Here is a 143,623-nt window from a genome sequence, read left to right as displayed (position 1 = left end):
ATTTAGCCTTACAAAAAGCTACTCCATTGAAAGTGGTATGTTTCTGACATCAAATTAGAATCTATTCAACACTATAGTATTATACCCCACCTTCATTAATACTTATCCATGGCATCTTTTATATCTCCACTCACTTTCGTGAAACATATGTTTCCTGTGACCATTTACATATGACAGCAATTTTCACTCTTTCAATGAAGGAAACGTACCGAACGTTGTACTAAAGTTGGAATTTTTTTGGGCTAATGTACAACTTTGATTATGTGTTCGCAAGTTCTCAGCAGGAAGCTTGCATCATTCATTGAATGGAATGAGGCAATGATCGAGTTAAAAAAGTAAAAAATTTGATTATAAAAAAAAAATATTAATATAGAGGATCAAGACCGATCCTTCAAAATAGATAGAATTTATTTTATTTTTAACCCCAATTAAACTTTACTCCATGTGTAGGTGTAAGGATAGCCAATTTGAAATTCTATTAACCAGTATCAAAAGAAAGATGTAGCCCACCTCGCCCCTAACCCAAAACCTGTTATAACTACAAAAACCTTCTAAAAATCAATAATTAGAAATTAAACAATAAATTATATTGTTTGGTAGAGGATGTTTTAGTAAGGAATTGATGAATTGGGATCTAGTCGTGTTCCTCACATCGATTTTATAGGCACGTCCTATCATGTATTGGGAATATCTTCCATAAATAATAATAATATAGAAATACGGGAAATGTTCTTGATGTGCAGTTGATACATGATGTGTGGAGCAAATCTGGACTTGGAATTGATGGCTTGTATCAAATGTTAATTAATGGTTTGTATTCAAGCTAGATATAAGACAAGTTATGGTGCTTAGACATGTTCATGAGCCGGATAGTCCGACGGATTGGCCCATTATTAAATCGGGCTTGGTCATAATTTTAGGCCCATGAGATCAGGCTCAGGCTCGGGCTTAAAGCACCGGGCTCAACTTTTTTTTGGGCCAGGCTTAGGCTTTATCAAAAGCCCGGCCCAAGCCCTAACCCAACTTGATACTATATATTAAATAATAATAATAATAATAATAATATATTTTATTTAATAGAATATATATATACAATATTTTTTCTTTGTTCTTCTTCTCTTTTCTTTCCAAGTAATAGTGAGATGTTTATTATTTTTGAGTTTTGAAAGTTTTTAATATAAATAAAACACTTTTTTATTGAATAAAAAAAATCTATTTTCAAATTTCTGTCTGGACTTGGGCTCAGGCCCAAGCTTTGGGCTTTATATGAGAGCCAGGCTCGGGCTCGGGCTCGAGTTCAGGCCTGAGTGTATTTTATTGATACATATACAAACTCAGACCCGACCCAGCACATAAATAGGTCTAATGTCTAATGGTGCCTCATCGACATGGTGACTATAAATTCAGTGAAGATTCATGGAGATGTTGTCAGAATGAGAGACCCTCTCATGTTTACCACTCGTGGGTTCATAAAGTTTATACTTTTTTCTCTTTTCCACTGAAAATTTTGAATTTTTGTGATAGGCCCTTGGGCTCTCGTCATGGAGAAAAGCTTCTTATCCGTTCATCACTGATAGGTTGTCAATGGATTGGTTTCAGTCAAACATATAAATTTCGAATATTGATCAGATTAGTTTTGCCAAATGATTATAATTGGATCGATCAAATATAGATAGATATGCATTTTGATCAGATAAAAGCCAGGTCGATCAAATGTATTTGATCCATCAATACTCAAATTAAATTCCATGTGTTATACATTCTTTTAGCAAAAAATGTAATATATAATAAACTAATAAAATAAATGTCAAATTCAAAATTATTTGTATTTTCATATGGCAGCATCTCGAGTCTGGGGACACATGACCCCACTAAAGATGTAGAGCCCTCATAACTTGCCACCTCTACATATTGTATCAAGAATCAAGATTGAGGCCTCCATTAATTGCATTGCATTATTTCAAGTAAGGGGGTGTTTGATAACATGATTCATTTTGTTTTTTGAAAACAAAAATAATATAACTTTACTGATGTGGCAGTAAACAAAGCCGATGTTGTAGAACAGCCCCTAAAACAATAGCTTTAATAATCAAGGGGGTTTTCCACAATATGAATGATTTTATTTTTTAAATAAAAAACCTGCCATGTCAACAAAAACAATATATATTTTCTGTTGTAGCAGCTGTTAGTGTTTTAGAAAAGAAAACCATTCACAATGTCCAAAAACCATCTAAGGCTGTATTTTGCATTCCTTATTTTAAGGATTTAGCTTCTTTTTGCAGTTAAAATGATCTTACCAACACTGAATTTTTTAACTGCAAAAAGATAATAAGTCCTTAAAATAAGGAATGCCAAATGCAACCTAAATAAATTATTTTTAGCCACCTCTTTTTAACAGTAGAACAGGAAAAATCAGATTCAAATGTAAGAGACTCTTTTTTTTCACCTCCATACATGAATTTAAACAGTAATTAATATTGTTAGAGGGGGTTATGACCATATAAACTTTTTCTCTCATCGATCCTTTCCTGAGCCCACACTTTGATGAGCTGGCCTTTGCCACAGTGTTGGTAGACCCACATCCCCACATATCAAAGGAAAATAATAAAATAAAATGCTTTACAATAGTCTTAGCTGAAAGGATTTTGCTAAAGAAAATGACCTTTTATTTGAGGAATCTCTTCAAAGTACAAATCCTCTTATTGAGGTTCTTCACATGGGACTTATTTTACTTGGGAGAAGAAATCCTTTGATGATACGTCATGATGGAGTGCGATCCAGTCGGTCTTAGCTATCCACGACTTTACTTCTGAACGGGGTAGCAGGGAACCTGAAACGGAGGAGATGGGGAAGCTCCGGGGGGAATCCGGTGTAGAGGCTCCGAAGCTCAAGTTAGAATCCTTCAAAAGCAAGATAATACCAGATAGCGCAAAGTTTGCATACCTTGTTTGTTGGGGGCAGGGGGCTCTTATAATCACTTCGTGCACTCGCCCCGAGGCCCTTGTCAGGTCGGGTATGATTACCCTTGTGCTTGTCAATTCGGCTGTCATCCTTTCTGCTGGGACAGAACCGTCACTGCCTAACCGTCTCTCTAACTGGAGATGGTGGTGTCAGTGGCAGTGGCAGATGGCCGTTTAGAGTGCGGCCGCCAAACGTCAAATCCCAAGTCAGTCAGGCACGGCGCCCTTGGGCATGGACTTCCTTAGTGTCAGGCATGGCACAACTTGTTTGGTTTGGTGCCCAGAAGATGATGCGGAGTGTTGAACGAGGCGAAGTCTTGAGCTCGGAGGTATCTATAGGGCAGGTCAGTTCGGCGAGGTGTATCCAAACTGTTACAAGGTGGCCAGTTCGGCGAGGTATATCTCAAGCTGTTACAAGGTGGGCCAGTTCGGCGAAGTGTATTCCGAGCTGTTACAAAGTTGGCCAGTTCGGCGAGGTGTATCCCGAGCTGTTACAAGGTGGGTCAGTTCGGCGAGGTGTATCCCAAGCTGTTACAAAGTTGGCCAGTTCGGCGAAGTGTATCCCGAACTGTTACAAGGTGGGTCAGTTCGGCGAGGTGTATCCCGAGCTGTTACAAGGTTGGCCAGTTCGGCGAGGTGTATCCCGAGCTGTTACAAGGTGGGCCAGTTCGGCGAAGTGTATTCCGAGCTGTTACAAAGTTGGCCAGTTCGGCGAGGTGTATCCCGAGCTGTTACAAGGTGGGTCAGTTCGGTGAGGTTTATCCCAAGCTGTTACAAAGTTGGCCAGTTCGGTGAGGTGTATCCCGAACTGTTACAAGGTGGGTCAGTTCGGCGAGGTGTATCCCGAGCTGTTACAAGGTTGGCCAGTTCGGCGAGGTGTATCCCGAGCTGTTACAAGGTGGGTCAGTTCGGCGAGGTGTATCCCGAGCTGTTACAAGGTTGGCCAGTTCAGATTACTCTGGTTTTGGGTAAAGGATGAGTTCGGGCCCCCCGTAGGGAGTTCGGTCCGCTGGTGTCCCCTTGTTCCCGCTTTAGGCTTGGCCCCTTTTGCCGAACTGTTGTTTCTGCCACATGTCACGTAACAGTGAGGTCGGGCCAAATCTTCCTTCATCAATTGCCCCCCACTCTTCGCGCCAAGGGTCTTGCCATGGTGCGGGGAGTTTCGTGAGGTAGCAGGTGGATTTGTCCCGTCCTTCGAATCTTGATTGCGCGAGTTGCTTTTGCTAGGGTTCTTCGGTTTCCGAGAAGGCTGGAAACGTGCCTACTCAAGAATGTTGATAGTTGTGACAACGCGCTTTTAAATTTCAAAAATTCGTGCCACTGGGACGTGACAGCGGGTCATTCAAAAAGGCGTGCCACTGCTGTACGTGTGCGGGCGACTGTCAGGGAGACGTGCGGCGCATTAGTTTCGGAAAGATGCGTGTCGAAGCGACGTCGGTTTCAAAAAGACATGCGCTGACATTTCACTTTTTTTGGAAAGACGTGCGCCAATCACGTCTCAACCTTATGGGACGTGCGGTCAGTGAAAACGTGGGCCGTCGGATCATCTTCGATCTGCACGGTCGATTCTTGGTTACTGTAGCTATAAATAGTGGGGGACCCCAGTCGGTTTGTCACTTATGCGGTTTGTCTAGTGAGCTCGCGTCCAACTTTTCAGCTCGCATCCAAGTTTTTTCCAGCTCGCGTCAAGGCTGGTTATATAGCCTTCACGGTTCTTTGGCTTGTTCTAGTCTCCGGAGCTTTCAAACTTTCTTCCGGTGAGTACTTTCCTGAGTCCATCTTTTCCTCAATGTCTAGCTTTGATAGCTCAGACGATTCTTCAAGTAGGGCCGACGTAGGTTCCACCAACCGAGTCGTGTCCCCCGACTGCCTCAGTGATCCTGAGGTGGAACTTGAGGACTATGAACCAGTAGGCCGAGCCACTTCGGGCAGTTTGGCATCTACCTCCCGCCGAGGTCGGATGCTAGACAGGTTTGGTCCTTCGACCATGACGCCTGAGGGGCTTCAATCCATACTTATGTCTTACAACCTTCCTGGGGGTATACATATTTTATTCCTTCGGGTAGCTTTCCTTGGGAACACGGTCCTGACGAGATCGTGATTTTTCGAGAGCAGCTCGTTGCGGGGTTGCGACTTCCTTTCCATCCCCTTCTCGTCGAAGTCATAAACCACTTCGGTGTCACCATTGGCCAACTTCATCCGAACTCTATTCGGAACCTGGTGGGGACAGTTTCCCTTTTTTGCGAGCAGAACTTCCCCTTGGACTTAGAGATATTCTCCTCTATCTTGATGCTCAAGAGACAGGCGGGTTCTCTTCCTGGGGGAAGACGGGCATATTACCTTTCTCCTCGCCAGGGTTTTAAGCTTCTGCACGATCTTCCTAATAAGGTCCCGGCGTGGAAGCGAGACTACTTCGGCGTGCAAAGTGCGCAAGGATGGCCCTTTCAGACCGGGTGGGGTGAGGCCGCTCCTGATTTAGGCGTGACTCTCGATAAAGAGACGGTGAAGGGCCTCCAGCAATGGGCACGACAAGGTTTAAAGTGCACCACTACTTAATGGAGGCCAAGCTTATTGCGGTCAGCCTGAGTTCGGGTAGGTTTCTAGTTATGCGGTTTCTTGCTTGCTTTGTTCTTTTCATTTTTTCTGACGTCGAACTTGTTTCTACAGGTGTGATGGACGTGGAGAGAACTCGTGGGGGCGTCTGTTCCAAGGTATGAAGAGGAGGAAGTGGGTCACCAAGTGAACTCGTACAGAGCTGCCCCTGGATGAGGAGCCCCAAGTTCCAGACCACACGCCGGAGGATCTGCCCAGGGAGCCCGAGGTGACTCCACCAATGCACGAAACTGCCGGGGTGCCTTACGCTGAGACCACTCATACGAGCGCTCCTGCTCACTCCGGGTCCACTCATACGCGGGCTGGGCCCTCGGGCTCGGGAGCTCAAGGGGAGTTCAGGAGCGTGTTGACGCTGAACTACGCTCTTCAGAAGAGTAGGGAGGCTACTTTCCCTGAGGTGATCGCGACGTGGACCGATCTTCCCTTGAATCAGGTTGCTTGCCGCGCTGTAACACATGCCATGGTGGTAAGTTAGATTTCGTCTACCTTCTTCATTTTCTGTTGCTTCTGTTGTTATTGCTCACTTGTTTCTTTTGGTAGGTGAATTCTTCAATTCATGTCTTGGCGGCCCAAGTGGAGAGGAGCTCGCGATAGGCGCGAGCTGCTGAGGCTGCCGCTCATGCTACTGAAGAAGCTTTCCGTGCTGTAGAGGCAAATACCCGGGCTGCTGAGGCGGCTGCTTACGCTGCTGAAGAGGCTGCTCGCATCGCGATGGCCAGGCAGGCAAGGTCTCAGCATGACGCCGAGGCCATGGGGGTAGTTGTCAAGCATATGGCGGACTTGATGTTGGATTTGCAGCATCAAGCCGAATATATTCAGGAGGACATCAGGGAGAGAACACAGATTTTTTCCCAAGGCATTGAAGACGCCAAGAAGAAGGCAGTTGAGGACTACATTGCCTCTCCGCGTTTTGACGATCTGATGGTGGATTCTTACAGGAGGGGGTTCAAATTGAGCAGGTGGATGATCCGAAATACGTACCCCGACCTCGATGTTAGTGCAATATCCACTTCGCGTATAACTCAGGAGATGGCCAATGCTGCCGATGGCGAGCCGGACTCTGAAGGAGAGGCAGGGCCTTCGGGTGTTGTTGAAGTGCCTTCTGATGGCGAAGAAGTGGCTCCGGGCATGTAATTTTTTTTTCTTTTTTTTTTCTTTTTTTTGTAAGTCATTTCTGATGGCCAATGTACTCCTGTTTCTTGCAATGGAATAGATAGTCTTTTTGCCCATGTTCTTTTTCCCCGAACTGATTCTGTCGATGCCACTTTGTCCGGGTTATTATACTTCCGCGACCTGTTCTGCCGTGAAGGCTTTTTTTTTCTTTTTTTTTTCTTGCAGCGAACTGGTTTTTTTTTTTTGCCGAGCTGATAATATGCTCGACTTCTTTTCTTGTTTACACCGAAGTTCCTCTTGGCTTGCATCATGGCACATAGGACCTGATTTCATCCACTTCACTTGATGGTTTATAGGTAGTATCACCTTAAGTTCACGATGTTCCACGCTCGAGGTACTGGTTTGCCTTCCAAGGTTTCATGTTCGTATGCCCCCTCGAGCGCTCTTTTTACTTTATAGGGCCCTTCCCAGTTTGGTCCCAGTTTGCCCACGCTAGGTTCGGGCATCATAATCCTACAAAGGACCAGGTCACCGACTCGGAAGCTTTGTTGCTTTACTCTGCTATTGTAGTAGCGAGCTACCTGCTGCTGGTATGCCGCTGTTCGGATGTGCGCGAGGTCCCTTACCTCGTCCAATAGGTCAAGGTTGGTACGTAACTCTTCTCCGTTCATCCGATCGTCATATGTTTCTAATCGCAATGTTGGTACTTCGATTTTCGCCGGGATCACTACTTTAGTGCCGTAGGTGAGGTTGAAGGGGGTTTCTCCCGTGGCGGTTTTTTCGGTAGTTCGGTGAGCCCATAAGACACTTGGTAGCTCTTCGGCCCACAATCCCTTAGCTCGATCCAGACGTGCTTTCAGTCCTCACAGGATGGCTCTGTTCATTACTTCTATCTGACCGTTTGCCTGCGGGTGCGCAACTGACGTGAAGTTTTATCGAATCCCCATGTTCTGGCACCACTCTTGGAACTTGATATCCTTGAACTACTTGTCGTTGTTGGAGATTAGTACCCGAGGTAACCCAAAGCGACATACTATGTTCTTCCAAAAGAAGTTCTTTATGTTTCGAGTCGTAACAGTTGCCAGAGGTTCGGTTTCTATCCACTTCGTAAAGTAATCTACTGCAACAACTAGGAATTTTCTTCCACCTGTTGCTGGTGGGAATGGCCCCAGGAGGTCGATGCGCCATTGTGCAAAGAACCACGGGCTGGCAAGGTATTTGAGGTCGGAGGCGGGTTGATGGTGGATATTGGCGTGCTTTGTTAGACAGTTTTTGTATGCCCTTAGCTTCAATCTGATTTGATGTACTTTTGTTATTTAGTGGAAATAAATAAAGTGCATGTTTGATTCATGTTGTTTGGTTTAATTCTATGTAAAACCCTAAAACTGGACATTTATAGAGACTCGTGTTAGTTTTAAATGTTCACAGCCGTTGGATAAGTCTGGGGAGATTTATCCTACCAAGGCTGATACTGGTGTGCCACCAAGTGTTGGGATGGCCTGTCTCAGCCACCAGGGTAAGACCCGAGGCACATGCAGTGTGGGATTACTTGAATCCTTGAACCCTCTGGACCTTGGAGATAGATGGGCAAAAACTGGAAAGTTACACCTGACCCCTACACTCGATTATGACACTTCACTAGGTGTTGGATCAGGCTTCCTTTGATATGCCAATCAGTGAGATCCTTAACGGGGATCAAAACCTAGGTATGTTGGGGCAGTTTGAGAATTCATCTGAGTGGGTGATCATAGTGACAGAATCAGCCACTTTGTCGGACAAAGGGTAATGATCGGGAATGCACTCTCTCTGATGGAAACCAAACTGCCGGCAGTTGATTTCAATCGTTGGAATTTTGTTTTGCAAAATTAATATATTTATATATATATATATATATATATATATATATATATATATGTATGGTTTAAAATTGTTTGCAAATGGTTTTAATTCCCGGGATCCATGTGAGAGGAGAGTGCGGCACTGTTCCTTGCAGCCGAGGGAGAGGTCCTCTCTTGTCGGGCAGTGCTTGATCATTAAGGGTGAGAGGTTAAGTGTAAGACCATTGAGGATAATACCTTATGGGCTAATCTTGCACCTGCCCACAGTCCCTGGGTTTTTATAAGATGGCTTGGCCCAGGGACCACTTAATGTAAGTATTGGGCCCATAGGGTCCATATGATGGACTCAAGGGGTTCATTGAGTTTTTCAGTGAATTCGGCTGGGCCTTGTATTAAAGGCTGAGCCGAACCCATGTGGCTGGTGTGTAGATCAATGCTTGGGTCCCACACCATACAAAGAAGCCCAACTGGGCAGCAGATTGGAATGTAATTAGACACTGAACACTTAATGGGCCAGAAGCCCATTTCGAGGTGGGCTGATATGATCACCCATCCTTGGGGCGAATCTGAGATTAATGTTAGTAAAAGGATTGGGCCTTTAGCCTTATCCACTCTTGGAGACCAAATTCAAATTAGATTTGAATCTGGTAACCTCCTGATAAGATTAGGAGTAAGCTAACTTTATCTGCAGATAGGATTAAGATTATCCCCTATCCAAATACTGATTTGGATTGGGATAACTTCTAATTAGGAGGATTCTTAATCAAGAAGAAAGGAGGAGAAACCCTAACCAAGAAAGAGAAATATTAGATTTCGAACCACCTTGAAGAGATATAGGATATCTCTTGCGAATTGAGATAGGATCTCATTCATACTCCAGAAAAGAAAAAGGCAGTTCAGCCTTTTCGTTTTGGAGATCTCCTCCTGCCGCCACCATCTGCCATTGCAAGATTAGATCTTTGCAGAAAAGAAAGTCAAGAAATCTGTTCTTGACATTAGTCTTGCAAGAAAGACTGAAAAAGATTAAGTGTTTAGTACTTCCAGAGGATTCTTGTGAAGATCCAGTGTGTAGGACGCACCCTGCTGGTTCTGTTCCATTCGCAGCTGTGTCATCTTCAGCAGGAACGGATCTTGGAGCATTCTTTGGGCGTGAACACCAACTTTGGGAGATACAGCTTCTCCGGATCAGGTATATTCCTCCCATTTATCTTTTGGTACAGATCTAGTTTGATTATGATTCAAGTAGGATCCTTGAATATTGTATTCTAAATTTAGGGAATATGATTCCCAGTTGGGAGAAGGTAGGAAATTTTTTTGAAATTCGCCCACCCATTCCACAACCTTTATGGCGTCCATTAGATGGATCCTACCATTCTTTCATGCTTCTGACACTTGTCGCATTTTCTGACGAGCTCAACAGCTTCTGCCTTCATCGTTGGCCAGTAGTATCCTTGTCGAAGTGCTTTTTGGGCAAGTGCTCTACCCCCCAAGTGTCCGCCACACAGGCCTTCATGAGTGTCGCGGAGTACGAACTCGGCTTCGGCTGGTCGCAGGCAACGCAAGTAGGGGAGCGTCTAGGACTGTTGGTATAATCGTTCGTCTATTATGACGTATGTGACTGCCTGGCACTACACCCTCTTGGCCGCATTGCGTTCTGCAGGGAGGGTTCCGTCTATCAAGAAGCTCGCGAGTGGGTCGATCCAGCTTGGCTCTGCCTCCAAGACGGGAGCGACCTCCTCTGTCCCCCCGAGAATACTAGGCCGAGGTAAGTCCTCTATGTAAACAATTCTCATGTTGTTGTGACTTGTACTGGTTAACCGAGACAGGGCGTCGGCCTCAGTGTTCTCTGACCTCGGGATTTGCCTGATGAAGTGTGACTGGAAGTTGAGCAGGGCTACTTTTACTTTGGCCAAATATGCGATCATGGAGAGCTCGCGTGCTTCATACTCGCCTGTAACTTGGTTGACCACGAGCTGAGAATTGCTGCAGATGACCAAATGTTTTGCCTTTACCTTTCGCGCTAGGTCCAGTCCGGCTATCACTACTTCGTACTTTGCCTCGTTGTTGGATGCCGCGAACTCAAAGCGTAGTGCATATTCTAATTTTGTGCCGCCCGGGCCACACAAGACTATTCCAGCTCCGCTACCTTGCCGGTTCGAGGAACCATCCACGTGAAAGATCTAGGTCTCCTCATCCCAGTTCGCGCTTCGCCTGACCAGGAGAGATGCCACACTCGCTGCTATTTCACGGGGTTTGGACTCTATGGGCTCGGGAGCTCCGGGTTCGCCCGAAATGGGGACCTCGAGCTCGACCTGTGGGGCTTCGTGGCTAAAAGTGCACTCGGCGATAAAATCTGCCAAAGCTTGGGCCTTAATAGCGGTTCTTGGTTTGTACTGGAGGTCGTACTCACTGAGTTCGATGGCCCATTTCGTCAATCGACCGAAAACCTCGGGTTTGAGTAAAACTTGTCTCAGAGGTTTATCAGTCAGGACAATGACGGTGTGAGCCTAGAAGTATGGGCGGAGTTTCCGAGCTGCTGTCACTAGGGTGTATGCTAGTTTTTCTATCTGCGGGTACCTTGCCTCTGCTCCCTACAAAATTTTACTAACATAATAGATGGGTCGCTTGCTGAGAGGTACAGTTCTAAGACCTCGCCCACCTCAGGCCGGGCTAAGGTCGGCACACTAGCGAGGTAACCTTTTAGCTCGTCAAACGCGAGCTAGCAGTCCTGGGTCCACTCGAACCCTTTGCCTTTGATTGCCTTGAAGAAGGGTAGGCAGCGGTCTGCCGATTTGGACATGAAGCGGCTTAGAGCGGCTATGCGGCCGTTTAGCCTCTGAACCTCTTTTACTTTCTGAGGTGGTCTCATATTTAGAATGGCTTTTATTTTGTCCGGGTTGGCCTCAATACCGCGCCGATTGACAATGTACCCTAGGAACTTGCCCGAGTTGACGCCGAAGACACATTTGTTGGGGTTCAATTTCATGCTAAACTGACGCAGGATTTGGAAGACAGAATCTAAATCTTGTATTAATTCTTGTGAAAACTGAGTCTTGACGACCATGTCGTCTACATAGCACTCTATCTTCGTGCCAATCAGGGGCTGAAATAGCCTATTTACAAGTCTTTGGAAAGTCGCCCCGGCATTTTTTAGTCCGAAGGGCATGACCTTGTAGCAATATAGGCCGAACTCGGTTATGAAGCTGGTTTTTTCATCATCGGATGGGTCCATCCTGACTTGGTTGTAGCCCGAGTAGGCGTCCAGGAAGCTTAGCAACTCATTTCCTGAGGTCGCGTCCACTAGGCGGTCAATTCTGGGGAGGGGGAAGCAAGCTTTCGGGCAAGCTCGGTTCAGGTCGATGTAGTCGACGCACATGCGTCACTTGCCGTTTGCCCTTTTTACCAACACCAGGTTGGCCACCCAACTCGGGTAATGGACTTCCCTTATGAAGTTTGCTGCGAGGAGCTTCTTGACCTCCTCGTCGACCGCCCTCCAGCGTTCTGGGGCTAAGTTGCGTTTCTTCTGTCTAACGGGTTTGACTACAGAGTCAGTATTAAGTTTGTGAGTTATCAGGCCGGGGCTAATGCCGGGCATGTCGGTCGTGGACCAGGCAAAAATATCAAAATTTTGAAGTAAAAAACTCACCAGTTTGGTTCGTAGGGGATCCTCGATGGAAGCTCCGATTTGAAGCTTGCGAGCTAAGTTCATAGCCGAAGTCGGGATTGCGACCGTTTCCTCCGTGGGCGAAGCTCGTTCCTCACCTTGCTCCGCAGGCCATTATTGTTGTGCTGTACAAAGTTTTTCAAGTATCCGCGACGGATGAGCCCCTCTATCTCGTCCCGGAGGTTATTACACTGCTCGGTACTATGACCAAGGTCTCTATGGAAACTACAAAACAAATTTGTATTTCTCTCGTTCGGATTTCCCTTTAGGCGAGGTGGCCACTTCACGTACGGGGCGTCTTTGATCGTCATTAAGATCTCGGTCCGCCTCGTGTTTAACGGCGTATAGTCTGTCCGAACTGCTAGGGGAGCCCGGAACGACTGGTTCGGCTTTGGCTCCTGGGTCGGGTTTTTTCTATCGACCGGGTTGGAGAGCTCGCTTTCTCTCTTTCTTTTCTCGTTCCCTTCTTCGGTTCGTTGGTTGATTTCTTCCTCTATCCTCATGAACTTATCCGCGAGCTTGAGGAATTTGGCCACGGTTGCGGGCTGGTTAGCCACCATGTGCCATTTGAATTCTTTGTGCGTCACCCCTCTTTTGGTCGCTGCGAGCTGCACTGCGGGGTCCAACCGCGGTATCTGCAAGCATGCTTCGTTGAATCGCTTGATGTAGCCCCGGATGGATTCTCCTTCTCTTTGGACTACTCCGAAAATGCTTTCCTCTATTCTGGGGCACCGTTGGCTTTTGACAAGGTGTGCGGTGAAGACCTGCACGAATTGGGCCCAGCACTTTATCGACCCGGGGGCCAGGTTCCTGTACCAAGTGCGGGCTACCCCCCTGAGGGTGGTGGTAAAGGCCACGCACATGCACGATTCGCTGGCCCTAGCGAGGTGCATTTGGGACTGAAAGGCGTCAACGTGGTCGTTGGGGTCAAAGGACCCGTCGTACTTGTCCAGAGGTGGGAGCTTGAAATCTCTGGGTAAGGGGACCTCCAGGAGTTCTGATGCGAGGGGGGAAGGAACCGAGAGAATCGGGGCAGCTCCTACCTCATCCCAGCTCGTCTCTTTGCCTCTGAGTTCTGACAAGGCACGGGTGGCGGTTCGGCGACTTCGCTGGCGCCTTCGTTCCTGAGCGGGCCTTGTACTGGCGTTGCTGGCCTCCGTGTTACCGAGCTCGATGGGCCCGGAATGCTGGTAGTTTGACGCCAGGGTGCCGAATCGGTTTTCGGTGAGCGGGGACTCGGGCTTGGAGCGTCGAGGTGCCGACCTCGCGGGCGAGGTTCCTGACCCGCCTGCGGGTTGCGAGGCGAGGATGACATTTTTCTCTCTTCGGCCTGGGGACGAGGCCTGGTTGTTAGGGGGGTTCTGGGGCCGGGAGGCCTTCACCTGGTAGGGGCGTCCATCCTGCGGGGAGGCCTTGACCGGCCTCAGAGCGGGGTGGCAAGGGGGAAGTAGTGGTTGGTTCAGTGGCAGTTGGGGGAACTGCTGTTGATAGTGATACTGGGAGATGTTGTGTAGTACTTGGTGCTGGTGAAGCTGGTGCTACTGGAACTGATGCATTTGGGCTTGCATTGCCCGCATGCACTACATCAGGTCATCCAATCGATTTTGTCTGGCTGTCAGGGGGACGACAGTCGGTTCAGTGAAGGTTGTCTCAATGGGGAGAGGAAAGGGGAGGCTTGTGGCGGGAAGGTTTACGGGCGCCACTGCTTGTGGCGCGTTCAAGCTGGGGATCCCATCCACCGAAAGGGGGATGGTGAACTGTCCAACGCACACCACGGGGACTTGAAGTTGTTCCCCGGTGGTGTTTGTCTCCGTGCCACGTCCGGTGTTGCTGGAGGAGGCCATGAGTGTTGGGTTTTTTGAAGAAAAGGGGTTATGGAAGTTTGGAGGGAGGCTTTTTGAAGCGTTTCCCACAGACGGCGCCAATTGATGAAGCGCAGTCCGGCCGGTCTTAGCTGTCCACGACCTTGCTTCTGAACAGGGTACCAGGGAACCTAAAACGGAGGAGATGGGGAAGCTCCGGGGGGAACCCGGTGTAGAGGCTTCGAAGCTCAAGTTAGAATCCTTCAAAAGCAAGATAATACCAGATAGCGCAAAGTTTGCATACCTTGTTTGTTGGGGGCAGGGGGCTCTTATAATCACTTCGTGCACTCGCCCCGAGGCCCTTGTCAGGTCGGGTATGATTACCCTTGTGCTTGTCAATTCGGTTGTCGTCCTTTCTGCTGGGACAGAACCGTCACTGCCTAACCGTCTCTCTAACTGGAGATGGCGGTGTCAATGGCGGTGGCAGGTGGACGTTTAGAGTGCGGCCGCTAAACGTCAGATCCCAAGTCAGTCAGGCGCGGCGCCCTTGGGCACGGACTTCCTCAGTGTCAGGCATGGCACAACTTGTTTGGTTTGGTGCCAGAAGGTGATGCGGAGTGTTAAACGAGGCAAAGTCTTAAGCTCGGAGGTATCTATAGTGCAGGTCAGTTCGGCGAGGTGTATCCGAACTGTTACAAGGTGGCCAGTTCGGCGAGGTATATCCCGAGCTGTTACAAGGTGGGTCAATTCGGCGAAGTGTATTCTGAGCTGTTACAAAGTTGGCCAGTTCGGCGAGGTGTATCCCGAGCTGTTACAAGGTGGGTCAGTTCGGCGAGGTGTATCCCGAGCTGTTACAAAGTTGGCCAGTTCGGCGAGGTGTATCCCGAGCTGTTACAAGGTGGGTCAGTTCGGCGATGTGTATCCCGAGATGTTACAAGGTTGGCCAGTTAGGCGAGGTGTATCCCGAGCTGTTACAAGGTGGGTCAATTCAAAGAGGTGTATCCCAAGCTGTTACAAGGTTGGCCAGTTCGGATTACTCTGGTTTTGGGTAAAGGGTGAGTTCAGGCCCCTCGTAGGGAGTTCGGTCCACTGGTGTCCCCTTGTTCCCGCTTTAGGCTTGGCCCCTTTTACCCAGCTGTTGTTTCTGCCACATGTCACGTAGCAGTGAAGTCCCATGTGCCTATGTATATGTGATGAATTTTTCCTTTATAAGTCTTAAGGGAAGATGCCCACAAATAAAGCTGGTAACAACAGAACGGAACTCTAGCTTTCAACAAATTTGATTATATTCCCTCCATGGCAACAATTTATAGATAGTTTTGGAACCATGACAATGCCTTTCACTTTAGAAGGCTATGGATAAGAAAAGGGGGAATCTAGCTACTCCCTACATTATCTATTTATTCTAAAATTCAAATGGACCAAAAAAATAAAATAAAATAAAATAAAAACTCGACCTAGTAGTTCAATTGATCACTAAGTATCCCTCCATTTGAAGAGGCATGGGGTTAAAACCACAAAAAAGAAGGTTCTCTGTGATGTAAATGTCAGTGGGCTTATGTGTGCATCCCTACTATCATTAACCCACTAATCCGAGTCGGGATTTGCTGCTAACAAAAGTGCGCTAACACACCATCCACACATCGAAAAACATCTTACTTATCATTCTGTAGAGATGTTTTTAATTTATGTTTTCTTCTTTCTTTCTTTTTAATGGGCGTGTTAAAACCGTGTTAATACGCTTTTCCTACCAACAGATCTAGGCTCCACTAATCCTACTAACTAGCTAGGTCTAGCATATAGCACCCCATCTATATGGGGGCCAAAGCCGCATCAGATGAGAGAACCACTGGTGTTAGTACTAGAGAGCCATACATCTTTTTAGACTTGGGATATTTATAATTTGTTAAATCCAAGAAATGTTAAAGGCCCACAAAGAGAAAAGAACAAGAAATGAGGCACTTGGCTTTGATAGCATTAGGGATGTTCATGGGTCAGATTGGGTCGGTTTATTACAGTTTTTTTAATCGACCCGACCTGGTTGGGTTACCTGACATAGAAACCAAAATCGACCCAGTATTAAGTAAAATCGATCTGGTCAGTTTGAGTCGGGTTGGATTGGTTTGGGTCGGCTTTGGTTCTAAGTTCATCTCTGTGATAAAATCTTGCTAATTTTAAAAACAGTCATAAGTTGAACATCATTTTAGCCATCTCCTATGATAAAATTTAAATGAAAAGTTAATCACAAAAGTTGTTCATTAATCACTATTCACTAATCCAAAGTTTCTTGCAACCATTCAAAAACTAGGTGGCCTAATGGGATTTGGAACTTCATGTTTGAAATAGGAACTAAGTCGGTCCGGTTTGGGTCGGTTTTGATTTTCTTGTGTGAAAACCGAAACCGACCCGAATCATCGGTTTAGGAATTTGCATAACCCGAAACCGATCCCATATTGATAAAAACCCGGTCGACTCAGGTTGGGTCGGTCCGGGTTTATCAATTTGGTCGGGTTGGGCCTTCTTATGAACAACCCTAACTAGCATTAGTAGAATTAAACTTTTCTTTTATTCTTTCTTCTTCCTCCTCTTTTCTCCTTCCCATGGGAGTACCATAATACCATTGGTCTTAGCTAGAACTTAGCTGCTCCGACTCAACTCCTTTTACAAAAGCATAGTAATAATGAGAATGTTGCTTGTTAAAAACTAGGGGTGGCAAATCGTGGATTGAATTGGGTTGGGTAAGGGTTGAATAACAATCCATCCATCTTTACCCACCAACCCACCATGACCCATCATCAATGCTTGTTGAAGGGTCAGAACCCACCCTAACCCTGACCCACCCATATTGACCCACTTGACCCATTTATATGACCCTTGCCCACCCTCACCCATACTAACCCACTTACCATCATATATAAATACATAAAGGGGTTGACCCAACATGTTTACCCTAAACAACAATTTTTGAGAGATTCAACTCTCTCGAGACTGTCACGTGGTATACACAGAATGGATCAACCCATGTACCCAAAAATAACATTTTTGATGAAACACCTCTCAATGATGCCACATGGCAGAAACGGGTCATGTCAGCCCGTATACCCAAAAAATAACAACTCTTTGAGAGAAACAACTCTCCCGAGATTGCCGTGTGGTATAAACGGATCAAGTTGACCCATATGCCCAAAATAACATAAAATACTAGAATATACAGAAATTAATCAGAAAATTTGCAGAAATTTGCAAAAAAATACAAGAAAATGCAGAAAAATACCAGAAATTGCAGAAAATTAGTAGAAATTTGAAAAAGTAGCAAAAAATGCAGAAAACAGTAGAAGATTGCAAAAAAAATAGCAGAAAAATAATAGAAAATTACAAAAAAAAATGTAGAAATGCAGAAAATACAAGAAAATAGAAAAAATTTTCAGAAAATGGAAATTTTTTTTCAGAAAATAGCAAAACATAACAGAAAATTGTAGAAATTTCACAAAATATGCAGAAAATTGTAGAAAATGCAGGAAAATAGCAGAAATTTGTAGAAAAACAGCAGAAAATTATAGAAAATATCAGGAAATAACAGAAAATTGCAGAAAATGCAGAAAATATCGGAAAATTGCAGAAATTTCAGAAAAATTCCACAAATAGCATAAAATTGCAAAAATCACAGAAAAATGAAGAAAATGCAAAAAATATCAGAAATTTGTAGAAATTTGCAAAAAAAAAGCAGAAATTTCAGAAAATTACAAAAATATATATATATCAAAAAGTAGCAAAAAAATACAGAAGAATGCAAAAAAATACAAAAAAAGTTGCAGAAAAATACCAGAAAATTGCAAAAAATGCAGAAAATATCAGAAAATTGTATACCTAACGGTTGTTACACATTATCTTCTAGGGTTCTATTCGCAACATACTTTGTTCTGATAAATGGATTTCGCTGATTTCTTAGCTCAACATAGAAATATTAACATCGAAAACTAATTTATAAAAACAAAAATGAACATCAATTTCAATTTCAGCTAGCAGAAACATATATTTAATGCCGTGCTTAATTTGATACAAATAAGAGAGAAACATGTATTTAACCAAAAAAGTTGTTCACTGACTAAGATATGCCTAAACACGGCATTTAGTTATTTGGCTTCTAGTCTTCTCCTAAAGTTCAGCCTGTCACTTCAAACTCTTGTTGGTATCAGTCGGAATTTTGGTAGGCAAATAGTATCAAGCAGTTCAGGAATACCAGCAAAGAAACTTCAAATTTTTCTAAGTTGGAAGATACAAGTGGATCAGGAAGAACAACATCCAGATGCTTTGAACTGTTTAAATCCATTTACCAAGAAAGAAAAATGCACCTCACTAAACAGTCTTCAATGTTGAAGTACTACACTAGCTCTTTTCAGACAATATACTTTAAATGAGATTGAAAGGGGAAAGCCTGTTTCACAAACGAAGATATTCCAATGTTGGTCCCCTTGCAGACAATATACTTTTGTTCCACCCCTTGCAGAAATAGAAAATTTTCGATTATTCAATGTTGGTCCCAGTGTTCTCATGCTTGTCAGAGATAAATTTCACTGTATTTCAGAAAAAAACTGTGAACTATGATTGCAAGATTATATATTAAGTGCTGTTGTACAAACCAGTAAGAGAACTACTGTCTAATAGGTAAAGCACTTTAGAGAAAATCTAGAATGCTGAAAGTGCCTTTTCTAAATGCTAAACCGTTTTTCTTCTCACAATATCAAAAAAAAGAAGAAACCCTTTTTCTTCTCACTTGATAACACTCAATTGAACTTCTCCTCGATAATGGTTAAAATAATGCATATTTAGGTAGCCCCTACAAATGGATTTCAATGCCCATGGCAAGACCATATTCTTTTTGTACTTGTAAGTTAGGTCCAAGGAAAATGCAGAAATATAGTGTGGTCAGGATCAAACAGTTGTGCTCTGCATTGGTGTACATATTGGCAATACATCCATCTACTTATTTTATCGAAGCATAAACTCCTATCAACAATGATGTTTTTATTGTGAAGCTGGTGAGGGTGTATGTTTTGGTTGTACTTGTCCATGAAGCTGATCTTCTTAATTTTGACTAAAATATGGAGTATTTTGACTAAAACGAAGATATTCTTATTTTCAGGGGAAAGGAATAAAATGGAAAAGGGGGAGAAAAAGATTTCCTATTTGCATACACATTTCACATGTCTTGTTTTTTTAGAGCATATAAGACAATGATATAGCCTTTGTCTTAGCTTTTTTTAAGCTTCACTAGTGGAAGCATATGAGTTCAAATGTCTTGCTTCAATGGCGGAATTAACATGCTTCAATGTCAAGACTAGCAAAGCTTTAAAGAACTGCGAAAAAACTGATGGTGGAACTAACTGAGATTTACCTATCCAAAATCTCTTGGTTGCTTCAATGGCGGAAGTAGCAGAGACTTGCGCTCCCCTTAGAACTGCGAAAAAATTGATGGCGGAACTAATGGAGATTTACCTATCCAAGATCTCTTGGTTGCTTCAATGGCGGATCTAACTAAGACTTGTGCTCCCCTTAGAACTGCGAAAGATTTGGATGGCAAGTGGCTTGAAACCCTAACAATTTTTGACCATGCACTTGATCTGATGACTTGAACAAAGAAAACCTTAAATGGATCTTTGATGGTGGAAGTTCATTTGACTGAGAACTAAGAAAAACCTAAGATGTTTGTTTGACAACCGACTCTGCAACTCCTCTCTCGACCCTCTCCTCTCTCTCTCTCTCTCTCTCTCTCTCTCTCTCCCCTCTGCTCTTACTCTCTCTCAACCCTCTCTTGACCCTCTCCTTGACCCAAGTGACCCTAACCCTTTTGACCCAATGGGTACCCTTTGAAATGGATGGTAGAATCCATCGTATCGACGCCAAAACAAATGTGGAATGGATGGACGAATTTCAAAATTTTTTAATCGCATTCCCTAATTTTAGAATCAAGATTCAAGGATCATACTTGAACTAGAACCGAATCAAATCTGAACCAAAAAGAAAATGGAGTAATTATACCTGATCCAGAGAAATAATATCTCAAAGTTGGTATTCACTCCCAAAGAAGGCACCAAGATCTGCTCCTGCTGAAGATGACACAGCAACTATGGAACTGAACCAGTAGGGTGCATCCTACACACTGAATCCTTTACAAGAATCTTTTGGATGACAATGAGCACCAAACAGAATCAGCCTTTCAACCAAGACTGATATCAAGAACTTTTCTTGATCTTTCTCTGACAGAGAAAACGAACTGTGACAGATGGTGGCGGCTGCAATAGGAGGAAACTGGAGAAGAAGGTGGCGAACTGCTTTTCTTCTCTAGGGTTTCTGATATCCTATCTCACAAAACTGCAGGGTGTGTGTTCTATGTCCCTAGGGTTCAAATTCTTGTAATTCCAATTGGGTTTCTTCCAGATGCTTAATGATTAAGAAAAAGATCTCCTGGTCATATCAGGAGTTGCCCTTATCCAAATCTGTATTTGGGTTAGAACTCTCCTTACTAGTGATTGATCAAATCAACCCAGTTCGAAATGGACTTTAGGCCCAATAAGGTTATGTGCTCAAATGACTTCCAAGCTGCTGCCCAGTTGGGCTTCTTTGTATGGCATGGACCCAAGCATTGATCTACACACCAGCCACATGGGTTCGGCTTAGCCTTTGTTACAAAGCCTGGCCGAATTCACTCGAGAATCCCCTGAGCCCATCACATGGACCCTATGGGCCCAACACTTACACTAAGTGGTCCCTGGGCCAAGCCATCTTATAAAAACCTAGGAACTGTAGGCAGGTGCAAGATTAGCCCATCAAGTATCATCCCAAATGGCCTTACATTTAACCTCTCAGCCCATAATGATCAAGCACTGCCCGACAAGAGAGGACCTCTCCCTCGGCTGCAAATAACAGTGTTGCACTCCCTACTTACATGGATCCCGGGAATTAAAACTATTTGCAAACATTTTGAAACCATACTTAAATATATATCATATATAAAAATTTTGCAAAACAAAACTCCAATCAGAGAGAGTGCATCCCCAATCATTACCTTTGTCCGACAAAGGAGCTGATCCTGTCACTATGATCACCCACTCAAATGAATTCTCAAACTATCCCAACATACCCAGGTTTTGACCCCCGCTAAGGATCTCACTGATTGGCATATCAAAAATAGTCCAATCCAACACATAGTGCAGTACCATAATCAGGTCTAGGGGTCAGGTGTAACTTTCTAGTTTTGCCCATCAATCTCCAAGGTTCATGGCAATACTGAAAATATGGTCTAGTTCAAGGGTTCAAGTAATCCTACACTGCATGTGCCTTGGGTCTCACCCTGGCGGCTGAGACAAGCCACCTCAACAGTTGACAGTACACCAGTGTCAGCCTTGGCAGGATAAATCTTCCTAGACTAATCTAACGACTGTGAACATTTAAAACCAACACAAGTCTCATTAAGTGTCCAATTTTAGGGTCTTACACAGAAATATACCATACAACATGAATCAAACATGTACTTCATTTATTTATGTTAAATATCAAAAATACATCAAAACTGATTGAATCTAAGGGCATACAAAAATTGTCCAACACCCTTGACCCAACCCATCCTAACCCTCTTTTCCTTGACCCTAATGGGTAATTTGACCCATATAACCCTCTACTGAAATGGATGAGTATGGGTGGGTTGGGTGGGTAAGAAGGGTTAGGATCAAGATTGCCGCCCCTATTACAGGCCCCATATCCAACTTTTTCAATCTCATTGTATAAAAGAGAATCCAAGATTTGGTCTATATACAATGGTTTCACCACCTTATGTCCATTATGTGAGCAAAACTAGTCCCAAACCTTCCTCCAAAAACTAGCTTATCCCTACCAATCTAAATTAAATTTTAACTTGCCTTGGGACCATGTCCATTGGTCAGAGCTGCTTCCTCCCAAATTACTTTACCTTCAGTTGTTTTTCTTCTGTGCATAACCACTTGGTGTTAAATGAGCAATTCATATGTGAGAAATGGAAAAACAAATGTTTGATATAGTTAATTAATTAATATGGGTTTTTTGTTAGTGATAAGTCTAACATAAACAATTAAGGTTTCTTGTTTAAAGCCATGTCTAAATTGAGCTAGAAGACCAGAAAGGGCATGGATTAATTGAAGTAGTAAAAAGGGGAAAAAACTCACAACCTAGTAAATGATATATCCCTTGATTGAGTGTTATTGCAAAAAAATAAATTTCTATAAGTCCACAAACAATTGGTATGGCTTTGTTGAGTTTATTTTACTTGAGTTAACTATTTAATACCATGTCTTCCCGGCATCATAGATTCTCCCATTTAATAAAGAGGTTTTATATATATATATATCTGAATCATTAACATTTTTCTCATATTAGAATTTGTGAAAGGCATTTGTTAATGGGGAGATGCGTTTGCTTATGCAATTATCCAAACATATTTTGTTTCTCAAAATTATCCACACTACTGATGACTACGTTTTATTTTTACATGTTGCAAAGCATAAATAATCTCAAGTTTTGGTTGTGCAAGGTCTGTCTTCTCATTTCATATGCAACTCATTTAATTTTACAATAGTAACTCATTGATATTCACCTCAACCTTCTTATACTCTCACTCATGACTCAGCAGATCTAAGGCATCCTATGAGAGAGATAGATGCAATACTCGATCTGTACCTAGAACCCATGTGTATGTTTGTGATTTGGACTGTACTTGGACCCCATGTGTGTTTATGACTTGGTTTATACCTGGAATCCAGAAAGAGAGAGAGTGCAAAATATAAGGTTTTGCAGTCAACATTTTTGTATTTGTAACCCTTCCAAATAGAGCCTAAGACAGTTTGAAATAGGATAATTAGGTGCCATCATTAGTCCTATAACCATTCTCTTTCTATACCAAAAAGACTCAAGGAGGCATTTTACTATCTAATATGGTGATTCTGCATGCCTGTTGGAGGCAAGAAGAATTTTTCTGATATTCATCTGTTGGAACAGGTGGTTTAATAATATTTCCAAATTAACTATGTGGAGCATTTACAACATTAGCATCAGCTACCTATATATCCTGGTATATGCACTTTTTGCCTTTTGGCTTTTGTCCCTATCAACAATGGTCAATTGAAACTGATCAAATAGGTTAACAAGTTACAATAGCTAATGTATCTAGCTATCTCCTCATGCCACATGACATAATTCCCCTTGGCTTTAACTTGCCATGTTGAGAGGGCTTGAGCTGGCACTATATTCAAGCTATACAACAAGAAAGCAAAATCGCTTTTTTCAACAGTAATATATTTAGATTTTAGAGGAAAGTAGGTAGCTGAGCTTTTATTATTGGCTATAGTATTGTATGATGATGATGACTATCACTCATACTTAATGCTTAGTTTGGAAAGAGAGTACAAATATAAATATATACAATGCAAAATCTTGTATTTTAGATTATTTTGTATATATTTATTTCATTTTGTATTTGTATTCTTTACAAACTGAGCTTACAAGTATAAATACAAATCCAGTCTATTATTGAAGCAACTTGAAATGGGATTTGAAAGGGACAACTGTCTTCCCTTGTGTAAGCCCAACATAGATGAAACATTTCTCCACCAATGACTCAAAGAGCGACAAAGAAGAATGATTGTTGGGAATCAATGCCTGCCTTCGTGAAGAGCGACTGAGAAGAAAGATTTTCGGAATAAAAGTTAGATTCCCTCTCTTTGTACTCGAACGCAAGGCTCGAAGGAGCAGAATAATGTGGAATTCCCTCTCTTTGGCATTTTGCTGCTATGTCCATTTGAATTAAATAGGGATGGATCGGTTCAAATCTGGTTCAAAGTTACAAACAATGGAAAAACCGCCACCCAATACGGGTCCATAAATGTTTTGGTTTCTTAGGCGGTGGTGTCTTTGAAACCACCACCTTAATACTCTATGTGCCGGCAGTTAAGGGTGTCAATGGGCTGGTTTTGGATTGGATGGGTCCAATCCAAAATCAATTGGGACGGATTGCATGGACCAACAAGATATATTCGGATTGGACCTGGTCCGTCCGTAACAAATTTATATTGGATTGGGTTGAATTAAGCCAATATCTGATCCATTGATATAAATTAAGAATATATATGTCAATGGACCGGGTTTGGGTTGAAACCAATCTAAATCAAAATGAGGTTGAATTAGATGGTCCAAACATTGAATTAGATCGGTTCAAATTGATCAAAACATTCATTGAATTAGATTGAACCTGATCCATCTATAATGGATTCACATTGGACTTGATTGGATTGGACCAAATCCAGTCCAATTGATACCCCTAGGCGGCAGTCTTTGCCGGTTCTAAACCACTGCCTTAGGCCATTTTTCTTATAGTGCCTTTCGAACTGAGCTTAAAGGAAAAAAAAAAAAAGGAAAATTAAATAAGTTGAGGAGTGAATTTACTTTATTTTTAATTATCTTCTCCACAAGAATTGTCACGATCATCCTGTTATCATAATTATGGATCTGTAATGTCATTGTTATTGTGTGAAGTTCAATGAAAGAGGATGGAATTATGTTGGTGTTCCTTTTCATATGGCTAACTTGTGGTGGTATCTTTCTTATGTGTGGGCAGAAAAGGCCGACTTTCAAGGATTTAAAGTGGTAGAGTGGAATATCTGACAACTTTTTCACTTACAGAATTGATAAAATAAAAATGCATTACAATTCACAGTAAGAACCATAAATCTATTTTTAAATAACCTTGTACTAGGGTGTTTGGCGAAATCACATCTGCTGTGACTGTGGTTGCAGCATTCTCTTGAAACCCCACAATAATCGAATTCGGATCTGCTGCTCATAACACATATCTGGCCATGTTCACCCAGCCGAACATATGGAACTTCGATTATGTAGTGGTATTGATATTCTTAATGTACGGCTGGATGAACATGGCAGCAATTATAGTAGTCAGTAGATTTTTGACATTGCTTCTCAGTAAAAAATTACTTTTTAAAATGGACTGAAGCATCCTCTGTGTATAATAACAGAAAAATCCTTCTCACTAAGGTTATGTTTGGTTTAAAGGAAAAAGTAGAAAAAGGAATGGAAAGGAAGAAAAACCTTTCCAAATCTTGTATAGGTTTCCATGCATTTCCCTTCCTTTCCCTACTCTTTCCTTCAAGTCAAATATAGTGTAAATGATTAGAGATGCTTCTATGAAATTTAACTTCATCACACACCAAATATCAATATCCTTCATTGTATATAGCCAATTCAATAATCTAAAATTGATTGTTGAGCTTCGTAATTCTTTAGAGACTTGCAAAGAATCAATGTCAGAGGACCCGGGGTGGCTAACCCAGCGAGGTCGCTCCGATGCTTAAGTCAGTATTCTCATAGTAGATTGCGAGCTAAAAATCACAAAGTATGAGAGCTAGAATATGCTTACTTGCCCCCCTCCATGCCATTGGGTTGGTGCCATTATATAGGCATAGTTTGGTGTGGGCTTCACGCACCGCATCTGAGATTTCCAATAAGTCATCTAAATGGTCTGAGATTCCCTGAGGCAACCGCCATGCACGTTGACCACCCTCCGGATCGTTCGGTACGTAGGCCAACTTTCAAGGATTGTGGGAGTGTTGGGATATGCATGCCAAATTTTTCGGCGAGCACATCTCGCAGGCCGCCAGTTCGGCGCTTGCGCTAGGTCGCCAGGTCAGTGCCTATGCTAGACTGCCAATTCGTCGCCTATGCCAGGCCACCAGTTCGGCTCCTGTTCCAGGCCGCCAATTTGGCGCCTGTGCCAGGCTGCCAGGTCGGTACCTATGCCAGGCTACCAGTTCGGCACCTGTGCCAGGTCGCTAGCTGGGACACCATCATCTTGGCTAAGGCAAGTTGTTGCTTAAGTGGTTCCGAATGTCACCTAGTTGTTTCGAGATGCCTGTGTCACAATGCCATTGGAGGGCCAAATCCGCCCTCATCATTTGCCCCCCACTCCCAAGCTAAAAGTAACTCGACGAAGGGAGTAGATTGCTCCTTTTGGCTTGGAATGACTAATTCGATGAGCTCATAAGCGTCGATCCAATTTGCTTCTCAGATTGGAAGAGTCCAAGTGTTTGCAGCCTTGGGCTCTGGGAGCAACTTGCACTCCACTCTCCTTACCCTTGATTTTGCCCATGCCGAAGAGGCGACTGGGTCTTATGTGGTGCCGATCTTTTATCAGCTCGGTACTTTAGCCCTTGGGCTATGGGAGCGACTCGCAATCCACTCTCCTTACACTTAATTTTGCCCATGCCAAAGATGCAACTGGGTCTTATGTGGTGCCGAGGTCTTTTACCAGCTCGACACCTTAGAGTTACGGCTGCACTGCATCAGCCTCGTTAATGACATCGGTCACCCACTCCTACAAAAAGCTACTGAGTGCTCCACCTATGGGGGCAACACTACTGACTTTAGGTCACCAGCTCGCATGGGAGCCCTTGAAGGCTCGATTGGCAAGGGAATCCATGCAGTCCATTAGCTGCCAACTCCCGCGGAAGCCACGAAGAGCTCATCTTGTAGAGGGTACCTCGCGAAGAGGACTGATGAGGCTTTATCCGAGTTGAAATAAAGTCGGCAGAGCTGCTTAGTCTGTTGGCCATCAACTTCCTACTTAGTCTTTCAGTTCATAAAAAATGGAAACTAGAAAGTGAGAACTTTAGTTTCTAAAAGGTGAGAACTTAGCTTTCTAGAAGATGATGACTTAGCCTTTCAGAAGATGAGAACTTAGATTTTTGTAGCGTTTCCCACATACGGCGCCAATTGATGAATCAATTTTTGGCTAAGTACCTCATCATTGGTCTACTTCCAAGTGGTCAATGATAAATGCCGAAGTGAAGAACTTTTGCTGGATGAGGACCTGGAGGCCGAGCTGACCAGAGTGCTGAGATGCCTATTAGGTGTCGAGCTTACCAGAGGGCCAAGTTGCCTATTAGGTGTCGAGCTGCCTATTAGGTGCCAAGCTGACCAGAGGGCCAAGCTGCCTATTAGGTGTCGAGCTGCCTATTAGGTGCCAAGCTGCCTATTAGGTGTCGAGCTGGCCAGACCACTGAGCTAGATTGATTGTTGAGCTTCGTAATTCTTTAGAGACCTGCAAAGAATCAATGTCAGAGGACCCGGGGGGGATAACTCAGCAAGGTCGCTCCGATGCTTAAGTCAGTACTCTCATAGTAGATTACGAGCTAAAAATTACAAAGTATGAGAGCTAGAATATGCTTACTTGCCCCCCTCCATGCCATTGGGTTGGTGCCTTTATATTGGCATAGTTTGGTGTGGGCTTCACGCACCGCATTCGAGATTTCCAAGAAGTCGTCTAAGTGGTCCGAGATTCCCTGAGGCAACCGCCATGCACATTGACCACCCTTTGGATCGTTCGATACGTGGCCAACTTCCAAGGATCGTGAGAGTGTTGGGATATGCATTCCGAATTTGTCGGCGAGCACATCTCACAAGTCGCCAGTTTGGTGCCTGTGCCAGTCCGCCAGTTTGGCACCTGTGCCAGGCTGCCAATTCGACGCCTATGCCAGGCCGCCAGTTCGGTGCCTGTGCCAGGCTGCCAGGTCGGCACCTGTGTCAGGCCACCAGTTCGGCGCTTGTGCCAGGCCATCAGTTGGGACACCATCATCTTGGCTAAGGCAAGTTATTGCCTAAGTGGTTCCGGATGTCACCTAATTGTTCTGATATGCCATGTGTCACAATGTCATTGGAGGGCCAATTCCACACTCATCAATTCTTATTCAGCCAATGTTGTTAAGACTACAAGACTTCCACCACATCAAACAATAGTACCATCATAATCAAGAAATAATAGACTAAATTGTCTTTTTTTTCCTTGGTCTTTGTAAATGTTGACTTGATCAAATTTACCTTATCTACCTAGAGTAAACTTATAATGCCAAAAAAAAAGTATGATAATGGAATATCTTTGACCAATCAAATTGAAGGCCAGATACCAACTGATTGGTTATCATTTTCATGATAGCAGTTGATTTGTTACAAGTTTTCTTTATATTACAGTCAAACTTAGGGTTTTTTACATTTATCATTGTGAAATTAATCTTTGTACATGTTTCTCTATTTTTTTCTTTCGTTTTTTTTTTTTTTACTTTTTTTTCAAATCAAACATATGGTAAATGTTTTTTATTGATTAATTTATGATTTACTCTCCCTCACAAATTTTTATCAGCTTTTTAGATATATTGTTCCAAACCTCCACCTATGTTACATTACGGGTGCAGTCAAACAGATTAGCCCGGATTTATTTCTAACCCTAGGAATTGGGCATAAGGCCCAAGCCCTGACCTGATCAAGATATCAAGCCCAAATTGTCCAGCCCAAGCCCAATTCGAATTCAAATTTGATACATTCAAGTTGAACTTGAACCCAGGTTGGTCCCTATCTAAAAAATTTTAAAAAAAAAACCTAAATTTTTGAACCCAGACCTAACCCGAGCCCTAAAATCCCAGCCCAACCCGTATAAAATTGCTGGCCGGGTCGATGGGCTTTGGGTTGGGCTGCCCAAGTTGCACACCAAACTTCAGTAACTATTTTATTTTTATTGTTTTTTCTCTAAATCTGATACAGGTGATGCACTGTTCCTCTCATAAAACTTCGAGTTCAAATCAGCTCCTCATAAGATTGTCTCAACAACGTCCTACAGCACATTTCCGCCGTTTATAGAGAACATCTCCCCGATGATAATATTAAAAATGATAAAATCGTAATCGGATGATATTCCTAATATACGAGAGGGATGTGCTGTGAGACGTTGTCGAGGGCAATATTGTGGAGACTGATTTTATCTCTGAAACTCCGTCCTATCATTATTTTAGTCAAAAAAATCTTTTTACCGAGTGGATTACATTCAGACAGTCCCACCCGCTCGGCTCTGAGTTCGGATCCAGACAGGCCACGTGTTTCTTCCGTAGAGCGGTGATGGTACGAGCCAAGCTAACCCAGCTAAGCCGTACTGAGCCTAGCGGGACAGCCGGATCGTGTGGGGACGATGATGTATCGAAGAAAAGAAAAGAGAAGGGGGAGGGTTGCATCGGGAGTGGTGGGGACACTTTGTCAGCTGTACGTTTGTCGTATTAGACAGGTGGGCGTGGTCCCCACACTTTCGCTAAAACTCGGTGTTGTCGCTTTCAGGCCCCCCCACCCCCGGGCCTCCCCTTCCTCCAACTCCAACCTGGTATACCAAACGAGTTACGAGTCAGTCAGACTCAGGTCAGGACTCAGGACTCAGGAAGCCGGAGCAGAACTGCAAAAGACTTCAAACTCTAATGAATTTAATCCCGACGGCCGCCCCGGTTGTCGGTGCGCTCAGATTCTGCCATTCTGGACATTCTAGAATCCCCATCGTCGGATTTGCTTCCCTTTGTATGGGCCCTTTTTCATGTACTCCACATCGAATCAAGAATAAATAATAAAATAAAGAAGCTGGGAGGGAGGGACCCACGTCGCTAGGACCTTTCCACAATGTCCCATACCTCCCATGGGACCCACCTCACTACATAATGAGGATTTATTGCAGTTAGTCCTCTTGTGTATGTATGCAACATGCATCAACTAATGGAATTCTGAATTTCCGAATGATTCCAATCATCAACAAACCAGTGGGCCACCATGTGTTGGATAGCCATGTGGCAACGTCGCTGCCTACATTATGTCAAAATGACAAGTGGTCCTCTTCGTTGGACTCTGTAAACTAAACTGTAAACATCTCAGCATCCAACGGTGGACATCGTCCTAGGGACCGTCCAAATGCCATCAGGTCAGGAGCATCAGCTATCCTTTTCAGTAGGGCCTGGGCCCTGGGCCCTGGGGTTGGGCATGATGTGTCTGCTCGCCCCCGACTAATGCAACAGTCCATTGCCGGATATTTAGCCTAGTAGGCTAGTAGGTAATAGCCTCCTATCTCTGCCGCGTTAAGACACGATAAAGCCGCCAGTCGACCCAGTCCAGAGAGCCCAGCAGAGCAGACCGTGGACGACGGAACTAACAAATAACAGTCTTCTGCCTCTGCATTTCAGTCAAACTGGTATCGAACTTCTGATATCCACATACCTTAGCTGCTATTAAAAACTTCTTGATCAACCTTCCACCGTTGAAAATGGCCCAGAAAGGACTCAGTTCGGTTCGGCCACGTCGTGAGGGCTCTGGGGCTGAAATTTGTCAGCCGACTTGAAGCCCACAAGGCCCACGTAGTCCTGCCAGACGTGACATTCTTTTATTGACACCCAATTATTCTTCTGGACATCAATTCAGTGGCCCAACTGGGACCGTCAGCAACGCACTCAGACTCAGACATGATCAAGAAAGGATGAGGACAAAAGGTCATTCGCTGATTGGCGCTTTATTTGGGAGGGGCCAGTTGCATACACCCGGCTTGGTTTGATTGCAGTGGCAAATTATTTATTTGCATTAATGCAAATTTAGGGTTATACAAATAATTTGGACGCAAAATCTTGTATACATATTTCTAACTCTTGCACCGTATATATTTGCATTTGCACTCTTTTCAGATTGAATTTTATAGGTTCAGTTTGGAAAGAGTATATGTACAGTATAAATACATATAAAATTATAGAAATTATAAGGTTTTGCATTATATATATATATATATATATATATATATATATATATATATATATATGTATTTGTATTATTTTCAAACTGAAGAGTATAAAACCTTATATTTTGTATATTTTTATATTATATATATTTATATTTATATTCTTTCTAAATTGAATATTAGCTCTATTTTAAAAAAAACACAAATACATTCAGTATAAGTACAAATGTTATTATTGTCATGACCTTGTGTATTTTATTTACACTTTTGCCAAACGTGCTTTATAAGGTCAGAATTCTATTATAAACTGCTCACTTTTCACACCCTAAATAAATTTGTTAATTTCATTAATTATAGTCATAATAAGAAGCAAGTACAGTTGTTAATTATAAATAAATAGATCAATGACTTTTATGGCTTTCACCTACCCAATAATCAAATGGCCGGCTTCCAAAATAGAAACAGTGAACTTACAATTATAGAATTGTCCAATTGAAGAAAAAGAAAACAGCAACAGTAGATCAATCCTTGAAGAAAATTGAAAGAATATGGGCATATACTACTTGGATGACTAAGTTTGAAAATAAGGTGGTGTTTGGTTACAGTATAGTTTTATTTGTACTAGTATAAATGCATGGAAATGTAATTGAAAATAATATAAATTTTAGTTTATTTTATTTTGGATTTTACTTTATTTAGCTTCATTTGTACTGCAATTAAATAAAATAAGATAAAATTTGAAACAAGAATAAATCAGAATTTGAACTCAAATCATTTGTACTACCATAATTTTGCATCAGTTTAAATAGATTTACAATGCAACCAAATACGGCCTAGATATTAAAAGAACGGTCTGAAGTCGAAAAAATTTGATTTTAAGACATCAGACTTGAAAACAAACCAAAAAAATAGAAGGCCTAAATAAAGTGTTGAGATTAAAGAAGGCATAAATTCAACAATTGAAAAATCTATTTCCAAATTCCAACTCAAATTACGTTAAAAGCCAATGTTTTAAAATCCTATCCGGAACTCAAACCACTTTGACCAGCACACTGTCCTGTCTAAACACACAGTCCATTGTAATTTAAAAATGGGAAAATTCTCAATTAGTACCTGTACTTTGGGCATAGTGTAATTTTGGTCCATGAACTTTAAAATGTAATAATTCAGTATTTTAACTTTTAAAACATGACAATCCAATATGTGTTATTAATTAATTGTTAATCGTTAAGTGACATTTAAAAAGATACAAATGCCCTTCGAATATCATCTAATTTTTTTTATCAACCACCTAAAAATTGACAAAAAAATTAGTGATCCCAAATCTTAGCTTTTTCCATTCAAGAAAGTTGGTGTCACTAGAATGCCCACTCAAAGGTGACCCCAATTTTCTCGAATGGAAAAGGCAAAGGTTTGGGACTGTTAATTTTTTTCCAACATTTAGATGGTTGCTAAAGAAAATTAAATAATACTTAAAGGGTATTTGTGTTTTTTTCAAATGCTACTTAACAACTGGTTAACAGCTAGTTAATGGCAGATACTAGGTTGTCATGTTTTCAAAGTTTGGGTACTGAATTATTGCATTTTAAAGTTGAGGAACTAAAGTGGCACTAGGCCCAAAGTATAGGATACTGATCGAGAATTTTCCCTTTAAAAAAATTAAAACAAAAAATGGCCAAAACTGTTGTTTTGGGTCAAACAACTTGACAATTCGACCACTTGAGTTAATGGATTGCTAACCAAGTTAACAGTTTTCTGGCAAAAGAGCAATTCAGAAGTGAAACGAAACTGATTGCCTGAATGACTTTTGGGCCAAACAGTCCAGACATCCAGGTCAACAATGGTTTGAAAACCTTGTTAAAAAGTAAATGTTTCAGTTGGCAGTTGGGGTGGGATCAATAACTGCATGTGTGGGTGTTTGGTGAACCTATTAATAACCAGTTTCTCCTTGCATATCTCTGGTTATTTCTAATAAGTTGATCTCCTCCGAATTTGACTTGTTAGCTACGTTGAATGTTGCCATTTTTTCAGGGAGTTGGACAGAGAAACACATAAAAATTACATTGTCAGTGAGATTGTTTTCCTCCGAATCTTATGTTGAACTCCACATAAATTGCAGAATTACAGACCAGACATTTCATCCAAAGGGCAAACAAACACTTCAAACGTTTCGTAATTAGTAATGGATTTCTGTAGGGGGAAGACTGACGTGATCCTTTCTTAAAGCCAAAGCTACTTAGGCTCCATTCATTTATTGGTATTTAACAGGGTAAATATACCGAAGAGAATAGGTTATCCGGTAACTGATCTACAAGGTGATTAAACAATTTATTCACTACCGATAAATAATTTCTCTCCCACCACTCTTTTTATCCGAATAACTTACAATATACGAGAACACTAGAATCTCACTTATCTAAATAAGTTTTTACTAAAAACACTTTCTCGACTAAACATATTCATTGGGATAAATAAAAAGGAAAATTCCCAATTAGTAATTTGTACTTTGGGCCTAGTGCCACTTTAGTTTCTGAATCTCAAAATGTGATAATTTAGTATCCAAAATTTTTAAAATGTGACAATCCAATACCTATCGTTACCGTTAATAGGTCGTTAAGTGGCATTTGAAAAAAACACAACGTTTTATTTAATTTTCTTTATTAATCATCTAAATGTTGGCAAAAAATTAATAGTCACAGATCCTTGCCTTTTCCATTTAAAAAAATTGGGGTCATGTTTGAATTGGCATTCTGATGACCCCAACTTTTTTGAATAGAAGAGGCAAGGATTTGAGACTGTTAATTTTTTGTCAATATTTGAATGACTGATAAGAAAAAACAAGATAACACTCAAAGAATATTTGTGTCTTTTTCTAATGCCACTTAATGGCTGATTAAGAGCACAGTAGAGTAGGTACTAGATTGTCATGTTTTAAAAGTTCGGATATTAAAATATAGCATTTTAAAATTTAGGAATCAAAATAACACTAAGCCTAAATTACAGGTACTAATGGGGATTTTTCCCCTAAATAAAACGAATGGAGCGTTGAATAAAAATCTAATCCGGAGCAACCCATGACTCCATTGTTTGGATTAATTTTAAATGTCTATTAATCTGTGGCTGAGTACGAAACTTTATTTAAAGCCAGTCAAGGGAGGAGGAGCACCAGCTAACTACTAGTGTTGCGTCATTCACCATTACTAAAACATGTATTAAAATTGCATGGATCTGGTGATCTCTTGACGTGGCCGACTTGACCGTCTCTAGCCTTTGGACACGAAATTAGTCAGGTGGGTCATCTGTAATCCTGTGACAGCACAATTTTAAACATGGCAGCCTGGGTGCACAAGACAATTGAGCTACATTTTGCCGTTTTATATGTAATGTCTGCAAATACAGTGACAAATATAGATCCGCTTTGGTCTCAAATGGATTGAATTGGTCATAGCAATTAGCTAAGCTCTGTATGGCATCAAAAAGAAAATCTTGTTTTAATAGGAAACAAGTGGCGGTGAGCTTTCTAGCCCAGGATATTTCTACACCACTGACCTTCCATTTGGCTAATTAGATAATGGCCATTAATGGGCTTCAAGGGTTTCCCAGAAAAAAACAAAAACAAAAGGAGATCTCTACCCACTTTTCGTGTGAAATGTTCATTTCCACAACCCTATCACATAGCAAAACCAAGGCTTTTTTTCAACAACCTAAAGTTTGAAATTTCAACTGCCAGCATTAATTGGGAAAAGATATCTCTCAATTGGATGTATGTTCACATGTACCAGAGAAGTAAACAAATGGCCACTCCAACAGATCCCTCATCCTCTGTGTGTGAGAGAGAGAGAGAGAGAGAGAGAGTTCAGTCCTTTTACCCTATAAACGATGCACATGGCAACTTATTTTTGGAGATTCAAAGGAGCCGTCTGAATATTGCTTTCCGTATCCTTTTTTCGGCTCAGTTGGAAGGAGTACAGATGTAAATATAGAGTGTAAAATTATCTATTTTGTATATATTTACATTGTACATATAACATATTTATACTTGTATATATTTTCGAAGCAAAAGATCTTGTGACATGTACAAAATTGACCCGGACGCCTCTTTATATTAGAAAATTAAACAGAAAGTCCACAATATTGGGTGGACTTATATCAACTGTGGGATTGACCCCGTGGCCTCTCCAATTTCAGCCCAGTCCAAATATTTAGATGTTTGCAGACTTTGTCTCAACATCGGCCTATGTCAACATGAAGTTGAAACAATAGGGCTGAGCTATTTGTTTGATATCCCAAAAGTAGGAGTGCAACTTGGGCCGGGTTAGCCCAAACCCAATCCACTAAAATAAGAAATAAGGTTGAGTTGCGTGGGGTTGAAATTTGGATCAGGGTTAGGTTTGAAAAATATGAATCCAATTTGCCGTCAGATTGACAGAATTGTGGCAGCTTTTACCAACCTGATTTAATCCAAAGCTAGCATGCCTTTATGTATGTATACGTATGTATTTATCCGATTAACTGGGTTAACTTTAGTTATGAGGATTGATCGATTCTGTGTTTTGAACCGTAGTTGATACGAACAAGTTCAAAGTATCCATACAGGGCTATACGCCGTTAGGGCATATCGGCCTGTATTCGCCTTTTTCTTAAGTTTTATTTATTTTTTTAACTTCAGTTCAGAGGGGTCGGTTTAAGTGTCGGTTATCTTTTGAACCAAGCCTTGACCCGAAATAACTCTTGTAGGGGCATATTGAGAAGGGCCGATACATAATGATTTTTTGAACCTTGGATACGAATAGCCAGATCGTTTGATTTGAAAACTGTTCAGGCAATTGGTTCCATTTCACCTCTGAACTGTTCTTTTTATAAAAACCACTGATTTGGTCAGAGATCTGCTGATTCGGGTAGACAAACTATAACCCGTTTAACCCAAACAATGATTTTTTGTCATTTCTTATTTTAATTATTTTCTTTATTTTTTAAATTATAATGAATCATCCATTCAGACTAAATGGTCAAACCGCTGACCTAGAAACCAGTGGCCAAGTTCTGATCTAATTGAACCTTGGCCCTGGGCTGGGCTGGGCTCATGTAACCCAGGTTGAAGCTCCACGTTAATGAACCCCATATTTATTGATTCTACGTTTGACCATCCCATTGTTTGCTTGTTGTTGCTCCATGAAACCATCATCACTCATTTGATTAGTCTGAGGGTGGATTATTGTGATTTGGACATTCATTAAAGTTCAATGGATTGAATTGAGTTGAAAAACAAATGTTATGTGATTGAATTGGGTTGAAAAACAAATGTTATGTGATTGAATTGGATATAATTTGATTTGGTCCTGATAACAAAGCATTTTGGCCTGTTTGACCAACTTTCACCCTCTTAAAATAAAATAAAAAAAAAAGAAAAAGAAAAAGAAAAAGGCCCTTTAAGGATGATAGTTTTTTACTAGAGTGGTACTAAGTTGGTTAAAATTGGTTAAAATTTTTCAACATCCAGAAAATGTGCAAATTCTAGGGTATTCAATTCCATCTTTGCCCCGAAATTCCAATTGATCCAAACAAAAGAACTTTGGTTTCCTATTAATACAAAATGTTCTAGTTGAGGTAGCCACATACCTTCTCTAATACAAACCACATAGAGGGATGATTCACGGATCATTCCATTTATTATTGGGCCGAGGTATTGTCCTGTCTTGGCATAGCAATTACGGCTTAATTGATGTCTATCCTATACGGAGATCATTTGGAACGCCCACATGGCCGGTTCCTGACTTCCTTCTCAACACTAGGAACCCAAATGGGCTTGCATGGCCGTTGGACACCCAACTGGGACTTTGGTGGGCCAGAATTGGGTCGAATTTTTTTTTCCACGATTCAACCAAATCCTAAAATAGGCCAAGCCAAGCTTGGCTTGTTAGGAGACTGTTAAATATGACTGGCCCATGTATATGAAAACACTAACATCTTCACTTGTGATTGATTATAATTCATTATACGTAGCATCTGATATAGTCAGGTATGTATTTTAATTAATTTTTAGAATTGCAATTTGACTTGAGTCAACCTAAAATTGATCTGGAAGGTTCTAACTGGCGCTCAATTGGTAAGGTTTTTTGCTGGTTGTATAGATTTTAGTTGGAACCCTGCCTCCACCAAGGGTGGGGGGTTATGGGTTTGGAGGATGGACTACCCTAGGTTTGTGTAGCCCTGGTTGGGTTGGATTGGCAATTCTGAACTTCAATCCCTAGTTGGGTTGGCCATTCACCACAAACACCAATGCAAGTACTCTCTTTTCAAATTGGGATCTGCTCTTCACAGCCACATCCCACTGTGTATTGGGAATATTTACTCACGAATAATAATAATAGTAATAAATACAAGTATGGGATATGTTCCCAATGTATGGCCAAAACATGCTGTGAGGAATAGATCTGAACTCATCTTGACATCAAATCTGCTATCCATGAGACATTACAGCTGCACATTGGAAATATATCCCATGTTATTTATGAGAAGATATTCCCAATATACGATGATAGTACTCAGTGGGTAAGGATGTGGAAACAATTTATGGGTAACAGATCCAGAGTGGCCCATCTTGCATCAAAACTGCGTTGATTCCAAAACCGAAGCATCATACTTCACAACAAATGTCTTAGATAAGTCCCATTAGTATCAGATCGGGTGAACAAGTCATGGCTTCCTTGAGGCACTTGAAAGCTTCTTCAGCTACTGGTGTTCATAAGCCTTAGCATCTGAGTGAACGGGTTGCAATGTCGGGATTGGGCCATTAATTCCAGCGTGACTACTACTTATTCTAGATCTACTATTACTTTTTGGTTGATGATGTGCCCAAGGTACTTAATCTATGACTGTCCAAATTGGCAATTGTTTTTTCTTTCTATGCGTACAAATTGTGAGTTTTCAAAAATAAACGATACAATTCACAAATGAATATCCTCTTAATGCTCTTCAAATTTACAAATGCTATTTCTACGTTCCAATCACCCATGAATCATGAATGATTTCCTCAAACAATACTTGTAGGAATTTGTTTTGGTATTCTTCTTCCCTATTTTTACATGAATTTGAAAGAGATTAGAACTGGGTTGTAGAAATGAGACTCGTGGTTGGTTATAACCATGGAGCCTTTATTTAGATAATGACCATAGAAAATCGTTGAGGTGCTTCATGGGCCATGTATACATGCCTGATCTTATTTCTGGGCGAGGCCTTCCCGTGGGCTAGTGTTTCATGGGGCGTGTGCACATTCCTGATCTTATTTCTGGGCTAGGCCTTCCCGTGGGCTGGTAACATTCACACATAATAAAGCATTGTTTCTGATTTTTCAAATATATACAACAAAAGGCATGTGAAAAATAAAATATATGTTAACCCAGCTTTCATGCCTGTATTGCATACCTTACCTTTTGGATTTGGGGTTTTAACCGTTCAGTCCACGTCTAGAAATCTTAGCTCCACCTTAGGGTGGAATGAATCCTAACCGTGGATTAGTTGATATCAAATTCACGGGCAGGATGGGGTTTATAGGAAGACTACTAGTAAACTAGAAGGTGGCTGTAATTTCAGATTTCTGAGGGAGAATACAGCCTATCAGTATTGTCAAGAGATTATCAGTATTGTCAGACCCATATTCCACAGTGACATCATAAGCTTCCTGCGTCTGGAATTTTGTTATGGTTGTGAAGAGAAAATGATTTACCAATCAGTTAAACCATTAAACTAGTGACCCGGTAAGCTTCCCATTTTTTATTTGCAAACAATATATATATATATATATATATGACGTGGGAACATTTAATTGAATGATCAACAAGCTTTGCTAGTATCATTATCAGGCTCTAAAAAATGGTAAATTGCATATTAATACTACCATGTACTTTGGGGTTAGTCTCATTTTAGTATCCCAACTTCAAAATGTGTTATTGTAGTACTTCAATTCTTGAAAGTTGCCAAATCAGTATCTGCCACTAGCAATAAGTTAGTTATTTGTGTCATGTGATGAGATGTGGGACTCTTCACCAATAATAACGTTAACGACATCATCTTTCCAATTACATTTCTCCATATAGCTCTCTAGCAGGAAGCACTAGTTCTTTAGCAGAAATGTTAGGGCACAAAGTTAGCAGTAGTGTCCAATCACAATGAAAAGGAATTTAAATATAGCTATTTTGATCATTTCAAAATTATGCTTTTTTTCATTTATTCAAAATTTAAAGGGTATTTCTATCCTTTTCCCTTTGACACGCTACCTAAAATCAATCAACAATTTTGGTCTAAATTGCCAATTTTCGAGAATATTATAGTAACACATATTGAAGTTCGAATACCGAGTGAGACTAATCCCAAAGTGCGGTACTAATTTGCAATTTACCTAAAAAAAAAGCATCCCAGTATTTTTCTTAGACTGCATGGGCCATACCTATTGCATAAATGTGCAAGAATTATGTACTAGAAACCTCCTTTTTTTATGTTTCTCTTTTTTTTTCAATTATTGTATTAATCTTTTTTGTCTTGTGAGCAAATCAACTCGTATATTAAGAGAAGCCAATATAATTCATCATTGTTCAAAGACTGAACTAACCACTGAAGAAGGGTGTCATGTTATGAACCCACAACTCGTTGACACAAAATTTTGCTTTTTATACCAAGAAATGTAATACCTTGTTACCATTTCAACCTACAAATCTAAAAGCCACATATATATAGTTATTTAGGAAAAACTTTATAAAATCCAAAATATACAAGCATTTCCATGGTACTATAGTTGCATTTGGATTCAAAGTAGTAGTACCGGGCTTACGGGCGGTTGGCAAGTCTTTTCGTTTTAAAGTTTCAAGATCAAACTTTATTTTTTTTTCTGTTTGGCAATGAAAAAAAAAGAAGGAAAAAATATATATGCCCTAAATCTCACATAAGCCCAAAATGACCAAAAATTCTAGAAGCTTCAAATAAAGATTTTTATTTACACCTAAAATCTTTCATTTAACAGCCATGTGCACCATGGTAGACTAAGATACTTATCAAACAGCCTAAATTTTATAAGACCTCAAAAAGCTCATTACATCTTTTGGGCATATAGGCTGTTGGAAGATCTTTCTAAAAAGACTTACCAAATATCACCTTAGAGAAAGACTCCACCAAATTTCTATTGCAACCCTCAACCTTGGAAAGTTGGATAGCACATTTTTTTGCCGCAATGTGCAACTTATGAAAGGTTCATAACAAATTGCATTGGAATTTAAGACATCTATATCAACCTTTGAGGTCTAAGATTCTACTAATGGAGGAACACTTATATGGCATTCATTATTTTAAGGACTTATCTCCTTTTTGTAGTTAAAATCTCAAGGGTCATAGAGGCATTTTAATTCTTAGAGCCCCTCATTTGTGGTTTGCTCAAAATTAACTAGATGTTGCAACTTCAACACATCAACAAGGATTGGGGTTATATGTCATAACCATGATGACCACCATGCTACTGCTAGAAAGCGCTCCAAACTGCTCCAGGCAACTCCATTGCAATGTTTTCAAACCACTGTTGGCCAAACAGTTAGACTGTTCAGCCCGGAAATCATCCAAACAACCAGTTCCGTTTTACCCCGAATCCAATCATTGGCCAAAAATTATTGAATTGGTCAATGATCTGTTGACCAAGAAGTCAAACTATCAACCCATTTGACCCATTCAATGATTTTTGGCCATTTTTTATTTCAATTAATTTTTTGTTAGAATGGGTCGTTCGTTCAAACCGAGAGATTGAGCTATCAACCCAAAAACCAGTAGCCAAAATGGTTCTGATATGGTTTTGATTTCGGGTCCTTTTTTTAAAGCATTGCTCCATTGTCCCATCCATATTTTACTCCCCCACCCAAGGTTCAAAGTATTGACACATATCGACCCGTATCGGCCGATACATATCGTTCCAGGACCCTTTCGATACACCCCTATAGTGGGTGTATCGGAGGTCTGACCAATTCAGAGGGTAGAGGAACCCTAAACCGCCCTCTGAACCAATTTTAGAAAAAAAAAAAAAGAAATAATATCGATTCGCCCAATACACCCCTATAGGCATATCGGATGTATCCTCCCCACCCCCCACCCCACAGGCCCACACAAACATACAAATGACACAATGTAAGGCCCCCTGCTAAGTTTGATCTTCATTGTACACATCCTTTGTCTTAGCTTGGAGATTATCCTAGCATCGTTTAATTGCTAATATAATAATATACCAAGAATAGCTGGTTGAATGAAATTGGTCGTGATTGCCTTTCTAAATAAGAAGAAAAAAATGGTATATAATTCAGTTTCCAAAACACTAAGGCCCCATTTGGTTCATGAGAATAAGGGTATAAAATTGGAATTGGAATGGGCTATTTCAATTCCAATTTTCAACGGTCTAGTTGGGCGGAATCTGAATCTCATTCCCATTTTTGGTGGAATGGCATTCCCCCATCTGAGGGAATGGATATTTCCTCCCCCTCCCTTAAAAATAAAATCCCATTATTGTTGATTTCAATTTCCATAAGCAACAAGAACTCCCCCTAGAAAGACATAAATCATGAATTTAGAGAAAAGAAAAAACTGGTCTATATCCTCTGTTTGTTTTGTTGTCTTCTCATTTTGCTTAAGTTATACGTTTCTTATAACTTCTTTCCATCGTCCCCAGGTTTGTTTGATTTGTGTGGCTAACGAAGAATGATAGATGGCGAAACCAGACACAGTGAGGTTCGTTGGCGTATGTTCATGGGTGTGAGTATTTGGACTATTTGGTAGTTTTTTGGTTGAGGACAAAGAGACAAGAGAGGTTTTTGCACTACTGGCCACATGCATGTGTTCACAGGAAGTTTCTTTTCGTCAAGTGGGAGAAATATATATAAATCCAAGACAACGAAGGAAAGTAAAAGCTACAACTATTTGTAATTTTGTATAAGCGGGGACTTAGAAGTTACAGAAATTTCAGATGAGGACAGCAGCTTCTCTTTTTTTCACTCACAAGGACAGCAGTTAATTTCTCAATATAATATTCGAAGGAATATGCTAATTAGTCCATCCAATGACTATTATTCAGGGTTTGTTATTATCATTTAAGCTGCAAAAAGCATACCCATGTTCTGGGATTGAAAAGCAATTTCCAAAGTTTCAGATATGTATGAGATTTTGATTTTGAAACCTACAATGATGAATTGAAGGATGAACCATGATCTAAAGATGATTCTAAGGATGTGTTCTGAGCTGATATGATTTCTTAATATCTATTCCACAAATTCATTTTGTCTAGTGATTCTATTTGAGTAAGTTTTTGCTTTTGAGCTTTGTCCAAACAACAATAGACCAAAAAGTATTTTGAGCATTTACAAGAATTGCCTTTAAAAAGTATAACAATCTAAAGGCAAAACACTTTTAAGCTCCAAAGCATAAAATCTATAAATTAGGGCTTTATGATTTTGGAATTTAAAAGCACAAATTCTGAAGCTCGTCTGAATGCAACCTTCTTGGTGATTCCCATACACCACCCTTAAAAGAACTATTCTTAGCAGGTTTAGAAAGAGTTCTGAGAGTATATATAAATATATACAGTACAAATAGATAATGAATAATACAAAATACAAGTTTTTACACTCTACATATTTGTATTTAATTTATACTCCTCCGAAACTGAGACTTAGCAACATAAAGATAACCAGAAACTACTTGGGAAGAGACATGCGTGTCACCATTGAGAGAGATGTAAAAATGTTAAGCAAGGAAAGTAATTTGGCAATATTTTATTTCATTATTTTAAAATAAAAATTCCTTTATCTCATGGATGTGCCCCTTTCGTAAATAAAATAAAATAAAATAACTAGCAAAGAGCACCATCCTCTGGATGAGGCATCTACCTGTTAAAGATTTTAATTTTAAAATATTATAAATTTAAAATAATGGCTGATTTTGGCACTGACCCATTTAAGATTTGAACAAGCTTTTGAAGCTTGTCTATTGCGTCCAATTAATAAGATGACTTTATTTTTTTATTCGTATCAATAACTATAGGATAATAGGATGTTTGATTTGGGTTATGGAATTTCAATTCTGACCTTTTTTATAAGGCTCGGTTTGGAAAGAGTACAAATGCAAATATGTATAGTATAAATACGTACAAAATACATGGTTTTACATTCTACATATTTGTATTTGCACTCCTTCCAAATTGAGCCTAAATAGAGTATTTGAGGAAAGTTATTAAGGCTCAGTTTGGAAATAATAAAAATACAAAAATGTACAATGCAAAAACATATAAGATAGTATAAAATATAAGGTTTTGCACTTTACATATTTTGTATTTGTACTCCTTCCAAACTGAGCCTAAGGAAATTTATAATTTTTATAATGAATTCGAACTTTGCCTAAGGGAACTAAGTTATAAAGGCATTTATTTTACTTGGAAATATGAGAAATTAGGAGCCCACTTTTTTTTTTCATTTCAATTATAAATATTGTAACCATTTCACAGGTTTTAAATTAAGATATGTTTTAACTTTTTTTTTTTTCAGTTATGTCTTAAATTCTTTATTGAACACATTTTATGTCCCATCATCAATATTTGTAAAGAAAAACCTGAAGGCAAAATTTCATAATGGTTTATAGTGGAAGTAAATGACTTACATAAATCTTATTAGTTTAATTTATTGAATCAAATAAAAACTATCTGTTTAACATTTTGCATGAAAAATCCTAAGATTTAATTTGGAAAGAATACAAATGCAAATATATACAACATAAATACATATAAAATAATACAAAATATAATGTTTTACACTATATTTACATTTGTACTCCTTCTAAATTCAGCCTAACCAACTGATTCAAACCATATGCAGAAAAACTAGTGGGTGGGTTTTGCCCCCATTCCGTACAATAATGGACTGGATCTGCTATCCACATACCCATAGAATGTCATATGGCTGTACATCTCAAACTTCATCATGCAATATTGATAGGATTGTCATGAGATGTACAACTATTGCCTCTTGTGGGTGATAAGAGTTAAGACCTGCCGAATGCTTAAAAAATGAGTATATAAAATTAAAACAAACTATATATTTGAAATCGCATAAAAAATACATATAACAGAAAATGGCACTGAATAGTAGAATGGGACGGATCATGTAAACAACCCATGTAGTAAGGCAGGTTTAGATGATGATGATATTTGATTAATTATTAAATGTTTAAAAAAATATTTATTATTATTAAATCATAGAGAAGGGATAAAGGGGTAGGATAAAACAGGGTAAATGCGGGTTTTCACTTTCATATTTGAAGGGATGCTGAGGCGTCAAGTGACCCAAGGTTTTTAGAATCGGACCTGACAGGGAATCGGTGGGTTGAATAGTTTGACTGTTCGGTTAAATTGGATGTTCATTCTGATTTAAAAAATAAAAACGGCTAAAAACTATTGGCGAAGTCAACAGTTCCGTGATGAAGCGAAATCAATAGGTTGATCAAATCAACAGTTTTTTACTAAAAAGCAAATCTAAGATGAAGCGAAATCAATTACATAACCGATTCCCAAATTTTTCGGTCCAACCATTCGGTCCCCTCCAATTTTTGAAAACCATGAAGTGACCATCTCATCTATTGAGACATAGGGAAGAAACTATATATTGGTCTTTAATAATCACCCTTGCCAATCTAATAAATACATCTCAGTGGGTTTATTAAAAACAACCTAACAGTATAGCTGCTTTCAGTAAAGAAAGAAGAAAAAGAACCGACAAGAGCACACATATGTATATTATAATATTAATTTAAGATAAGGAGATCAGATTAAGATAGAAAGCTTTATGGAAGGGCACGTGGATCAGTACATGTATCAGTCTTTAAAAATTATATATATTTAATTTAAGTTATTTCTTTTTCGAATAATATATATAGGCTGCATTCTCAACTTGACTTTGATAACTAATATTATAAATTTGTTTTTAATTAATTACTGGGATCCATATTTAAATTAAAAATAGGATAAATTGTAGATTAGAGTTAGCCTCATTTTAATACTCAAACTTAAAAATGTATTTATATAATATCTAAACTCTTGAAAACTGTCGGTTTAATCTAAAATAGCTAGCTATTGATGTTAAGTGGTATGTTTGTCATTTAATGAAGCTCATGCTCCATAGACAAGCAATGAAAGTGATGCTAAAAGCTAAAACCAAGAAAGAAATGCAATGAATTGTATATCAGGCCAAGACTACATTGGCTCTATTGGGCTCCAGATATCTCTCCACATTGTTAATTAGGATGAACTGCAACGCAATATGAGGTTAAGTGAAACCTCTGTACAGATCGAGGTTGAGCTCTCAAACATAGCATAAACAATGGTGGTACAACAAACGAGGATTGCAATTTTGCCGCTGTTTACGCTATCTCTGAGACTGTCGCATAGCTTTTCAAGCCATGGCACAGTCTTCCTCTGATAAATGATAATGGTATCCCCTTGCTCATCTTTTTGGTATGATTGTCTAGACAAGTGTTATAAGAACCTAGAGATCATAATTGTTCAATGAATTCAAAACGATAAAGACACGATACCTTTGGGTTATGTTTGGTTTGAAGAAAAATGTAGGGAGACCAGCGTTATAAATCTTGTATTAGATTCCCCGTCTTTCCCTGCCTTTTCCTTCAAACCAAACATAACCTTATTTGATTATGGATGGAAGTCATCAGCATCTACTAAAGAGCAGCAATTCATGGGGAGTAGAGAGTGACCCCAGATGATGAATTCACCAAACCAAATGATGAAATCGATCACCAAGAAAACGCAAGGGGAGAGGGGTGGCAATCAGGTTGAGTTCACTCTGCCTAGGTTTGGGAAGCAAGTGATAGTTAGGGCTGTTCACTAAACCGATGAAATCGACCAACCCAACCCAACTTAGTCCGAATCGGTCGGTTTTCTAATTATTTCAATTAGTTTTGGTTCAGCTTTTTTGCTAATCTAAGAATTCGATTTGGTTTTGGTTTGATCATCTATAAATTGGCCAAAACATGCTCTGCCTAATCATAGATATATATTAATATTTTATATTATAAATTTAGTCCTACTTTGATTCCTGACCTTTAAAATGTACCAATTCAGTATCTAAATTTCCAAAATGTGCTAATTTAGTTCATACAATTAGTAGTCCATGGTTATTTCTATCACATGTGTGACTTAAAACTTTTGAAAATATCAAAATTACCTTTCAAAATAAGACATTGTTCATCTTCTTCCTCAATAATCAAAATTAAACCAAAGCAATATTGACAAAAATAAATTGAGTATGATGTTATTTTGACATTTTCCGTGCAAATAACTAGTTAAGACACTTTTCATCTTGGTTAATAAAGAAAATTAGATAACACCCAAAAAACATTTGTATCTGGTAGGTACTAAATTAATATGTTTTAAAAGTTTAGATACTGGATTATAACGTTTTAAAATTTAAGGACTAAAGTGAAACTAGGCCCAATTACAGGGTATTAAAATGAAATTTAACTAAAAAAATGGATAAACTATAAAAACCTTCCCTAAAGTTTCTAACAATAATAAAAACCTCCCATCTAGTTTAACTTCAGCAAAACTCTCCCTTCTATTTTCAAAAAGATCAACAAAAATCTCCTTCTATTAATGAAGCCGATGGAAAATGTTAAAAATTACATTTTTATCCTTATACATTATCTAAGCTATTTGCAAAATACCAGTTTTACCCTTACTTGAAAAACTCATTACTCTTGAGAAAACAGTCACGGTGCTCCGAATATTCTACTTCCCGGAATATTCCGGCGACGATTCTTCACCGGAGGACGGTCGTGCTTCATCGTGTAGGTCGATTCTCCCTTCTATAAAAACCTCCCCTCTAGTTTAACTTCAGCAAAACTCTCCCTTCTATTTTCAAAAAGATCAACAAAAATCTCCCTTCTATTAATGAAGCCGATGGAAAATGTTAAAAATTACATTTTGATCCTTATACATTATCTAAGCTATTTGCAAAATACCAGTTTTACCCTTACTTGAAAAACTCGTTACTCTTGAGAAAACGGTCACGGTGCTCGGAATATTCTACTTCTCGGAATATTCCGGCGACGATTCTTCACCGGACGACGGCCGTGCTTCATCGTGTAGGTTGATTCTCCACATTGGACTCGTAAAACTTGTTTAATTTGTTCAGTTCGTGATCAAACTTTCTGAAGTAGACGATCTCGTACTCTCCCCCTCATCGGTGGGCACGAGAAAATTAGTCTTATAATAACCATCCGATCCCTCCTTGTGAATCGATTGACAAAGTAAGCCAGTAGGCAATTAAGCAAGCAGCTTCCAAGATTGGAATATAATTCTACTGTGTTTGGTTTGAGAGAAGGTAGGGACGTAAGGGAAAGGGAGGAAAACCTGTACAAACACTATAGGCTTCCCGCTTCCCTACCTTTTCCTACCTTTTATTTCAAACCAAGCATAGCAAAAGAACCAAGGAAGAAATCTAAAGAACAAATGGATGCCAATTTACCAAACTCTCAGATAGCGCTGTGAGTCATTAAATGGAATACGTGTTGCGTCTATGGGTGCACTAACAACTGACTGGCAGGCCCAAGTCGCTAAAGAAAGATTCAAGCCAAACTGCCCATCATACAGAAACATCATGGAGTGATGGCTAGCACAAGTCACTACTCACTGGGTATACCAAGTGATTTGCAGGAGGGGAATTGGAGCAGTTGTAGTAGAAGAAGAGATTTAGTGATTATCGCCAAATTCAAAGGAAGTGCTGTTGAGGGTAAAATTGTGGAGAGGGGCCGGACAGGATTTGTTGTTCAATGCCCTGGTGTTCACCACCTAGAACGAATTGTTTGAGTAGAAGATGTCTTGGATGAGGTAATCATCATCTAGCATCTTAAGGACGCCCTCGCTGTTCTGGCAGGTGACCTCAGATCTTGGAAGGCTGCAGTAGGATTTCTGGGGAGAAGGAATCCAAAACGGGTAGCTTATATTTGGGCCCTTGCCACAATTTCTAGGTGCACAAGCTTCGAACTATGGGTCTGTTGGTCGAGTTTCTTGTGCCAAGGTTCTGAGCATCATGAAGATGATATTGATCAATGCAGGGGAAATTTGTCCCGACTGCGGACGAGTTGTTTTGATCCGTTTGGGAGGAAAAGATAAACAGGACAAGGTGGAGAGCAAAGGAGATAAAAAGGGAAGATGTAATGAGAGGGAGAAGAAGACAGGAAGGAATCAAGGCGATTTTCTTTCGTTGTTGGTTGGAGAGGGTAAAGGGTATTTTAGTAAACATGGGTATACAATAACTCGTATAGGGGTAAAATGGGTATTTTAAAAATTATCATCAATTTAACGTTTCCGTCAGGTTTATTAACGGAAGGGAGGTTTTTATCGATTTTTTTTTTTGAATATAAGAGAGGATTTTGAAAGGTTTTATTATTATCAGAAACTTCAGACGAGGTTTTTGTATTTTATCCAAAAGAAATTATGAATAATCGTGGTTCGTGGACGGTCCATCCTGAATTCTCTTTCCGCCTCTCTCTCTCTCTCTTTCTGCCAAAGTGGTAGAGACACGCGAGACACGCTCTTTTCTTTTCGCACTTTCCGCTCTCCCCTCCCTCTGTTTCCAATGGCGGGAGATGATCTCATCTCTCCTCTTCTCGCGTCCGAACGTCTCCTAGACTCTTCTCCCGAAGTCGAAGTGATCCTAGACATCGACACTGATAGCACCGACCGCTGTGACAGACCTTCCATTCAGCGGTGCTCCGATCGTCACGGCAATCACCAAGGAGCACAAGCACTTCTAGAGCCCCCTGATGATCAGAATCCATTTCATTTCATTGGTGCTGGTATCTTTTCCGTCCCCCCGCAGACGACCATCGATCCGTTTCGGAACCACACGCCCGATATCCAAGGTCTCTACGAATGGCTGAAGATTCTGGTCTGTATTCCCCTTGCGATTGCTCGGCTTGTCTTGTTCGTTTTCTCCCTTGCGGTCGGCTACGTCGCCACCCGATTCGCTTTACAGGGTTGGAAGGAAAAGCAGAATCCGATGCCGAAATGGAGGTGTAGGTTCATGTGGATCACTCGCCTCTGTTCTCGTTCCATTCTCTTTTCCTTTGGGTAAGTTGCTGCCCAGGGTTTATCCTTTCTCTATCTGTCCTAAATTTCAGTTCAAACAGTTGGATTATTCTACGTTCTCGATTCATTATTCAATTAGCCAGAAAAACAAATCACTGGATGCGTTTATAATCTCTCTCTCTCTCTCTCTCTCTCTCTCTCTCTCTTCATGGTACTTCTGTTATATGGAGAATTATAAGCTTGCGATGTTAGTGCTTATAGTTATTAGGGCATTAATGTGGAGACAACGACAACAATGAGTTTTGAACGCTGGATACTGCGGTGCTTACACATGGTTTACCATAGTAGCAGCCCCAAGGTCTTTAACCTATATAATTCTTGTGCTAACTGTTCCTTTACGCAATAGCTCTAAATCATGCTAATCCCTTGATAGTCCAAAAACTAGTACTTTGATTAGAACTTTCTGGTCATTTTTGAAACGCGGAGGTGATAACCAGATTTGTGCCTAGTCTAGAAGCCATGCTTGTGTTACATGGTTTCCGGTAAAGCAGCTCGAGTTCAGTCTAACCGTCTAAGTTCGTATTGGTGTCTGACATTAGTTGGGATGCCCGGATCTTATTTATTTAAATTAATAAGAGGAAGAGTTACAGTGACAGGGCGGAAGAGAAAAGAAGAAATAGAGAGAGATGCTACCGGTGCAAAACCAGAAAACTGTTAAAGAGGAAAGAGCTAGAGCACTTTGTTGATTCTTTTTTTTTTTCACATCGATCTTTTCACCATCTGAACATTGGGAATCGTTGAGGGTAAGAAAGAGAGAAAGTGGGATAGGCTGAACGAATAAATCAAATTGAGATGACATACACATGAGACGCTCCCAAATGTAGGCAGCATTGCTGAATGAATAAACAGCTATTAGATACAACATTTTGCTATATATATATATATTTGATAATACTATAAGTTAATATATTACATTATTATTTTTTAAAGAGAAAGAGAAAATCGAAAAGAAATGTTAAGTGGCCTCTCAGAAGCATGATTTAACGATTGTTGTCCTTCATTACTGTTCTTTCCATGTTCTGGAGGTCTTTCATTAGTGGCTATCTTACCGATGAAAAAAATACTTGCTGTTTGTACAGCATTTCAACTACTAGCATTTTGTATTTTCCTTCAAAAGTGCTTCAAACTTGCTGAAAGAAATGGCAGTGAAGGAGCTGTCTGGGTTTTGCAGATAGTTTACATTTCTTAAAGCTTCTAGAAGATTTGATCACTTGAATAAGCATCAATATTACTTTTTTTTTTTTGAAAAAGGTAAGTTAGTTTTTATTAAAAAAGAAAAGGAAAGAAAGTATACAAGAGGTATATACAAAAGGAAAACAAGAGAAGGCAGGAAGACGGCTACTCTAGCTGACCGAGTTGCTTCTGCCTCTGCCTCTTCTACCCCTCCCCCTGGTGCTGCGTGCCCCTCGGGAAGGAGGATTAGCAACCGACAAATCATAACAATCCATATCCATCAATAACTTGGATTTTTCTGCTCCTGAGCGAAAGCTCGAATGTGCAGATGAAAAATCCGACCACGAGCTCTCTGTCTACACATCTTATCCGAGACAGGACAAAAGTCATTCCTAGAGGTACGAGCCTTCACCTCGTTGGTGAAATTAGCTCTAAGCAAGTTCTGTATTTGAGGTTCTTGCTCCACTGGGTAGGACACCCCTAGAAGCTTCACGAAATCCATCGCTTTCTCCACCTGATCTGCACCAACCACTTGTGCAGAGCAACCTTCCTCCTCTTGCAGGTCAGAGTCAGACAGGGATTCCCGATTCACTCACCAAATCTCCATCAAAACTGGGCTCACCTTGTGCCAGACAAGATGTCAAACCTGACTGCATTTTGGTCATCACCACGCAAAGGGTTCTAGATTTGACTCAAATATAGAACATTGGGAACTATGCTGGAAGGTGTTGAATGGGTGAATTATTTTTCTTCCTCATTAATCTTGACTGGAAAATGAATCATGCATTATTTTATCTGTTCATATTTCTCTTCGTGAAACGTGGGTAATCTCATTTAAGTTGCAGATAGGATTTGTAAGTGTTTTGGTCCCTGACTCAACCAAAAAAAAGAGGTAAAGTGATGTGGAGAGCCACTAGAACTGCAATTCTATGGACAATATGGAATCTAAGGAGCAATGTAGAACACTGGATATTATTATTGAGAATATTACAATGGATATCTGCAAGGATTTTTCAATGGACAACATGGTCCGATTTTTTTTTTTTGATGGATAAAAAGAACATATATTAACCATAGCCAAAATTACACAAAAAATTCCCGAGCTTGTCCAGGGGTTCCTCAAGCATCCACAGGATAAAAATGAATTTTGATGGCAGGTCACTTAGAAATCCAGGGCCCTGGGGTATTGGGAGAATCTTTAGGGATGATTATGGATCTTTATTCAGGTCCTATCCTACTGGCTATGGAGACTCTTTTAAAGCAGAAATTTTTGCATCATTGAAAGGCCCAAGACTAGCTAAGCAGCTGAATCTCAGACATATCGAGGTTTAAGGGGATTCCATGCTAGTGGTGGGCTGGTTGAATAATAAGAACAACAGATTTTGGCATACAGGCAAGTTTTGAATGAATGAAATTAGGCAGCTAGCAAGAGAGGTAGAGATCTGCTTTAGATAGGTTTATAAACCAGCAAATGGTTTGGCTGATTCCCTAGCTAAACAAGGGGTATCTAAAGAGCAATTATTTTGGGATTCTTTGCTTGTTTAATGGGGTTAGGGGTTTGACTCAGTGGGAGCTGAAAATTGTATATTTCTTTGTATAGGTTTTGATTTAATAAAAGTTATTTCTGTTACTGATGAAAGACACTCAAAATCAGTTGGACATGGATCATTTTCATTATTGGTAATTTTGAATGTGGAGATCTATGTCTCCTTTGTTTCGATTTGCTTGCAACCTACAATAGATTATTTAACACAAATTCTTACATTCCAATGAATTGTAGAAATTTGAGAGGCTTCATGTTATCATATTGTTATCTCCTTTTTCCCTTAATCATTGACTCCATTGATTTTACAAGTTTAAAATAATGCTTTATTTTTATTCTTTTTGTTTCAGCTATCATTGGATAAAGCGCATAGGAAAACCAGCTCCAAGGGAGATTGCTCCAATTGTTGTATCTAATCATGTAACATACATTGAACCAATTTTCTTTTTCTATGAACTTTTTCCAACCATTGTTGCTTCTGAGTCCCATGATGCCATACCCTTTGTTGGAACAATTATCAGAGCAATGCAGGTAATGTAATGCCTCTATTTCCTTTGTGGTTGATTAGACTATTCTTCTGATGGTTGCAATTTTATTTTATTACCAAAAAAAAAAATCTTCTGATGGTTGCTGGTATTTAAGAATGCATAATCTGTAGTTGTTTGTTCTATGACATGGTTAAGGCCTGATTTATGTTTTCCCTATGTTGTATTTTCTTAGGTTATTTATGTTAATAGGTTCTCAGCACCTTCAAGGAAGCATGCCATTAACGAAATAAAGGTAGAAAAGGCTCTACTTCTCAAATGAACTTTAACATTAACTTTCACCTTTTCTTTTCTTTCTATGATCAAGTAATAAGTTCAGGAAAGATACACTAAATTGATTATATGACATAATCTCCTAACTGCAATTAACTATAATTCTTTGATCTGTTTGGAAATGTCAAGGAAGTGGCTAAATGGGATTGGTTGGAACCATGTGCATTGCCCGCAATATGAGAACAAGTCAAGTCTCCCATTTTTCAGGCATTGCATTTCTTTTTCTTATCCATATCTGATACTCATTTCTTTTTTCTTCTTTCTGGCTCTCATAGATGTCTGAACTAAACTCAGATGGTTCACAGCCAGATAGTCAAGAATCTCTCTCTCTCTCTCTCTCTCTCTCTCTCTCTCCAGTATGATCCCTTGACATTGTCAAGTCAGCTTAATTAGTCAGCAGGTGTTGTTCTTATCTTGGTTCTAAGTGCTAACCACTTAAACAGCATCAATACAAGCATCTCCTGGATTCTTTCTAAGATTCTGTTTTAAGGCCTTAAAACAACATTGACATAACCACCCTCCACCTAAGATTCTCTGTTAGTTTGGAGCTCAAAAAGAATCCTTTATTCTTCATCCCACCCTTTTTTTTTATCAGTCACCCTTTTACTCATGGAATTTACACCAGAAAAGAGGTTACCACATGTTTAAAATAATCTCATAAGAGAGATATGATTGTTGACAATGTTGACTGTGTACTGTGTCATACACAAGGGGAATCAGTCAATCACATTCTTGATTCTTCTGTAATTTACTAGCTTGGCTTAGGTAGCAGAGGCTAGCCTAACAAAGAAAAGGCTGGTGTTCAGCACTGCTTGTACATATGCTGTTCTTCTATTCACTTTCAATAAAATCTTTATTGTTACCGATAAAAAAATTACAACAAACAGTTGAATATGTGCCTTTTTTCTTACTTTATGGAAATAAGCTCGAAAGGGGTAGTTTTACATCAATTTATAAGCTATTTGATACAGAAATGTGTTTTCAAGGATCTGAATACAGAGAAAGGCTTCATGCGATAACTTTCCTCGAGTTCTATTGTTTCCTGAGGGTACCACAACAAATGGAAGAGTACTCATATCATTCCAACTCGGTGCATTCATTCCTGGTTTTCCAATCCAGCCAGTGGTTGTTCGCTATCCCCATGTGCACTTCGACCAATCTTGGTAGGACCTTTTTTGCTTATAAATTTCCTGTACCTCAAGTAATGTCTTTTTTTATTATTATATTCCAAACAATATCTTGTTAGCTGTTGCTTCATTTGATATGGCATTCTGTTTAGGGGACATATTTCTTTGGCAAAGCTCATGTTCAGAATGTTCACCCAATTTCACAATTTCATGGAGGTACACACTCTTATCCTACACATGTTAATTTTTATCATATCTTCATCATGTCGTTTCAAGTATTTGCTTATTAACCTTTTCTAGACATTGAATATTAAGTTGTTGCTGGAATTTTTTTCCTGTTCTTCCTCTTCATTAGCCAAAAATAAAGCAACTATACCTGATAGCTGATGCCAAGATGATTCCTTCTTGTTTCCTAAACTGTTGTACTTGCTACATTTCTCACTGTATCTATATATGACCTTCAAGTGGTCTTAAACATTTTTCTAGTTCATATTAACTTATCTCTCATAAATTCTTTTAATTGGTTTCTGAATTCTGACACTATTATGAAGTTTTTAATTAAGTATTCTCATTCTGAATTTTACAGGTAGAGTACCTTCCCATTGTTACACCACTAGAGGGGCAAAAAGAAAGTCCTGTTCATTTTGCTGAGAGGGTGAGGACATATTAAGTATCCTTTCTTGTTGAACATATTAACTGTTTTAACAGAACAAAAAATACTTCAAGTTCAAATAATTATTACTTGCTTGGCAGAATTTGGCACTCAGAACTATAAAACTTCTTGCTGCCACTTGCAACTTACAGTAGGGACTATCTTTAGAATTGTTTCTCATCTTGTTCATGAAACAGAAGTCTATAAAACTTCTTGCTGCCACTTGCAACTTACAGTTGGGACTTTATCTTTTAGAATTGTTTCTCATCTTGTTCATGAAACAGAAGTCTATATGTGCTCCAAATAAAAAATATAAATCGAGGAAATTGGGTGCAATTAATGGAGGAGTATGAGGCAACTAGCAATGCGTCTAAGAGGAAATACATATTTATTCAACTGGAGGCACTAATCAATTCAGCACCATCTTTCTCATGGCTGAAGCCACTGAACTTGATGGTATCCACTCAAGAAATTGGAGAAACCCCCTGTCCACTCCTCCCCCATGTCTTTGTTGACACTAAGAACCTGTTCAGATCTCTCCCTTTTCTTGGCTGGCTGCCTGGCTCAGTGAAGCAACTTGTGTGACTCCTGGTGTCTTAGCCCCTGATTAGATCCCTACTCTTCACTCTCCACCACAAACCTAAGCACATAATTCTCATCGGCAACCACCAGATCCTTTTTCTTTGTAATCTCATTCAATGACTTCCCCAAACGAAAAGATGCAGGGAATATGCAACTCCTGTTTATGTTTATCTTTTTACAAATTTGATGAATTGCCTCTCCGAAGTGCATTCCCTATTTCCTTAAAAAATAGGTTTATACCACACATTGAGGGATGAACCCAAAACTCTCACCCACAAGGAACAAAACTTCTAGGCAATTTTATCAGTGCAAACTGAGGAACCCATCTCCCCAGATGAATTCAATGACCATTGAAGGTATTGTGTCTGTGCTGTGCTCCATAAAAATCAATGCTTCATCTTTCAAGGAAAGAATAAACAGGAGACCACAGTCAAGCTTTCTCACCTTTGGTTTGCATCAACATTGCCATCCTTTAGCCACCCACATCTCCACCTTCTAGATTTCCTAGCTTGTATCTTCCAACCACCAGACAAGGCACTTATACAAAAATTCTTCTCTCCTCGATTCCTTCTTTTCTTACCACCACTTTGTTATCTCCACCACATTCCTGAAGCTCTACCCTTCTCTTTAAGACCTAGGTCAACAGCATCAATGGCTAAGCACTAATCCTATGTCTTAGAGTATCAAAGAACATCCTGCCCTCCCTATGGAGGAGGTTGGAGAACTCAAATACCCACTCTAGACGCTAATTGACAATGTAGGATAGTATGGAAGGCAGCTAGGGCAGCAACTATTTGGACAATATGGGAAGAAAGAAATGAAAGAATATTCAAGGAAAGGTGCAAAACCTTATAAGATATTATAGCGAGTATAAAGGTAAAGGCTGTTCAGTGGGTAAAAACATTGAACATTTCAACTGGTTTCAGTAGATGATATCCAAAGAGCTTGGAATGAAGTAGCAAGCTCTTCCACTGTGAAGGACAAAATAATAATGGAATTGAAGCCCCCTCCAAATAATAGAATAAAGCTGAATTTTGATGGAAGTTTCATGGGTAACCCAGGATTGTCAGGAATTGGAGGTGTATTCAGGGATGCAAAGGGGAAGGTGGTGTCACTGTTCTCTAGTCCAATTGGAATGTGGGGCTCTTCAAGAGCTTAAGTGTTAGCTTTACTCCAAGGAACAAAGATAGCAAAGCAACATGGTTTTCAACATGTGGATGTTGAGGGGGAGTCAAAACTGGTGATCTCTTGGATGAATGACAGCAGCCCAGGCATGTGAATTCACAGACATACTATAAGAGAGTTCAAGAACATCGCGAAGGAGTTAGGGGCAATTTTTAGAAGGGTGAAGAGAACAGCAAATGGGATGGCTGACATCTTGGCTAAACAAAGGTTGCATAGGGAACAACTTTTTTGGGCAGATTTGTAATTGATTCATATAACATAAATATTGTGTAATATGTTCTAATTGAAATTAATGAAATGAACTGTTTGCTGATTAAAAAAACCAAAGTTACAATGTCTTAAAAAATAAGATAAATGCAAAATCACCTGAGAAATGACATAGGCCTCTTAGTAGACACAATGGACCCTAAAACATACAATAGGGAATCTTCCACAGACCAAATGAATAAGCAATTAACATTTGAAGATTGGGTAATCCAATCTCTTCTGATGCAAATTTGGAAGGAATTGAGGTAAAACAGCATAGACGACCCAAAATTATGTGATCAAACATTCGTTTGTTCATTTTTCTTTCTTCTTTTTCTTATGTGTGTGTGGGGAGGTGTTGTACCTAGTGTTTTGTAGCTACACTAATTTGGGGCTATTTTTCTCAGAACCAAATGTAGTGCCTGCAAGACATACTTTTATTATAGAAGTAATTGCAAGCATAAGTACTTCTGTTAACATGATTTTTCTCTTTCAGCATCTTTCATGGCAGTTGATACATGCTCCTTTTGCTTTACATTTCAAGAACATGCTTCATTCTAGTTAATGCAGAATTTTTGGACCTGTAGGACTTATCTTGTAGGTCAGCTGATGTATTACACCAAAGCACTTGATGAGCGATATTTTGTATTTTAAAATATTAAGCATCTTTTAGAAGTGTGCAGTTATTTTGCATTACATTCAATTTTATAATTCTGTCTCCTGATATTTACTCATTTCATTCTTGATCTAATAGTCACTTAGATTCTGGTGTAATAAATTTTTACTTACAAGTTCATACTTGATATAATATTTTGCAGACTAGCTATGCTATTGCAAGTGCACTCAATGCTGTCCAAACATCTCATTCCTATGGAGACCTAATGCTTCTGACACAAGCATCCAAGTCAAAACAGGTAAGAAGTGCTCCTTTTGCAAGCTATCTCACTAGGTTGGTCTTTATTTTGTACCTTTTCTCCATCTATTTCCAACCATTGATAGGTGGAGTGTTTTACTTCCTCTCATTAATTTGTGTTCTCTAAATGCTATTATCAAATGAAAACTCTTCAGTGCCAAATAAATATGCACCTATTGCAATGATACAATTAACCCTGCTACTGCGAGAAAGATGATATTATTATCCAATTTCAATGGTGACTTTTTTATCAATAATTTTATTGGTTACTTTTAATCTTGATATTCGGGGATTTGTGAAAGCACATTTGTACTTTAGTTCCATTAACATTAATTAATCATTTAATGATCCATAACATATTATACCAGCATATCAGGTGCTAGCCCTGAGTGGATCATGCTCCGTATTATAGGTAATTGGATATTGATAAAAGAAGAAAATGGTATCTCTGTTGGTTGAGTATATTGTGAAACTTTGTCCTACAAATGTGCCTTAGAGCTTGCTGTCTTTCCCTATGTGAATCTTACAGTTTCTTTCTTCATAGGCCAGTTTGACAATAAGAGTAAGGGATTCTTGAGTAACAGTAGGTCATCATCATCCAAGTCTTATCCCAACTATATGGGTTTGGCTACATGAATCTTCTTTCACCAATCATCATTCTTTTCTGTTTAATGCCATATCCACTGTTAAATTATGAGGGTTTATATATTTCTTACCACTAAGGTCTGTCTTTTTTGTTCTACCCTAGCCCTTCTAGCCCCTTCAGCTTGCAAAATTCACTTCTTATGGGTGCTATTGACGGTCTTCATGACCAAATTATCTTAATTTTATTTTTTTCTCTCATTTTATCACTTATTAGAGCTACTCCTAGGTTCCTTCAAATGACTTCATTTCTAACCCTATCCTTTCAAGTTTTTCCACTCATCCATTTCAAGCTCTCAGCATTCTTGAGTATTAGTAGGTATTAAGTAGCAAATAAAAATTGATATTTTGCAAACCCCTCTTTTTTGAGGTTTGAGTTGGCATAGTTAATATTACTTTTAATTGGGTTGTCTTCAGTTGATTGCTTTCTGATCTGATTTGACATGGCCCTTTCCTGGTCCAGTTCCTAGGCAAATATTCTTTTATATATCTATTTTATATTGATATCTAGCATATTATAACTGATGAATGTCTTTCTAAACCTGCTTTTAGTGATCCCATGGATCTGGTTATCATTGATTGTCTTTATGGTGAACAGTTCCCTATGTAGAGGGGTCCTCTCTAATATCTACATGGGTACATGCTTCTCGAATATATAGATTCTCACTTTTCAGACAATCTGCAGTTGATTCCCTTAGCTCTACAAAGTAATTACTAATATATTCAGTGTGTACTCATGTCTTAAGTTGAAATAATTATGATGAAAATTTCCATTTATTTAACTAGTTCTTTTATGTTAACCTCCTATTATAGTTTTAACATCATCTCTTTGCCCCAAGTTGTTCCCAGAAGGGTGATATCTTTCTTGTTCCGATTTGTCAGTAATCATAAAATATGGTGCTTTACATGCATATATTTATGTTTCCAGTATTTATGCTTGTCTATTCATTTATTTATTATTGTTGTTTATTTACCATTATTTTATTATTATGTTGCAGGAAAAGGCCTCAAGTTATATGGTGGAAATGGCTAGGGTGGAAAATGTGAGTCTCCATGTTGAATATCTTGATATCTACATATTTCCTTTTGGCTGTGCTTTAAGAGCTGGATATGTTTCCAGGAATGCATGTAGTAAAAATGTTTAGGTATGAATTGCTGTCTTTAGGCAAAGAGTGTGTAAAATGGAAACAAATTTTTTAATTCATGAGGCTACTTGCTTATACGATGAATATAACTAGGAAGTGTACTGAGAGTAATCCATAATCTACACCTTTTTTTCTGATTGTTAATCTATAATCTACATTTTGAAAATACTTAATACAGGACTATATATTAATTTTATAATAGAAAGTATTCCTTTCCCATCGGAGTGAGGCATCAGGGACTTGTTGAGCCCACAATGTATTTTGGCTGAAATATGTTATTTCCAAGGAAAATTAATGGGTTTACATTGCAAATTGTTGTCTTTTTGTGATATTTCTCAAAATATTGACACATGGAATACATCAGCAGTAATATTGCCAATATTCTATTGAATTATGTAGTTCTAGGCATTCCTTGAATGGATATTTCTGGAGAATCTGGACCCTCATAAGTGAAAAATCTTGTGAACATGATAAACAAATTTTGGAATATCGCAAGCAAACAATGCTATTTTTATCAGCAAATGCCTTTGCTGATAATTTGGCAGAACAGGGGATGGGTAGGGGTCAATTGTTTTGGGCAATACTGTAATTCCCTTTTAATCCTTTGGGGGAGAGTTAAGCATTTTATCTCTCCCTTGTTCTCTGTATGTATTTGTGATTCTATTAGTAAAAGTGCTCTTTGTTATTGATCAAGAAAAGAAAAAACAATGCTATTTTTATATCATTTACAATATTTGCAATTTCTGAACGACTTCCCAATGCAATGTATGTCACTGAAGCTATAAAGTATAAACAAAGAATGCCCCAAAAAAAAGATCTCTTAAGAAACTTGTTTCCAATAGAACTTGAAAAGATGTTATTTGTAGCAATCATGTTTAGCTGAGGGTTCCCTCATTAATTCCTACTGTTTTATCCTAGGTTGCTTCGTAAGAATTTTCTAAATTACTTTTATACTTGCTATGCTGGAATGAAGAGAAAAGCTTAATTGTTTCCTCCTATTTCTTTCCACAGCTGTTCAACATTAGCATGCTAGAAGCTATGGAATTCCTCGAAAAGTTTCTTGCCATGAATCCAGATCCTAGGTAATGTCTAAGCAGCATTATTGTAGTACTGTTTTGGTTCAACATCATATCACATTGATGTTGAATGCATGTTCAACAGTTAATAGTTATTATTTTGTTTTGATCCTATGTAGTTAGTCATTATATATCATTTTAGAACATGGAAGATCCATGGAGTGAATTTCTTCCCCAAATGTTAGGAAAAAGTGTAACATAGAGATCTGTAATCTGAGAAATTGTTGCACCTGTAGGAGACCAAGCATAAAACCCTTGCACATATATTGCTTTTTATAGTAAAGGAAAATTTATAAAATAAAAGAGAGGAAAACAAGAAATGATAACAAGATATCACTGAGTACAAAGGCAGAATGTAAAATACCACTTGACCCTAGACAACGAGATTTCTGAATAATTTGTGAACAAAATCCCCCAAACCATTTAATAGAATAAGAGCCTATCCACAAAATAACATAAACTTCACCATTCTAACAGAACAAAGCAAAACAACATTTAAATGCCCCTATCTCAGAATTATAACACTCTCTCCTCCAATGCTATGCTTCCTGAAAATTGGCCCATCAATCTCCAAATTGAAGTATTACAATTAATGATCTTCTTCATGCATTCCTACAGAAGAAATATCATAATCCCAATCATCCATTTCCACATACATAAGACTCCTAACAATCTACAAAGTTACTACCATACCGTGGATTCTGAATTTTTATCTTCTTCTAACTACTCAAAAAATTTCCTTGCATTTTCTTCACCTCCTAAAAAGAAAAGGTCCAGACTTTTTCCCACTTGAACTTCTCTTCCAACCACTCTAACTCTTTTCTGTCAACTTGAAAAACTCCATTTACCGGGACAACACCTCCCTCTTCTTGGTTTGACTTCATTTTCCTTTCTGACTCGGATTGTTTAGTACCATTGCACTCCCCAACAGATGCCTTCATTGAAATCATTGGGCCCTCAGATGTAGAAATCACTCTCCTAATTACCTGATGTGTCTCACTAGCACCACCTGATGACAAACAACCAGTGCTTTCACATGCTGAATATTGGTACGAGTCAAAATTTTATTTAAGGAAGCAACCCAGTTAACATGGAACAAATTTGATTGTCAATTGTTAATCAAGTTGTAGAGAATTAAGTGACCTACTAAAGTTCGCTAATTTCTGGGTTGCTTTATCATTTGACAAATGCCTTTGCTACTTTGTGATGCAAAAACTAAATAGTGTCCCAATTACTAATGTAAAATGTAAATGATGAGTAGGTGTAATACCTTTTTCTTTTAACTTTTTTTTTCCTGGTGAATGGTGATTTTTTTTTATTTTTTAATTTTGGATACATGAATGGTGATTTTTTATTGCTCTAACAGCATGGATATTTGATGTTTATGAGTGATGTTTCTTTGCATAATTTCATAGAAATAAAAAGCAAGTGAGCCAAGATTGGTATTGCTTTGCATTGTTTTACACTAGAAGGTAGAAACGACCCTATGATTTGGGCCTGGTTTATGGTGGTATCAAATAATCAAAGTTTCCAAGATTTTGAGTATGCCATCTTTATTTTACTATTAAAATTAACAAACATTAAAGTAGCTTGTCTAATACTAATACAAACATTAAAACGGTGGTGAGTGAAAAATACAAGAAAAGAGGGGGGAAAGGGAAGAGAGAAAATTGGTCAGACCCTCAAAGGGGTTGCACTACATACCCTCCAATGAGGGATCAGGCCACTGTAGCTCTCCAGTGATTGAATTCCAGAAGAGAGTGAAAATCGGTGGAGAGGCGTGGTTCACATGTTGGTGGAAGGGAGAGAGAATTTGGGTTTGGGGGATGGGCAGAGTTCATGTCCCCCATTGAAAATGGGGCTATATATAATTCCTTTTTTTACGTTTCTTATTAATGAACTTTAACTTTCTAAAATTTTAAGAATTATGCTAAGTTAGCATAAGTGGCTAGCTATCTACATCAGTCACCAGTCAAGGATTGACTTGGTTTGCTATCCTGGGCAGGATCGGCCTAGCTCGGTTTGGGTTCAAGTCAGGTCAACTAGGTCTATGGTCTTTTGTAAATCTATAATCTTACACCAGCATCAATAAAAAAACAATTATTATTTATGACACCTATTTTTCTTTAATATGGTTAATATAAATTATTAGAGATTTGCCCAGATTATCTACAATTTTTGTATTTATTTCTATTTTAAAATTTTATTATTTAGTTATGAAATCATGGGTTCACTTATTTGACCTGGATGGTTGAATTGCTTAGCTCCCACCAGGATGGAAGAATTGTTTTGTTATTGGGTAAGTTTTAAAAGAACATGGGTTTTATATTGTTAAAAGGTATTGAATAAATAGAGGATTTAAAAAAATACCTAAAATATAGGATTCAATGAGTGAGAATGGGAGTTAATACCTTAAATGTAAGATTTAATGAGAAGGAATTGAGTGAGGTTAAAAGTAGTTCAAATTACATTTTCTGCCTTCACAAATAGAGGGACCACTATGGATTAGAAAAGGATAAAAAAAAATTAGAGAGGGACCAAATTCAAAAATATAAGGGTGTTTTAATCAATAATAGGATTCAATAAAAGATTATGGGAGTTAATACCTTAAATACTTAATAAGAGGGAATTAAATGAGGTGAAAGGTACTAGAAATTACTGGCAGCAAAATATGGTACAGAGAGTGGTGGCTGGATAATGAGGTCTGACCCATACCCTCTGGGCTGTTCCATTTGGAAGAAAATCATGGAGGTGGCTCCACTTTTTATGGGAAGGTATCTCCTTCACGGTGGGCTTGGGTCATAGACTGAAATTCTGGAAAAACAGCTGGTGTGGGAGCAGGCCCTTTACAGAGTTCTTTCCTCAGCTGTTTCAGCTAGCTGAAAATCAGGAGGTGTTGGTGGCGGATTGTTATGAACCGAGAGACAATTTCCTTTCCTGGAACCCCCGCTTCAGACGATTGGGAACTTGACCAAGTGATAGAATTATTTCAGCTGCTAGCTATTCAATCTTTAAACCAAGGAGAAGAAGACACACGGATTTGGAGATGGTTAAAGGATGGCTTGTTCTCTCAGTTCCTTTTCTAGAAGCTTAGTTGAAGGCAACAGAGCTGAGGTCCCTGCTGAAAAAATTTGGAATTCACTTCCCCCTCTAAAGTGAATGCTCTGTTGTGGGCTGTAGTGCTGGATAAAAGTCTCTCAAAACAGAACCTGGTAAGAAGAGGACAACATTCACTTATTCCTCCACTGCCCAGTTGCTGCAGAATTGTATTATGGTGCTGGGAGATTCAAGGCCTGTCAAGATTGGCAAAAGATGTTTGGAAGACAATCCTGGCTGCTATAATAAATGCCATATGGGAGTGAAGAAATAAGAGACTTTCAAAACTGCTCCAAGGAAGCCAATAGTTTAATCTCCATCTCCTATGGGGGGCTAGTCTCCTGGACAGCTGCTGTAAAAGGTCTCCAAAGTAGGGTGCTTGGGTTGCAACTGGGATCTTGTAGTTTATTTGAGTTGTAATTATGTACCTAGGACCCTGGTCCGGATCTGCTGCTCCTGAAAAGGGTGCTTTGTAATCTTTGTCTCTTAATAAAAATTATATTACCTTTTTCGGAAAAAAGTACTAGAAATCACATTTTCTGCCTTGACAAGTAGAAGGACGAAATTCAAAAAAGTACTCTCATTCTTACTTTTAATAGTAGTGTAGATGTAGATAGGGTTCTGTACATGTTGGGTATCAATCTGATCCCAACCTAACTTGACTAAACATTCCAAGTCTGTCCTGCCCCATGAATAGGGTGGGCTGGGTGATTCAGGGCATGGAGCCAAAATGAGATAAATTGTGAAAATTATTAATAAACAAATGAGCAAATAAAAAATAAAAGAAGAAAAATGTAAGAACACTTGAAATCCACATATAAAACACTTTAGATCTATGATATAGCAATGCAAAGTTTACACACCATTATCTGAATTTGATCGGGTTGTAACCAGTTGACAAGTCACAACCCAAATTCAACCTTAACCTGACTAAGGACATACCAAATTCGTCCCAATAGAGGTGGGAGTGGGTGGATTACCCAATTGACCCACACAATTCACATCCCTATCAACATATAACAGAATCAGATCCATATGGGTCAACTTCTGTTGATCATGAGGTGCTTACTAGTGTAAGGTTGGTTAGAGCTTAACATTCAATAGTTAAGTGAGGCACAAGGATCTTCTGATGTTTAATGTGTAAACCTCAAGGTATGATCCTTTAAGGCTTTAACCTTATGAAATCTCATTCTTTTAAGAAAATGCTTCAAAAAAAAAATCTCTCCAAACAGGTGTATCTTGTGCAATTTAGACAGTGAATCTGCCTTTCCTATTTTCATTTCTTGCCCCTTTGCAGGTTATATTTGGGATAGAATTTTTTCTCTTACTACTACAAGAAGTTTGGATAGGGATCCATCTACCTTTAAGTGGCCAAGAAAAAGGGGGAGGATGATGCGGACGTGCAGAATGGCTGCTGTCTTATGGATGATTTGGGAAGAAAGAAACCTCAGAATATTCAAAGATAAGGAAAGAAGTGTAGAGTTTATGCTTGACTGTGTGCTGGTGAAACCTCAGAATATTATGGATGATCCATCTACCTTGTGCTTGTTCTCTGAATTTACCGTTGATGATTTACTCAAAAACTGGAGGGTGCTTGCAGGGTCCTCCTCCAAGAAAAAAAAAAGTCAAAAACTTCTGCAACAGTGGGATCCACCAATACCTGATTTCCTCAAGCTGAATGTTGACAGAAGCAGTGTTGGTAATCCAGGCCCTTCTAGAATAGGAGTGTTAAGAAATGATAAGGGAGAAATCTTGGGGTGGTTCTTGGGACCAATTGGGGAAGGGAATTCCATAAGAGCTGAGTTGGAAGCAGTTTTGCATGACTTACAAAAAGCAATGGAGTTGGGCATTCAGAAATTGATGGTTGATGGGGACTCTAAAGTGATCCTAAGCTGGTTGAGAGGAGAGGAAAAGAGTCCTTGGTGGTTCAGAAATGAGATAGCTGAGTTGGAGGCAGTTTTGCATGACTAACTAAAAGCAATGGAGTTAGGCATTCAGAAATTGATAGTTGAAGGGGACTGACTCTAAAGTGATCCTAAGCTGGTTGAGAGGAGAGGAAAATAGTCCTTGGTGGTTCAGAAATGAGATAAAAAATTCAGAAGTCTGTCAAAAGATATGCAAATATCAATCTTGTGGGTTCCAAGGTCGGCAAACAATTTAGCAGATCAATTAGCAAAGCAAGGGGTTAGAAGAAAACAGACTTTTTGGGCATGGTTGTAATTCTAAATAGAAAAACTCTGGGTTTGACTTTCTGTTTATCTCTTGTTATTGTTACAAGGGTAGCCAAAGCTGCTCTCCATTGTAAATTTATTTCTTCTATATCAATAAAGCTCTCTGTTTTTACTGATAAAAAAAAGTGAGAAAAAATATAGAATATAGGTTCAATTTAATACTGGAAAGATATGTTACCAGAAACATTAATAACCAATCAATCAGTATCATAAAAGTGGTAACCAATTGGGTGAGAAAAAAAGTGAGGGATTGAGTGATTGTGGGCCATATGCACTTTTGTGGCTGGTGTGGAGCAAAATGATTGGTCCTACATCTGGAGCAAAATAAATTTTCTCTCTTTACGGTATCATAGATTTTCCCATGGGAATATACACAAAATCATAAGGGACTATAACCATATTTTTATGTAATGAACATAGATGAATTAAAAGAAAAACTTATAAGAACATATACATAAAAGGACTATGTTTTTATCTAATTAACTAACCATCATATACATAATAGGACTATGTTCTTATAAATACTTCAAGACTATTAAAAAGTTCCTAATGCAAATCTAAACTTAAAATAAGTCTTAAAACCCCATATATTTAAAAAAAAAATCAGAGACATGCACAGAAAAATTTAACCCTACATGAATTGATATGTGCATAATGCATCATATGTTTTTGATATGAGGCATTTCAGTATTTGAGGCATGTGCCTTATGCTTTTAGGTGTGGATTTCTTGCTTGTGCACTTTGTATATTACCACTACCAAACTTGCAGAAAGAATAAATGTAGTGACTCGTGATTGAACTGCTTTTGACATTGCCTTCTGTACATTTTACTAAAATGTTGGAGGTGTGATGCTGGGCGTTCCACCATGTTGAGGTGTGGTGATTGTAAGCCAGATTGCAAGAGACATAAGCCTCTTGAGTAAATATTTCTAATTAATGAATAATCCAAAATAATATAAAGATAAGGGTAAATTTCAAGGAATCTCCTTTTACTTTGGAGGGTTTATCACTTAACCCCCTGTACATTTTTTGTGACTCTTAGCCCCTTGTACTTTCATATAATATCAAACCACCTGATGGTGTTAACAGCGAGTAAATACCTAAATGCCAAAATGTCAATATGACATTTTTATGCTTTTAAAGCAAAAATCTAGACTAGGTGATGTCTGGTTTTGGTTAATGGAAGAGGACATGCATTGACACAACTTAGATGGCTTAGATCCATTGGTTCATTTATGGATACCATTTTGACAAACCAGACTTTTTATTTAATTTGGTACATCACTTGGATAAGCAAGATCAATCCACTGCTCTGGGAGACTGCTTTGATGATCTTTTTTGGATTGATTTGGTACACTATTCTATGCGAGAGTGTAGCCTGCCTAAGGTTATGATATTAGTGTAACCAAAGTGAACATTTTTCATGATATTAGTGTAACCAAAGTGAACATTTTTTCATAGACTATGCCACTAGAAGCAAGTTATTGTGCCGATTTTCTTGAGTATTAAATAGTGGCAAGATGTTACATATGTTATAGTCTTGACAGTTTTGTTCTTCTTAACATGGAAGTTATAATAAGACAAGATTTATCAGATTCTCGTTACGTCTTCTTCTGCAGTGGACGTGCCAAGATCGATGACTTTTTGAGGGTTATGAAGTTGAAAGCAAGTCCTCTTTCTGAGAAGGTTAGTTGCCAAATTGTCTATAACCTTTTGTGTATTCCAGTTTCTTGGACATAAATAATTTATTTTTCCTCTTTTCCTTTTCCCCATTTGAACCTTACAGTCTTTCATTCTTTTAATTCTCTCCATAACTACTGGATATTTCATTTGTTAGTTATCTTGTTAATTTTCATTTATTACCCATGCAGATCTTCAGGTTCATAGATGTTGAGAAGTGCGGATCAGTTACATTTAGACAGGTAACTGACTGATTTATTATGCACTCAATAATTACCATGTTTGAATGTTCTCTGATTTGGCTATGCAGAGTTTCGTAATAGCTGTTGAATTGTTAGGCAAGTGCAGCTCATGGACATAGCATGCTTTTTCTTGATACATGTAATTTGCATGTTTGATAACAAATTGTCTGCCCAAATCAATGTCATTTTTTATAGAAAAAATGGTACTGCTAATATTATTTAGGCAGTTACTGTGACATTTCACCCTAGTCACTCTAGCTCCCCTGTTTTTTCTTTTTTTTTTCTTATTTATTTTTATTATGTACTGAGGTTGTTTAACACTGAATATCTGGTTACGCTTTCGTTATTGATGACCAGCATGAGAGTACTTTCGAGTTTCAAAAACTGGATGGGACATTGAACTCCAAAGAACCCCATCCAGTTTTTCCTGGTTTCACAGGATGGTTTAATGTCTCACCACTAAAACAACCAAGTGGAACCTAATTTTTGTTTGGTCCATGGTTTCCCCATTTCAACTAGCTGGTTACGCTCTTTTCATTTCCAATCAAGGCTTGCAATTTTGATCTGGAATTGATTGTGCATGTTAGTCAATAAAATATCTAGGTCTTTAGGAGGAAATCCAAGAATGGGCAACTTTTGGAATAGAGGTTTCTTGCTAGAAGTGTTGAGGAATAGAGGTTTTGGGGAGAGATGGTGTAAGTGGATGAAGGGTTGTATTTCCTTTTGTCACTTCTTAATCTTAGTGAATGGAGTAGCTAGGGACTTCTTTTCTGCAAAGAGGGGCCTTAGACAAGGAGACCATTTGTCACCTTTCCTCTTCACCTTGGTAGTGGATGTCCTAAGTGTCTTGATTTCTAGGGCTGATTCAAGAAATCTACTGAAAGGATGGAGTTTTGGAAGGCAACAAGTGATTGTCACTCACCTACAATTTGCGGATGATATCATTTTCTTTTGTGAAGGGGAAATTGAGGAGATGGATAATTTGAGATTGGTGGTGATGCATTTTGAGAGAGTCTCTAATCTTAAAATCAATTGGAACAAGAGTTGTGTAGCAGGGGTGAATTTATGGGATGATGAAGTGCAGTTGGTGGCTAGGGCTTTACGTTGTGAAGAAAGTGGTTGGCCTCTAGTATATTTGGGTCTGTCCCTAGGGGGAAATCCTAGAACAAAAAATTTTTGGTACCCAGTTTTAGAAAGATTCATTAAGAAGCTAGCAAGGTGGAAGAGAAATTATTCTCACTAGGGGGTAGAATCACTTTAATCAAGTTCACTTTGGCCAACCTTCCGGTGCATTTTTTGTCTACCTTCAAGCTTCCTGCCAAGGTTGCCAATAAGTTAGAAAAGCTCATGAGAGATTTTTTATGGAAGCCGGGTGACTCAAAAAAGGACCATTTAGTGAAGTGGGAAGTAGTTTCTAGGAAAAAGGAAGCAGGAGGTCTAGGCATTGGCAATATTAGATTATGAGATGTAGCTTTGTTAGGAAAGTGGTTGTGGAGATTTCCTTTGGAGTAGGACAGTTTGTGGCACTTGGTGGTGGAAAGTATTCATGGGATGGCAGCTAATGGATGGGATGTTGGCGTCAACCCTAGGGCTTTTCATTTCTCCCCTTGGAAAGCAATTGCTGGAGTCTCGTCTTCCTTTTAGCCTTTCATCAGATTTGATGTGTGTTCAAGTAATAAAATTGTGTTTTGGGAGGAACTTTGGCTTGGGAATACCCCCCTTAAGGATAGATTCCCAGTAATGTATTCTCTTTCCCTAAATAAATTCAAAACCATCTCCTCACTTTGTGTGTTTGAGGGGACTTGGGATTTGGGTTTGAGAAGAGGGTTGAGGGATTCAAAATTGGCTTCTGCAGATGAATTATTCACTGTGTTGAATTCAGTTTTTCTAGATCCTTCCTGCCCAGATAGTAGAATTTGGAAAGAGTCATCTTCGGGGACTTTCTCTTGTTCATCTTTCTTCAATGCCTTAGTCCAATCTTCTTTTGTGTCTGTTTCTTTTCCTGCTAAAGAAATCTGGTATTCTCCTATGCTGCCAAAAGTTAGGGCTTTTTGCTAGGAAGTGGCTCTTCAAAAGATCAATGCTATGGATGTACTTCAAAGAAAAAGGCCAAACTACAGCCTTTCCCCACATGCCTATTACCTTTGCTTAAGAAATGGTGAGACGACACTCATCTTTTGATTTCTTGTCCTTTTGCTTATTATTTGTGGAATTGGTTCTCTTCTTTGCTTGGTTACAGATGGAAGCCCCCCTCAGGTGTGCTGAACCTTTTTGACTCTAGCTTCTTCCGACAACCAAGGAAAAGGGGCAGGGTAATGTGGTGAATAACAAGAGCTGCCATCCTATGGTCAATTTGGGAAGAGAGAAACAATAGGATCTTCCTAGGGCAAGAAAAAATCCAAGGAAGCACTTGTGGAGGTTGTCACCATCAAGGTTATGCACTGGTTGAAAGTACATCATATCTTCAAGGATTTCTCATCAGTGGATTTTGTTAGAAATTGGAGTGTTATAGCTATATCCTTGCCTTCCTCCCTTGTGGTACAAGATTGTTGGGTACCACCGTCTTAGTTCAAGGTGAAGCTAAACTTTGATGGGAGCTCCTTAGGTAATCCAGGTTCATCAGGAGTTGGGGGTGTGTACAGAAATGAGGAAGGAAAAGTCTTGGCCCTTTACTCGGGTTCAATTGGGGTGGGAGATTCATTAAGGGCAGAAGTAATGGCCTTACTTTAAGGTTTGAAATTGGCGAAACAATGGGACATGCAGCAATTAGAAGTGGAAGGAGACTCCAACTCCAAGCTGGCAATAGGGTGGATGCAAACTGGTAACCTAGGAGTGTGGTCTCTTAGACAGCCTCTAAGAGAGATTATTAGCTTAGCAAGGGAGGTTGGGGTGCACTTTAATTGGGTAAGAAGGTCAGCAAATGGAATGGCTGACACTTTAGCTAAGCAAGGAGTTACTAGGGAGGCTTTGTTTTGGGCTTGTTTGTAAGTTTTTTATTTTCTTTTTCCATCCTTTTTGTGGGTGGTAAGCCTGTAATCTTTTTAATTATCTAATGAAAGTTATCGTTTCCTGTAAAAAAAAAAATCCAAAACATTGTCCACTTGGAAAAGGAGCTATATATTGTTGGGAGGTAGGATAATGCTAATCAAGTCCACTTTAGCTGATTTAGCAGATTCTCTTTGTCTTCACAATTTCTATGTTGGTTGAAAAAAGATTAGGGAAGATCATGAGAGATTTATTGTAGGAGCCAGGTGAGACAAAGAGAGACCACTTGGTGGAGTTGGGAGATGGTTTGCAAGACAAAGGAACAAGGGGTGCAAGTGGAGAAGTTGAGGGTTAGGAATTCAATCCCAATTAGAAAATAGCCTTGGAGAGTTCCATTAAACTCAACAGACTGTGGCAAAATGGTGGCTAATATTCATGAGATGCTAGATTTGTTAGTAGAAACATTACCAATAGTGTACTTTTGGCATTTTTGAACTTTATTAGGTATGATGTGATCATGGAATTAAACAAGATTTTATGGGAAGACTTGTGGTTGTGGGTGAGGGGAAGTTCTTTAAAAGATTGCTTTCTGACTCTTTCTCTATCTCCCCTAAGTCCAAATTTATATCTTTAATTTCCTTTACATTTGAATTTGGAACTGCTTGGGATTTTGGCTTTAGGAGAGATTTGGCAGATTTTGAAACCTTTAAATCCCTGGATTTGTTAGATGCTCTAGAGGAGACTCGAAATTGCAGTTTATCTGCACGTGTTTTCTCTGTAAGGTGAGTGGAAGACTGCTTACCTACTATCTTCCTGCTCATTTGTCTCAAGTATTTGAAAGTGGTTCTTTCAGTTGGCCATTTCTTGGTGTAATGGTAAAATCTCAGGTGGATTAGTGTGAGAACATGGGTTAAAGTTTGAGAATAGCCACTTTGTGCATAAAAGGCCAAAAGGTTAGGTCCATACCTAGTCTACCTCTCCCAGATAGCTTGGACCAACATTGTGTAATGGCCTTTTTTATTTGGAAATGGTTCTTTTCTCTATTTGGTTGCAGGTACGCTTTTCCATTGGATGTGTAAGTTTCTTTAAACCTCTTACATATTACCAAGGAAGAGAGGGAAAAACTTGTGGAGATGCACAAGAGCATCGGCAGTATGAACAATATGGGAAGAAAGGTTTGAGAGGGTCTTCAAAATTCAAAGTACACAGCAATGAAACAATCAACTAAATTCATTTCAATGAAGGGGCGTTCTACAATGTGATTTTTTTTTCTGAAGAGTGAAAATTTGTTTTTGTTTTCAAAAACACAATTTGTTTTGTAAACAAAACTCGGCAGTTCTTTTTTCTTTTGGTTTTCCTTGTCTGTCAAGTGTCAACATAAGAAAAGTTGCTTTCTTTTAGTTTCTCATCTTATCTCCCACTTTCTTTGGAAGTTGCAACCAAATGCAATGTCAGGGAAATTAGTTACATGTTTTGGACCATGCCAACCTCTAGGCGGAAAAGTAGAATAAATATTTCTGCTAAGGTTGGGTCAAGACATGATAAGCTATGAGATGTTGGTCTGGCTGATATATTTTGTCAAAAGCAATCCATTACTTGTGCTAATTTTTCTACCATTACTTATGCTAATTTTTCTACAGTTTAGAAAGTTTCCAATAGAGGGGGCAACAAGGGTGCAGGATAAATCTAAAGGGAATGGAGGAGGTTGTAAATTTGACAACAGAAAGGAATTGCTCAGCAAGCCGCTCTCTGGAAGGCAAGTGGCAGACATGAGGTGGATGGTGATCTTTCGATACTAGATTCAGTGTGCTAAAACAATTTGGAAAACAGAGTCTTAGCTATGGCTATCAGCTTAATTAGGGATTTTAATACCAGTAACAACCGAATAGTTGGATTACTGAGAGTGAGGAACATGTATTTTCTAGCAATATTGTGTTGGATCATCTTGAATACTGTTAGCATCTTACTAAGCAGAGTTTTTTTTTTTTTAGTTTTTTGATCAGTAAATCAGAAGAATCTTTTATTGATATAAAAAAGAATTTACATTAGTGAGCAGCCTTGGCTACCCTTGTAACAACAAGAAATTGAACGTGTTGTTTGGTCCAAATATGATTCTTTTGGACCTTCCAGATATGATTCTTGCAATTTCATTATTTTAGCAGATACATTCTTTAACATAGTCATAACTGTATCACGGAACATGCAGTTCTTCTTTGGATCAGCTTACATCCTTAAGCAGCCATTTTTCTGGCAAGCCTGTGAGTTAGCCTTCACAGAATGTGATTATGGAGAATATAGTTATATCTTGAAACAGCAGGTATTTGTTAAATTATTGTGCCCCTCAATACTTTTTTATTTAGACTGTTGTTAAACCTGAAGTTATCAAATGAATGTACATAATGATGCTTAATCACATTGAAACAGTTGGGAGATCTTCTTTCGGAGGCAATGCCAAACATATGTGAAGAGGAGGTAAGAAAACAAAACCTGCCATTTGGACAATTTATAACATGTATTATTTCAACCAATCATTTATTGGCATAGTTGTGTTCTTTTACTTTTAACAGGTCAGTCAGCTATTGCAGTTATTTGATTTAGATGGTGATGGAAGGATCAGCAGGAATGATTTCATGGCTTGCCTAAGAAGTAATCCATTGCTAATAGCACTTTTCTCGCATATTTTGGTACGCAAGGATTTAATAGCGGATGGTGGCAGGCTAGAAGAGGTTGTCTGATGCACAGCTTGATGCAATTGCTGCATTACTGCCCTGCCTCCTTGTTTTCTTGTATTTGTTTGCCGACGTGAGGTGGGGGAATTGTGGGGGTGAAGAGTTGGCTCCATAGGGTTTTTCTTGCTATGGTAGCTTCTCTAATATACAACAATGTAAAATGCTTCTTGAATTAGTTTCGGTAAAGTAAACATCGCTTTGAATGTGTATTTTCTATTTACAGCAAAAAAAAGAGTATCAGATAATTGAGAAAAAACGTTGACTTATGCCATACAAATCGGATGATAAAAGATTACAACATTTACAGTAGTAATATTATCTTCACATCACAGTACATTTATCTTTTGACTTGGCGTCCTGTTTGGAAGAGGGATTACCACTGGTCCTTGGCGCCTGCAGCAATTCATATTATTACAATGTCACAAATTTGTTATTATTATAGAATATAACCTGTGCAAACTGAAGATAATGTAGTGATTTATACGATGGTGAATGTACATGTCAAGTGCTTTGACAAAATGCACACCATGTTACCTACCTTGGTGAATTTCATCTCCTTTGACAGATTGCCCAGCAAAGCACAGTGCGATGAAACTTGTACAGAGGTCGAATGACTAAAACGTATGGTACATGACTAAAACGTATCCGTGAGGCTTTTAAGTTCGGGGCTTAACAGCTTGAGACGTTGGGGCCTAGGGGTGAACGTGAACACTTCCTGTTTATTAATTGTGCAAAAGGGAGGTATCTAGCAGAAATTAAAAGAAAAAAAAACATGTCATTCTTTTTGGGCTAAAAAGGATGCTTAACGTCTAATAATGTGCTAACTCTTGCCAACTGATTCTGTGTTTTCTCTTTATCAACCTTTCTTTCAAACCAAATACAGCCTAGTCTTTTGGGATTTTTTTCTTCTCTAGCTATCACAAAAAAGTCTTCCGGCTTTGAACCTTGTCAATCTATAATACCCGCTCAAAATTCAGTGAAAAAAACAGCGTTTGAAACTTTGAATAACTTCCACCAACTTATGGTGGCTCAGTTTGTAAGTTCTTTGGCTAGTTAAAGTGGAGACTGGGTTATGGATATGGGGATGGGCTACCCCCGTCGTGAAGACCTCTGAAGATCTTATTTATCTCAGATATCATAAAACTTATCAATGATAGAAAAAACTGAGAAGAGCATAATATACATTTATTGCTTGTCCCCCCAAGAAGCATATTAACAGCCTAACGAATAGCACCATGGTATAAAGCACATGTTCAGGCATGCCATTAAAAAATTTATTGATTTGAACCGAGATAAGTTTTTAACTAGTTGGTACGCCACCTACTAGATATTTAACTTTTTATGGGCTATCATGAGACGACAATAATCTCTATCAAATGGCCAAATTTTTGCAGACAGAATTAACTTTTATTCGATATATTCATGTTTTGGCTAGAAAAAGTTCAACATCATGACTTAAAGTTGACAAATTAAATCATGAAAAATATTTGGCACCTTTGTGGGTAGAGGCATCCAAGGCATGCTGAAAGTGGTTGTGAGGGCTTTTGGAATTAGATAACGAGTATAATTAAATGTTCTAACTCTTGTTAGGTATTAAGATAACCATATAGTGACGGAATGATATGCACATCCTAGATGGCAAAAATAAGATGAATTTCATTTCTAGGCTAGTGATAGATGGGAGGTAAACAAAAGAACTGGGGGAGGTCATAGAAACACTGGTTGACCATTTCAAAACCCCCTGGTCATCGACCTCCAGTCAGGTGACATGTTGAAGGACTTCACTGGCCTCCAGTAAGGTGACATGTTATTTGGATTTAGACAAATAACAGACCAAATTTTGATTGCAAATCTTCAGGATTTAAAGAAAATACGAAGGAAAGGGTGGATTCATAAATTTGGTTTGGAAAAGGCTTAAGATATGGTAGATTGTACTTTTCTTAGTTGGTTCTTTTCGTGTATGGATTTGGGACCTTATGGAGAAAATGGGTTACACGATGCTTAAAATCGTGTCAGCACTCAATCTGAATGAATAGGTCAGCAGAAGACCTTTTCCCATGGTGTTCCTTAGGTAGAGGATCCCCTATTTCCTTTCTTCTTTACTTTTGATAACTTAAGTCCTTAGTTGCCTCATTGCTAGATCAAACAATTGTGGTCTTATTAGGGGTTTTAGAGTGGAAGGTGAGGAGTAGTAATTTCACACTCGTAATTTTTTTTTTTTTTTTTGATCAGTAACGGAAAAGATTTCATTAAACATGAAGATAATTACAGTGAAAAACCACAGAAAGAGAGAAACTCTCTTAGCTCTCCTTGAGGAGAAAGAAAATACAAGTTACATAACAGCCCAAAAAAGGTGCCTATCCACCATCCCAACTCCCCCTTTTGCACCCAACTAATTACCAACTTTGAATCCCCTTCACTGATCAATTTTCTGATGTTCAACTCTTTTGCTATTCAAACTCCCTCCATCACAGTAGGCCAGAGTATAGAACCATAACTCTTCCCTCCTCATTCCGAAAAACACCCCCTATGCATGATGGGCCTGGGTTTCCTTCATTACTTCCATCGAAGTTCAGCTTAATAAATCCAGAAGTAGGAGGAAACTAAATCTGTTTGATAACAGTCTTGGATAAAGATGAGTTAGACACCTCCTTCCATTTCCTAAACAATGCATTGAAGGGATTGTCGTCAAAGCTGCTAAAAAATTTCACCCAATGTGCCACTCTTATGGTGATAGTATCAATGGGAGCTTCTTTACACCTCTCCTTATCCGAGAATATTCTTTAGTTTCACACTTGTAACTTGCAGATTAAATAGTTATCATTTGTGAGGACAGAGGTGGGGGTGCCCAAAACCTTCACCAACTAGTGTGCTAGAGTAGTTCTCCAACCTAAAGTTTAATTACTTGGTGCAAACTAATTTGGACAGGGGGGTAAACATTATTAAGTTGCCTAGTGATGTATTGGTCATTGACCTATCTTGGATTACTGTTAGGCCATTACTAAATATTCTTTTGGGGTTAAGAGTTAGGCTTTGAATAGTCACCCGGCTGAGGGTTAATTGTTCAAATAGTAGTATAGTGCAAATCTGCCCATCTACTTCCTCTCAGTGTTCATTCCTGCTAAAATCAGAATACAGATTGAGAAACTTCAAAGGGACTTCCTCTGGGAAGGTGGAGGGGAGAAAAAAAATCATCTAGTGAGTTGGGATCAGGTCTATAAGTCTAAAGAGGCTGGAGGGCTGGAGATTTGACACTTGAAAGAGCACTTCTCTCCTTGGGAAATGGCTGTGGAGATTCCCTACTGAAACAAATACTCTTTGGGCAGCTGTCATCACCAGCAAGTATAGGTTGAATACAAAACGGTTAGGACTGCAACCTTCATTCAAACCGTGTAGCTTCCTCAAGCCCTTGGAAAGGTATCATCTCTACTACAATAGTTTCTTTCCATTCATAAGAAGATTTGAAGTGGGCAATGGAACTAGAATAAAATTTTGGACTGACCTGTGGTGGGGTAATGCTACTCTAGCAGATTCTTACCCTAGACTCTTTAATCTCACCCTTAACAAAGAAGCAACCATCTCTCAGTGCCTCCTCCCCTCTTCCCCCACTGAGAGCAACATAAACTTGAGTCTTAGAAGGCCCTTAAGGGATTCGGAGATCAGTGAGTTAACTGAACTCCTTTCTCTCAGAGAAGCCTACATCTCCCCAAACTCCCTAGACTCCCATGCAATTAAACCCCACCTTGTTGGCGAGTTCTCTTCCAAATCTTTCTTCAAGGCTCTGGTTGCAGGAGAGCAGGACTTTTATTTCCCTTTCAAGAAGGTCTAGTGCAACTATATCCCCTCTAGAGTGTGTTTCTTCATCTGGGAGGCTTGTCTGCATCGAAGAAACACTTGTGAGTTGCTGCAAAAGAAGAATCTTGGCAGACTTTATATCTCCCCTCATGCCTGCATCCTTTGCCTTCGAGAAGGGGAGTAAACTGATCATCTTTTCACCCACTGCCAGGAAACCAGGTACATTTGGAATCACTTTTTACAGCTAGCCGGGTATAACTGGGTTGCTCCAAATCACCTCCAGGAATTGCTCCATCAGTGGCAAGGAAAAGGATTGAGTAGGAGAGGTAAGGTGTATTGGCAAATAGTGCAGCATGCTGTGCTTTGGGGAGTTTGGGAAGAAAGAAATAACCGTCAGTTTGAGAATAAGGCAAAATCAAAGAGTGATCTGATCTCTCACATCAACTACCTCTGTAGTTTGTGGGCTTCCAGCTCAGATGAGTTAAAAGGAATCTCTGTAATCGACCTTAATAGGAATGCTGGTAATTTCCTGTTCTCCTCCCCTCCCTCCCCACCCATCTCCAGGGGTCCATTCCTCAGAAGGGAAGAAATTTGGACTCTAAGCTTTGATGGATGTACAGTGGGCTGATTGGCAATGGCTGATTCTACCAAGGCAGAGTTGATGGCTGCACTTACAGGGATCCGATTAATCAACAAACTAGGCATTCAGAACTTCTCCATAGAAGGCAACTCAGAAAACACCATAGAATGGTTAGGAAAGCAGGAGGCCGGGCCATGGAGACTCAGCCACTTTCTGGCAGAGGCAAGGGATTTATTGGCTGCTTCAAATGCAAATCTGTTCTGGATTCCAAGGGAATTTAATGCTCTTGCAGATGGGTTAGAAAAACTAGGTGCTCTTTCAAAGGATTTGTACTGTGATAAAATTCCTCCTGTGTAATTTTTAGGGGTCTGATCCCTGTTTTGTACACCTCCTTGTGTACCCCTCTCTTTTCTTAAAGAATTCAGTTAACTATTCTCAAAAAAAAAAAAAAAAAAAAAAAACACATGGTTTTGGAAGGATCTTTGGTGGGTTGAGGGATTGGAGATCAGAAGTCATTCTTGACCCATCTACTCCCAATCAAAGAGTGTGGTCTCCTAACCCAAATGGACTGTTTCCTTATGCCTCCTTCAAGGTCCTAGCCACTCTAGAGTTGGGTTTCCAATCAAAGCCATTTGACCATGTCCAGTTTCTCCTAGAATCAAAGCTTTTTAGTTGGGATCTCATACAACTGAAAAATCAATATATGTGATGTCCTCCAACTCCAAAGGTCTTGTAGCCGCTTATCACCAAACATTTCTCTTATGTTGAGCAAGTGGTGAAATTATTCCCCATTTACTAATCTCCTCCTCATACACTTCCAGCATATAGGATTATGTCTATTCTCTCTGGTTGCAGATAGTGCCCTCTGACAATGTGGGAAGCCTATTTGAGTACTTCTTTTGCCATTCAGAAAGGAGATGGAAGATATAAAGTGTATCAGAATGAATGTGGCATGGGATGTATGGGAATAAAGGAATAGGAGGGTATCCAAGGAAGAATTTCATAAAACATTGTAGTAGGGGTGGCCAATTGGGTATAGGACTGCAACTTGGACCAGGTTAGCCCAAACTCAGTCCAAAAAATTAGGGTTGCATTGGGTTGGGTTGAAAGTATAAACCCAACTAAACTTTGGTTGGGTTAGGGTTGAGGCCTTGACCAACCCAACCCAACCCAGACCCAACTCAATTTCATATTTTTTTACAGTAGGTTGGCAGGTCTGCAAATGCTATGGCAGATTATCTTGCTAAACAAGGGGTTTTGAGGGAGCATTTGTACTGGGCTACCTTGTAATCTGTATCTATAGTGCTATGTGGTTTTCACTTTTTAAGGGAGGTCGCACCTCGTGCCTCTCAGTGGGATGCTTGTAACAGTTATCATATTTTCTTAATAAAATTCTCTTCAATTATCAAAAAAAAAAAAAGAGATCCTTGACTGTATCTTTTCTTTATATCTATTTAACAAAATATTGCTGATCTATTACTGATAAAAGAATAACAATAATCATTATCTTTGTGCTTCATTCTTTGATACCTTCCCTTGTATTATTACCTTCTTAACTTCTTTTATATTTATTTCCTCCTTTTTTTTGTTGTCTTTATCTTTATGCATTCTTAGTTCTTTATATCTATTTAACAAAATATTGCTGATCTATTACTGATAAAAGAATAACAATAATCATTATCTTTGTGTTTCATTCTTTGATACCTTCCCCTGTATTATTACCTTCTTAATTTCTTTTATATTTATTTCCTCCTTTTTTTGTTGTCCTTATCTTTATGCATTCTTAGTTCTGTTTTTAAAAATGTAAGTTGTCAATGGAGGTTTTTATTTTGTTTTGTTCTTTTGGGAGGAAGATATCCAGATAATCCAGCATGTTTAACTCAATCAGATCATATATTAGGGCCACTAAATAAAACATAAGTAAAAATGAATCAAATTTTACCTGAGGACCAATCACAAGTCTTGAATTGCCAACAGAAAGCTGTTGCAAATTCTGCCGCTGTGGTTGGTTTTCAAACTCTTGTTGTTGTAGAGCTATTGCGAGTTGCAGATCAGAACTGATAAATATTACAGCATAAGTAGGAGAATATCAATAAACAACCTTATGAAAAAGAGTACAAAAAATTTGCAGGCGCTTTTTTATAACATCAACTGTAATAAACTTGTATTGATTTCAAAAAATGAGAGACCAACATAATTTCTAATAGCTTTGAGACGATGGGCCCAGTACAAGAACTAGGGGTGCAAGTTGGGTACCCGAGTTGAAGAATTTACAGAGAGCATCAAGCCTGGGCGTAAGTTTTAAAAAATGCTCAATGCCTCAATCCAAGCCCGCCCAACTTGCAGCCTTAACAAGAACAGCCCAGGGCTGACATACAATAAGCAAACAAAATTGAAAATAGAGTTACAATTTCACCCTGGGCTTAAGTCCCTCAAATAAGTTCTCCTATTCACCCCTGTCCTAGCTAGAGACCCTGCTTGGCTATTGGAAGATCTAGATATCCATGTGAACAAGCAATTCATAATGGATAGCAAGGCCTAAGCTTCTCTAAGCTGGATTTACCTCGAACAGAACTTTATAGGACAACATTATTAAACATAGAAATGTGTTAGTTCCATTTTCCTTCCCAAGGGAATAAGGTACAATGCAGTATAACCCTTGGCTAAACCCATAAGCAGCATTTGAGGCATTTTCAGGATCTTCAAAATTGTCCTTACCTTCACAAGGGTTCAGCTGCTTAGGAGGGAAATATAGGCAAATGCAAAGAAAAACTTCTGATTCAGTAAGGTCATCAAGGCCCGTTTGGCATCACTCCAAAGAATCATTTCTAGTGATTCTTTTGATTTTAAGAATGAGAATCATGTTTGATTTTCCCAAAGCATACGTTTCTCATTCGAAATGGAATGAGAAAACTCATCCTGGAGCGCAATTCCAGAGTGACAAATTTTGGATTCTGAAAATGAGATTCTTTGGAGCGCTAATTCTCGCTACGTGCTCCCTTTAAAAACCGAACACATGCGCCATATTTACATGTGAGAGTAGCGGTGAAATAGTAAATTTCCACAAAAACAAAACCTTTATCGATCAAAACCCATTGTTTTTTCCTCTCTTTCTTCCACCACCCTCTACGACGGCTAACTCTGCTCTTGAACCACACTTGGACGACAGTAGAACTCTCAAGTATGCATGGTTTTTTTTTCATTTTTTTCATTTTCATTATGAAAACAAATATGCGAATGACCCGTTAAACTGTTTTGGGTCTACCAATCAAAACCCTAGACTGATGGTTTGTTCATCTCCTTCTTTCCCCCACCATCTCTAATGGCTAACTCTGCTCTTGAACCACACTTGGACAACAGTAGAACTCTCAGTTATGCATCGTTTTTTTTTTTTCATTTTTTACGAATGATCTGTTAAAACTGTTTTGGGTCTACCAATCAAAACACTAGACTGATTGTTTGTTCATCTCCTTCTTTCCCCCACCATCTCTACCAGTTAACTCTGCTCTCCAATGGCACTTCAACAACGTCAATCTCTCAGGTAGGTATTTTTTCTTTTATTATTTTTTCATTTTCGTTATGAAAAGTCATTACTGAAATACCCATTATTCTGTTTCATGTTTGCAATTTATTGGTTTCCACATCTATCCGGTGATAAACACCCACTTTGCATTTTTTCCCATTTTGTTGAAATATCATTATGAAATTTGTTCGATGATCGATTAAAACCCTTTTTTGGTCTTTATCTGAAATTAGAACACAGGCTCATGTCAAACATGATTCCTATTCTTAGAATCAAGAATTAGTACTCTATACCAAGCACGTGCACTAATTCTCAGGATCCAGAAAATCCAGATTCCATTCTTTTTTGGATGGATTCTGAATATGAAAATCCAAAGAATTGATGCCAAACAAGGCCCAAGTGTATGTTAGGGCTCTTCCATTAAAAATAAATTGTTTTTTTTTTTGTGATGCTACGCAGGGATAACTATTACATCCCTGTATTGTGCCCTCACATTAATTTTGCCAAGATCACAGTTATGGCAGTTGGGGAGGTCTTGGGTATAGAGGAGTTGGCTGTGACTATTCTGCAATGTGGGAAGCTTTCCATGTGTACCATCTGAATACTTGGAGGCTACATTTGGGAGGTGAAACATGTCTTGAAATTGGTTTTGAGAGCCACTGATAGATCATTAAAGGGGATTGACTTCTAGGAAGGTAGACACTTGTGAAAAAGGTCATAACTTCCCTCTTGTAGAGTGTTTTAGCAATCTTGTTACGTGGGCTGTGTTTGGTTTGAAAGAAAAGGTAGGGAAAGGTAAGGAAACCTATACATGGTTTGTACATGTTTCCCTACCTTTTCTTTCAAACCAAACACAGTATTAATGACTTCCAATCCCTATCCCAACAGGGGGAAAAACTGATATTCTTGAAAAACATCAAAAAAGGGGAAGAAAACTGCTGATGTTGGAAGGATGAATTCAAGTTCCAATTTGTCAATTGAGTGAAGGTTTGCGGATCTCCTTGCTCAATAAAGTAAGGTGGAAATTCAGTCATGAGTTGGGTAGTTTATGGGAAAGGGGATACACCAAAGTAAAGCAATTGACATTTGTGGTTGCACAAGAATGAAGTTAGGGCCTCATATAGATGCTAGATGTGGAAAGGACTTGAAAAGGCAATGGAGTAAATCAGTTTTTTGATGGCCACCATCTCCCAAGGACAATTTTCCTGCTTTTTGCATTATTACTCTTTATAGAGGAGAGGTGATCTAGGATTGCTATAAAATAGGCCCTTAAGGGGTAATTTGGCAGTAAAGATTTCAAAGAAACCTTAATGATAGCTGTTGTTATTGATAAAAAAAAGAAGGAAACCTTAACGATAGGATGTGATGATAGTAATAGAAGCATCGAAGATTTTCATGATGTGCTCCTTTTTTTCTTCTCTTTTCTTTTTCTTTTTCATTGTTTTATTTGACAAAAAATGACAGTATAGACAAGTATTATATATTTGAATAGAAATGTATTACATATCTATACAATAATGTACAAATCTATAAACAACCAGCTCCCTGACAACAAAAATTACTCGGTTAAGGAGTTTCTGTTATACAATGAAATCCTATTAATCCCAGATTTAGTGAGGCCACCTTTCTTTTGAAGACTGTGTTACCCAAGAATACCTAATGAAGAGCAACATTGAAAGTTGTCTATACTGTCATTTATGGCATAGACAGCAACATTGAAAGAATACCTAATGAAGAGCAAGCAGCTGATACAGATCACCACCTTTTCACCCATGGAAAATTAAGCACCTTCTTTGGGCCCATCTTCAAGAATGTATTGGTGTGAGAATTGAGATATTATTTTCAAAGTGTTATGAGGAAACTTTTGAGAGCTGGCAGCTAAGAAGGTTAAGCACGAGGTAAAACAGCATAGGCAATTTCTCAATCAGCCATCATTTGACTATATGAGCAATCTGAGGTGAAAGGAGTTAAAGAAATTAGCTAGTAGTGTATTTAAAGGTACACACCCACAAAGACTTCAGGGAAGTAACCCATCCCCTAATTTTCCCCTTGGTTCCTGTATATGAATCACTGATAATATCTTGGCATTATATACTGGGCACCATTCAATAGGTCTCTTGTTACAGGGACTTGTTGTAGATGGGTTTCATGTGTATATCTTCACCAATGTTTTAAGAGCTGGAGCAGACCAGTCAGTTGGTCCAGGCTTGATGGGAACCAATCATGTTTCTGGTCCAAGACCAACTGGATTGAACCTTCTGACACTGGGTTGAATTGAGTTTGAACTGAACTTTTTACAACTCTAGTTTGCTGGTCTGTCAGGTTTTGGCAGCAAACTTTACGCAATTTCTAAAAATTAATATTTTTATCAGAAACAGTGATAAAAACGATTTTGTTAATAAAGGTGATAAAAATATAGACAATTATACCCCCAACATTTCAAAATAAGGAGAAGAAATTGGTTAGGAAGAATTACTTTAAAGTTGAACCAGCTCCTGTTGAATTATCTATGCTAGCAATAAAATCCTGAAGGGAAAAAGAAAGAAAGAAAAACAGCATTAATTTCATGGAGGCCACCTAAAGTAACTTCTAAATAGCTTGGGGTCAAAGAGATCCATACAGCAGTGCTAGCCATAGCATTTTGCTCATCCCACTGGTCATTGATGTGATCTTCTATTTTAAATTCCTTGAAGTTGCCTGTTATAAATACTGTATCTCCATTTACCTGAAAGCAGGGTTTTGAAATTACAGTAACAATGAAAACAGAAAACAGGAAAAGAAACAGCATCTGTAGCTCATGGATAATTTCTTTCTCACAAAGAGGTACTAAGGATGATTTGACAAACATTTGGAGATGTGAAGAAACATAGGAAGACACATCATCATCAGATAGCTCTCAGAAGTAATTATCACTGAACACCATTGGCAAAGAGAATGAAGATGGGAATTATCTTACCTCATTTAACTTTTCCCATACCAAATCAGGTTGGTTTATGAAACCTTGATCAGTGGCTAGAAGATATAGTTCACCATTAAACTGCAAACAGCATCAAGAAAATTATAATTAACCTGCAAGTAATGATAAAAGAATACGGACCACTAGAATCTCCATATGTTTTGTCCATGGTTTAAAATGTGCATAAATTCCCTCATATTTCCATTTCCATGGGTGCCAACATGAAATTTTATTGGAATCAACATATTCCCCAACAAACACTACTGATACTATGTGGAGTACAAGAGATAGTATTATAACATGAATTGGTGGCAATATTGTAGATATGTGGAGTAGCAATGTTGTTGCACGCTTAATGGATATGATTACCACTTTGAGCCAGCTTGATATTCTTTTCAAATATGGAGATAAATATTAGTTTTTGTTCGTGTCATAAATTATTTGGTTGATATATTAGAATCATATGGATTTTCTATTAGATTAAATTTTGCTTGAATTCATTCTATCACATAGTTTTTTACTCCTAAAGTTTATAGAACTTCACAATGATTTGGAACAAGATAATAATTTAAAAAGGTGTGCCTACATTTCTTTTATCATTCATAAAATATCATTCTATATTTTTTTTGCATACTCACAATATTTCCACCATGTCTATAATTTTTACAGCATTTCCATATGATAATTTCAACATTTCCAACATGTTCCCTATATTTGGATGACTGGAATTTCCCCCAACACTGATATTTTAAACCTTGGTTTTGTCTTTCCATAATTCAACAGTTACAATAGTTTGTAAACAAAAGATAGCAAGAATAAATTGAAGTTATAGGGAAAAAACCAAAAACAAACTGATGAAAAAGGTCTTTTTGGTGCTTGTCTCCTAATTGGTGCATTCTTTGCAAGGCTAACTGTGAAAGCTCCTACCACTTATTAATTTCTTGTCCCTTTACTGCCGATCTTTGGGATTGGTTTCTTTCCTTATTTGGTTGCAGGTGGACCCCACTGCCAAATATTCAAAGCTTGTTTATCTCTTCATTCCTTCAATGGCCAAACAAAAGGGGAAGGATTATGTGGAGGTGTGTAAGGGTTGCTTTCTGCTGGACTCTACGGGGGGAAAGGAAAGACACAACTTTTTCTAAAGATGAAATAAGTAAAGAAAGTCTTATTGAAGTAATAACAGTTAGGGTGATGCACTGGCTTAAATCCTTGGACCTGTTTGTTGATGTTTCTACAGACATATTGCTGAATAGCTGGATGGAGGTGGCAATTTTTGCTCCTGCTCACTCTTCTGTTTGTCCTTTATGGTCACCACCAGGTTGTGGCTTTGCAAAGCTAAATTTTGATGGTAGTAGTGAGGGAAATCAAGGTCCGTCAGGGGGTCTTCAGAGATGAGGATGGGAAGGTGCTTGCAATGTATTCAGGTCCCATTGGGGTTGGGGACTCTCTTAAAGCTGAGGTCTATGCTGTATTGGAGGGTATAAGGAAGACTAAGGAACTGGACATACAAACGTTGAAGGGGACTCAAAGCTGGTGTTAAGCTGGCTACAGAAAGAAAGTGGACTTTGGAAATTTGTTAATGAGAGGGAGATTAATTGGCTAACTAGAGAGCTGGAAATCCAGTTTCAATGGGTTAAGAGAACAGCAAATGCATTTGTTGATGCCTTGGCAAAGCAGGGAGTGGGAAGGGATCAAATGTTTTGGGCTGTTTTGTAATTTTTTTCTTTTGTTGTCCTCTTGGAGAGAGTTAAGCCTTTTTATCTCTCGCTGGAGTGCTGTAACTACATTTTTTTATTAATCTATTGGATTCCTATTATTGATCAAAAAAACAAAAAACAAAAAACAAAATGATGGCAAAAAATATAACTAACCTTGAACATGGTACTAAAGTGATTATTGCGAAAAAAAACACAGAGTTCACGTTCCTTCAGACCTTCCTGTAGGCAAAATAGGCTGCAAAAGAAGGAAAGGTGATAAAAAGGACGAATTATTTAGACTGCAAAACAAAACATAAAGGGCTTAGGTTAGCTGGCTTGCATTGTAAAGGATTAGAAATCAGCATACCCATATATTGTCAGCTGGCTTGCATTGTTTCTTAAAAAGTTCCTAATCAGTTCTCCTGAAGAGATTTAAAGAGAGAGGGAGGTATTTAAAAATATTTACAAAAGAATGCTTAGAATAACAAGCAATTGAAAAAAAAAAAAAAAACTTGTACAACTATTCTTTGTACAAGATAATTTCACCTTTCTGTTCAGTAATTTCATTCTCAGGACATTGTTCAACTCCTCCAGCTTTGTCAGCTTGCTCAGCAAGAACCATCTCACCTTCATACATAGGCTCCCGGTTTTGATATAGTTTTAGACCTGAATCTAGTATGCACTCTTCCCCTTCATATATGGGTTCACTGCCGTCAAGGCTTGAGGTGGCACCCTTGGGTTCATCCATGTGCTTGATTCCACCAATGGAAACATCAGAAACTAAATTTGTTGCAAATGGAGAAGAGAATAGTGTTGTTTTACAACCACTTTGATCTGCTGGCTCACAACAAACTTCAGATGTGGAAGTATCCTGTGCACCTGTCTGTTGAATTTGTTGATTCTCTCTGTCAATAAGAACATGGTCATTGCATGCAGAAGAAGAATTGCTGTCCAGAAGACAGATAGGTTTACTATGATTCTGGGCAGATGCCTCATCTGTAACGTCCCCCACAATTTCAGAAGAAGCAAAATGACCGCCAGGTTCTTTATTATTCAGCTGATCAAGGTTAGCTCCATCATCAAAAAATGAATGATTAGTTCCACTTGAAATATTTTCAAAAGCTATCAAATTAATATTGCAGCTGCCTGAGGCACTGCAATTCCATGATGCAGCTTGTTCAGGCTGATGGAGGATTTTAGATTCACCACCAATACACCCAGAAAATGTATTTTCGAGGGCTTGTGATGCATTCATCTTCAAATGTTCATTTTCATCTGAACTTACAGGCATATTGCTCCCGCTTGCATCAGCTAACAAAGACTCACCCATTGAAGTTGCTAATTCAGCTTCCGACAACTTCAAGGCTCTCAACAGTTCTGCTTCTTCCTCCATGTCTCCCTTCCTTATTTTCTGATTTCCTGATAAATAACTTGGAGAATCATCAAAAGATCTGACTCTAGAAAGGCATGGTGAGGGGACTCCTAAGGTTGCAGTTGTTGCAGCAGCAAAATCAATACAATCTTCTTCAGGACTGCTTTTATGTTCTTCCTCTGTGTTTCTTGCTTCAAGGGCAACAAGCTCTCCGACAAGAGTGTTGTAAGAATTGGACCCAATTGCATTTGCAGTATCACAATCCTACAATGAACCAAAGGAAACAATCAATGAGCTGAAAACAAATCATTGATTATCAAACCAATTGACAGAAGTCCATTTTACCAAGTATAACTTTCATAAATACCTATAAAATGATATGCTACATCAGATGCATGTTTGAGCAATGAAACATTGAAACTGCATAAAAACCAAGCAAATATCTCATTATTTCCACGTTTTCCCTCACTGATAACCTATGGCCATTTGATCTTCTCATATGAGAAAAAGCATGAATTTATCAATAGAATATCAAAGAAAGCACAAAATGCAATTAGGACTTATATTATCAATGACCATAGAAAGGTGCCTGACATAATTCCTATTTCAATAAGATGAATTTTACATCTATTGAATAAAGAATAGCAGCAGATGACAGAAAATGAAAAGGCATTCATCCAATTCAGAACCAGAGTAACAGAAAAGAAAACTTGACTGAACATTTTTTGTTATCAAATAACAAATAAAAAAGAATTTATTAACAGTAAGGACCATAACCTACATTCAAGTATATGGGGCAAAATGAAAAACAAAGCACTAATAACTGTTTTGCCATTGAGTTGAAATAATGAGCCCTAGAATCTAATAGTTGCCTATTGTGCAAAATGTAATGGGATTTTCTTTGTCAAAGTTCACATGCAACAAACCAAAGCACAAAGTAACACTCTTTGCAGGTTGAAAAGATAAGGTAAATAAACTTTGAAGAAAATAACTATAAAAAACCTGCTAACAATAGTTAACCAAGACTTTGAAAAATCATTGACTTCAGTGTCCTCAAACAGGATGGCTATACATGTGAACCAAGAAAGGCTAGGAGCCACAGCCATTCATTTATACACAAATTCAACAACAAAATATACATCTTCTAATTTACTACAGGTTACTACGAAAATTGAAAAATCGATTTGAGAATCTGCAGACATGGTTTTATATGGAAAGCAGCAGAACATAACATGTGATTTTAAGTTAAACTTTTTTACAAGTGTTTTACATTAAATAATTTTTTATAAGTAATTTAAGTTAAATAATTCCCCAGAATCAATTAACACATAATCATGTTTATGTGCTGGTGCACCATGAGAAGAAATAGATATCACACAGACAGGTAGTGCACAATATTTTAACAGCCTACAAAGCAAGAAATTATTTGATTGGTCTTTAAGCCATTCCAAGATTTTACAAATTCACTCCAAACTTCACAGGACTAAAAGCTTCCTCCAATTACAACTAACAAGAAAGAATTCTTACGAAAGTTATAAGCCAATGCATGTTCATCTCTAGGTTGCAATTTCAGATCCAACTCACTGAACCTGCCCAACCCACCCATTTGGATTGGGTTGGGTTGGATTGTGGGTACCCAGTGGGTTAAACACATATGAATGATACAACTATTCAAGTCAAAGAGTGTCATTAAATAATGAAATATAAAAACTACAGAAATTTTTTGGAAATTAATAGGATATGCCTCTCATATTATATGTTCATAATATTAAACGGAATTAAGTTTAATAAAGAACTATTTTTCATCTATTTTTATATGCTAATTATATTAAAAAATTAGATGACATGCCACAGTAGCAACAGCCAGTTCGCTGAGCCATTGGCAAAGACAACCACCTTAGTCAACTAGTTGAACCAGCCTATTGGCAAAAACAATCAGTTCTTTCAACTGGTCAAACCAGCCAGTTCAACTTGCAACCATCATTAGACCAGTCAAACCGGACAGGTTGCTATAGCAATGGAGTTGACCAGTCTAGACTGGCCAGTTCTCTGAGCTGTTAGCAAGGTTAATCGGTCCAGCCAACTGGTCGAATCACTCACTTCAACATGCGGTCATAGTTAGACCAAACCATATGGACAAGGTACCTATGAAGTACACACCTCTACTAATGTAAAAGTCAATAATTTCAATTTGATTTGAACCCAAGACACCCAAATGAAAGATAAACAATTTTACCATTAGACTATCTCTCGAGAAGTTGATAAGAATATATTAGTTTTAAGGCATTCTATGGAACTAAAACTGTTAAAATATTAATGGGTTGGGGAGGTTGGGTTGGGTTAAGGCATGTTTAGGTTGAACCCAACCCATTTAATTTCATTTAAATGTGTCATTAATGGGTTGGCAGAATAGATAGTTTGAATTGAAGCTTGACACAAACCCAACCCACTTAAACCCACCCAGTTGCCATCCTCTATCTCCTTCACCAAAAAGTGTTCAAGGAACAAAAGTTAACCTATGAAAGAGATGTCACTGATGCATATCATTTATATTGCTACACTTTATTAATATGACTGTTAATAAGTTCAATCATATAACATGTATATCATTTATACTTTGTTTTAATGTTTTACTATTGAAATTTAAAAGATCAAATGGTTTAGAGGAAATTTAATACTTTCCGTATTGAATTTTTATCATATAAAGTTAACAGACTTCTTTAGTTGCTAACTGATATGAAATTGCTGCATTAAATACTTATTACAGTAGCATTATTTTTGAAAATAACGAAATTAATTTATTTAAAAGATTTGTCTCTTAGATTAATGGTTTGCCTCATTTTGAGAGGAAATTTTATGTTCTTAAAAAAAAAATAATTGCTATTTTTTTTTCAATTAATATGCATGCTTAATGGTATATAAAACTAGGGGACTAGTCAAAAGTTAGTTTTTTATTTCATAAAATTCTTATTGCCTAGACATCACCTGGGCAGTTCAGTGTTTCCCAGCATTGCCTAGAACTAGAAGCCTTGGCAACTACGGTCTAAGGCATAACGCATGATGTGCAAGGAAAGGTGTGCTATAATGAAGTGAGGCACCACTTTAGAATGAAATAAAAAAATTATGTTCTTAATTGTCGCCTTGTATGTTCAACAGTTCAAGTCTAAAACATTATGAGTATATCTATATTAAAGTAAATTACCTATTCAGCTTCAAATTCAATGTTAATTCAACAAAGCATAAATGAGGCAGATCCAATAAAATGAAACTCACTTGAGAGACTAAGCAAACCTCTTTTAAAACATTGGACCAGTTACACCATAAGGATTCCAGCTTACGTGGTCAGAGAGAATTTGTCAATTGGACATAAATCTATTTGTTGAGTTGGTCCGGTTTGTTTTTATTTAGTTAGGAAGTTGTTGGGCTTTAGGCCCATTAGTTTATGTTTTTTTTAAGTTGTGACTGTTCAGCTTTTAGTAGCCGCCCTACTGAGGGCATCCTTGTAATATCTCATCTTTTTAAGTTAAGTATAAATATAATGAGAGAGGGGCGGCTAGGGTTAATTTTTCACAATCCTGGTTGACTTCCTACTCTCTTCTTCTTCTCCTTTCTTCTCTACTGCTGAAATCTTCATCTTCCCCCTCTTTCCTTCACAAGAAACTCGACTAAATCTGCAATTAGTGATCTCTACTTGGTATCAGAGCAAGCCGAAGGTTCCTTGAAGTTGTTCTCTCATGCAGCCCTAGATCGGCCGACTGCATGGTGATTTAAAAGGCTGATCGAAGCTCTCAGGTAAGCCCAGTTTTTGGATTTTTTTGGTGGATATGTGTGCCCTGTAGCTGGTCTAGGGTTTCTCATCAAAGTCAGGAAAAACTGGAGAAAGGGGAAGAGTCTTGTTTCTGTTGGACTCTTCAATTTTGACTTAGGAAGTGGCACCCTAAATTTTTAGGGTTCCTTGGAGTTTTTTGTAAGGAGCGATTCAAGTCCTGCCTGATTTGGAGGTTTGTAGAGAGGGCGGCTGCCTCTTCTCTCTCTTCTCCCGTCCCACAGAAAATGAATCCTTTGTGGGAAGAAAGTCTAGGACACCAGAAAGGTGTTGTTGGTTCCAAAAGGTGTTTTGTTTGATCTTGCTACAAATTTCAGTTATTTTCTTTACATTTTTTTAGAAGCATGGAGGGCCACGGAGTTGAAAATTAGCCCGGAAGTGAAATGGGACCCGTGAGAGGAGGTGTTGGAGACCCTTTCGGGGCTGGGACCATTACTACAATTAGGTTGGATGGTGCAAATTACTTAGAATGGTCACAATCTGCAAAGATGGCCATTGGTGCTCATGGGAAATTAGGGTATATCACTAGTGAAGAGGTGAAACCCGAAACTAGCAACTCCCGGTGGGTACAGGAGAATTATATGGTGATGACTTGGTTGTGTAATTCCATGTTGCCACATATAAGTAAAATTTTTTATGGGCAAATACAGCTAAGGAAATATGGGGTGGGGTTGCAGAAACCTATTCACAGAGGGAGAATGTTGCTAGGGCTTATCAATTGAGAAATCAAATTATTGTTACAAGGCAGGGAGACAGATCTATTGCAGCCTATATTTTAGTCCTTAAAACCCTATGGTAGGAGATTGACCATTTAGAGACATTTGCTTGAGAAACCACTAAGGATGCAACTACCTATCAGAAACATCTAGAGAAGTATAGGTGTTTGAATTCCTTGCTGGCCTTAATCCTGAGTATGATATTGCACGACAACACATTCTTTCCAGGGACAATGTTACTCTCTCCCAAGCATATGCCTTTGTGTCAGGGGAGGAGTGCAGGAGAGATGTGATGATGAAAAACCTTATTTCTGATCAGTCTGCCATGGTAAGTGCTGTGAAACCTAAATAAAGTGGCAGTGACATCAAGAAGGAAGATAAAAGAGATATGATCTGTGACTACTGTAAGAAGCCTAAACATACAAGAGATACTTGTTGGAAGCTTCGCCCACATCTTGTGCCGACTAGATTGAAAAATAAGAAGGGAAATGTGCACATGGCAATTACTGGTGACATTCCAGCCCCTCCTACTACAGCTGCTCTGGAGTCTGTTGCAGCTATTGTAGTAAGGGCCAAACTTGAGAGGTATGGGCTACTTCTAAACCAGCGGGATACAGCCAGTTCCAGTTCAGCTGCAAGCGAACAGCAAGGTACAGGTGGCACTGGTGGAGTCCACTCTACTTCCTTTGCTCACACAGGTAGTTCACACGTCACTACAAATTATGTTTCCACTTCAGGTAAGGAAGGACCTCCTTGGATTATAGATTCTAGAGCCTCAGAGCACATGACCTAGAGCTCTACTATTTTTTCAATTTACCAGCTCTGTTTTGGTAGAGATAGGGTCTCCATAGCTGATGGATCCCATGTTCCTATAGCTGGGAAGGGATCTGTCAAGATTAGTGATTCTATTTCTCTACCCTCTGTCCTTCATGTTCCCAGATTGAGCACTAATTTGTTATCTGTTAGTAGTTTGACTAAGAACCTGAACTGCTCAGTAATTTTTTCTCCTAGTTGTTGTATTTTGCAGGATCTGGATTCAAAGAGGACGATTGGGAGTGGTCGTGAAGTGAATGGAATCTACCTCCTGGATGTACTTCCTTCTCATCAAAGTCATCATGTCAGCAGGGATAGTGAGCCAGGGTCTGTGAGTCAAATTATGCTTTGGCATAATTGTTTGAGTCATTTACCGTTTTCTTCTTTGAGTTTTTTGTTTCCAAAACTTTTTGAGTCTATTAGTTTGTCAAGTCTGGAGTGTAAAGGTTGTCAACTTCGAAAGCATTGTAGATATTCATTTAAACCTAGTAATAAAAGATGTTCTTCTTTTGATGTTATTCATTCGGATGTGTGGGGCCCTTACCATGTTCCTTCTATGGGAGGCTATTGCTATTTTCTCTTATTTGTGGATGATTTCTCACGATACTCTTGGATTTACCTAATGAGATCCCGCAATGAGGTACCATCCTTGGTGAGGCAATTTCATCAGATGGTACTAACACAGTTTGGAACAAGAATAAAGGTGTCCAGATCTGACAATGCCAGGGAATATTTTGAAAGACATCTTGCCTCATATCTGTTAGAATATGGTGTTGTCCATCAGAGCAGTTGCCCCTACAGTCCACAATAGAATGGTGTTGTAGAAAGGAAGAACAGACACATTGTTGAGACTCAATCCTATGAACTTAAAAAAAGTTTATCTTGCTTTTGGTTGTGTATCATCAAATTTTTGCTTATGCTGCAAGTTACAACTTAGATTATGTCCCCACCTCAAAAGAGGAAAAAAGTTCATCTAGGTATCAAGATTCTTAAAAGCTAATACCCGTCAATAGAGTAGAGATCACTAATTGCAGATTTAGTCGAGTTTCTTGTGAAGGAAAGAGGGGGAAGATGAAGATTTCAGCAGTAGAGAAGAAAGGAGAAGAAGAAGAGAGTAGGAAGTCAAGATGAAGATTTCTTGACAGCAATCTATTCCTCTCCCAGTTCCAGTCCCTGTGTCTACTCCTGTGCTTGACAACCACCCTGAGGCACCTACCTTGCCACCTCCTTTACGTTCTGCTTCTCAGCATTACTTACGATAGAGACTTCACAAGGAGGTTGGTTCCACTACAGCAGAACTCACATCACTTCCTGTCGATTCCTTGGAGACTCCAGATTCGGCTGCCATGGATTCAGGTATTCCTATTAGTCCCGCTACTATTTCAGTTCCCCTTGATCCTACTAACTCTGTTACAGATAACCTTGATCTCCCTATTGCTCTCAAAAAAGGGAAAAGAAAGTGTACTTCTCATTGTATTTCACAGTACTTATCCTACAGTCAACTTTCTCCTTCCTACCGTTTTTTTCTCTCCTCTCTTGATTCAGTGTCTATACCCAAGGGTGTTAGTGAGGCTCTCTCCAAACCTGAGTGGAAGACAGCTATGCAGGAAGAGATGGCAGCTTTGATTAAGAACCAGACATGGGACATTGTGGATCTACCAGAAGGCAAGGAGACAATTGGATGCAGATGGGTTTACACAGTAAAATATAAGGCAGATGGAAGTATAGAAAGGTACAAGGCAAGACTTGTTGCAAAAGGGTACACACAGACCTATGGCATTGATTACTTAGAGACCTTTGCGACAGTTGCAAAGATGACCTCCGTTCGGATACTTCTTTCTCTTGTTGCCTCATACTCTTGGCCCTTGTTTCAACTTGATGTGAAGAATGCTTTCCTAAATAGGGATCTGCAAGAAGAAGTGTATATGGATCTTCCTGCTGGTTTTTACAATGATACTGAAAAGGGAAAGGTATGCAGGCTTAAGAAGTCACTTTATGGCTTGAAACAATCTCCCAGAGCATGGTTTGACAGATTCAGACAGACCTTGATTGCTTTTGGCTACACAGACTCAATCCGATCACACCTTGTTTGTGAAGCGAATGGGATCTTTGGTGTCAATCCTAATTGTTTGTGGATGATATTGTTGTCACCAGGAATGATCTAAGTGAGATTGATGGTTTGAAAAATAGCCTACATAAAGAGTTTGAAATTAAGAATCTTGGAGAACTGAGATACTTCTTAGGAATTGAAGTTGCAAGATCAAAACATGGAATTTTTATCTCACAAAGGAAGTATGTCTTGGATCTTCTTCAGGAGACAGGCAAGCTTGGAACAAAGGCAATTAACACTCCTATTGATCATAACCATAAAATCAATGCATCAGAAGGTGAACCAGTAAAGGACATTGGGAGATATCAGAGAGTTGTGGGTCGGCTGCTATACTTGTGTATGACAAGACCAGACATCTCCTATGTAGTAAGTGTAGTAAGTCAATACATGCATGCTCCACGAGTCCAGCATTGGGAGGCAGTTGACAGGATTCTTTCTTATCTAAAGGGACACCCAGGCAGAGGCATATTGTTTACTGATCATGGACAGTTGAAACTAAAGGCTTATACAGATGCAGATTGGGCGGGATGCCTTGATGATAGGAGATCAACTTCAGGAGTGTGCACCCTATTTGGGGGTAACCTTGTCTCATGGAAGAGTAAGAAACAAACTGTGGTGGCAAGATCAAGTGCTGAAGCCGAATATAGGGCCATGGCACATGGAGTTTCAAAACTTCTCTGGATCCGTTCCATGTTAGAAGAAATTGGTGTACAGGCAGAACAACCTATGATGCTATACTATTATAACCAGGCAGCAATTAACATTGCCCATAACCTAGTCCAACATGACCAAACTAAGCACATTGAAGTGGATAGACATTTTATCAGAGAAAGGACAACTTCTGGAGAAGTTTGTCTTCCATACATTGCTTCTGATCTGCAGCTCGCTGATGTTCTCACAAAAGGTGTTGCAAAGAACAAGTTGGAGCATGATCTACGCAAGTTGGGAATGTGTGACATTTACTCCCAACTTGATGGGGAGTTTTGAGTTGGTCCAATTGTTAGGAAGTTGTTGGGCTTTAGGCCCATTAGTTTATGTTTTTTTAAGTTGTGACCATTCAGCTTTTAGTAGCCGACCTACTAAGGGCATCCTTGTAATATCTCATCTTTTTAAGTTATGTATAAATATAATGAGAGGGGGGCGGCTAGGGTTAATTTTCACAATCCCGGTTGACTTCCCACTCTCTTCTTCTTCTCCTTTCTTCTCTATTGTTGAAATCTTCATCTTCCCCCTCTTTCCTTCACAAGAAACTCAACTAAATCTGCAATTAGTGATCTCTACTCTATTGACGGGTATTAGCTTTTAAGAATCTTGATACCTAGATGAACTTTTTTCCTCTTTTGAGGTGGGGACATAATCTAAGTTGTAACTTGCAGCATAAACAAAAATTTGATGAGACACAACCACAAGCAAGATAAACTTTTTTTAAGTTCATGGGATTGACAAGCTCAGAAGCAAGCTTTTCTAATTCGGTTTTAATTTAAACTTTAGTCCTTGAGAAAATGAAATTAATAGCTGGAGATCTTTTCGTTTTGATTGACAACAAATTTGTTGGCAAACTTCACTAATCCATTTGTGGGATGCCTTTATAAAATTGTTTTGAAGATGCTTTATCTTTGTTTTCAAGAAGTTCTCCCTTCTATAGTCTCTCTAGGGATGTCAATGGGTCAGGTTAAATGGTAAAGTTGGCTTGACCTGATCCTTTGGTTAGTGCTTTGATTCTTCAACCTGAGTTGGGTTCAAGATTTGCTGATCCACCCTATTGGGTCATTATACACTTGCATATATAGAGGGTATTCTTCCCTTTCCCCGGTTCCCAAAGAATCCCTCATTAGCTTCTCGATTATTTTCACATTGTCTTGAGGCATCCTAAAAACTGGCATGGAACAAACTGGAAGGTTAGCTAGGGTATATTTAATCAAGGTTAATCTCCCCCCAACCCCCCCCGCCCAAAAAAAAAAGAAAAAGAAAAATAGTTCCTTTTTCACCTAGCAAGCCTTTTCTCAATCCTTTCCACCATTGGATTCCAAAAACTAACCGACCTAAGGTTGTCACCTATAGGTAACCCTAAACGTCTTAACAGCCACTCCCCACTCTCACATCCCAATGTCTTTGCCATAGCCCTCAAATCCTCTTCTTCTAAATTAACACGTGCCACCAAACATTTATCCAATTTACACTCAAGTTAGATTGCTAGACACCTTGAACTAACTGACCACCAACTTCAAATTTTCAACCCCAACCCTATTCTCCCCATCACAAAAGATCAAGATCTCACCTGCAAATTGAAGGTGAGTAACCATTGCCCTATCTCTCTCCCTATCAACCACCCTCTGAAGAACTGCATGCAATTATCTCTTGATATTAGCTTATTGAGGACCTCATCCACCAATGTGAAAAAAAAAAGGTGAAAGTGGATCACCTTGTCTTAGGCCTCTAATCCCCTCAAAAAAATCAGCCACCAATCCATTAACAATTATTGAGAAATAACTTGTTTGCAAACAACCTCTGATCCACTTACACCACAGCTTCCCAAATCCACAACTCCTCAATATGTTAATTAGAAACTCCCAATCCACCAAGTCATAAGCTTTCTCTCGGTCCAATCTCATTGTTACTCCCTTTTTCCTTAATCTTTTTTGGGCCTCTACACATTCATTTGCAACTAAGATCTTGTCAATAGTCTGCTTATCTTGAATATAATGACAGCTTGAAACTAGAAAATTAATGAGGGAAACACCTTTTTGATTTTGATCCTCAGAGATAACACCTTAGCAATCAATTTGTAAATGCTTGTTACTAAACTAATTGGTCTAAAGTCTCTCGGGTGGTAAGCATCATTCTTCTTTGGCACCAAGGCTATGAAGGTTAAATTCATTCACGGACTAATTATACCCCTTCTATGAAACTCCCTAAACACTTCAACAAATTCAACCTGATTATATCCCAACAATCCTTATAAAAGGTCATTGTGTATCCATTAGGTCCCGGAGCCTTAGATCTATCCAATGCAAACATTGCTTCCCTAATTTCTTCCTCCTCAAACCTACTTTCCAAAAATTTCACTTGATGAGCTCCTAACACATCCTAGTCAAGTCCTTCCACTAACCATCTTTCCAATGCAAACATTACCATCACCCTCCATGATCCACTTCTCTCCAGATTCCTGCTTCCAATTGATTTCCTCCCTTAGTAGAGTTTCCTCTAATTCCTTCAAATTCCATCTCAAATCTTTGTCTCCATCTCCTTAAGACCCTTCCTATTCCTTCCTATCAATTTCCTCTATTTGTGAAATTAAATGGCCTTCTCCTCCAATCTCCCAAACTTCACTCTATTCCATTCTTTTATTTTCTACTTTCAACATTTGTAGTTTCTTCAAGAATCTTTGTAAAATAATTTTTTATTTTACAAATGAGTAAGCCAAATGAGTAAGCCACATGTTTTCAAATCTAAAGGGGGTAGGGCCTCCTATAGTACTCTATTGAAAAAGGTAAATGGGCCAATGATCAGAAGTAATCCTAAGCACATTACTCCCCACAAGGTCTCTCCAATTATCTTCCCAATCCATGACACCAAAAACCTATCTACCTTAGAATAAATAGGATTTGCATATCTAGGCCTTTCAATATTTGGTATTCACTCTAGCTAGTTCCTCTTGGAGATCGTCGATGTCAAGGATGGCTTCTCTTTCCTCAAACGACAAAAGAACCGCCTTCTCTTTGGTAGGAAAAGCCTTCATAACATCGTCCAGCACCCCCTTCCAATCTTCCACTTTCCTTTCCACTCTCACAACCTTTCTTTTTTGTCAATCCTCCAAATTACCTTCCATCATTAACTTTGAGAACATAGCAGCTCTAGAAATCCCCCTAACCAGTTGCATTTTCTCAGCCTCTTCCTATAAAGTCACTTCTTGTTTAGCTTTTGAGTCTTCAATTGAGGTTGCCAAAGACTTGATCATATTCTCTACAAGCCACCTCCTCTGTGCAAACTTGTCCAGAGCTTCCGCAGCCATCATTCCAACCCCGTTTCCTTTCCTGGGAAGCACACGGCTGTCACCCACCGTTCCCAAAGTTTTAACTTAACTCAATGAAATACCCCTTACTATTACTCTTTATCTCCACTAAGAATTCCTTCCCTTCAGAGCTCAACTAATATGGTTTCATCAATTAATACTATGTCATCAGCAAACATCAAGCACCATAGAGCCTCCTTTTGAACATGTTTAGTTAATCTATCTAGATTGTGCAAATAAATAAGGAGTTAAGGACTAAGTTTTGAACTTGGTGAAGACCCATTTTATCTGTAAAATCTGATCTCTTCCACAGGTGTTCTACCATTGGCTTTTGCACTCTTATACATATCCTTAATTAGGTCCACATACCTATTTGGGACTCCTTTGTTAATATCCAGAATCAAAACAAATATTATCTATTGGATTCATATCAGACTCAGATCGGATTCGGAGAATGCATGCCATCAATTAAAGTAACAAATGATAAGAATATTTTATATTATTAATAAAATGACCTAGAAATAACTCTATTACATAGTTGTCAAGGCAACAAGGCGCCGTTTAAGGCTTGCCTCGCCTAATCGCCAAGCAGTTTTGTACTATGTATTGTAAAATAATTTTTTATTCTTTATTTTTTGACATTATAATTATAAAATAGGCACTATTAAACTAAAATATTCATTTTGTGTGTTTATATACTAATTTGTTTTTATTTGTTAGGATTTAATCAATACAAACATTGCTAAATGCTGCATTGAACCCTCAAAGACTTTAAAACGTGAACCAATAAGTAAGGAAGAACTTAAAATTTTGTCTAATCAACACATTTTCTATACTTTTCTTATGAAAACTATGAATAATTATGAAGGAAATATGGCTATGGTACCTAGGGAACTACCCTAGGATCTATGTTTTCTATATAAAAAATCCATTGCCTAGGTGACTAGGCAACAAGGCGCCCCCCCCCTAACGCCCAGCCTCACCTTGGCGCCTTGAAAACTATGCTCTATTATTATATATCATAAATAAGTTGGCTTCAAATTATGAAGCTCAAATCTATGTCTCTTTAGTAAAAATACAACATTCAAACCAACTTCACTAATAAATATAGATTGGTTTTGTATTGTTGGGTTTGGATCAAATTGGATCGGATTGGGGTGGATCCAAATTGGATCTAATTATAAAGATATCAAGTTTGAGTCACCCTAATTAGATTGGATTTTGAATTCATCATTATCATCATCATCATCATCATCATCATCATCCAAGCCTTATCCCAACTATAGGGGTTGGCTACACAAATCCCGTTTTGCCATTCTGTTCTGTTTAATGCCACATTGGTTGTTGAGGTCAAATTTGGATAAAATGACAAATTGATACTGTTTGCAGCTCTAGTAATTTGTTCAACCAATATCGCCAGAGTAAATAAAATTGATTCCAGAACTGAAGTGATGCAAGATATAGGACAATGAGATAGAAGATCAAAAATAAAGAATAATAACTAAAAACCCAAAAAACACAGGTTTAAAGCCTTTCAAAATCATACCTGTGGGTCAACAATCCAACCATGATATAATGGAATGTCAAGGAGATCAAATATGGCACACTCTCTCGTAAACTCAAAATCACCAACTCTACAAATAATGGATGTGTATTTTTGTTATAACAAAGGCAAAATGGAAGAAGATACTGGGATCACTGAAAAGGCAATATGGCATGGAGGATGAAAGGGATAAATAAAAGGAAATGGATGGCCTACCTCCTGAACTGAATATTGACATCAATTCCAGTGGCAAGTCGTGGAAGCAGGTCAATTGCATCAGCTATGTTCTGTTGCTGATTTTCAACATACCCAGCATCCTTGTTCTGCATCAGAAGTCAACATCAATAACGATTTTTACCGATCTAAAGTCTGCTGCAAGATCAATAGTGAACGAGGTGCCTCTTACTTACCTCCACATTACTGTTAGAATCGATTAATCTCTCCGCAACAAGAGAAAGCAATTTCTGTAGAGACACTTCAGATGTATCGACGCCCAAATTCAAGTTGTTTTTCAAAAGAAGAACATTACCTATTATACAGAACGGTTTCTCATTAAAAACAGGAGACAATTCTGAAAAACAGACAAAAACGATTTGATGAAATTAAATAAAATATCAATCTGTTAGAATCAAATCATCTAGTCCAGAAAAAAAAAAAAAAAAAGCATCGGCGTCAATAATGCCAATCCTTGAAATAAAAATGGAAAAGCAAAGTAACGTAATCACTATCAATTCCACAATCGTTTTCTTGAATTTAGTCTCAATTTTGGAATTACCAGAGACAAAGTCGAGAAACAAACGTAGAAGTGGAAGACTTTATACATGTTTCCGGAACAAAGGAACTCGAGAATCGACAGAAGCGGAGACAATAAATGAAAACCCTAAAGATCAGATAGAAAGGCAATAAAAATGAAAGCAGAGATGAGGCTTTACAGATAGCGAGGAGAGGGCAAGGTCCATTATCGTTCTGGAGAATTATCGGTGTAGTGCGTCCCAGGAACTGTACGACCTTTGTCTTGTAAAGGCATTCTTGCTCTGGTTCCTGCCCTCGCTCTTCGCTAGCCATGGCCGACCTCCAAACGCGATGGACAACGAAGACTGCAGTTTTGTTAATTTGCACTAATCAGCCGGAGACCGGGAGAGAGAAAATGGGAGGGAGAAGGAATTTAAAGAACAAAAAGGAAAGAACCGACGAACAGAGCGAGTCAGCGTTGGATTGAAATGATGGTTTTAACAGCAGTGAGCAGGCTGTTTTCCCTTTTTTATATTTTTATATTTATTTTATTTTATCTATTTACCATTTTTCATTTATGCGCGATTTAAAGCAAAATGGAAACGCAAACGCAAACGCTAGCGTCAAAACGCCACGGTGTCCAGCTCAGATCTGCTACCAACAAAACGAAACGGATTGGTTGGGATCTGCTCACAACTAAACTGTAATCTGTGTCGAGACATCTTACTATGAAAGTGAAACCTACTATATATGTGTTGTGCAAATACAGATTATGTTGGAATGTAATGATACAGTTTTTTGTTGTGAGCCTATCAAATTTATTCCAACGGCCGCACTAGTGGGGGAGTCAAGAATTTTCTTTTGGGGGTCAAGTTATATATAAAAAATGAGATATGAAATAAAAGAGGTAGGATTTAGAGAAAAATGGATAGACCTATTATAGATTTTTTAAAGAAAAGTAAGTTTTTATTTTTCTTCTGGGAAGTTGGAGGACCCATTTTAGTATATTTTTTAACCCTTTATCCACTTACGTGCTCTTCGGTACTGTTTACATCTCGTGGATGGACCAATTTGGTCCACGCCACAAGATGAAAATAGCATTCGGTTCATTGTGGATAGGACCGGTCCACATTATCTCGTGGATCAGTCTTATCCACACCTTAATTTCTCAGCAATGGCTTCTTCTCGTGGAATGTGTTTCATGTATAGTATCTATAACCCTACATCTTGTTCAAAGTCTCCTCTGCCAAACCTCTATTGCTATGCTTTTGCTGCTATGCTCCACCGATACTGTCCAAATTCTTCACCAAAGATAAGACCCTTGTTGCATATTTTTTTTTTATCTTTAACAACATCCTCTTTTTTTTTCTCTTCACCAAACCTCTGCATTGCTTTTCCTATTTTTTTATTGGTTTTTTTGTTTCTTTCTGGGTATTGTGTTGGTGGGTTAGTGTCACAATCTCCAACCCTGAGCTTGAGCATGTGTGTTCTTTAGTTTTGGTTTGTCCACAAATACCATAGGTCTAGGTCATGGATTGGTAGTTATAGTAAATCAGAATGCAGCAGTGGCAGCCCAAGGCTATTTTCTTATTGATGCTCAAAAGAAGATAGTCTCTGATTTCAGTCATTGTTGATCACTGATTTGGAAGATGGCCCAATTTGGCAGGTGATGGACTGGGGGTTTTATAAAATTAGAATGCAACAATCAACATTTGCAACCTTTTTCTCTCATTTCTCTCTTTTATTCTTCTCCTATTATCTTGATCATCTTTTCTTCCATTATTTAATTCTATTACAAATTTTAAATTTCTTTTTATTCTATGACAAACAAGTAGAAAATACTTAAAACCAAATTATACCTATGATTTTTCACAAAACTCCACTGATCACATTTTCCTGTGATTCAACAGTCCTTGGATTTTTGCCCAACTTTCTTAGTTGGGTCACCAATAGGATGATACTCCCTGTTAACCTCTACCACCTGCTTTGTAGATGAGAGCAGAGCTGATATTCGAATATAAAAGTTACTATTTTTTAGGTCCATAAAACTTATTAATTTGCATAAATTGTGCTTATCTTGCAAAATATTTCTCTTATCAATTGTTTAAATATTATTTTTAATATTTTTGTCAATAAAATATTAACTATCTTACTAAATTCTTTAATTTTTATATTTTTAATGTTTTTATCAATGAAATAATATTTTTTAAATATTTAATATATATTATATATTTTTAATTATTTTACTATTGTTTTATAAAAAAATGATAATTTTTTGTTAATATTAATTCATTGATGCATTTATTAAAATATTTATCATACAAAATGCAAAAATTACATATTTATGATTAACTGTGTATATCATTCATTCCATATATACGAGATACACGAAATAAAAAAAGTGTGGTGTAGACTAGTCCATACCCACCAATTTCTCATCCATGCTACATAACACCCCCTTAATAGCCATATAAAATCCAGATCACTTACAATCCAATACCATACCAATATCATCTGACATTGCACATCTCATGCATGGCAAGTCCTACTCTTATTATAGGCCCTAGTTTTTTTTGTAAGAGTTCAAATCAACCCCCCACAATGTCCCACACCACATTCTTGTTGTATATTTGGAACATCTCCCAATGATAATATTATAAATGATGATGTCATCATGGAGATGTTCCCAATACAAGGCGGGGATGTGGTGTGGGACGTTGTGGAGGGCAGTCTTGTGGGGGGGGGGGGGTGGGGGGCTGATTCGGTTTCTTATTGTAAGATGTGTAGTGTTAAATCAAATAATTGGTAGGGCATTGGAACTGAGATCACATCCCCCACCATGTATTAGGAATATCTCCCGATGATGACATTATCGGGACTGATACTATCATATGGAGATATTCACAATACACAGCATGAATGTGCTATGGGGCGGCTCCTGGTGGGGTGGAGATGTGAACTCGTTGGAACTTGTTTTATTGGTAGGCGATCCCAACTCTATAAATAATGGTTTAAATAAAAAGTTTGGCGGGGAGGGGGAAACCCTACCAATATACTACGTTCCATCCATGATTGTCGGGTGTTATCAATAAGGATCAAAATTTTGATACAATATACCCCATATTCAGCATATTGTATCATATCTTTTGGATTTCAAAACACCTGTTTATAAATGTTTTGAGACCCCTTTTATTAATAATATATATATAAATTATCTAAAAACCATTTTTTGAAAAAAAGTATAAAAATATATAAAAACACACTATTTTTAATACACACGGGTCAACTGTGTTTTGTTGGTAGCAAATCCCTGACCGGATGCGTCAACATGCAGATGCAAAATCCAACGTGTGTTGAAAAACAGGATCCCACTTGAGTATCTCGTATATCTGGGTCTGGGTCCCCGTTCAGTCCAAGATGAAATTGATCATTGATCATTGGGCATTCGTGAATGATACGGTCGGTTCTCTGTCTTATTTGGACGGTTGAAAAGCACCCACTAATGCTCCAATAGAATTTCAATGATCAGATGGTCAAAACTCAAAATTATTTATAGTAAACGGGGCCCACGCATTGCACTCATTCTCCATTAGAAACCTACGTTATCCTGTTTGATACTTCAGATTTTTCAGATTTCGGTAATTGTCTATTATATTACCAGAGAAACAGAAAGTTAGTTAGAGGCTTGACAAGTACATGGGTTTTGGAAATGAAAACAAGAGGAACGGATTTCTACTGCTTGGAAGATGTAAAAATAATGAGGACTTATTAGTTACGTTTGGGCCGTTTTTCTAAGAAAACATATTCAAAGAAAGGGCCATAGGGGGCTAACCTACCTTAATATATGGTTCGAGCAAGTGGTTAGATGGTTGAATTGGCAATTTGCTTAATAGTTAATATTACTTTTTTACTTTATATACCATATTATTTTGTTGGGATTTGGAACAAGGAAAAAGCGGGTCAACGGGGCAAGTGGTTAGATGATTGAGCTGGCAATTTGCACAATACTATTTTATATCATTTTTTTTCTTCTTTTAGGTCTTTCCCTTCTTTTCCCTTTTCTTAGATGTTTAAATCATTTTTTCATAAAAAGAGAAAAGCTACTCAAAATTATTGTGGACTAAAGTGATTGTACACAAAACTCAATAATAAAAACTAGTTGATGGTGGCTCAGTGGTAAGATTTCTGAGTTGTCAAGGCAGAGACATTGGAAATCCCGTTGGTTTGGAGGTAAGGCCTTAAGGGAAGAGAATGTAAATATGTTTTCAACAAAAGAACAAAGCTTTAGAGTTTATTTACTCAAACAACCCCTATAAATTTATATATTTATTTAAAGCTACCCTCTAATTTGTATATTATCATAACACTCCGTGATTTACAACCACTTAATCAACCTTATGTCAAACCATTTGTATTTCCATATAGGAATGGCTAAATGACCTTCTTATTAAAAGTGAAAAATGTTCAAAGGCATGGGTTTAGGGTTTTTTATTCCAACGATACCTCTATTAGTTCTCATATCAACCTTTAATTTTTAAAACAATTCCCTCCCCCGGTTGTCAATCGGTTGGGTCTAGAACCAAAATTGATTTAATTAGAAATAATAAGGACCCAAAACCGAATTGATTGATTCTCACAACAACCAGATTTGACCCTATGGATTCAATTAAAATAAACCTATATATATATATATGCGTGTATATATATTATATATAATTCGGGTTGGGTTTGGATTAGGGGTGAGCATAATTCGGTTAAAATCAAAAAACTGAACCGAATTTTTGATTTCGGTTTAATCAATTCAGCTAATTGTTTTATCGATCGGGCTCAATTTTATTATTCGGTTATTTTGTATTTCAGATTTCAGTTTCGATTATCATAATTGATAAATCGGTTAACCAAAAAAACCGGTTTAATTAGGGGGCGTTTAGCGTCATTTGAATCTGTCATTTACTCAAGGGATTCCAAATTCCAACAACATTGTCAATCTATCGTGCAATTAATGCCATTCGGCAACTTTCCCGAGAAAGTTTCTCAAAACAAAACAAACCAACCCAATGTGGGTCCAGCATTAAGTTCAAAGCTATCACCAAACCCCTCCTCGATCAGTTCGTCACTTCATCTTCTCTCCTCCTGCTCCCTTCTCCCCTACAAAAGATAGGAACCAATCGTCCATCTTGGAACCGCTTCACGCCTCCTGATCCTTCCCTCCTAGAACTGATCTCCGGCACGTTGCAGTGTCAACCCCTTGGGGCTTCCCTGTCCTGTTGAGTATCAACTGCCGAGTGCCACAGCTATCAGCCGCTGCTGCGTCTTCTTTACCTTTGTCGGTTGCCACTGCTGATTGCCGTTAAGGGCATCTTCTTCTTCTTCTTCTTCTCTGCTTTTATAGACTTGATTTAATTTCGCTGTTAACCGAAATATCTGGAATAACCAAAAAAATATTCGGTTTGGTTTAATCGATTTCTATATATTTTGATTTCGGTTTCGGTTTATCATTTTATCAAATCGGTTTTAAAAACTTTGCTTTTTTCAGTTTGATTTTGAATTGAAAAAACCAAATACTCACCCCTACTCTGAATGAGTTCAGAACTAGGTGAAACTGATTTTCAAAATGATGATAATTAGGACAATATATCAGAACCCGGAACCAATCCATCAGAAACCATAACTGACAAATCGATTTAGATTCGTCAGGTCAGACCGATCCATTGACCCCCCCTCCTCCCCCCACCCCCAATTATAACTTGGTTGGTAGACCATAGAAGATGTAGTGTGCATGTGATACGAGAATTGTCAATTTTGAAATAAAAGAAAAACCTGAGTCCATGCTAAGGGTAGGTTTGATGTGTAAGTAAATGATCCTTTTTTATATTATAAAGGAACAAGAAAACTTATTGAAACGTATCAAGAAAAGAATATACCAAGGGGGCAAATAATGCAACTATATGAAAAGCAAGGGAAGCCCATCGGCCCTACTTAGCTCGGGCAAAGCTAGAAAGTGGAAACCTGAAAGAGTCAAGGCAAACTCCAATGACTTAGCTCTACTTGAAATGGTAACGAGGTTGGTTATGTAAATTCTAAATCCTATATATTTTCTTAAACCTTCCAACTTGTATTTATCTCAAAACCTATAGCAGGTTGGATTTTGAGAATCCAAACCCTTCCCATACACGAAAATACAAAACCCTCTCTGTAGTCAAGGGTAGGGCAGGTTGCATATAGAACCTGCATCTAATTTCTAGTTATTTCTTGTTATATATGAGTAATAAATAAATAAAATAACATAAATAAATAACAAAATTTTCAATTATTTGATTAAAACATGTAAAGAATATATAATTTATCAATTATCCTTCACACAAAATTCAAAATATTATTAAGCTCAATACCTTATACCTAAAGCTTATATGCTTTCTAACAATGGGTCAGGGAGGGTCAGGTTTAGCCTAATATAGTACCTGTACCCATACCCATATGGATTGTAAGATCCCAAAACCCTTCCCCACCCTAAAATCCATCTTTCAACCAAAAAAAACCCACCCCATTAAGAAGGATAAGAGAGGATACCCACTGGGTAAGGATAGAAATTGCCATCCCCAATCAAGTCCAACCCCCAAATTAGCTATTAAAAGGCCTCCAACGTTGAATTCACGAATAATTTTGAAAGTTGAGCCCAAGAACCAGGTCCAATGGTGTTGCAGGATTACAGACTTTGGCTTTTTTCTCCTTCGTTAATGGATAAGACTTGGCTTCCATCAATGTTTAATCAAATATCAGAGTTGCAAATGGATCATATCACATCAGATACATGTACAGGGTACATCCAGAGGGGTAATTATGTAACAATAAGTTCGAGATACAATACTGTTACTTTACATGTAAAATTGAGAAGCTGGTGGCTGCCCCAAGGAGAAGAGACTAGAGAGAGATCTCTCTAGCATGGGATGGACTACTTTCAGCGAATCTCCTTCAATCAAAATTTTATCTAGATGGAGCTATTTAGCGAACAGTGAACTTTCTCCAAAAGCAAAAGCCTCAGATTCAAAGGGGGCAAACTTGGTTGACCGATTAATTAGAGACGATGCATAACAGAAAAACTTATATCCAATCAATCGGTATGATAAAAAAGATGACTAATCAGGTGGTATTCATTACAATTTATACGGGGTGTTTTGATTGACTAAAGCTCTTCGGATATTACGTCTTTTCGATATATCATAGATTTTCCTCTCATGTTGACATATTTATTGGATGAATGCAAATACACAATGAGTTTATGCAACTCTTGAATTCAGGTGATCAAACCCAAGAAAAGACTCACTTGCCTTGCCTGTAGGGGGAAGAAAGTTAGGAGTTACATGAATTAAGTGGTTATTTACTACCAGTCCGCTAACGGCTTTGAGGGTCTATCCCTCTCAAGTGAGGGCCTCTCTCCCTCTCTCCCTCTTTGAGGGGGAGGGACGAGTTATCTCTCTCGTATCTTTGTATGCGAGTGCTAGTGTGCTACTTCTCGCATTTTTAATTGTATATGAGTTTTTTCCGTCCTTTTATTGGGGTTTATGTTAATGTTTTTAAAAGCGTTCATCAAGTCTTGCTGGTTTCTTCTTTGGATCGTGATGATTCAGACACTGTAAACATAAGCAAGGAGGTTCTTGGACTGCCGATCTACGAGATGGAATTAACGAGTTAGTTGGTGCAGTTTTCGATAATCATGTGTCCATACCAATCCCACTTCCGATGATCCACGAGAAGTTGTACTATTTTGTTTTGGAGATAATATCGATGATACATCCTCCACTGAGACACAGGTCCATTATCTCTTGACGAAGGGAGATGTAGTGATTTGTTTGCCAATGGGGACCTACTGGAAAGCCTGGAATCACTTGCCGATATTGCCAATGAGAGTCGTTTGGATAGTTACGATTGCAATTCCCTTGCTTTTCCGAAAAGTTGTGGTGCCGTGTTTTTCGGTGGTTGATCTTCTCTCAGAATGGTTAATGTTTTCTCCCCATGGATAGTGGTGGTCTTTGGTGGGTGAGGTAGTTTCTCATGGGTCAGCATTGATGAAATCTGGCTTATCTGGGTCAATCTTGGCAGTTCAAGACTATTTCATGGACACAAGAATTAATCTTTGAACCTTTCTGTTTTAAAGTCCGGTTTTCTCTTATGTTCAGTTTGCGGGAGATTCATTTCTTTAAGATTCAATCTTTGTTGGAGGACGGAATTCCTCCTTTTTGGCATTTTCAAAATTGAATTCCCTTTGAAGAGATTCCATGAGTTATTTTCTCACGGTGCTCATTATTACCATTTTTCTTGGTTAGGGGTGGCCACAAGCCGAATTCTTTACGAGCTATTTGAGCTTGGCTTGTGAAAAGTTCGGTTTCAACCGAGCTTCAACTTGAACTCGAGCTTAATTTATAGGCTCATTTATTAATTGAGCCGAGCGCGAATAGCTACATACAAACATACATAATAATAATAATAATAATAATAATAATAATAATAATAATAAAATTATAGAAAATAATACATATAATATTTTTATTTTTATATATAATAATAACTAATTATTATAATTCTTAACTTTTTAAATATCAAATAAAAAATATTTTTTATATATAATTTTTTTATTTTTATAAAACATTTTCCCTAAGTCGAGCTTGAGCCGAGCTCGAGCTCAAGGTTCTAGCTCGAACCGTGCTCGAGCCTCGTACTGCCATGGCGATTTGAGCACGAATCCATCCCTACTCTTGGTTCAGCAATTGTTGGGGAAGATACACTACAGTAGCAGAAATGAGTAAAAAACAATCCCGGGACAGCAAGACCTTTCCCTTAAGTTTGTGTGTCGAAATGGGTTTGCCAACAACAATGATAACAAATAAACAACTCAGTCAAGTAATAAAAAAAAACAAATAGCAGTTACAACACAATAACACACAAGAATTTTTACGTGGAAAACCCCAAAATTGGGAAAAAACCATAGGACCTATGGTTTGTAAAAGTCTTCCACTAATTCAGAAATTAATGGCTACATCAATCCTTTGTAGTTACAAATAGAGGCCTACAAACATTAAGGAAATAATCTTTGATTCAGAAGTATATAATTAATATTACCAAATGCATGGTGAATACAACAAAAATAGAGGTTTAGATTTTACCAAGTTGTAAATTTGAACCGAGAAGAAGAAAAAAGTATTAACAAATCTAAACTGGAGTTGGATTCTTAACTCCAACACTTAAACTCATTAAGAACGGACTTAGAACACCTCCGAACTTGGCCTTGAATGGAATAGAAAAACCAACTCTCTTCTTCTCTTCACACAAACTCAAAACCCAGAAAACCCTTTGTTATTTCTTCTCTCTTATTATAAAGGTGGGGTGAACCCCTCTTATGGGCTGGACCCACACCCAACAGCAATTTGGTTTGCTAGTTTTACTTCTCTATTTTTGCCATAATTGTCTACTTGGCCTCCATTGCTGTTTTATTTTCTCTTGAATTGTATCTCATTTTCAGAAAAAAAAAATGTTGTACATTGTCAGTTTTTGACGTATCTGTGTTGAATGAATGAAGTTATGCGTTTTTAGGAAATTCCCATGAAACTAGCAAATAAATCCATGCTTACATTAGGTTTACCCACTACTTGGTCTTCTTTACTGGATTTCTTGCTGCCTGTACTGAATGCAGATTCAATGAATTGATTTTGCTCACGGGCTTTTTTCGAAAAAAAAAAAGTTTTAAATATCAGTTTGGGTCTAGGCCACGGTCCATGTTTAGGGGCAAGTTGGCCCTTAACCTGACCCTAACCTCTCTAATCTATATCCTTGCTTTCTTAAGAGAGCCGAAAGAAGCCAAAAATGATTTAAAAGGAAACAAGGATTTGATGGGTGAAATAGTTCTAAGAATGATTTTATTAGAATGATGGTGGGGTTTGTTAGACAAAATTAAGATCTACAAGGGTCCTTACGGTAAAAGACCCTCATAGACAACAACAGTAAAGATTCAACTATAATAAATTTAATGTCAGAAAATAACCCATCAAATGATATTTATCAAAATTTACGAGATACTTTGATCGGTCAAAATTCTTCCGTATTATGTCTTTCCAGTATCATAAATTTAATGTCAGAAATAAAAACATGGTTTCTTCGCGCATTGGCGATTGGCGAATGACTGGGTTTTTGTCTGGATTGTCTGGGCTCAGTGGCTAGGCCCAGGACCAGTCCAAAGTATTGATCATTGGGGTGGGCCTTGGATGATCTCGGTCCAGAGTATTACTTATGGATATACAAAGGCTTTATCTATTTTATTTTTCTTTGTATAAAATTACAAGTGGAGCCTTTTTGGGACCCACCATGCTTCAACGTGGAAAAATCCGTGGGTTCCATTCTCGACCAAGAAAGAAAAGAAAACTTGATATTATCATCTTTATTGATAAGCACCGGTTAACACAATATTTCTATCCCCTCATGAACCATATTCATGGACCATGGTCGGCCCGAGCCTTACGTGTTCTAGGGTGTTGGCTGTTTCTAAATGGGCCCTGTGATGCTAGTGAAGTAGTGATAAATTCTTCACATTTTGTGGAGATTTATTATGTGGAGGACAAGGATGTAATGGATTCAGTTAAATGGTAAACCTGTCTTTCAATCGGTATGTACTTCGAACAGCTTTTAGGTCATGTTTGGGTTCAATTAGATTAAGACAAACCCATATCGAATCCTAACCCTTTTCTCATCACTAATTATAATTGGGGAAATGTAGCCAAACACAAAGGGCTTGCAAGGTTTCAACAGAGCAAAACGGATCATAAATTCTCTCTCTCTCTCTCTATTTCCTTCTCTCTCTTTCCTTCTCTCTCTATTTATATATATATATTTATTTATTTATTTATCTATCTATTTATCTCTCTATATATATGTATGTATGTAAATGTGTTCGTTTAAAAAGAATTTCATGCAGCAGCTTCTGGTGTTGCAATGTAGATTTTACATAGAAAGTGGTGAAGTCAGGTTCGGTGAAAACCCGAAAAGCCAATAATATACTTTTATGTTGTGAAATCAACTTTCCATCGAAAGTATTTTAAGTAGTTTTCTGAAATAGTTCAATCAATGCTGAAGTAATCTCAACAAGCCTATAAATCTAAAAAAATGGTACTACCCTGTTTGGTGCATCTTTTCGTGTGGTCTGTCAGCTTTTACAAGCTCCACATATTGCAATTCAGTATTTTTTTCATTTGGTTTGCGATAGATTTAGCCACAAAAAAACTGATGTGTCAAAAAGATATGAGAAGTCCAAAATGGGTGATTTTCGGGAAGCTCCAATTGGAGCTTTTGCGTTTTTTTTTTCTATTTGTCTTTGCATAGAAAGATGTGCAAAAAGACACGCTTTAACCAAACGGGCTTCACGTTGCTTTGATCTTTACGCAAAAACTCAATGCGTCTTTTGACTGTTAGAGCTAGGGGTGATCATTTCAGTCTGGCCCGACCCAAAAATTCCAAGCTTGGGCTTGGGTTTTGTGTTCAGGCTAGGCCCGAGCTTGGGCCCACATCAGGTCTGCAAATTTTAGGGCCGGGTTTGGGCTTAATACTTCAAGCCTGGCCCGAGCCCGGCTCGGCCCACATATATTTAAACTTACACATTTTGTGTATAATGTATACATTTATATACATGTTATTTTACATAAGATTATATATTTTATATATAAATATTATAACATGACATGTATAATTTATATTATACATAATATTTTATATTATATAATATATAAAATAAGTTTATATGCATGTTATGCCATTTAATATAAAATATTATAGATATATAATGTTTTATATATGAAAGACATTGGTCCAAAATCAGGCCTGGCCCGACCTGGCCCTGTGTAGACTTGGGCTAGGGCTTATGTTTTAGGCTCGAAACCCCGGGTCAGGTTGGGCCCGAACCTAAGCTATAGCTCTTACCATAAGCGCGAAGCCTGGCCCGTCCCATGGTCACCCCTAGTTAGAGCTACTAGAAGATCTTCTCAAAAAGACTTGCCAAATGGCCCCTTATAAATTAAAGAAACAAATTCAAAACTAAATTGACAAAAGGCTCACATTAAGTGCATATTACTACATTGTATCATTGATCCAAAACAATCCCTGAAACAAATCTACATTAAATTAATAAAAAAGGGAGAAAAGCTATATAACCCATGGAAATGTGCTTATTACATTCCCTACTTTATTACAAAAAGCCAAAGGATATTAAAATAGACTTAAGAGGAAAAAAGAGATTTGATAAGGAAGGAAGATGCTATAAACATTGACTATATGAGAGAGAAGAAGAAGAAGAAGAAGAAGAAGAAGAAGAAAAAGAATGATTTTATTAGAGAGTAAATATGAATTTTATGAAAGATAATAAAGACTCACAAAAATTTTAATTTTGATTACTTATTATATTAAATTTCAAAATAAATATATACGTGTGAAAAAGGAGAGGAAGATATATTAGTAGACATGGCAGCACTTGTTATCATTCCACTAGAAATTAACGCTATGTACTTCCAAATTAAATAAGTAAAAACCAACTTAATTTAAGAACCTAACTAGGCAACTACCCTAATTAGTTGTCGAGACAAACAGTGAAATACCCTGAAGTTGTATTTTTATTAAATATATAAGCACATGGAAATGAATACTCATTAATTTTACTGTCACCAAACGCTAATTTTCTGTGTCTACGTGCTTACGCTCAAACGTTAGCTAATATCCATTGTTTCCCCTTTTCGGAATTTTGATACCGCCGGCTTGACAATTCACTCAATTTGTTAAGGATGAGACGAGCCATAAAGGATAGATATAGATGGATAGCTTATTCTTGAGCGACTGATGGGAGTGGAGGATAGATATAGATACCTCTGGCTGTTGGAGTTTCATGCCGTTGGCATTATTATTTTTTGATTTTATTAGTTTTTGAATGAACATGGTAAGCAAAATTTTACATACAAAAGAAGTGACCCTAGAGGAAAAATTTATGCTGCCAGAAAGATATGATATATATAAAGTTCATAGGCTGAATCATCTCGTTGCATAATTCAGAAGTACAGTAGTAAAAAATCAGGTGGATTAGACAAGTCTTTGGTCTAGATAAAGAAGAAGGAGCCACATAATCATCCGTACGATATACAAATGAGATAGAAATATGATGGAACAGTTGCAAAAGATTTCTGCATTCGGACCACTCGGCTATCAAGTGGTGAATGCGGACTGCTAAAAGTAGGAGTGAATATATATAAATATATGTATACCGGTTGGTTTGGTTAACCACTGATTTTCTATATTGGTTAACTGAAACCAAATCAATACTTCCGATTTTTTTAAAACATCAAACTAAAACTGAATCAATCGATTCGATTAATCAAATATTTGGTTTGGTTTTGGTCGATTCAGTTTTTTGATTTTTTGGCTCACCCCTAACTAAAAGGGGTTCAACAGGAGAGAGACTATGTTTTACATGTCTCCTTCTAATACAATGGCAGAGATCTGTAATTCAATGACCAACTTAGTGCTTCATGGTTCTAGGCTTCTAGCCATGTAAAACTATCCTCCTAAGTCTATATAACTCCAGTGCTAAAGTAATGCAGACCCATTGCTCCATTAGGAGGAAGGAGGGAGTCACGACCTTGGGTGGGATGTGGGGAAAGAAGGGATACTCTATTGCTCTATACACTGGAAATTCCAAATTTCTTCATAGTGCGCTATAACCTCTTGTAAGACTAAAGTGAGGTTAAATAACCAGCTAATTGGTTACCACTTTTATTATATTTGTGGATTGGTTACAAAATTTTCTAGTATGAAAGTCGAACCTAAAAATGTACATATATACTAGATTGTGGAAATTAACTAATGTATAAACCCCTCCTCCACTTACTCCTTTGTTTTCTTAAAAATGCTTAACCTCCATAAAATTTTGCTTCACATTTTGGAGAAATTATACAATAAACTCATTCTATTACTTAACATAGATGGAAACAATGAAATTACTGTTATACCCCTATAACCTTTTTCAAAAAGAAAAGTACAGCATTTCATATACCAACTTTACCCTACCAAAGAGAAAGGCCCCACATGGCACTTGCCTCTCCAAGTTTATAAAGCCACTCAAACCCCACCAGCCTTTATTTGTTTAGAAAGCCAAACTTTGCAGTTAATGAATATGTAAAAGAGCCTTTTTACATGGGCAAAGTGGAGGTATTTCAATTGATAGACACTCCAAAATTATCATCCATGGCAAACCGGAGTTTTAATGTGTTTAAAAGCATAACATATTCATTTGGTTTAGATTTTGTTGTGTTTGGTTTGAAGGAAAAAATAGAGAAACTTTTATAAATCTTGTATAAATGTTTTCATCTTTTCCTTAAAATCAAACATAGCCTTAACGTCAAATTAATAGAAGAGTTTCATTTGTATAATTTGTATAAAAGTAGAAGAGGTTTAAATAATTTATCCTTATTATTAAATCAGTTGATAGTACCCCTAATACCACTATACTTATACCTCGCCAGAAAGGGCAAACCACTGTACTTCTTGTAGAATGACAATGCCACTCAATGTGCACATATCCTTATTATTAATCCTAATAGCGTTTGACTTGCTGGTTGCTTCCTTAATATTTTTTTTTAATTAAAAGATTAGTCCAATTGGATTATCTAATATTGAATGGATAATTTTTCGGTGGCTAAAAACAATGGCACCATTCTTTCATGCATATTTACATTAATACAAGGTAAGCTATAGAATGCTTTATTTTTATTTTTATTTTTTATTTTTGTTATTTTGTTAGGTAGTTTTTAGAGAAGCAAAAAGATAGGCAGAAGTTATAATCTAGCTAGCTTAATTATCTACAATTCTAAATATGCATTGGTGTAAATGTATAGGGTGGCCGAGAAAGTGTCTCAAATTTTGCATCAATTTTTTGGGATGTATATTTTCGCCCCTAACAATAAGTACAAGTTTGACAAAAGTAGAATTTTGTGTCAATAAAATAGAATTGTGAATTATGAATATCTATACTATTATTAAAATTGTGGATGAGAATTTGAAACTTTTGTCTGATTAAAATATCCTAATTTTTGAATTAGTCATTCTCTAATTGTAAGTACAGAAATGTAATTTGAATAATTATTTTTCTCCCCATTTAAATTCCTCTCATTAAGTCTTATATTTAAGGTATTAACTTTCATTAACATTTATTGGATCATATTGTTGACTAGAATGCTCATATTTTTTAATTTGGTCGCTTTTTAATTGCGAGGTCACAAAATGTAATTTTAACTATTACATTTGTCCTCCTTCAATTCTCTCTCATTAAGTCTTATGCTTAGGGTATTAGCTTTCATTCTTTCATTAAATCCTATATTAATTAACCATATTAAAGAAAAACAAGTGTAACAAAAGATAATTATTTTTATTGATGGTAGAAGTAAAATACAAATTTAAAACCAACCAAAAAATGAAATTGTTTTCTTGTTTATTGGTGAGCTAACAAAAAGTATCAACCTTTGGTGTCATAGTTAAATAATAGTATAAATTAAAAAAATGAAAATACACAAAATTATATCTAATATCTTATATTCATCATATTAAAAAAGTATGACAAATAAGAACATTTTTAGACATAAAAAATATAAAATGTAGAAAATTTTGGAAAACATATTATTTACTATCATCATCAGGGGTGCAACTTGGATAGTCCAATCCGAGCCCGACCCATACCAACTCGATTTCTTGCACGGGTTGGGCTTGAGTTTTGGTGCTATGGGTTGGACTTGGGCCAAAAAACACAGGCCTGACCTAAACTTGGGTTGGGATTGAGTCAAGCTCGAGCTACTCAAGCCAATCCAAGCCCACCCAAAAAAATACATACGTATGTGTATTATATTTATATAAAACATATTTTCTTTTTAATTATGTATACACGTGTATATGCATAAAGTTGTAAACATAAATTTGTAAATGAAATGTGTACATATTTTCAATTAATTATACTCTTAAATTGGGTCATAAAACTCATTAAAGGATTAATACATAAATTCTTTCAAACCGACCCATCCAGAGCCCATGTCCAACCTGAGTTATATCGGGTTAAAATTCAGGTTGGGCTTGGGTTGATAAACTTGGGCTTAACCTTGAGTTGGAGGTTTGCACCTTTACGGTTGGGCCTAGGATTACCTTCAACCCAACCCAACCCCAAGTTGCACCCCTAAACATCATCATTATAAAAAAAATTACCACATACAAAACATGTACACACTTATTAATTACAAATAAATATATGCAAATCTGAACCGGATGTAAAAATTGTAATGGCTATATATTCAAGTTGTTGCTAAAATCAGCTTATGGTACTAAGGAAACTGATGTTGTGGTTTGTCTAGTCTCTCTCTAAAACACTTCTTTCTTTGAATTTGATTTCTTATTCAACATAAAAGGGCATTATTATTAATTTGTTACATACTTACATACAAGGTTCAAAATATCGATATATCCGATATGTCAGTATGGGCGTATCGGGCGAATCAATACTCTTTTCGGTGATTTTTTTTTGCCAACTGGTTCATGGGAACTGGTTTTGGTTTTCGCCACACCCTGAACCGGTCAGACCACCGATACACCTACTGTAGGGGCATATCGGTGGGGTGTCAGAACGATACATATCGACTAATATGGGTCGATACGTGCCGATACTTTGAAACTTGCTTACATATACCACGCGTGGTCTTTCTTTATCACATCTTTCTGACGTTGAAATCAATATCCTGTACGTTTTTACAAACTAATCAATATCTAAAGGTTAGAAGAATCAAATTGAGGTACGTTTTTTTATCCTTAATTACCTTACAGATCTCATACCAAAAAAATTCACGTAGTAGTTAATCTCATATGAACTAGGTAAAGCTCAACATAAAATGGTACATAGCTAACTCCGACTCAAGAAATTAATGGGCCTGCTTGGTTCTCAGGAATAATGGTATAGAATTTGAATCGAGATGGATCGCTCCAATTTCAATTATTTGATCGGGTAGAATCAGAATCTCATTTCCATTCAACCATTTGAGGGAATGGACATTCCCTCCCCCTTCCTTTGAGAATGAGATCTCGTTTCAATTGACTCCAATTTCCATTTGATTATTGTCTGAACCAAACTATGGAAATAGATCATTGTGATTCTATTTCCAAGGGATTTTGATTTTGAATCAAATTCCAACTGTGAACCAAATGGATCCTAAGAAACTGAATATGTATATTCAGAAACTCCAAAGTTGGGCTGCAAATGATTAGATATGGATACACCCATATCTGATCATATATGATCTAATTTTATTTTTTAATCCCAAACTTTGCTCCAAGTGGAGATGTGGTTATCTTAAGAATTTATTAACCATCATCGAAAAGAAGAAAAAGTAAGTCAAGACACTCTACTCCATTCCTGCCTCGATTTCAATGGAAGGGCCGGTTCAGGGCAAGGTACCCATTCCTTGTCAGGGATGGGAAATTTCCAAATTTCCCCCACTATGAGGTAACCACATAAAAATTCTAATTTATGGATATTTTACGAATAAGATTATGAGAATTTGGGGGTATTTTAGCAATTGAATTATGACAATTTGGGGGTATTTTATAAATAAAATTATGGGATCCTATGATTCTAAGAATATGAGAAAAACTTAGAGATATTTTAAAAATCAATATTAAATTTATGAATATTTTACTAATTTACCATCGGATTTGGGTAATTATATGCAAACTTCATTCCCAATTTGGGGCAAAAATATTTTCCTTGTTCCCACCCCAAAATTTATAATTTTCCAAAACTCTAAAAGATATTTTTCAATTAATTTTAACAATCAAACAACAATAACAAAGTGGTAGTTTCTAGGATTTTAATTAATTTTTAATTTAAAAATTATAAAAATTTAAAAAATTACCATTCAATGATCAAAATTACCAAAATTAATTATCAATATTTCCAAAAAATATATTTGAAAAATTATAAAAACAAATTATTATTTTTTGATAAAAATTTTACTTAAATTAATTATTTGTAAATGGATGTTTGGTGAATAATTAGCTTTTATAAATAGATATATTAACAAAATGAAAATAATTTCTATTAAATTAATAATTACAATAAATGAAAATAACAATAAAATATGTTAATTGAAAAAAAGCAAAGTAAATAAGAATGTATATTATGTAAATAACAATAAACTACACTAACCTGGTTAATTGAATAAAGCATTTGAATTTTGGATGGGTCAGGGTCAAATTTGGGTTAGACCCGATCCATTATAGTAATAAGTGGGTAATGGAATAAAGTCACTAATTTTAGGTAGATTATCAACAAAAGTTGAAACACTAAATATTAACAAATTATAATATTGGACTGTAATTTAAGAACCAAATATCAATAAGCAAAATAAGCAAGAAAATATATAAATAAAATGGAATTTCAAAATCTAACAAATAGAAGTTTCACTAAATTACATAAATAAAAAGGAATTTCAAAATTGAACAATAAGATCAAATGGATATTTCACTTAATTACGTAAATAGAACAAAATTTCCAAATTTAAAAATAATATCAAATGGTATTTTCACTAAATTATATAAATAAAATGGGATTTCAAAATCTAACAATAAGATCAAATGGATACAAAAACTCACTAATTCTGAAATTTCACTAATTTTCAGACAATGTAAGTAATTTTTTACTAATTATTCTCACTAATTCTCCCATTTTCAGTAACTATTTTGAATTTTTAGATTTTCATATAATTATTTTTTCTTTTCAATAATTATTTTAATTTCAGAATTTTTACACTTTTCAGATTTCAAAATAATAATTCAAAAATTAAGTTGAATTTAGTAATTATCAAAAATTTTTGAAATTTAATTATTTTTTGTTTTGAGAACTCAGTAATTATTTTCAGTAATATTATAATTCTCAGTATTATAATTACCAAAAATACTAATGTCTGAAATAACTAAGGGTCCGTTTGGTTCACAGTCAGAATCGGAATCAGAATCAAAATCCACCGAAATTGGAATGGTTCATTCCCATAATCTGTTTGGTTCAGACAAGAATAGGAATGTGAATTAAAATCAACAGGAATGGGATTTCATTCCCAAGGGAGGGATAGGGAATGGCCATCCCCTCAAATGGGGGAATGCTATTCTAGCAGGAATGGGAATGAGATTCTGATTCTGCCCAACCAAACAATTGGAATTGGAATAGTCCATTCCGATTCCGATTCCATACCCCTATTCTTGCGAACCAAATGAGCCTAAATTTAGTAGCTAAGACTTAAAAGGTATTAAAATTTGAATATAAAATATTAAAATTATTGAGTGACTGATAATGTTAAAACACAATTATAATTTTTAGTGTTAATATTATAATATTAAAATATTTACTTACTGAAAATAATATTTAATATTACCAATTATAAAAATCAGTAAATAATAAATATAATCATTAACATAATCTATAAATATTTAGTTAACATAATTAATTCATTAACGCAACTCAAGAGTTTATATTAAAGTAAATTGGACCTTTTTAATTATTCAATAATTCTTAATCATCATTAAATCTTCAATTCTTTAATAATTTTGTAATTATTAGTTTTGTTAATTACTATGAATCTTTAATTATGGGACAAGGGGCATGAATAGCCGACCATTTTAATAACTGTTTTATTAGTGGGCTTTTATCCCCAATAGGCAAATAAATGATAATATTTTCATTGCTCATGAGATGATGCATTCTATGAGAAAGAAGAGGGGCAAAGTTGGGGTGATGACTTGCAAGATTGATATGGAGAAAGGACATGATAGACTGGAATGAAATTTTATTGAGAAAGTCCTAAGAAAATTTGGTTTCCATGAGAAATGGGTAAATTGGGTTATGGACTGCATCAAAACGGTTTCTTACCAAATTTTGATAAATGGGAAGCCTAGTAGAGAATTCCATCCCATGAGAGGTTTAAGACAATGAGACCCTCTTTCCCTTTATCTTTTTGTTTTCTGTGCAGAAGTCTTAGTTAGATTGCTGGAGTTTGAGTATTTGGAAATGAAAAACCCTATTGGCTACAAAATTGTTAGTGGTGCTCCTAAGATTCCCATACTTTAATTTGCTGATGACTGTCTTATTTTTTCTGAAGTAACGATCCTTGCGGGGCTTATAATCAGAGAAATTCTGGATAAAAATGCAAAGGCATCCGGTCAAAACCCAAATTTTTTAAAATCTTCAGTTATTTTTTTCTGAAAACATGCCTGTGAGATTCAGGAAGATTCTAGCAAAAATTATGAAGATTCCATTGGAAGCAAACTACAAATCATATTTAGGATCCCCTATTATTAGAGGAAGGGTTACAAAAAACACTTTTCTTGATCTCTGTGAGAAAATTGTTTGTAAGCTGGCAAATTGGAAAAAGAACTCTCTCTCTATGGCTGCTAGAGTCACTCTTCTTAACTCCACTGTAGGTATGATTCCTCATTTCTGGATGGGATCCTTCCAGATTCCAAAGAGCATGATCGAGGAGATTGATAGAATTCAAAAGGGCTTTCTTTGGTCCAACTTTGGTGGTAGAAAGCCAATTCACCTTATGAAGTGGGAAAAAGTCTGCACTCCTAAAGATAAGGGAAGTTTAGGTCTCAAGAACCTTGCATGGGTCAATGAAGCCAATCTTGCAAAATTAGGGTGGAAGATCCTAACTGATGAAAACAATTTGTCGGTTAGAATTATTAAAAGTAAACATCTTAAAGCAGGCAAGTTCTTGGATGCTAAATGCAAAAAAGGTGTCTCTTGGGCATGGAGAGGTATGCTAAAAGTTAGAGAGATTTTAATGAAGGGTTTGGGCTGGAAAATTGATAATGGTTACTTAGTGAATTTTTGGAGAGATAGATGGATTGGTGACAAAACTATTACAGAGATGGTTCCTCAAGAAATCATTGAGAAAATATGCAGTCTTGTTCCTTATGATATTTGGATGAAGATCAAAACTACATTCATCCCATTAAATTCCAAAGAGGATGAAGTGGTGTGGTGGTATAATGCAAATGGAAAATTTTCTTTAAATTTCTGCCTACAGGTTGAAATGTGATAATATTTCGAACTCAATTGATAGGTTTAATTGGAACAAAAACATTTGGAAACTTAAATGCCTGCCTAAACTTCAAATATTTTTGTACCTTTTATTGAATTATCGTCTTCCCTCTAAGTCTCTCCTTAGAAGGAAGGGGTGCAACATTAATGGGGAATGTGATGTTTGTGGTGAAGAAGAGGATGTGGATCATATATTTAGGAAATGTCCAGTTGCTAGGAATTGTTGGGAAATTATTCTCTTGAATGTTCTAGGGCTTGATGATCAAGATAGATCCTTAAAAGATTGATGACTGGACCTTTCAAAGAACTTGTTTCTTGAAGGGAATTGGTTTATGGAAAAATGTGTTTTCTTGTTATGACATCTGTCAAAGAGCAGAAATTTGAGGGTTTTTAAAAATCTTTGGACTCATTTTAAGGTCATTGAAAAGGCCCTTGACTCGCTCATGGAATTTCAAGAATTTTCAAAGAAGCCTAAGGGGGATGGTTTAAATAAAGACTATAAATTCATAAGGTGGAATTCCTCGGATTATGGTGAGATTAAAATCAATTTTGATGCATCTCAGATGGAGGACGGTTTATGCACCATTGCAGCTCTTGCTAGAAATCACTTGGGTGCAGTTTTGGATATTAAAGCTTATAAGTTGGGTTTTACCTCCATCAATAGGGAGGAAGCTTGGGCTGCTTGGGAAGCCCATAATTTAGCTTTGAATTTCTCTAACTATCCTATCATAATTGAGGGTGATTCCAAGATTGTGATTTTTTGCTTCAGTCTTTGCACACGGAACCTGAGGAGTATCATTCAAGACTGGTGGGAGCTCAAGGAGAGGAGCGGGAAGGGGATCATCTACAAGCATGTTTATTGAGAAGCAAATCAAGCTGCAGATTGGTTGATTCACCATGCTCTGAATCTTTGTAAGTTACCTTGGTCATTTGCGTCTATTTGTTATAGTGATTTATGGGGACGCACCACCCCCCGTCTTGTGTAGCCCCTTTACTTTTATTATCAAAAAAACAAAAAAAAAAAAACTGTTGAACATTAACAACAAATAAATCATTTAATAACATCCATACCTGACCCATTTAGGACATGAATAACTGACCAGTTTAATAAATTTTTAACATTAATAACAAATAAATCATTTAATAACATCCGTATTGGACCTGTTCACCCAGATTTGGGTGATCTTCTTGACCTGAATCTTTGTTGCTTATAATGCTGAACGTGGTGGGATGGATGTGGATATAACACACAACGATTTGGAAGATGGCTTTAACACATAAACGATGGAAAATTTGGAAGATGGAAAACATACCTGGGTTTTTCTCGATCAAAAGAGTTGTGTTCCAAAATAGGGGCAATATGGGTTGTGCTTAGATCTCTCTCTAAGAAGTACGGGCTGTGGTCCAGATAGAGTAGACTAGGAGCAATCCAAATATAGTCTATTTTATATATATATATATATATATATATATATATATATATATATATTCTAAACAATTTATTTAAGAAAGAAAAGTGTAAGATTGAAATCAAACCTTTTGGTGACTGATCAACTAAGTTTCAAAATAGGGGTAGGGTTTGCTCTGCTTTGGTTGATGGAACCGAGTCCCAAAATAAGGGTGGTGGTGTTGTGCCTTGCAATAGATGGATGGGAAAAAAGTGGGAGTAGATGTGAACAGAAAAGATGCAACATGGGTGGGAAGAAGTTATAAACCGGTAAGAAAGAAAGAAAAACGTCATCTTCGGCAAGAAGGAAGATATTTCTCTATGTTTTGAAGGACTTAACATTCGGTTAATTAATTTTTCTCTTGAAACACATATGTTTGGAAGGAAACATAATCTTCAGTGAAAGAAACGTGATAAGGATTTTCTTTTGAAAGTTTTTATTTATACGAACTCATACGTGGCTATTGCAAGTATAATGATGTGGCTTAGCTGACAATGTATGGCTGAGATGGGAGAGGGAGAGAGAAAAAAAAAAAAAACGCATACTCATTTATATCATCATTTAGCATCACTCAAGCCTTATCCTAAATAGTAAATATATGTGGGATTGGCTACCTGAATCCTGTTGAATAAGAAAGGTCGTCTGCTATTACTTGGCAGATAAAGATTTAAAGGTTTACGCCCAGCTGCTAGGAAGATTCAGAATATCTCAGAAGTGTCTGTCCGGCATCGCTGCAGTTCCACAAAAATGAATGATGAGTGGTCACCGTTTCAAGCCAGCTGGTTGCATGTGTCTGTAACTTTCCATTGATGTTGATGCCTGCATTTTCTAATAAACCAGTGGTACCCTACCACCTGATTGGCGGTCCCGGCCAACATTAATGACCTCAGCCTCCTCCGGTGGCCATTAAAAGCTAGAAGCAAAGATCTAGAAAGATACATAGAATTCTCCTCTTTCTATTGGTTTTTATCGGGCTTTAAGGCATCTTGTCCCTCATTGGACAATGGACGTAGTGGTTGCAGAGAGAGAGAGGGAGATTTGTTTCAATAATGCAATGCCATGTCCATGTGATACTCATGATCATCAATGAATACAGCTTTTTGTGGAGAAGTCCAATGTAAGCGCCATTCCATTGTTGTCCTAGGGTTTGACCCCCACTTTGATGTGGTTAAGTGGTAAGTGTACGTAGTGAATCTAGTCCATTCATTGCTTACAGCCATACATAAAAAAATAAAAATAAAAAAGAATCTCGTATGACGCAAGAAATATTATTAGTGTACTCAGTTGGCACCTACCCAAGTACTTCAAGTAACATCGCACATGTTAATGTTACCAAATTGGGGTAAACATATAGTTTCTTTGGGTGCAATTTTGTTTGCATTAATAGAAATGTAGGGGAGTGCTAATGAGAAAAGTGGATCAGATCTTGTATGATTTCAATTAGAACCAATTTGTTTAAGCTGGATTTATATATTTATTTAGTCTCATAATTGGATGTATATAGAATAAGATGTAAAAATGTTTTCTAGTATATGTATCTTATTTTATATCTAACTTTATAAATTTATGCTAATTTCGTACATGTTTATTGATATTTAGGACTGTCAATGAGTTGAGTCCGACCTGATTGAGCCGGTTGGACATGGTTCCGAGAATCGATTATCTGATTGGTTCCGTTTTCTCTCAAAATTGTTGATTTTGGTCAGTAAACCACTGAACCGACCGGTTAATCATTCGAACGGTTTTAACCGTTTTTTCAATTTTTTTTTTGTCAGAATAGGCTAACTGTTCAAACTGGTAACCAGACCCCTGACCAATTCAATTTTAAAAATCATGTCTGATATTGTGTCCCGATTGTTATCGATTTAGAATTGGTTCCACTCAGTCCCAAATTGGTTCAGACCTTACCCGATCTATATACATATAATATATATAATGTATAATATATATTTAATATATTAAACGTGCATGTGTGCATGTATATATATATATGTATGTATATGTATATGTATATATAACTGACCGATTCGATTTTAGGTCTAAAGATTATAAATTTTATCATATTTAATTCCGTTTTAGGTCCTCAATATTTCATGTCGGATTGATTCCGGTTCTAGCAGATCCTGACCCAAACCTGACTCATTGACAGCCCTATTGATATTTCATGGAATCAAATTCATATAAAATATCTGGATATGTAAATGAATCAAATTCAAATCCATGTTTTACATGTATGTCATATTTCAAAATACATTTGGCTGTCAAAGATTTTCATAAGATTGGTTTAAGATATTATATCACAACATATTGATGCATATTGTATGATACATATTGATTTTAAAAGTCACTAGCATGTGTAATGTTGAAAGTTAGGTGGTTTGAAAGATCCAATGATAATTATTACTTTAAGGTACCTTGTCTAGGACATAAAAAGTTGAATAAGTAACGAGTACTGATACTTTGAACCTTACCCTTATCGAAATTTGACCCGATTCATTTGCAGCTATAATAAATTCTAATTCACCTCTACTTTGAGTTTTACTTCACCTTGTTTTGGGTTTTACTTTACTCTATCCACACCACAAGCATATCAAACAAAGTAAAAAAGATTCTCGATTAATATCTGTACTTTGGGCTTAGTGCCACTTTGGTCCCCAAACTTTAAAATACGATAATTCAGTATCCAAACTTTTAAAATATGATAGTTAATCCGGTATCTATCGTTAACTAGCAGTTAATCAATCGTTAAGTGGCATTTGAAAAAGACACAAATGCCTTTTAAGTGTTATTTATTTTTTTTGTTAACCATTTAAACATTGACAAAAAATTAACAGTCCAAAATCTTTGCCCTTTTCTATTCAAGAAAGTTAGGGTTATGCTTGATTGGGCATTCTGATCATCCAAACTTTCTTAAATAGAAAAGACAAAAATTTGAGACTATTAAAATTTTGACAATGTTTGAATGATTGATAAAGAAAATTAGATAGCACTCGTAAAGCATTTGTGTCTTTTTTAAGGTTTCGAGACCAAAATAACACTTAGGCCCAAAGTAAAGGATACTGATCGGGAATTTTCCCAAACTCTTATATCAAAATTTGTTCTCACCTTATTTGCATTCCCCACTTTTTGTGCCAATGCAAATGACATTACCATGCAAGCCAATAACGCATTGGGACATGTGATGGTGCAGGTCCTATTCCTACACTACATCATTTAGTTGGCCGACTATACAAAGCATCAGAAGGATTATGGGGTCCACCTCCTATCATCCACAACTAATTATATGTGAGAAGGACAGTCTCAAAACTAGGGGGTATCCCCCTGGTCCGCCTATGCCTAGCTAACCCTTAATTATCTCATGGAAGAATCCTCAGCAATCACTGATCTTGCCACTCAAAATGACAAGGGGAACGGCCAGATCGACGTAACACAAAGCAAACTAAATTCAAGGGTTCTTTGGTTGAGTGACCGACTGGGAGGTACAAGAGTATTGAATGCAAGCAGACGATTCGTTCAACAAGGGTCCTTGCAGGTGGGATTTGGCTTATTCGCTATCTGCCCAGTACGGCATATGCCGATACAGGCGTTTCTTGTGGGAAGAGGAGACATGTCGAATATCTCGGTAGACAACCTCATTCTGATAATCCTGAAACCCTCATTCGATTAGAACACGGATGTATAAGTAACCTTCACTTCTTTTGCCCGGACCAACACTGTTTTTACTTGTTCGGCCCAACCACCTACCCTTTGATTTAACTGATTTGAGCGTCGGAGTACTTACCCGGCGAATAACTCCTTGGGCCTCTGACCTTCCCTCTTGGTTGTAGATTCCAGTGCGTGACTTCAATCCTTCTACCTCAGCTTCATCTATTTGGCAGGATAATTTGACTGCATCATTGGTTCGGGACATTTCGAATTGGACAACATCAGATTGGAGCCGTTTGTGGAAACCTTACAAAAATTCATTTCCCAAACCTCCTTCTGTGCTCTCAAAATAACCATGCCTAGAAATACACCTGACCACTCTGGAGCCCAATCCCCATCTTGGGTTCCTGCTCTCACCATAGCTCGCCAACTCAAGAGCCCCAACAGTAGACCACAGTTGATCCTATGCAATTCTAGGTGATGCAATAGAAGGTCGACCACATTCTTTCAATGATGGAGACATTGGGATAGCCAGCTTATGTCCCTCAGACCATTCACCCTGTCGTGCAGGCACTTACCATGGCTGATCATCACACTGAGGACCTCAAAAAGCGCCACAAAGATAGACACATGATCCAATGCGACCATGAAAGGCAGCAGTCATCTAGAAGACTAGACTCTCCAATTCGGTCCTGTGCACATGACATTCACAGCAAGTCACACTATTCCACCTGAATACCAACAAAAGAACGGCTCTGCCAACGTCCACCACAACCACTGATCTCGATAGTCAACTCTAGTTTAGTCCAAGATCAACATGCAATTCCAAAGGGAGAAACGTTCGCGGGCATGGCCCCAGCTGACAGAGACACTGAGACCAGGGAACTGAGAGAACGACTAGCCAAATTGGAACATAGCCAAGTAGACAGAAGCGCGGCTCCTCCAATGGCTCGACCCACAGAACACCATAGCCAACTTGCAAAGTAAACAATCTTTGTTCAAGAGATAGTGGACAAACTCCCACCAACTGGTTAGCGACCTTCGAAGTTCAAGAAGTATGATGGAGCCTTGGACCCCAATGCCCACGTCAAAGGATTCAAGGCTCTGATGATGCTGCATGGCTCTTCCGAAGGACTAATGTACAAGGCCTTCGTCGCCACCCACCACGAAATTGCTAGAATTTGGTTTGCCTCCCTTCCTCTGTGGTCTATATCTTCTTGGGAGAAACTGGAGACCTAAGTTTTGGCATAGTTCACAGCTAGTCAGAGACACTAGAAGACATTGGCTAGCCTCATGTATGTGTGGCAGAGGAAGGGAGAGACCTTAAGAGAGTAGTTGGCGAGGTTCAACGCCGAGGCCTATAGGTCCGAGCCCTGGACTAGTCTGTAGAAGTGACAACTATCATGAGTGACCTGCACTCCTCTATGTTTAGCTTCTCATTAAAGAAGAATCCTCCCCCAACCTAACGACACTCATGAAGCATGCACAAAAGCCTAGGTGTTGCAAAGGAGCAAGGGAGAGCAACATGACCGGAAGAGAAAGGAACATGATGAGCGTAGGTCAAACCGAAAGAGCAAAAGGCAAGACTGATGACCTGACTGAAGATCGAGGACTACACCACTGATGTATAGGAACTTCATCCCCCTTAATGCTCCACGGGCCAAGATCCTGATGCAAATCCACGACTGCAACTTTGTTAGGTGGCCCAAGAAGATGAAGTCCCAGAACAACAAAAGAAGTCGAGACAAATACTACAACTTCCATCGAGATCACAACCACGAGACTGAAAGCTATCTATCGTGATCTGTGCCACCACTTAGAGGACCTCGTCAGGCGCGGATACCTTGGCGGGTTGGTGGACATCAAGCAGTACATGCCGAAAGAGGAAGCACGTCACCCCGATGCACCACTAGCTCGAGCTCCCCCAGTGGGAGTCATTGTTGTCATCTCAAGCAAAATGGCATCTGGGGGGAGAGCAGAAAAGATGATGAAAAGATGATCTGATCACCTTCACCGATGACGATCTTAGGGGGGCTCCAAACTCCACATGATGACACCTTTGTAATAACTACAAAATTGACCAACTTTGAAGTCTGATGTAAATTGGTTGACATAGGGAGCTCGGCTGATATCCTCTTCGAAGAAGCCTTTGAGTAGCTCGGCTTCAGCAGGGATCATCTCACTCCTTTAGTAGGATTCTCCAAGGACTCCCTCATGCCATAGGGGAAGATCACCCTACCATTGCTGATAGGGGATGGTAACATCACCACCATGGTAATGGTCAACTTCGTCGTTGTTAGTGCCCTTTCCCCCTTTAACACCATCCTCAGTCGGTCAACATTGAACGCTTTACAAGCTTCAGTCTCTACATACCACCTAGCTGTAAAGTTCTTGACCCCATATAGACTAGGCATTGCTCGTGGGAACCATAGGACCATGAGAAAATGTTACCTAACGGCTTGTCGAGGAAGACCATACACCGTCGAGATGTTCAACACAGAGAATGTGGACTTGAGGGATGAACTGCGACACATCGTGGTTAGCTCATGGAAGATCTCATCCAAGTGCCTCTCTCTAGTGATGACCCCAAGAAGACAGTCTAGGTTGGGTCCTTCCTGGAAGGTTGCCTCTGGGATGACATTGTATAGCCCCTCAAGGACAATGCCAACGTGTTTGCCTGGTTGGCGGAAGGCATGCCAGGGATTGAACCCAAGGTTATCATCCACCACCTAAACGCTGACCCGCACTATCGACCTGTGAGGCAAAAGAATAGGAGTTTTGCCATAGAACGGTGGTAGGTGATCAATGAGGAGGCGCAAAAATTGCTCGACGCCAGCTTCATTCGAGAAGTCACATACCTGGACTGGTTGGCGAATGTAGTGATGGTTAAGAAGGCCAATGGGAAGTGGAGAATTTGCATTGACTTCATTGACCTGAATAGGGCCAACCCTAAAGATAGATTCCCCTACTGAAGATCGACTAGCTCGTCGACGCAATGGTGGGGAACGAACTCTTGAGTTTTATGGACTCCTTCTCGGGTTATAGTTAGATTCAAATGCACCCAGATGACGAATAGAAGATGGCCTACATCACCGACCAAGGACTATACTACTACAAAGTGATGTCCTTTGGTTTGAAGAATGCCAACGCTATCTACCAGTGGCTAGTGAACCATATATTCAGGGATTAGCTCAGCCAAAATGTGGAAGCTTATGTGGACGACATGATAGTGAAGAGCAAGAAAAGGCGAGCAACATCTAGCCGATCTAAAGGAAGTCTTTAGCACCCTAAGGAAATACCAGATGAAGCTGAACCCGACAAAGTGTGCCTTCAGTGTTGGATCTAGCAAGTTATTGAGGTTCATGATTTCATAGAGGGGGATCGAGGTTAACCCAAAAAAGATTCAAGCCATCATCGACATGCAGTCATCGCAAACGTATAAAGAAGTGCAACACCTTACCGGACAAATAACCGTGCTTAGTAGATTCATGTTCAAGTTCGCGGACCAGTGCTTGCCCTTCTTCAAAGAGTTAAAAAAGATAAAAGACTTCTAGTGGATCGAAGAATGTGAATGGTCCTTCCAGGAATTAAAAAGCTACCTAAGCTCACTACCTCTACTCATAATGCCGAACCCAAGAGACCTACTCCTGCTCTACCTATTGGCTGGTGATGAGGTGGACAACTCAGTCTTGGTAAAAGAGGAAGGCCATACCTAGAAGATGTTCTACTATGCCAGCAAGGTCCTTATAGGCGCAGAGACACGGTACTCGAACCTGGAGAAGGTCACCCTGACCCTAGTCACCTCGGCAAGAAAGCTCAGACTATACTTCCAGACGCATAGTGTTCGAGTGCTCACCAATCAACCACTAAGTAGGTCCTATAGAGGCCGGAGATGTCTGGCTGCCTGTTCAAATGAAGCATGGAGCTGAGTGAGTTTGACATCAACTATGCACCAATGCCTACCATCAAAGCCCAAACCTTAGTCAACTTCCTAGTCGATTGCACCTTCTTAGTATAGGATCCAGCCGAGGTCCCACCAGCCTAGACTCTTCATGTGGACGGCTCGTCCAACAGCAAGGCAGTGAAGCTAGATTCATCCTCCTCAGCACAGACAATACCATCCTGGAGTAGAAAGCCCTAGTAGTTGTACTTCGACTTACCCAAGACATCAGAGCTAGGTGAGTAGAGGCCTTCAGTGACTCCCAATTAGTAATCATCCTATCACCAGCCAATTTGAAGCAAGGGTGTGAACTGTGGCGAGCTACCTACAGAAAGTGCAGGGGTTCATCCTATGGCTCGAACACTTCACCATATAGAAAATTCCAGAGCCGAGAACATCCGAGGTGACGCACTCTCAAAGCTCGCTAGCTTGCCCCGTGCAGACCTCAACACGACTCTCAGGATGGACATCCTAGCACAGGCCAGCATCTCAAAGACAGCCCGACCAATCTTCCATGTTCAGCAAGAGTCGTCGTGGATGGACCCCATAATACAGTACCTATAGGACGACACCCTCCCTCTCGACCGAACCAAAGCAAAGAGGCTCGCCCATAGCTAGAGGCACTCCAATCTTCACCACCAGCTAGCAGCTCCCCTAACACCCATTACTAGTTCGTGGCCCTTCGCCCAATGGGGAATGGACATCCTTGGGGCCTTCCCTACCGTGGCCGGGTAGAAGAAGTACCTCCTCTTCGCGGTGGGCTATTTCATAAAGTGAGTGGAGGCCAAGCCCTTAGCACGCATTAATGCACATAATGCTTGAGCTTCGTATGGCGGAACATTATCTATCATTTTGGCATTCCTCAGGTCCTCATTACTGACAACGACTCTCAGTTCATCGACTGGAAGTTCGAGGCCTTGTACATAGAGCTCAAATTTGATCACCAGACTACAGTCATTCAATGACCAACTGAACTCTACTCCATGGCCTGAAGACTAGACTTGACAGGGTCAAGGGTAGATGGGTGGAGGAACTGCCAAGCATCCTCTCAGCCTACAAAACCAGACCACGAATAATTACCGGAGAGACACCTTTCAACATAACATATGGATCTGAGGCAATGACCCTGTGGAAATCGGTTCTCCTACTCTCCAGACCGAGCTCTATAATGACGAGATGAACAATGAAGATCTCTGTGCAAAGCTCGACCTAGTGGAGGAAGCCTACAACTGAGCACACCTTAGGATGGTAGCGCAACAGTAGTACAACTCTAAAGTTCGGAGGGGGGAGTACAAGATAGACAACCTCGTCCTCCATAATGTCATAGTACCTACACCGGGAGAAGGGAAGCTTAGAGACAATTGGGAGGGTTCGTAAAGGGTGACCAAAGTCCTTGGCCTGAGCACTTATAAGCTAGAAGATCTCATTGGAAAGCCAGTGCTGAGGAGATGGAACACTAGGAACTAAGGATGTACTACCAGTAGGCAAGGGCAACACCAACCCTACATTATCTAAGAAATGAAGTCTCATATTTTTGCATACGACCGATGAGCACATCGCACACACTTACCCTGCCGGACTCTACTGGTTGTGTCCAAGCACAACACACACTCGCCCATCTGAACTCTAACGGTTGAGGTGTCCAAGCATAACACATACTCATCTAGCCGAACTCCAACGGCTTAGGTGCTCGAAGCATCACTACACACACCGCACAACGGCACCGTCGATTTGAACTAGTATGACTAACAGACCCGACCGACCTAAAATGGTCGAGCCCCATGTGGGAACGACATCACTGGCCAAAGGGCAAGGGGACAACCATCAAACTCCACATACCCAATTGACAAACCACTAGACTAGAGCCAATCGAGGAACACGGCTAGCCTAGTCAGAGCACAAGCCTCCCCCGGGATTAGGCACCATGAGCTTCCCAAAGATATTGAGAGCTCGGAAGCACCTCAGCCAGTGCAAAACCAAGGCCATGGAGTTCATGACCTTGACAATCAGACACCTCGGCCACCACAAGACTGAGATCCACAATCAACTCGTTTCCAAGACATAACAGTGAAAGAAAAGAAAGGGCACAGAAAGGGATGCTCATCAAAAAATTATTTTTTTAATTAATTATAAAGTTAATTATAGAGATCAAAGCTCAACATACCAAGATGCATAAGATAGAAAAAAAAGACAAGGGAAGCACTTCAATCATCAGCTAGGTTCTCTTTTGCTCGCTCTTGGAGATCGGCAATGGTGTCATTCCCTTTAGGCGTATGGGCATCGAACGGTTCAAACCGCTGAACAACCTTGGCCACCTTCGGGAAGTGACACACGACTCTTCACTAGCAAAGAGAGAACCCCTCTTGCCAAGACTCAGTGATGTTGTTGTCCAAATCGTTCTAGTAGGCCTCCGAAGCCTTGTACTCAATGACACTCTCTTCCTTTGCCCGAGAAATCTTGCCTTGGTGTTTGTAAGCTCCTTCCTCAATGCATCATGCATCCCCTTCAGGTTGTAGATGTGGCCCTTTAGTTTACAAACGTTGTCGTCCCTCTCCTCGACACCATACTTCATCTTGGCCAACTCTGCCTTTTAGCTGCTTGTACTCGACCTCCCGTGCCTCACAAAGGCATTGTAGTACGTGAAGGCAATTGACAAGACTAACGATCGAGCAGACAGACTGCAAAGATGACAAGTTATCGGTATGAGAAAAGAAGAGTAATAAACAACAACAAAGGAAGTAGAACTCACCACTACGGCTTGGTGCATGGCCACACTCTCCAAGAATTCGCTAGTATGACTGCTAGCCTCCTACCTAATGCCGGGGAGCATCAGACTCCAGGTGAGTTGCTCAGACACCCTTTCTGTTTCAAGGGTGTCCTCCGGCCGAACATACTACAACGACATATACACCTCGGTTGAGCTCTCTGTCACGGAACGCTCTGAAATGTCCCCCCTTGGTGATAACGGGTGATCAAACTAAGCCACAACCTCTTCATCTGGGAGCCTCAACCTCTTTCCTTGCCGAGGCATGCACTTTGTTGAATTCCACTGCTACTCCGTGACCCTGGGTTGTGCACTTAAAGCCTTAGTCGCTTATGCTCTCCTCTTTTCTGCGGCCCTCATATGCTTGTCCTCTCCTTAGCACTAGCCATGTCTGTTCTTGCACGATTCGCCACGAAGTAAGAACAAAGTAAAGACAAGATAAAAAAAATAAAGAAAGGAAAGATTGCGTAACCCACGAACTAGACTAGTAGTGCTTGGCCATACTACTCATCAGCTAGGCATGGATCAACATCAAGAACGACGTGTGTTCTGGCACATTAACCCTCTCTACCTGCCTTATGACTGACAACTCCTCCCTAGACAGCTCGGCCTAGTTGGCGGCTTCACCTCGGTCCTCAGGACACATAGCTCGATAGGAAATGGCCGGCCCCCCAAGCAACACACAGAGAGGAATCTCTCATTCTAGTGCTTCACCAAGGAGGGAGCCCCGACGAGCACTTTGTTATACTGTCGAGTCGAGAAATAGTAGTAACCTTGTTGGTGCTTCTTCAAGTGCAAGAAATAAGTGAACATTTGTTGGGTAATATCTATATCATGGACCAAGTACTAGCAGAGAAGTCGGATAGATACCTAAAGGAGTTGGGCATCAGTTGGACTGGCTGGACATGGTACCACCTCAACACCGTAGCAATACCCTTGCTTAAAGGAAACCTTAGCCCAACTATCAGGCTATGCTCATAGATACAGAGCTCATTAGGATGAGCCGAGATAGCCCTCTCTCTAGCGCTCGGGCACCTTAGCTCATACTCCATGGAATTGCAGTATAGAGCCTGGATTGGAGCCAAGTCCCTCGGAGTCAGACTTCACGGGGGTGGACACAAAGTGGCTACGGAGTTGCATAGGGGTGTTGGGCCCCTCATTTGACACTATTTCTAGTTCGGCGTCATCAACCTTGGTCCCCCAACACTACGGCCTCCTCCACTACTTCAACCTCACCCCCAAGTTTGTCAATCTTGGCCCCGTGGCCATCGATCACACAGACGACGAGCGTGATAGCCTTAGCATGAGACCCCAGTTCGGACTCACTACTCGATGAACCAGAAGAAGAGGATGAATAGGAAGAACAAGAAGATGAGGAAGATGAAAACATCTTATCGAAAGAAATGAACAGACTACACTGCAGAATAACCGAAGCACCAACCGAGGACTATTTCTCGTCGAACTCCAAGGAGCAAACTCTTTGCAAATGACAAAGTGAAATAGCTCTTCACCCCTTTTATAAAGCCAACCAACGGTCCTGATGAAGTTAGATCAACACATCGATTCGATGCCGCACTCTGCATGTGCATGACCTTGGGAAGGTTAAATGGCGCATTTTCCAACCCATCTCGTAAACGGAATGAGTTTCAAATTGGCTGGTTCACCTCATAAACCGGCTTCACCCTGGGCCACTCAACCTAGAAAAGAAAAATTAATTAACAAGTTGGAGTTCCTCAGCCAAGGACCACAAAACTCTTCCATGCCTAACCGCAGCCAAGCACTACACTCCCCGGCTTTGGAACTAGGGGATTGGTGTTTGGGTTATGGTTGAACTGGCCAAGCATGCCACATGGCAGTCTTCATGGCCATCCTCTCTCTCTAACCACATCGACACCACGCATGATGGATAACCATGACCTAGAAGGAGTGTCCTGCATGGATGAGAAAGTTAACTTTGCTGGGGAAGAGGGGACATCTCGAAGACTTCGGCGGATAACCTCATCCCAACAACCCCAAAAGCCTCATCTGATTAGAACACGGATGCCCAATTATAAATAGGTAACCTATGCTCAAGGTAAGGGACTTTTGGACTTTGAATACCTCTGCTCCACCTCTTCTGCTCGAACTAACACTGTTCTTACCAGCTCGGCCCGACCACCTACCCTTCAATTTAACTAACATGAGCGTTGGAGTAACTACCCAGGGAATAACTCCTCGGGCCTCTGACCTTCCCTCTTGATTGCAGATTCCAGTGTGTGGCTTCAGTCTTTGCACCTTGGTTCGAAATACCTCGAATTGGACAACATCATTTCCTATGCAACCAAATCAGGAAATTAGTAATTCCTTTTCCTATGATCAAAATGCTCCTTTTATTATATATGAGAAAACTACATTTTCTATTAGGACAATATAGGTTGGACGGAAAATATAGAAAAATGTGGTTGAAAAAGAATATCAGAAGGATATTGTCTTTATAGATTCATGTGAATCTTAGCTTAAATCTAGAGAGAGAGAGAGAGAGAGAGAGAGAGAGAAATGGGCATCTTGGGTTGCTATGCCCACTCTTTCATTTGGCAGTCCATGTCAAGCTTGGAGACCAAGAATTCATGAGGAAAAGGAAACTACCATCTTAATAAAAAATACTAGCAAACAAAAGATGGCATAACGTAGGGAATACATGAAAAATGCAAAATGCATAAATTTATGTTCCTCTCTATTGTCCTTTGCTCGCGGGAAGGACTATTATTCAAAGCCCTCAATATGAGTCTAAAGAAGGTTAACTTTATATTTAAGAAAATTTGAGGTTTCTTTCTATTTCAGTTTTACTTAACAAAGCATGTGCATTTTAAGGGACCTCTGGTAATTTAGCATGAAACATTATAGATAAAGCCATATTAGAAATTGTACTGCTTTTTTTAGATCGTTTATTAGAATATCCACTATAGTTTCACAGATTTACTTAAACCTATCCTATAGTTTGGATTTTACTAAAATACCCCTTATAGCTTGCAACCTATTTACTTAATCAACCTTTCATTAAGAACTATTGTTTTGCCATATGAAAATAATAACATGATCACCTAAACTATGTGAAAATGTTTAAGGGCATGGATCCATGGTTGTTTATTCCAAAAGTACCCCTAAACTGAGTGAAAAATGTTCAAGGGTATGGATCTATGGTTGTATATTCCAAAAGTACCCTTCACACTTATTTGTATATAGAAAACAAAATTGACCAAATTGAGAAAAATAGAGTGGTTCTCCATGTTTCACTAGGGACAAAAATGAATTTCCTGTTTTTAGTTGATGTTGGTTAAATTTATTTGAATGGATGCTAGTGTTAATACTGCCATTTTCAACTTTCATCTAATGGAAGGTTGATTAAGTAAATTGATTGCAAACTATAGGGGATGTTTTAGTAAAACACAAACTATAAGGTATGTTTTAGTAAATTTATAAAACTATAGGGGTATTTTAGTAAATAACATTTTTGTTTGTTTTTTCTTTCTCTCACTGTGAATAAAACGTTCTAACTGATGTTCTCTATACGTTGAGGAATAGAGCAGAGAGAGGCCACATAAATTTGTTCAAGCTTCTCTAATGATTTACAAACACCATAGTGAATCTATTTTACATTTCAAAAAGCCACGAAAGATGTTGAATGGCATTCTATAATTGATGCTGCAGAAATACAATAAAATGCTCGAAAAGGAAGTTGCTACCAACTAAGTAGGTGTAATTGGTCACTATAACAAGAAGATGAAAAATTGATTATAATATGAACGTGAACTCAATACTGTCACCACCACCACCATCATACACGAATCCGGTTATCATTAGAAAGAAAATATCATTGCATCTGCAAAAGAAGTTCAGATCTGCGCTCCACAGCACATCCCCGTCATGTATTGGGAACATCTCCCAATGATGACATTATCAAAACTGGTACTATTATTGGGAGATGTTCCCAATGCATGGCGGGGATGTGCTGTGGAGACGTTGTAGGATGCCTCCTTATGGGGCGCAGATGTGAACTCCTGCAAAAGGTATAGGTACCTTAGAGTAACCCATCCTATGGTGGTACCATAACTTTCAAATTGTGCGTTCCGTATAAAAAGAATAAAATTAAGCATCCGTGAGGAATTTAGGCACTTGGCCTTATTAAACCTATTTAGATGCCCAACTTGCATGATTATCTTGCTTTAGCATGATGGGAACGACTACTAGAAAAAGAATATGGGGATGTCAACAACTCAACATGATGCCATGAGGAAATGAGAGTACCATTATCCTGAATAGTCTTAGTCACAAGAGAACAAAATAGTATTGGGCTTAGGACTTTTATTTTTCTAATGAGATGAATCATTAAAAGGCAATGAGAGTACTATCATCATCATCATGATCACCCATAATAGAAATTTGACAGATTTCATTTATCAAAAAATTAACATAATGGAGAATATAAAAAATGATCATGAAAGTAAAAGAAAAAGTTTGAAAACTCAAAATCCGCTTCATTACTCTTATATAGGGTAACACCTTAGGCTCAGTTTGGAACGTAAATACATATAAAATAATACAAAATACAAGGCTTTGCACTCTATACGTTTGTATTGGTACTCCTTCCAAACTGACCCTTAATATTACAAAAAACAACTTGGAAGATTCAAGAATACATAAAATTATTTAAGGAAAAGGGGTCCTTAATAAATAGGTATGCCCACTAAAAAGTTAAAAACAAAATGTGAGGCTTAATCGAAAGAAAAAGCAAAGTATAAAGGGCAACCTTTGCCCAATGAGTCATGCACCACTTTTACATCTTATTAGATGGCATTTATAAAAGAGGAAATAAAGAAGAATACATTAACATAAACTTTTGGAGCAAAAATGCTGCAAAAGAAGGAAGTCAAGAAGAGTAAGAGGCATTTGGCAAGTATTTTGTGTGGTCTTTTGGGCCTTTTAAAGTTTGGAAGACCAAAATTTGGTCTGTTCTTTTTTGGCAATGAAAAGACAGGAAGCTAGAAAGACTTATTCCCTGAAAAAGTGAAAAGCTCATGGAAGCTCAAAATAGCCAAAAATCTGGAAGCTTCGTAGCTTCCGGTCTTTTTGCACCTAAAATCTTTCGTTTAACAGCTTTGTAGGTCATGGTAGATTAGGATATTTATCAAATGGTCTAGATCTTTAAAGACAAGACTCCAAAAGCTCATGTTGTTTTGCAAGTCTTTTTATGAAGATCTTTGACAGCCTAGATGGCCAAAAGACATATTAAGCTTTTGGGGTCTTGTCTTTAAAGACAAAGACTGTTTGGTAAGTGGCTCGATCTATTGGGCTTTTAAAAATGTATTTAGAGGCTATCTATCATGTAAAAAGACTAGAAAACTTCATTTGAAGCTTCCCAAAATTTAGTGTTTTTGGTCTTTTCAGGTCTTTCCGTAAATGTGTCTTCTCATCTTTCCAAATTTTAATGACCAAATAGAAAAAGACTGATTTTCAGTCTTTTGAGCTTGTCGAAGCCAAGAAGACTGCATGGAAAACTTTGATGATATATTGGAAGGGCATCTTCATCTTAGGGGCATAAATGCCTAGAGGGACAATATGAAACATTGGTAAAATGAAACTGATTATTCAAAAATAAAATTAAAATGCAATTTAGATTAAACGTGTCACTTGTAATGGGTTCAGGATTTGGGGGGTTTTTCCTTATCATAGCTAGTAAAAATAGTTTCGATTCAGCAAATCAGAGTTTGTAGGAACTTAGATGGTGTTTGGAAGCATGGGTGTTTTTTGGGACCGATTTTCAAGAAAAAATGCCCATGCTTCCAAGACCCGTTTTTCACAAAAAAAAATGCTTTGATTTTGTTTGGGAGTGTTTCTGCCACGTAGGCAGTGAACAACACTACTCTGTTTGGTAAGGTGATTTTCGTCACTGTTTTTCATGTATCTGCTGATAAGTAAGCACCACATAGGATACACGTAATCGCCAATCAGTCAACTATTGGGGGCAATGGTTCACCGATGCATGATACACCAAATTTAACGTTTCATGCATCGGTGGGGTCTCAATTTATGAGGCATGCCCGATTTTTCAATAAACGACTATACCAAACATTCATATATATGGGCATTTGTTGAAACGCCTATGCGGATCCGACGTGGCACTGTTTTTCTGAAAAAAGGCCACAGTTCCAAACATCCCCTTTGCTTATTGCATTAGCGTGTGGCCACGCCAAACTTCAACTTTATATATAGTTAATTACTTCCCCATTTCTCTAATTATCATTTTCCCAAATTCTACTACTCTACGTCCTTGTTCTCCCAACTGTCTCTCTCTCTCTCTCTCTCTCTTTTATTACTACTTCAGTAAAAAAAGTAATAAGAGATGAGAAGGAAGAAAGAGGAAAGGAATGGATGCTTGGGTATTCTATTCAGGCCCTAGGGTTTTTATTTTTAGTTTATATCAGTTTACAGCATCGTACTTTATCCCTCTCAATTCCCATACTCCATTCCATTTAGGCCGTAGGTTTTTTTTTTTTATAAATTTTTATTATTTTTATATATTTACACTGTACATATTTGTACTCTTTTCAATCTTATTTTTATGGATGAAATTGACTTAGATCATGATGGATAATAATGGTGGGTTAACATGATCTTAAAAAGGTAAAAGATACTTTGATCATTTCAATGTTGTAAAAAGGTGGTGCATGTTCTTTACAGTAATTTATGAGGGTTTAATAATCATAGAAAGTTGGTTTATATTGTGTCTGAACGGTATTAAAGGCATTTTAGAATAATTGGTGAACATGTGCTTTGGATGGGACAAGGAAAAAGAAATCAATTCTCGTCCTTTTTTTACCTAGTAAGGAAAACAACCATTTACCCATCTATTTATATAACAACTTTACTTTATCAAATGAATATAATTGCACTGGATCAGCCTTCAGATGCAACTACTATATACGCCTTGGTGTACAGTATGAGCTAACATTTCAAATCAATGAACCAAAGTCCATTATGTAATGCAAAATCGAGTAGAGCAGAAAAACAATAGCAAGAATGTGGGAGAGAAATAGAGGATGAAACATTAAACAACCTTTCTGTAGAACATTATTGAGCATAGTTGTTCTATCTAATGTATTCTTTCTATATGATATATATTGATGATGATAGCCAAGACATGGTGAGTGTATGAGAAAAAATCTAAAACATGAAAACGTTTTAGCATGGTGGTAGGTAGGTGTATGTGCACATGTGAGCCTACCCCAATTGGGTCTGATGTGTATGGATGGTTTTCTAATGATACTCTTTCCACTTGTTATATAATGTTGGGATTTATGTGTGAGTGTATGAAGTGAAGAGTGTCTCGCATTAGAAAAAGAAAGAGATGCAAGGGATTTATATACAAGGATTAGTCCACAACTTAAATGCTTAAAATTTTGGTTTAAAGATGATGTTTAACTCTTGCGTATATGTCACCATACTCACTTATGAGCTCCTTGGTATTAGAGCGGAATGTTCCATTGGGCACAAGTATTAAGAGATGTACGCGATGATTCCTATGACTTTATTGATTTTTCCCACAGTCGAGTGGTTGGTAAAAGCAATTGATCTCCCATAATGACTCTATCCATGGGAATGTATTCCATACTTGGCTCTTCTATGGTTATGAATAAAGGGCTCTTGGTTAGTGCACATTAAGTGCCCATTTGAGAGGGCATTTGGGACCGCTATATTTGGTGAAAATCTGGAATATGTGTCACTATGTTTCAAATGTCAGAATCGTGACTATAATACGAAACTACTCTAGGTAGTTTTTCTGGAACACAAATCACCATGGTAGCATCGCTACTCACCTTTGATGTAGAAGCTGTACCAAATGGGCTTTAAGCTTAGCAACATGATAATGGCTTTCGAGAAGGAGTACAGAGCACTCAATGTAGAAGAGACCCACACGTGAGTAGGAGATTGTTCAAATTAACGTATAAATATATGGACTTAAGAGTCCCATATTGGAAAGGAACTTATATACAAGGTTTTTGGGTTAAAGTTGGTGTTCTCCTCTTGTGCATAAGTCCCATGCGAATGTATGATTTTCTCAGTCTTGATGAATCTCCTCATTGCATAAGATATAAGACATATAATAAGAGAATAAAACAATATATTAGCTCAAGTAGAATCCCTTTCTACTAGATCTGAGATTAACAGAAGAAAACACAAGATATGTAGTAATCATAGAAGGCAACATGTTTATCAAATAAAAATATGCTGATATAATCAATAACAACATATTCTTCAATCTAAATATGCTATTATAATCAATAACAAAGTTTTCACCACAATAATATAGGCTCTTAGAAAAACCAAAATATTTTGAAACCAGCAAAGGATAAGCAATTAAAATAATTAATTTGAATGGAAAACAAATAAAATACTAACTTATACAAATTGCTATATTTTGTTTCTGTTATATAGGTAAATTTTCCTCTACAACTTGTATATATTGGTAGGTATATAAGCATTAAAACAAGTGACAATGAGAAAACTAGATGATGGTTGAGTTGAAATATTGGAAGAAAAAAAATGTTTTCATAGCTTTTTTCTTTTTTTTTTTTCGTCAGACAAAATAACTGCATAGGAGAAAAGAGTTATCATGGAGCTTTTTTATGCGTCCATAATGCCTACTTTTAATTATACATAAAAATGTATAATTTAGTATAAAATTCATGCATATATTATTTTATCCATACTGAAATTAAGACTCCATTTGGGAATAGTGCAAATATGAACATGCAAGAATCATAAAAATGACATCATTTATATTTGCACCTAACATATTTATTTTTGCACTCTTTCTAAAATAAACTTAGACTCAGTTTGGAAGGAGTACAAATACAAATATGTACTATACAAATACATACAAAATAATACAAAATACAAGGTTTTGCACTCTATTGAATTTGTATTTGTATTCTTTCCATGCAAAATAATATAAAAGTTTTACATTCTACATATTTATATTTATACTCTTTCCAAAATAAGCCTTGTGCACAATATAAATATAAAATTTATACATATTTATATTTGTAATCTTTTTTGGACTGAAGTTCGAGGGGTTGCAAGTGGGTTGGAACCTTGACCATGAAGAGTCATTTTACAAACTGTTTGGCCGTATTAATTGTTGCCTTCCAAGCTGTGAAACCCCAAAGAGTGAGTAAAGAAAAGAAAAGAAACGGGCAACATGTGAAGGAAACCCAAGCAAGGAAGCAGCATTGTTATTCATAAAAGAAAAGATTTCGCTTTAAAGGGATTACCTAAATGACATGTTTACCCTTGAAGGAAGGAAAGGAACCTTCTACTTTTATAATTACATGTGCATCAGAAACAAACAGTTGATGTGGGGGTCAATCAGTATTTATGATGTGGGTTCTATACGCAACACCCTCCAAAGCTGTACGGTGGCCCAATAACTGAACGACACGAACGGGTAAAAGGTATGTGTCAATTTAGTCGTTATTACAGTACTTTGCCAAAAACGGTATGAATTACGCAATACACTTGCTTTCTACGTTGTCTTGTCCTGATTGGTCCAGTTCCGAGGGAAATGGAAATCAATCCCTCCCTTCCTCCCTGATCTGACCCTCCTGTCACTTATTGGACCTTTCCCACTTGATGGGTCAACGAATGATTGATTCTGCCGATTGGGCCGACCCACTCCCACCCATTGTCCATAACCATCCTATCTTCTACCTTGTAAAACCTCTACAATAAAATAAATGGAAAGTTCCTACTTTGAGTGATAATTTGATTCCGAATTTTAAAATATAATAATTCAGAATCCGAATTTTCAGTATGCGATAATTTATTATCTAAATTTTTAAAACATGACAATCCAGTATTTGTTATTAATTAATTAATTTATTTAAAATGTTAAAAATATTCTAAAGATGTCATTTAATTTTCTTTATCAATCATTCAAACATTTATAATAAATAAAATAGTCACAAATTCTAAATTCTTCTAAACATTCACCAACTTTTATGAATAGAAGAAGATAAGGTTTGAGATTGTTCAATTTTTTATCAACGTTTTGGATGATTGACAAAAAAAATTATATGGCATTTAAAGGGATTTTTAACCTTTTAAATG

The 143,623-nt window shown here is 38.3% G+C and overlaps 2 protein-coding genes across 5 annotated transcripts; one reads left to right on the top strand and one right to left on the bottom strand.

Annotated features, from left to right (window-relative positions):
- Nucleotides 1-48,121: 48,121 nt before the first annotated feature.
- LOC148847918 (lysophospholipid acyltransferase LPEAT2-like) lies at nucleotides 48,122-73,271 on the top strand. Of its 2 annotated transcripts, XR_016100746.1 has the most exons (15): nucleotides 48,150-48,771; nucleotides 51,856-52,036; nucleotides 52,226-52,285; nucleotides 53,323-53,486; nucleotides 53,603-53,666; nucleotides 54,037-54,105; nucleotides 56,934-57,029; nucleotides 58,669-58,713; nucleotides 59,827-59,897; nucleotides 66,838-66,904; nucleotides 67,090-67,140; nucleotides 71,766-71,881; nucleotides 72,332-72,442; nucleotides 72,550-72,597; nucleotides 72,693-73,271. XR_016100746.1 is itself a non-coding variant. In XM_088949686.1 (14 exons), exons 1-14 carry the CDS (start codon nucleotides 48,278-48,280, stop codon nucleotides 72,858-72,860), a joined length of 1,689 nt encoding a protein of 562 aa, XP_088805812.1. In that variant the 5' UTR covers nucleotides 48,122-48,277; the 3' UTR covers nucleotides 72,861-73,271. The 2 variants fall into 2 exon arrangements, 1 of the variants encoding a protein (XP_088805812.1); XM_088949686.1 differs by lacking the exon at nucleotides 71,766-71,881 and having other exon boundaries at nucleotides 48,122-48,771.
- Nucleotides 73,001-101,037, bottom strand: LOC148847917 (uncharacterized). 3 transcript variants are annotated; one of them, XR_016100744.1, is made up of 13 exons: nucleotides 100,730-101,037; nucleotides 100,208-100,326; nucleotides 100,014-100,120; nucleotides 99,801-99,888; nucleotides 85,952-87,041; nucleotides 85,773-85,827; nucleotides 85,580-85,661; nucleotides 83,709-83,789; nucleotides 83,373-83,477; nucleotides 83,229-83,278; nucleotides 79,172-79,286; nucleotides 73,393-73,599; nucleotides 73,001-73,247 (listed from the first exon to the last, which is right to left on the bottom strand). XR_016100744.1 is itself a non-coding variant. In XM_088949685.1 (12 exons), the coding sequence occupies exons 1-12, from the start codon at nucleotides 100,860-100,862 to the stop codon at nucleotides 73,176-73,178; spliced, it is 2,097 nt and encodes a 698-aa protein (XP_088805811.1). In that variant the 5' UTR covers nucleotides 100,863-101,034; the 3' UTR covers nucleotides 73,001-73,175. The 3 variants fall into 3 exon arrangements, 1 of the variants encoding a protein (XP_088805811.1); XR_016100745.1 differs by having other exon boundaries at nucleotides 73,393-73,546; nucleotides 100,730-101,034; XM_088949685.1 differs by lacking the exon at nucleotides 73,393-73,599 and having other exon boundaries at nucleotides 100,730-101,034.
- Between the last annotated feature and the right edge of the window lie 42,586 nt (nucleotides 101,038-143,623).

This window comes from Nelumbo lutea, chromosome 6 (assembly GCF_056320005.1).
Source record: "Nelumbo lutea isolate HS-2025 chromosome 6, American lotus-T2T, whole genome shotgun sequence".
NCBI classification, from domain to species: domain Eukaryota; kingdom Viridiplantae; phylum Streptophyta; class Magnoliopsida; order Proteales; family Nelumbonaceae; genus Nelumbo; species Nelumbo lutea.
The sequence above is the reverse complement of the archived record's forward strand: the minus strand, read 5'-3'. Positions and strand labels throughout refer to the sequence as shown.

Excerpts from the sequence above, each read along its gene's own strand:
- LOC148847918 (XM_088949686.1), top strand. The coding sequence starts at position 48,278 with ATGGCGGGAGATGATCTCATCTCTCCTCTTCTCGCGTCCGAACGTCTC. Across the intron at positions 57,030-58,668 it reads AAGCATCCAAGTCAAAACAG|GAAAAGGCCTCAAGTTATAT; the intron begins GTAAGAAGTGCT and ends ATTATGTTGCAG. Across the intron at positions 72,443-72,549 it reads GTTATATCTTGAAACAGCAG|TTGGGAGATCTTCTTTCGGA; the intron begins GTATTTGTTAAA and ends ACATTGAAACAG.
- LOC148847917 (XM_088949685.1), bottom strand. The coding sequence starts at position 100,862 with ATGGCTAGCGAAGAGCGAGGGCAGGAACCAGAGCAAGAATGCCTTTAC. Across the intron at positions 87,042-99,800 it reads GTTGGATTGTTGACCCACAG|GATTGTGATACTGCAAATGC; the intron begins GTATGATTTTGA and ends GGTTCATTGTAG. Across the intron at positions 85,828-85,951 it reads TGAAATTACTGAACAGAAAG|GAGAACTGATTAGGAACTTT; the intron begins GTGAAATTATCT and ends AAATCTCTTCAG.